We start from the raw sequence: 144,179 nt of genomic DNA, 5'->3' as shown, positions 1-144,179 counted from the left end.
TATCATTGCTCCTATAGCGTGGGATATCATGCAGGAAATCACCCACGAACAATTGAATGACCCTGTTCCGCCTGAATGCCCACCTGAGAGAACTTACGTTCCCCAAACACTGCGGCCCCGAATTATGCAATGGGTACACACCTCACTCAGCTCAGGACACCCAGGTATTACCCGCACCACAGCTTTAGTTCAGACATCCTTCTGGTGGCCCACCCTGAAACATGATGTAGCCCAATTTGTGAAATCCTGTAGAGTGTGTGCTCAATCCAAAACTCCCAAAGATTTACCCTCCGGTCTTCTGAAACCCTTACCCATACCTCAACGCCCCTGGTCCCATCTCAGCATTGACTTCATCACTGATCTAACACGTTCTAATAATTATACAGCCATCTTAGTCATTATTGATAGATTTTCTAAATCCTGCCGCCTTATACCCCTCAAAGGCTTACCCACTGCCATGGAAACCGCCGAAGCTATGTTTCACCATGTGTTCAGGAACTATGGAATACCCGAAGACATCGTCTCTGACCGTGGGACCCAGTTCACCTCACAGGTTTGGAAAGCATTTTGTAATAATCTGGACATAAATGTAAGCTTAACATCTGGTTATCATCCCCAGTCTAATGGCCAAGTTGAAAGGTTAAATCAAGAGATTGGACGCTACCTGAGGTCCTATTGTACCCGAGAACAACACCGCTGGTCAGAATTCCTTCCCTGGGCCGAGTATGCACAGAATTCACTGAGACACTCCTCCACCAATCTCACCCCCTTCCAGTGCGTACTCGGCTATCAACCCCCCATGTTCCCTTGGTCAGGAGAGCCTTCGGATGTTCCAGCCGTTGACGACTGGATGAGGAGGAGTGGAGAAGTTTGGGAAAGCGCTCATGTTAGACTCCAGAGGGCGATCCGCAACCAAGAATTCCATGCCAACCGTCACAGACGTCCTCATCCCCCGTACCAGCCTGGTCAGAGGGTCTGGCTCTCCACCCGGGATTTGAAACTCCAGCTCCCGTCTAAGAAACTAAGTCCGAGGTACGTAGGACCTTTCCGAATAATAAGACAAATCAATGATGTTACATATCAGTTAGAGCTGCCTGTTAATTATCGTATTTCTCCCTCTTTTCATGTTTCCCTGCTAAAACCTTACCATGCTGAGTACGACCCCAACGCCGAACCTCCTGAGCCACCTCCCCCTCTCGACGTTGCCGGGGAACCGGCATACGCCGTGAGGGAGTTGTTAGACTCGAGGCGGCGCGGGGGTCGTCTCCAGTATCTGGTCGATTGGGAGGGCTATGGCCCTGAGGAAAGGTCCTGGGTAGCCTCGGACGACATTCTGGATCCCAACCTCATCGAGGAGTTCCACCGAGCCAGACCTGACCGTCCTGCACCACGCCCTAGAGGAAGGCCCCGTAGAGCGCCAGGAGGCGCTCCTAGAGGGGGGGATTCTGTAACGTCCATACAGCCACGCCGCCAGAGGGAGCCCTCGCCGGAGTACTGACGTGGCGCCGCTCTCTGCTTCTCTGACTGTTTCCTGTTTGTCCCTATTTAAGTTTCAAGCTAGCCTAAGGCTAGCGCGAAGTATTGCCAGTTTACCTGCGTACCGAGCGTTATTCTGATTGTGATTTCTGACTGCCTATCGTTGTGACCATTTGTCTGCCTATCTGTTTATCTGCCTTTTGGATTTGCCCCTTTGCCTAGTTTGCCTGGATTGGACTGTCTATCTGTGTTTTGATCTGCCTGCCTGTATACCTGACTACTCTTCTGCCTCACGTTTTGATTTGTTTGCTTGATTGGTTTGTTTTAAATAAACACCGCAAAATGGATCCCAGTATTCCTGAGCATTCCTTACAGGTACACACACACACACACACACACACACACACACTCTACTGGCTGTTATGTTATGTATGTTTTGTTGGTCTTTGTACTTGTATTTTTTTCTCATCTGTAAATATTGTATTTTTCTGTTTGCAAAAAAAAAATCTAGTGCAGGGAGTTTAGATCCAACTTGACTTCACACACCTGCCTGGAAGTTTCTAGTATGTCTAAGACATTGATTGGCTGGTTCAAGTGTGTTTAAATGGGGTTGGAGCTAAACTCTACAGGACAGTTGCCCTCCAGCAGCAGGATTGGACAGTGCAAGCATAAGTAACCATATGCAATTTATAAAACAAGCCCAAGGGAATAACAATAATATCAAATATTTAACATTTTATCAATTTATTTATAGAAAAAAGTCCTACAATATAACTTTGTATATTGTTACTAACTCTTAAAGGGGGAGTGCACAATGTTTGAAAGCCAATATTTGAATTCATCTAAACAAACACGCCCCTACCCCAATAGAATCTGGACCTTCTTTTAAAAGACCCGCCCCACACATACGCAACCCGGCAAGGATGTTGGTTAGTAGACACGCTCCTTACTTTGGTAGTCGGCCCGTCTCCTTTTCCAAAGCGTTTTCCAAACATTGTGCACTCCGCCTTTAAAGGCAGGAAAGGCATGGAATTATCTAAAAAACTTTTTTACAAATTTGTTTAAACTGTCTTTACATACCAATACATAATTAAAATGTAAGTACTCTGAAAAAGAGAGTATAAAACTCGAGTATCTGTAGACCTCTCATGAATGTTTTAAACATAGCTAATTATTTCCATTCGGGACGAAACAAATGATTGGCTTGCACTACTATCACTCTCTCTCACGCCATGGCACCACCCCTATTGCTACGGGATCTGCACACACATGCGCACACTTTAGGAAGAGCAAAAGTACGGCAGAGAAAGAGCATTCAGAACTCACAGTACCTGCGTATGCAGTCCGCGAAGGCAAACAAGGGAAAAAAGGAATAAATTAAACATTTGCAGTAAAATATCCAAAAACCAATAGTCCAGTGTTATATATTTTGTCCAGCTAATTACTAACAAAATTACATTCTGAACAGTGACAAGGGGCAGTGCAGTCGCCTGTAAATGACGTTAATATACACGTTACCCTTTGTTACCGCGTTCACCGATGTAAAAACCACATGACAACAGTGTCGTGGACAAATTCGGAAGTAATTGCATCTGTCGGGAAACTCGCTTGTTTGTGGTAAGGTTGTTAATCTGAACACTTAATTCTGTGCCGTGTTAACACACAATATTAGTGGACTAATACTGTAACTATGACTAACAATTGTGTTTTGAACATTACATGAGAACTCACATAATGAAATAAAACGATGTAACCAAACACAACATTTATAAAACTCGATTTCTTTACCTCATCCGGTAACATGATTTCTCGTTCCCGTCTGATTGATGGCCATCAGCGTTTGAGTTAAAGACAACAAATCCCATCATTCCACTCTGCTTCAGAGCGTCATTAATCTACGTCATTGTTTTGATCTGGCGCCCTCTAGCGGCGCGGATTATACAAATTGCATCTTTAAACTGCACTATCCAACCACGGTACTGCCATTTAGTGCAGAGATAAACTCATTTGCGATGGACACACCCAAAAACAGCAAATTTTTGCTCACACCTATGTGGCAACATGTTATAATAAATGATCTGTATTTTGAGCTAAAACTTCACATACATACTTGGAGACACCAAAGATTTATTTTACATCTTAAAAAAGTCTTGTGAAATGTCCCCTTTAAGACTTAAAAAACTATATTTTTTGGTTTGCAGAGGCATCCTAATGTAAAATAGTTAAATGCATGAAATAAATAAATTCTTCCATTTGTGAATATCGCTTTTTGTATTGTTAACCCAAACTATTTGGTTTTGTTGTGCTTTCAGCAAAATCAGCAAATCCTATTCAAAAAGTTTGCATTCGATTTAATAGCACTAAAGTTATATCATACATTGCAAAATTTCTAGCTATTAATAGTCTGCCTCCATTTGCCAACTCTCTATCAAAATAATGTATAATTATCTAACACAACCAATAAACAAATGTTTAGTCTTGTTTTGAGGTGTGTGACGGGTTGTACACCCCCAAAACTGTACAGTTACTATGAGATTAATGGAGAAGTTGCCACCACTAATATGGCGGCGCTGTTGACCCATGATCCAGCAGCCGAAGCGCGTTCTAGTTGAGTCTACCGCCCAGTTGCTTACGTCGTCGAGGTTTTAGCCAATCAATTGGTCAAACGTCACGCTACGTAATTAATAGTCATGAGCCAAGCCTTCACTGTAGTAGGACTGGTGAAAACGGTAGCCGGATGGGGTGCAGTGGTGCTACAGTTCATCTGGGATGCTTAATCGTCTTATATATATATTAACACCAGCTGCTGTTTAAATTAACACAATGAACGCGTTAGCAATATTTTTGCCAATTGTAAATAGTTCGTAATTATAGCGTTAAATGCCAACCCATTGTGAATCATTGTAATCTGTTACGCTCTTGGGATCACCTCCAGACAGCAGTGTCTTCATTACCAATTGATTTATCGAAATGAAAGTGACGGTGGATTTTGAAGAATGTCTCAAAGATTCGCCTCGGTTCCGGTGAGTCTCGTGTTAATATCGAATGAATGTCCCGCAAATAAACACATCAATGATGCACAAAAGCGACGCTCCGGTGTCACCATTTCCTCATGGATGCAAAGGGCTGTGTCTCAAAACCTAGTGAGCAGTCTACAAAGAAAGCATTTCACGACCTCATGTACGTTTTGTAGCATGCATTAGATGTTGACTATGTAGGCAGCTCACTTGAATTGAGTCTAACCTCATCCGCATTATCAATGGAGAGATGTGCTAGGAAAGAAAATACTGTACAGAGAAATGATTTTGTCTATATAAAAAATGTTTAATTTCTCTGTTGTGTATTTAACCTAAGTGTTTAAAACAAGAAACGGATCATAAGAAACATTATTTCTGTTCATCTCAAACATGTGGCTTTTCATTTAGGAGGCCAGTGCAAGTAGATATTAATACCAGACCCAACATAAATATGCATGAACATGCATGTTGCATTAAATATATGATTTATATATTTAGTTATAATTTATTTCTCAATGCAAACATGAGAAATAAATTATATGCTTAAATAAGATATTGCATGTTTTAATAGGCAAATGCATTCATATGTTTTTAATCGAAGGGGTATATACGTGAAAGAAATCATAAATATAATATCATACCTGTTGTTAATATCTTGCAATTACTGGTCTTTTTAAAGGATGATGGATAGATTTGAATATATATTGTGCAATTTTCCTCAGTTATTTATTTAATGTTTGTTATATTGCTCTCTACCTACTATCATGGAAATCAATTTTGATAATATGATAAACCAAAAGTATTCAGACCAAATCCTATTCATAGACAGTGTTTAGATTTAACCTAAAACCAAACAAACAAACCTGAGGCAGCTAGTGAATATTGTCAGAGTTTACTTGAGAATAACGGATTTAAACCAGTGCTTTGCGACTAGTTTTGCTGTAAGATATATGGATTTTATTTTAACAGTAGTGGAGACCAATTACTTTCCAAAAAGGTCCTTTCATTCAAAAATGTATTACTGTTACTATGAACATCATTGGCCCAACAATGTCCAAAATTAATAGGCTCAGTAGGATAAATCACAATTTTGGTTTCTAAATCTTTATAATTTCATGCTCAAGGGGTACCTAATCTTTTTATTACGTGAAACACTTAGACAGGTAAAATCAATTTTATGACCCACCAATGTCTTTTAGAAAAGAGCGGTTTATAATACTTTCCATGTCATTGCATGAATGTAGCATCACTAAAAACTCTTTCTTTTGTCATTTACCAAAACAGCCAAATCACTTGGTGACCCACCTTATCCCAGTGTGTGCGACCCAGAATTGAGTTGGCGACCCACCCCTGCTTTAGTCAACAAAATGTTGAACAAGCATTTAACATTTTGCCTTAAGTAAGGAATAATTGATTATGGGATGTTGAATTAGTTGAATATAAAGCACACCCAAGGTTTTAATGCTGCATGACACGGATTGGAGTTGCACTGCAGGTGTGCATTATTTTCAAATAATTTAAAAAACCGGAGTCAATTATTCCACTTATACCACGGTTAACACAAACATGGTTATTTTAAGACATTTTGACAGGTCAGGTGTAGAGAAAAATAATCAACACCCATGAAACATTTTTTCAACCAATCAGAATAAAGCATTCAACAGCCCCGCGGTATAAGAGCCAATAATAAGCACAGCAATATTCAACGCACAAGCCATGTTAATCCTTATAGTAACTGAAGCCGGTCACACTTTATTTTACGGTATCACTGTTACAGTGTAATTATACATTTAAGTACTAAGTAATAATCATTAACACCATGTACTTACTATAGGGTTGGGGTTAGGATTAAGGTTTGGTTAAGTGTTAGTTGCATGTAATTATGCATAATTAACTGTTATTACAAAAATAATTACATGTAGCATGTGTAACAAAGACACTGTAAAATAAAGTGTTACCCTGAAGCCATATATTCAGTGTTACTGAGCTCTGTCTTGCATAGTTTTATTTATGGTTTTGATGTTAAGGGCATCTGCCTATACAAACTGACAAATTAATTTTCATCACTATACGTTGCAGTTTGATTAAAGGACAGCCTTTATATTTTAACAAAACATATGGGTATGATACTGCTTTCAGCCTACAATAAGTTTTTTAATAATTTCATATTGCCTCTTTTGATTCACACACAAGTCTTTATGGAGTTAGTCTGCGGCATTACTGTGCAACATAGCTGGAGTCAGAAATTCACAGAGACCAATAAAAAATCCCATAAGACCCTGATCAAGGCCAAAATCTATTGATCAAGAGCTTGAAGGTTATCCTTGAATACTTAACTGTAGTAAAGGAAGTGCTGAAATTATTGCTGCGTTTATTTTAAACACTTTGTACAGTGGCTAAATATTTAATGAATCCTGCCCGGTCAGACTGGATGTACAATTTTGTCGCAATGCATTTTAAAAGTGATCAATATCCCTTTATATAAATGCTAATTGTAAATCTAGTGTTAATCACATCTCAAGTGTGTCTCGAGTTTAATGTACAGTGCAGAGAGACGTGATGTTAATATTGGTATAGTACATGTGTACATGTGGTTCTTCTAGTACAGTGTTTCTCAAACTTTTTCAGCCCAAGGACCACTTTATCGTCCAATTTTTTTCTGAGGACCACCTAACAGAATCCCACTCTAACACTCCCCCAAAAACAACAAAATAGGAAGGATAAGCTAAATTTTAAAATTTAAGTTTAATATGCAACTGTTTCAAGTCAAAAACTAATTTTTTAAACACAAATGCAATGCTATGCAATTTCATTTGAACAAGTAAATGTGAAATGAGTTACTGCTTAATATGAACAACAAACGGCACATATGAAAAAAACTGCAATTAAACATACTATAACAGCCTAGGTCCCACATTATGTCATTCCAAAGAGCCCTTAGTTTAAAACTGAGGTGGTGGGTATATGAAGTCTAGGGTTGTAACTATGGTAACAATAAAATACTGAAAAAAAATTTCCCCTTAATGTCCAAAATCACTAGCCTGACGTTGTCATACTCAATTCTAGTCAGAATTTGAGTCTGATACCGCTCCATTGAGCTATAATTATGAGGCGTGTCTCAACCAAAAAATGCCTCTACACTCAATTGGATAGACCTACGACCAATCAGAGCAACCGAGTGTGTGACTTATGATGAAATGGCGTCTTTAGCAGCCTGACCGAACTGCTAGTAACTTCGCTACAATGATACTAACATCATTGTAATTATACTAAGTCTGAGTTAGCGAAGGTACATCAACACCACCTATGTTTACAACATTTCATTTATATCACAACATTAAGTAATTACTAAGTCATACAGTAAGACTATCTTTTACCATTTGTACGTTAGGTGAACTTCATCCACGACGATAGCTACCCATTACGTTGGCTTGAAAAATATCGGAGCCTAGCATGTCCCTCCACTTATTCAGCATTCACGATTCCGGGCTTCCGAAAAGAAGCTGGCAACGACCGCTAATTATATCCATCTCGTTGTGCACGCCTAGTTGCATCGCCGTGATACCCATTTCAGTTGCTTCTTTAACTTTCCCTCCATAAGGACCAACTTCTGCCGAATCCCGTAGGAAGGACGGCGAAAACATAAACAAATGCCTTGATCGCGTTTCTCTGTTCCTCTTTTTAAATCAATGCTCTGTCGATATCTTTTAGAACAGACTCAATGTCAGAATCCACAGATCTGAATTCACCAGCGGCAGCCATTTCATTGTAAACAGATTGAACACACGCGCTCTTTGGTGACGTGGTTGATACGTTACTGTTGATCATCTGTCCATCATCGTATAAAGCCCGCCCTCATAATTTGATTCGTCGGCCGGTTTTGGGGCTCGCATAGTAGCTTCTCAACGGAAAAACGCCAGACCGATTTTCCCGTTTTTCAAATTGTGGTGATTTTACACATGAAACAAAAACTAGTACATTACAAAACTAATAGATCTGTGGATATTAGCTGCTTTCAGTTGACGCTTGATCTTTTATTTTGACTCCTCTTTGGTTTAGCCACCGATCCATTTTTATGTTATTAAAACAGAAAGGCAAGAACTAATATCACAGTTTTGCAAGTGCATTAAATATCGACTTAAATAAGTGACGATTGTATAAACACTTGCCTAGTTTAGGTCATCTTTTGGCGGACCACTGGGGGGGTTTGGCGGACCACACTTTGAGAATTACTGTTCTAGTACAATATGGGTAGGTTTCTTCAAAAATACCAAATTTTGAGCAAAAACCTGTGATAACTGCATTTTTGTGAAGGACTTTTGATACACAGAGTTTTTACTGTTTGCCCTAAGGGGTTGCTTCCAGGTTTTATAAGTTGGGTTAGAGCACCACCTGGTGGATAATAGCATAAATAAGGATTGCCGGAAAAACTCGTCATTGGCAGGGAAGTGATTTCTCTTAAAAGGCACCTATAGTTCGATTCACGATTTTACATTTCTTTTGGTGTGTATTAGTAAATGTTAACAATATGCAAAAGGTACAAATCCCAAAGTAAATAATGTTAGTTATTATTTCCAACGTAGATGTCTTTTCTTGAACTACAACAAACACACGGATTGTAGGCAACAGTTTACGTCCTGGGATTGTAGACAAGAACGACATTATCATAATTCGCATTTAACTTAACATAACTTTTCAATGGCGGGTAAAGAGTTAACATATGTGCATCTTTAGAGACACACATGAGGTTACCATATTTTCCGGATTAACAGTCTTAACAAACTTTTTTTCATAGTTTGGCTGGTCTTGCAACTTACAGTCAGCTGCGACTTGTAAGTCAGTATTAATTTTGACATATTATGAACCAAGAGACAACATTACCGTCAACAGCTGCAAGAGTCTGCTATATGCTGCTCTTGTATTTATGTAATTCAATGAATGTTGACAATGTGACATGACAAGCCTGCAAACTTGATGATCGTTGGCTTGTTATGTTCATGCGGAAACCTATTCAGCCTGCTGTTCTGTGTACTATTGTTTAGTTGAATAACTTGCCTTTCCAGATTAAATGTCTGCCCTTCGGCTTGGATTTTGTGAAGTAATTTTCTTAATAAATGCGACGTATAGTCCACTGCGACTTATATATAAAGAGTTTGGTTCCAAAACGCAATAAATCCATTTTGACAATTTCGGTAAAAACGTGTTTTCTATACCGAGAAAGTGGCAAGATGAAAACCACTATTTTCTGTTACAAACTTTAACATAGCGTCTTTAGGTTATAAAAACATAAAAAATTCAAATCCATAACTTGATTTTCAAAGATTTATTATAAAAACGATTTTCCACAAAATGACTTTTTTCAAAATTCTATAAATCTATTGAATCAATGTATAAATGTGCATTCATCTTTGCCATTTTATATTCATTTAGTTGAACAGTTGTACACACTGATCATTTCTGCGTGGTTATACTTGACGTCGTCGCTTAACATTGTTCACAGCGATCAGCTGTGATTCTCGTTGACTTTGAGTAAAATAATGTAAAGTTTTCATAAGATCTCCTGGGGTCAATGTGTTAGCACAAGAGAAGCTAGATGCTTTCGGGAGAACAAGCGATCGTCTCCCGAGTGCCTCTCACGTAAATTATTAGATGTTGATGGCTTACGTTTCTTTCTCGTCACAGAAAACCACTGCAGGTTTATCAATGCTATTAAAGTATTATTTCGTTTTTGTTTGTTTGTTAATCACGAAGTACAAAGTAGATGAGGAAAACTAGGACTCTGTGTACTCAACGCGCGGGCATTGTTTGTTTACATTGCGTGGAATGGTGCACTGTAATTTGTGGAGCGGATTTATTGCATTCTGTAGAAAAAGAGGAGTGGCGTTTATTGGGTTTTGGGAAAAAAAGGAGAAAAGATGACAGAATAACACGGCGGATATTGGATTTTGCGTAAAATTAAAAATTTACTTTTAAATACTGACCTGATATAATACTGATTTTGGCAGTAACTCATTTTTTTCAAAAATGGCATTTATTGCGTTTTGGAACCAAACTCTTCATTTGTTTTTCGTCTTCATGACATATTTTTGATTGATGCGACTTGTACTCTGGAAAATACGGTAATAAAATATGGTATTCGTGAAACTAAAAATTCACATTTTAGATACTATCAATATATTTATGTGTGCCTTTTAGGATCTATTCAAATGTACAAACGCATATACTGTACACAGATATTTATACTAGAACATCTTGTCCAGACAGCTTTATAGATACAATATATAAAGATATTGGAGAGAGCCTTTACATGTATGTTTTATATTATTGATGTTATTTCCTAAAAATGCTTTGAATGAATTTAACTAATAAAAAAATTTATACAATGATGTTTGTAGGGCCACGGTAGAAGAGGTGGAGGGAGACGTTGGAGGACTGGAGCCAAAACTTGACAAGGTGACCTGAGTGATATATTATGTGATTACATTTATTACACGTATTTAAATGTGTATGTTATATTTTGTAAGTATTGGTGATAGATCAAGAAAGCTGTATTTATTAGTTATGTGTTCCCTGAGAGTCAAACCCATGACCCTGTCCATGAATCGATATGTTTTTGTTTACCAAAATGCATGAAAGTTTCTATTAACTAAATGTGATGTGTGCTGTCTTGCAGCTGGTAAAGTTGTGTATAGGGATGATAGATGCTGGACGAGTGTATAACCAGGCCAATAAACAGTTTGTGAATGGAATCAGAGAATTGGCACTCCAGTCCACCAGGGATGAGGTCATCGGGGTAAGAAAGAGTCTGCCCACCTTACTTCTTCTTCTTCAATCTGTAATAAATCATATGTGACTTTGCTTGTGCTATTCCTAATAACTTTGTGTTTCTTTCTTTTAGTCCAGTTTAGCTGCATTTGCAGAGACTCTTCAGGAAATGAACAACTATCACACAGTAAGAGCCCTGACACTGAAAGTTTTACATTTAAAAAGTTTTAAAACAATGAGGTTAATGATCAAAATAATGTCTGGCTTACATTATAGTGTTTATGTTATAAAACAATTGCATACCTAACTAGCATTGAGTATTACATTTTAAGGGACGATGTGCACTAAATATGCAATTATATTGTGGATCTGTTTGTAATTCTATACGACTGTTTTTAAAATAAATAGTAGAATGAATTGTAAAATAATATAACGCTCTTTTTCTATTGTTTCTTTTTTTAGATATTGTTTGATCAAGCCCAGCGGTCCATAAAGTCTCAACTTCAGGCTTTTATAAAGGAGTGAGTCTCTTTTTCGTTATTTTCCACGTCGGGTGTCAGTTTTTGTGAGAAATGAGGAAAATTTCTCACTTTAAACCTTCATTTGCAGAGATTTGAAGAAGTTTAAAGATGCTAAGAAGCAGTTTGATAAGGTGAGCGAGGAGAAGGAAGTAGCTCTGGTGAAGAACGCTCAGGTGCCTCGTAACAAACAGCACGAGGTGGAGGAGGCCACCAACATCCTGACCACCACACGCAAGTGTTTCCGTCACATCGCCCTGGATTATGTGCTGCAGGTCAGTTACCAGCAGTGATGGGACGTCCCAATCGTATGATGATCTAACAAAACCAGAAACAAATGTTCAGTCTTACTTTTAAAAGGTTAATTCCCTGAGACTTGTTTTGGGATGTGTGATGGTTTGTACATCTCCAAACTGCATATGAAGGAAGCATTTTTATCTCCAGTTGCTATGACTTTAGTGCCGTTGTGATTTATGCTGCGTTATGTCATTTTTCCCACCGTGTCCTATACTAAAATCACCACGACATACTTTGCAAAAAGCGTGGGAATTGACGATGCTGCTTCGTGATAAGAAATTAAATTCCTCCGTCCAGCTTTTGTTAAATTTGCAGCTGTATTTTTTTGTTGTAACACCACCTGAGCTTTTTAATGCTATTTTTAAGGGTGATGTTTTAACTTCCCCCGTCTACCTGCACAGATATTAGACTTGTTTGAGATGCGACTCGCCTAGCCTGAAATTTAGACAAGAACAGGCGACTTCACTGAGGGGAGGAGTGAAAAACAGACATTGCGTCTGCTGACGTTGTGGGGTTAACTCCTCCTACTTCACCAGATACTGAAATCTTATTGAATAGCACCAGTGCAGGGCACTGGCCAATTGTCGCATACCTATGCCAATCGCATGACTGTCCCATTAAGTCATGGAATCCAGTGTTTAACATTTTCCTTGACAATTTCACTTTTTTCCAGATAAATGTCCTTCAGTCTAAAAGAAGACTGGAAATCCTCAAATCGGTAGGATTTGCAACATATAAAAATAACAGTTTTGAAAACGTTAAAATGTCACATTTTCCAGAGAATACAAATATTCATAACGTTATTTCTTCCTCTGCAGATGTTGTCCTATATGAACTCCAACCTGACATTTTTTCATCAAGGATATGATTTGTTTTCTCAACTTCAGCCATTAATGAAGCAGCTCGGTGCCCAGGTACAGACACTTAAACATGTACACAGTGCCCACTTACAAACACTTAAACGTATACACACGCATGAACGCACGCACGCACACACACACATGTGATGTTCATCATGTTAATGTAGTGTTTGGTTTGGCAGTTGGATCAGCTGGTGGTGGATTCAGCAAGGGAAAAGCGGGACATGGAGCAGAAACACTCAACTATCCAACAAAAGGTAAAAAAGCAGAATGGAGATTCAGATTCATATTGTAAAAGTCAAACCTATGACAACTACTTTACTTACTGATGTATAACAATTCACTGTGTTATATTGTCTTGGCATTAAAACATTATCCTAGAAAGTGACAAAATGCATTTGTTTGTTTGTTTGTTATTTTTCTCTTAATGCAAATGAAACCCAAAGTTATATTTGCTGTGGTCTTGCATATAGAGTTTACTGTAGTTGACATGCTTTAAAATATCTGTTTTAATTCTTTTCCTTTTAACACTTCTTTTGTTTCTGAACTTTCAGGCTGCTTTGCAGGTAAGCCTTCCAGTCTCTGTATGATTTTCAAGAATTTTTTAGTGCATTGTGACATTATGTTTATACGGTGTGTTTACCATTACCATAATGTTACCAAATCTTATTCTTACACAAAACAGTGAAACATGGGCTAGTCAAGTGGTTTTTAAAGGATTACTCCAATTTCATTAAAAAAATCCTGATAATTTACTCACACCCCATGTCATCGAAGATGTTTATGTTTTTTTTTCTTCGGTCAAGAAGAAATTATGTTTTTTGAGAAAAACGTTCCAGTATTTTTCTCCGTATAGTGGACTTTAGTGGACCTCAACAGTTCAACGCAGCTTTATTATAAATAAATTGTTTATACATTTATTTATAAATTGCAGTTTCAAAGGGCTCTAAACGATCCCAACCGAGGCATAAGGGTCTTATCTAGCGAAACAATTGTCATTTTAACCCAAAAAAGTACTTTGGGTCTTGCATTAGCAATGTGAAGCATTACATATGTAAAAAACACACGCTTGCAGACCATTTCAAATAATAAACTGACTCAGAGACCAGTGGCGGCTGGTTTCGAGGGTGCACGATGCAAAGCTCGCCACTTCATGTATTTAGCTCGTCATGTGTGTGGTTCGTCATTTCAAAATATGTGTTTGACGTGTCATGTAAACTTATGTGCATCACGCGTCTTAAATTAGTGTTAAGTTAGTGTCTTGCAAGTTTTTTGTGAACTTGAGTGTCTCGTTTCGATGCGTGTGCAACAGGCACTTATTTTGACAAGATGCATGGTGCACATGGTTGGCATGACGCAATGAGCACATATTTTGAATTGATGCCCATCGGAAGAGAAGTCACCAGCCACCACTGACACAAAGACATTAATAAGTATCATTTCACATACAACAACGTCAGAATGGTCCTCGATCTTTCTCCACACTTGTAAACACTAGAGCTGTAGTTTTGCATACGTCATGCGTGACCTTTCGACATGATTATGTAATACGTAAGGTCACGAATGTGAACAGAACTAGTGTTTCTGATAAGAGAGAAATACAAAATTCGTAGAGCAGCGGAGGAACAGAATGAGAACCGCTGGGTTAGTCCATGCATAATGTGTATACGTAAAATATAGATATTTAGATAGTCAAGTATTTATACATCACATGTCTTTTAGTTTATGCTGCTTTTAATAATACATAATTTTTAACTAATGTGAAACACAAACTCCACAGAAAAACATTCAGACTCATTTGTAATGATGCAAAAAATCTTAAATCCACTTTTACAAGGTGTTTGGACATAAATGTGCATTGGTAGTGTGGAAATGAAACCACCCTACAGTGAACCCTCTCCTTTTTAATCGCCATTAAACCAAAGCAATCTTATTTGCTGTTTTGATTCACTTGTTAATGTGATGACACACAAACAAAGCCCCGCCCACAGCCACTGACTGACTGGTTCATTTTACCCAAAAGCTTTTCTAAATGTGTTTGTTAGCACAAATGCGACTAAATGTATTATTGTCTCAGACTGTATACACAGGAATCAGATCTATTTTTAACCAAAAGCGCTCACTGTCTGTAGTAAGGGAGTGCATTTGCACCCACCCAAATAGTGGCATTTTGGACATGATTAAACAAATGATCTGTGGGATATTTTGAGCTGAAACTTCACTGGAATGTGCCTGAGACTTATATTACATCTTGGACCCTTTAATGGTCCTAAAATGGGTTATGAGTTATATGAATAATATCAGTAGTAGAATCAATCGTTGCTGTTGTTAATTGTTATTTTCGTAAATTTTCAAGGACTTCTCCAATGATGACACAAAACTAGAGTATAATGTGGATACAGATAATGGAATTGCTATGGAGGGATATCTCTTTAAAAGAGCAAGCAACGCCTTTAAATCCTGGAACAGGTAAATCTAAACCGTTGCTTATTTCCCATCTATGACAAAGCTTGGCATGAGCATTTCATCATTTCATATTCATTTATCCATTTGTTTATCTTTTTATTTTATGTTGGTTTATTTGTCCTCGTCTCCACTCATTGTTGAAATGAAACAAAAAGCTGGGCATGTCAGGTACCATAACGCACATTTACGTTGGGTTACGTTTGCTCTTCATATTGGATATTCTGATGAATTGTTTACATCCACTCGTCACCATCCGATACATTTCTTGTAGAAGCATATTTAAGTTCATTTCTCCTCCTCCTCTTAGGCGCTGGTTCTCCATTCAGAACAGTCAGCTGGTTTATCAGAAGAGATTTAGGGTGAGTCCAGTCAGTGTAAACATTGAATTCAGTGTGTGTAAAGTGATTTACTACAGTATCTGTGTGTGTGTTTTTCAGGATAACCCCACTGTAGTGGTGGAGGATCTGAGACTCTGCACTGTGAAACACTGTGAGGATTTGGAGCGCCGCTTTTGTTTTGAAGTTGTGTCCCCTTCCAAGTATGTATAAGTCCAAATCTTTCAGTATCATCATCGAAAAATATAACTAAAAAAAGAGCGTAATTAGCTGTATGAGATGTTCGCTCACAGACGTCTGTTTGTTTGTCAGGAGCTGGATGATGCAGGCTGACTCGGAGAAGCTGCGGCAGGCGTGGATCAAAGCCGTTCAGAACAGCATCGCTACAGCTTACAGAGAGAACGGAGAGGAAGATGCTGTCGTGAGTCTACATCTGATCATCTATCTGCTGTAGATGAGTCCTTTATGATAAGTGTTCAAGTGATCTTAGATGTAAAGGAAAAGTTTTACCCGAAAAATTATAATTCTGTCATTGACGATTTTTACATTTGCACCAATAATGGGATTATTTCCAAAAATCGATTGAAGGATGTAAAGGTGCAATAAGGCAGTTTTTGCTGCATCTAGTGGTGAGACTGTGAATTGCAACCAAGGGACAGTCCAAAGGTTACCCGTCCTTTTCAAAAACGCGAAGTAAAGCTATGGTAGCCACCACAGGACAAAAACGTCATTGTCTGAGACAACGTAGTGACAAAACAAGCTTTACAGATCAGTTTGTCCGTTTAGGGCTACATGACAGCGACTTCCATGTAAGGAGACATGCAGTGTATGTAAATAAAAACGTGTCATTGTAAGATAAGAAAAACAACACAGTTCCTTATGAAAGGTCTTTATACACCACTGATATCATAGTTATGTATATTATATTGCATTTCTGTCAGGAGATCCTCCTAAATTTTACACATGGTAACTTTAATCACAGTAAGATGACTCTTTTTACAAATTTTGCATATGTTTCCACTATTGGTTACGTGCAATTTTTATATTATTCGCTAATATTTGTGACCCGTCACAGAAACCAGTGACACAAGTCGGCAGGACAACTTTCGAGATAATGAGAAAGAAAGTTTTTTTCCAAAATTTGTGATTTTAGTTTTTTTGCAGAATCTGTTAGTTGAGATCACGAAGAAGCCTCTCCATGTTTGAGGTAGCAGTTTTTGTATTTTTAAAAGCGCACATTTTGCGGTTGAAATTGGCTTGTTTTTCCGGAGATTGTAGCGTGCAACGGGGGGCGTATTGTCTGTGTGTATATTTACATACTGTGCTCTTAAAATTTCAAAATAAAAACAGACTATACAAGTGCAAAATAATGCATTCTTAGTCAGAGGTAGCATTCAATAAAGCGTTTGCAGTGCATACTGTGCAGTTTAGTAACCGTATAAAAATCTCAAGTTCAAATTACTTTATTTTACATGCATTTATGAGCAAAACCTCTTCAATGTGCCTTTTGATGGTCAGTGTAATTTTTATAACTTGATTTGTTTAATCCACAATCCACATTGTTTTCGTGCTGTTCAAGTCCATTTAATGACAAATATAAACAGAATTATAGACTTAAGAAGCACATATATTATTAAACTCTTTCTCTTAAGTTTGTTAAGATAGATTAGGACTCATTTACTGCTGGACAGAGAGTGAATGAAAGCGCAGTCTTCTGGCAACAGTGACATATTTCAATGCTTTCTGTTAAATTGCTCAAATGACTGTTTAATACACACTTGACATCACATTCATGATTTTATGGTAAAATGACACTTTTTCGCGTAAATCCACGAGCATTTAAACCATAAACAAAGCACATTCACTTTAATTGAGCGTGAGCAGCGCAGCAGAAACGATTGCAGCACTGTTGCAACAGAGCCGCAAGCTCGCGCTGCTCATGCGGCGGGGTGCATGATTGTTAACATGGGCGCTGAAAAAAAACACGTGCCGCGCGGCTGCAGGCACTGCTCACCCTTGCTGTGTGAATTTGTGAAACCGGCGTGGACTGAAGCCACTCGCGTTGCTACTACTCTACGGCGCCGCCTTTTTGGGTCTGACGAATCGACGCGCATATTTTGCGTCGACGTATTTTTTGCGTCGACGTCATCGATTGCGTCGACGCGTTGTCCCAGCCCTAGTCATTGATGATTTTTACATTTGCACCAGTAATGGGATTATTTCCAAAAATCGATTTAAGGATGTAAAGGTGCAATCAGGCAGTTTTAGCTGCATCTAGTGGTGAGACTGTGAATTGCAACCAATGGGTCAGTCCAAAGGTTTCCCGTCCTTTTCAAAAATGCAAAGTAAAGCTATGGTAGCCACCACAGGACAAAAACGTCATTGTTTGAGACAACGTAGGGACAAAACACGCTTTACAGATCAGTTTGTCCGTTTAGGGCTACATGACAGCGACTTCCATGTAAGGAGACATGCGGTGTATGTAAATAAAAACGTGTCATTGTAAGATAAGAAAAACAATACAGTTCATTATGAAAGGTCTTTATACACCACTGATATCATAGGTATGTATATTATATTGCATTTCTGTCAGGAGATCCTCCTAAATTTTACACATGGTAACTTTAATCACAGTAAGAGATTACAACTTTCGAGATAATGAGAAAGAAAGTTTTTTTTTGATTTTTTCGTTTTTTTGCAGAATCTGTTAGTTGAGATCACGAAGAAGCCTCTCCATGTTTGAGGTAGCAGTTTTTGTATTTTTAAAAGCGCACATTTTGCGGTTGAAATCGGCTTGTTTTTCCGGAGATTCTAGCGTGCAACGGGGGGCGTATTGTCTGTGTGTATATTTACATACTGTATAAGTGGCTTGTGTTTTCACCTCCGCCCCCAAAGGGAACAGCGTGACAACTAAATAAGGATAGTTCACCCAAAACTGAAAATAATGTCATTAATGACTTACCCTTATGTCGTTCTAAACTCGGAAGACCTCCGTTCATCTTCTGAACACAGTTTAAGATGTTTTAACGTTAGATTTAGTCCAAGAGCTTTCTGTCCCTCCATTGAAAATCTGTGTATGGTTTCCATGTCCAGAAAGGTAATAAAAACATCATCAAAGTAGTCCATGTGACATCAGTGGGTCAGTTAGAATGTGTTGAAGCATCGAAAATACATTTTGGTCCAAAAATAGCAAGAATTACGACTTGATTCAGCATTGTCTTCTCTTTTGGTTCTTATGTGACGCATGTGATGCATTTTGACCGCGTGAAGTCACGTGACTATAGTGACGCTACTGCCCTGTCTTTCAGACATGTTTGCTATGTTTTATTTTCAAACTTACAGCGTGCGTCTCCCCAGACTGTAAAGAAGCTTTGGCGCAAAAAAAAAGAAAGAAAAATAAAAGAAGCTGGGGCGCAACAGATAACAGTGAGCCGCGTCGTACGTCAGCCGTGGCTTGTTTGACTTTATGCAGCGCCGCAGTCGGATGATGTCAAAGTACCACGAGAGCTCTTCAAGAAATCTTACGGAGTAGTTTAATTTCGACTCGCTCTCGCCGTACTTTGACGTCATTTGTCTGTCAGTTCTTGCAGCGCAGCATGAAGTCAAACACACAAAAAGTCACACAGAGATCGTTGAATTCGTTATTTAATTGGCTACATGTTTTGTCTATCAATATTTTCCATGAAGTCATTGGCTGATGGAGGAACGAGTGAGCGATTGGTTACATCCCTAAAGGACGTCACGTTTTCGACAGCGCTGTTTGGATTATCTATTATACTACCTTCCTCATTTTAAATACAAACTTTGAAGGCGGGTTCATGTGTTTGACGGAAGGTAAAGTGTAATCTCATATACCCTTACATGTTACGATGTAAGTAGTCCTCAGATTGTATATTATATTGTATTACCAAACATTCATGCGAAATTTGATGTAAACAATAGACTATATATCTATATTTCACGGATTATACGCATTGCATGTTGTCATCCGGACTTCTGTCACAAAATACTACATATGATGCTAGAACATCTGTATCTCAAAACGGCTAACTCAAAATGTCCCAGATCCGACTTGTGTCCCTACTTTCTGTGACTGGTCACATTTGTGGTTATTTTTTACATAACCCAGTGCACAAATAATAAACTAACATACAGTAGGTGTGCTACTGACCACTGTTTTTATTTATTTATTTACATCAAATGCCAAACTAGTTCCTATGGAATCCATAACTTTCTTTGGTTTCAAAAGAAAACTTTTATTATTTTATTGAGCCATTTAAACAATCAGTGCTGAAAACTGTCTCCTCACCTTACCCAGATTCACATCATTAAAGGGGCCATGGCACAAGACTTTTTTAAGATGTCAAATAAATATTCGGTGTCCCCAGAGCACATATGTGAAGTTTTAGCTCAAAATACCAAATAGATAATTTATTATAACATGTTAAAATTGACACTTTGTTGGTGTGTTCAAAAATGTGCCGTTTTGGGTGTGTCCTTTAAAATGCAAATGAGCGGATAAAGTGCAAACACTGATCACAATGATGGTGGTTTGATGCAATTGAAACTCAATTGTGCTGTGAATTATTTTTTTCTCTCTCTCTCTTTCTTTGCACTAAATAGCAGTGCTGTGATTGGATAGTGCAGATTAAGGGGGCGGTGTTATTCTAATAAGAGCTCCTTATGACATCATAAAGAGGGCCACATTTCAACGACCTATTTTTGAATGTGCTTGTAGAGAATGGTTTACCAAAACTAAGTTACTGGGTTGATCTTTTTCACATTTTCTAGGTTGATAGAAGCACTGGGGACCCAATAATAGCACTTAAACATGGAAAAAGTCTAATTTTCATGCCATGGCCCCTTTAAGCTTATAATAATATAATGAATATAATGAATAATGATCATTTAAGCTGTCAGGTCCAATTTAGTGTAAAATGTCAGTTGTTTTCCAACAAACGTAAAGTAAACTGCAATTTTATTTTTTAAACAGAGATGGCGACAAAGAGTCCTAAGTTACGGATTGCCGTTTTTGATTCTCAGCTTACGAAAGTGTTTATATGTGAATGCATGTGTGTGTGTTTGATGCTGTAGAGTTTGGACAGGCAGTCATCTGCGTCTCTGGGCAGTCTGGACTCAGGCTGCGACTCGGTGAAGCCAGTTAAGGTTGAAAGTGCTCTACAGAGGGTGCAGGCCATCCCTGGAAATGAGTTCTGTTGCGATTGTGGACAATCTGATCCACGCTGGGCCAGCATCAACCTCGGCATCACGCTGTGTATCGAGTGCTCAGGCATTCACAGGTACCTCTTCATCTGATCCCATTAATTAATGATCTTTAATTTTTTAACATTCCATAATCTGTTTGATCTGGATTCTCAGGAGTTTAGGCGTTCACAATTCAAAGGTGCGATCTCTCACGCTGGATTCGTGGGAGCCTGAGTTACTTAAGGTATCATTTAGTCAAAATTGAATTTTTATTAATGCAATATGTTCCATGGTTTTTAATTATTGTACTTGGTTTGCAGTTAATGTGTGAGCTGGGCAATAGTGTCATTAATCACATATATGAAGCTCGAAGAGAGGAGATGGGTGGCAAGAAGCCTCAGCCTGGAGATCCCAGGTACCTCCAACCGATGACTATTTTGACCTCTGACACTGCAGATGCTCCTTTAGCTTTAAAACAAACATAAGATCTCAAGGAAAAATTTTGTCCAAACTGGTGTATAAAGGTGTTATGGTGTGTTCACACCAGACGCAATGAAACGTTAAGTGTGAGTGCTTTAACTCAATGCAAAGATGTAAAAGACATCCAGCGGCGTGATTTGCGCAAATATGGCGGATGTGAACGACGCATTTGTTACGGCATTTGACACGCGTGATTCGGGTGAGTTGAAAAATCTAAACTTTGGCAGATATTCGCGCTGCGTTAACCAATCAGGAGCTTGCTATAGTTGTGTCTAGTAGTTTAGACTCTTGAGTTTAAATTGAGCATATTTGCATCTGAATTTCACGTGCGAATGAAGCGAGTTTATTTAAAATATTCAAGTTTCCAACTACGCGCAAAGAGCGTGATTTATTCGCTTCATTCGCATCTGGTGTGAACGCACAGTAAGACTATATAATAGGTTTATGTAAGGAATGACCCAATTTGGCTTGCTCCTCACACACATCTACTGTGATATATTGAGCAGCATAGGAATACTTTCTGTGTCTTTTTAGGTGTATTCCTGTGGAATGTATCCCAAAATTTTCTCTTTTTCCAGCTTGTCCGCCGCTAGTTACTGTAGTATTTTTTGTAAATAAGCACTGTGTACAAGTCTTCTTTTCATGGGTTTGGGATTACATGACTGTAACAAAATGATGACAGCTTTTTCTGTGTGTCATATCGAAGACAGGAAATTGAAGCCTTCATCCGAGCTAAGTATGTAGAAAAGAGGTTTGTCCTGAAACCCACGGCTCAGCAGCAAAAGGAAAAGATCATGGCGTTGAGGAAACAAGACAAGCGTGTGAAGGGAAACATAGAGTTTCTGCCCCCGCGGCCGCCCCCTCCGACACCCAAACTCCGTACCACCTCGAACACTTCAGGTGAATGTTGGGAGACCACAGACTAAAGACAGGATAGGATACTGACTGGAATCACATGCTGCTTATATTTACTTTCTTTTTCAACCTATAACTTTGCCATCCAATGTCAACAGCTTCCATTAGTGGTCAGGAGGTGCGGCGCGACTCGCTGTTCTGCCCTGATGAGCTTGATTCTCTCTTCTCCTACTTTGACACGTCCTCAAAGCTGCGGAGCCGTAAGTACTGAACAGCCCAACCCTTCCCCTCATCTTATATTAGTGTGAACTTCACAGTTTGTCTTTGTGTTTATTGTTGAATGAGCTCAGAGGTTTGTGTTTATGTGACAGTGAGGAGTGCAGACAGTGGTATTCAGAACAGTGCAGATGGGAGCAGAGAGATGTTGGCCTCCACCTCATCCAGCAACAGCCTGAGTGAAGCAGGTGAGGTCAACACCGAACATAAATGATCTTAAAGGGATAGTTCACCCAAAAATGAAAATAATGTCATTAATGACTCACCCTCATGTCATTCCACACTTGTAAGACCTCTGTTCATCTTCGGAACAGAGTTTAAGATGTTTTATATTTAGTCCAAGAGCTTGTTGACCCTTCATTGAAAATCTATGTACGGTATACTGTCCATGTCCAGAAAGGTAATAAAACATCATCAAAGTAGTTCATGTGACATCAGTGGGTCAGTAAGAATGTGTTGAAGCATCGAAAATACATTTTGGTCCAAAAATAACAAAATTATGACTTCATTCAGCATTGTCTTCTCTTCTGGTTCTGTTGTGAAGCGCATGCGCGAGAGCAAAGTCACGCGACTCCAGTGACGCAGATGACGTACGACGCGGATAACGTGTTATCTGGTGCGTCCCAGCTGTTTTTTTGTGTACGCCTGAGCTTCGTTTACAGTCTGAGGGAGACGCACGCTGTAAGTTTGAAAAAAAAACATGTCTGAGGATAACACGTTATCTGCTTCACAGCAGTCACGTGACTTTAGTCTCACGCATGCGCTTCACAACGCTACTGAAAAATCCAGCTAAGACCAGCATAAGCTGGTGAGCTTGTATTTAGCTGGTTTTGCTGGTGTAGAAAGCTGGTTTTGCTGGTGTAGCAAGCTGGTCTAGCTGTGTTTTGGTCACTTTTTAAGCTGGTCTAGCTGGTCTTAGCTGGTCAGACTGGAAGAGCAGCTGGCCCACCAGCATGACCAGCTTTGTCAGGCTGGGAGGACCAGCGTAAACCACCTTAAACCAGCTAAAACCAGCTACCAGCTTATGCTGGTCTTAGCTGGATTTTCCAGTAGGGAACAGACGCGGAAGAGAAGACAATGCTGAATAAAGTCATAATATTTGTTATTTTGAACCAAAGTATTTTTTCGATGCTTCAACACATTCTTACTGACCCACTGATGTCACATGGACTTCTTTGATGTTGTTTTTATTACCTTTCAGGACATTGGCAGTATACCGTATGTAGATTTTCATTGAAGGGTCAACAAGCTCTTAGACTAAATCTAAAACATCTTAAACTGTGTTCAGAAGTCTTACGAGTTTGGAACGGCACGAGGGTGAGTTATTAATGACATTATTTTCATGTCATTGATTTTATTAGCCATGTGCAATAAAGTAAAATAAAAAAAATAGCAGCCTGTTGAATTGTTTCCTTAGTTTAGGTACTGTTTCTTGAGAAAGTGTGTTTGTATGCTGTAATATAACAATTTAATGTGTTGTTTCAGAGCCCCAGGAGTCTGATTCGCCCATGTCTGTAAATCAGACAGACTCTCCTCCTGTGTTCTCTGAGATGACTGATTTCTCGGCGGGACCTCTGCTGTATTGGGCGTCCTGCGCCTGCAGTTTGACAGACATGGTGGAGGCGTTGGCTCACGGAGCCGATGTGAACTGGGTCAACGGTGAAGACAACAATCGGACTCCACTCATACAAGCCGTACAGGGGGTTCGTTCTTCTATTACTATACATCTAGTTCATTTAATTTTAAAGAAGTTAAGGATCTCTAAGCCCAGTTTTACATCTCAAATCCAGAATAAAACTGATTTCAAGTTGTTTTAAATTTGCACATTTGTGGCCCTGGACCACAAAACCAGTCATAAGTAGGATGGGTATATTTGTAACAATAGCAAACAATACATTTTATTAAAATTCAGAGTCAAAATTATAGATTTTTTTAAATGTCAAAATTCATTAAGGCTACGTTTACATGGAAACGATCTGAAAAGAAACCGCAAAAGTGCCGTTGCGTTATCACTTTTTATTCTGCGTTTATACAAGCGTTTTGAGGGGGAAATCTGCGTGCACATGGTGACGCAAAAGTGTGTGATATTCGATGTAGTATGCACTCCAGGCGGCTAGGTGGCAATGTGAAGCACTGACACACAACACCACCAAGTCCGTGTGCCTGCGTACAACCTTCTTCCTGGTTCTCCCAGGTCTCGTCCAAAGCCGTCTGGTTTGCCTCAGACGAATTGGCGCCTTCTCTGATCAGTAATACTAGCTGTGAATATTTCGTACAACTGCTGGAAAGACTTGTATATTTATCAGAGCTGCTATGGCAACTTGAAGGTCCGACGTATGGAAATAATCCGACATGTTTGTTGTTTTTTTCCTGAACTGGCGCATGCCTGTGACGTAAATGCGTACGCGACGAAAGCCACCGTGAGCAGACTTTAGCATTTTTACTCTTTAGACGAGAACGCGACGGTAGATCGTTTTTAAGATTTCCACTCTGAAGGGTGGTTTCACTTTTTTGCGTTTTTTAGCCCCCAAAATGCCGTCGCCGTGTAAACGAAAGGCACATCCGATAAAATATTTTTACGTTTTCACCCTTGAGCGTTCTCGTGTAAACAGGCCCTAAGATATTTAGTAAAGATCATGTTACATGAGGATATTTTGTAAATCTCCTACACTGCAAATAACAACTTTCAGTACAAATTTTGTCTTGTTTTCAGTAGAAATATCAAAAAAGTCTTAAATCTTAAATGACCTAAGAAAATAAGTCTAGTTTTTAGACAAAAAATAACATTTAAGTGAATTTGTGCTTAATATCTGCCAATGGAGTAAGACATTTTGTCTTAAATTAGGTATTTGAGAAAAAGTAAACTTTTAAAGATTTTGTTGCTTGTTTTAAGCGCAAAGTAAGTTACATTTTATATTTTTTGGTCTAAAAACTTATTTTCTTAGGTCATTTTGCTTATCAAGCAAATGCATCTTGATTTAATTTTTTGATATTTCTACTGAAAACAAGGCAAAAATACTAGAAAGTAATTTTTTGCAGTGTACCAAAAATACATCCCAAATGCATTTATAATTAGTAATATGTCTTGCTCGGGACTTTATTTGGACAACTTTAAAGGCAATTTTCCCAATATTTAGATTTTCTGTACCCTCAGAGTCCAGACTTTCGAATAGTTGTATCTCGGCCAAATATTGTCCTATCCTAATGCTGCGTTCCAGGCAGGTTTTTAAACCCATGAGTTACGACTTCAAAACCACGACTCACGACCCTATGCGTTCCAGGCAGCCTGTAACTCGTGTTTTTACAACCTTCTACCGGTAAAAGTGCACTGGAACGGCAGTCAAACCCGTGACTTCCCAACCGTGAACTCGTACTAGATCGATGTACTCCCAGTTCAGAGTCGGGAGTCGTGGTTTTGAAGTCGTGAGTTACGGGTTACCGGTTGCCTGGAACGCAGCATAACAATACCCACATCAATAGAAGGTGTATTTATCCAGCTTTCATGTGATATCGCAATTTCAGAAGATTGACCCCCTATGACTGGTTTGGTGGTCCAGGGTCCCAGCCAACATTGCTTGGTGGGGCCAATGTAGGCCCCATATTGGCTTGCAATATGGGCACCAAGTTGGTTTGTCCGCGGGTTCCATGCTGGCCCCATCTGACTTGGCCCACATGGACCTTATGTAGAAACTGATGCCGATGTGGACTAAACCAAAGTCAAGTATGGGTGTGGTTGGGTTGAAGAAGTGATGAAGTTAATTAGATAATGAAGAGATGAATGAAGTGATGATTGATCATTAATGATAAACACCTGCTGTTAATAAACAGAATCACTAAAGAAAGATGAACAAGAAGAGAATAAAGATAAAAGACCAGCAGAACCACAACAACTACAAAAAAATGAAATAAATAAACATTTCTTGGTGGAGCCAATGTAGACAGCAAAATCCCCAGTGTTCAATGAATGCTGCTCAGTGTTTATATAGATCCACACTACAGAGTGTTAAAAAAGTAACATTGAAGCATTTTACATCTTACTTGTAGAGTTATTTATTAACTTAGGTTTAGATGTTGGCTGTTTCATTTAAAGTCACCCTTATTGTGATCAGTGTTTGTTGTAGTGGGGCTCTTGACTCTGTTTTTTAACTTAATTATTATTTTCTGGTTGCTATAACTTTTGTGTTTAAAACATGTTTGTTATGGCAACGAAAGAGATGAAAATGTCAAGTGTTATTCTATGGCGGTGGTTAGGATATAGGGTCTAATATTGTCATGTAAAAAACTGAGTGTTTGGTTGTTTACCAAATATATTTTTATGTCAATAATGTGATACTGAAGTATGACATCTGGCACACTCATATCAGTTTGTCATTTTAAAGAAAGTTGAAACAATGTACAGTTCAAAATTAACTTTTGTATAATTTAGACACCCAAACATAAAGAATCAGAGTATGGATCTCAATAATGGTGACCATAAAATGAAAAGCGTTATGCTGCAATGCATTCTGGGTATCAACAAATTACAAATCTTATCCAGAACTCCCAGAATGCACTGCGGCATGAAAAAAACATGAACACTTTGGCATTTTTCTTTGTCACCATTGTTGAGATTCATACTCTGAGACTTGATGTTTGTGTGTAAAAATTTACAGCATGGTTAATTTTTAAGTACACATTGTTTCAAAATCTTCAGAAAGACAAACCGCTTTGATAGTGCCAGATATCATACTGTAGTATCACATTACTGAGAGAAAACAATACATCTGCTAAATGAGCAAACACTAAATTAATAAAAAAAAACATTTTCTAGATGATAATGTTCAACATTACGTATCAACCACCACAACAGAATTGCAACATGGTCTCTTCTTTGCCATAACAAATATAACACACAAAGTTATAGCAGCCAGAAAAAAACAAACAAGCTGATACCCAAGAGTCAAGAGTCCAACTAAAACAAACAATGATCACCATGATGGTGACTTTAAATAAATCAAAGAGATCAAAAACTGAAAAATAAAACAGAGATGGTGAAAGAAAAGATGAAGTCACAGATTAACTCCACACTATTTCATTTGTGTGGACCTTAATAAACACTGAGCAGCATTAATTTAACACTGGGGATTTTGCTGTCTACATTGGCTCCACCAATAATTTTTTTTAGAATGTTTGTAGTTGTTGTGGTTCTGCTGGTCTTTTCTCTTTATTCTCTTCTTGTTCATCTTTCTTTAGTGATTCTGTTTATTAACAGCAGGTGTTTATCATTAATGGTCAATCATCACTTCATTCATCTCTTTATTATCTAATTAACTTCAACACTTCTTCAACCCAACCACACCCATACTTGACTTTGGTTTAGTCCACATTGACTTTAGTTTCTACAGAAGGTTCATGTGGGCTAAGTCAGATGGGGCCAGCATGGAACCCGCGGACAAACCAACTTGGGGCCCATATTGCAAGCCCATATGGGGCCCACATTGGCCCCACAAAGCAATGTTGGCTGGGGTCATATTTGTAAATTTTATTAAGTGTCTGTATGTGTTCAGGGTTCACTGATCCCCTGTGAGTTCCTGCTTCAAAACGCTGCCAATGTGGACCAGCAGGATATTCGTGGCAGAGGACCACTGCATCACGCCACCATACTTGGTCACACGGGGTAATTCAATTAAAAAATAAATGTTATGTCATAGTTATGGACTAAGGCCATTTGATAAGGACATTATGGTCAATTGTCTCTGACTGTCATTGTCATTAAATTTCATGTACAGAATAAATCTTCAACTTAAACTTTGAGCTTGAAAAGTGTCGATCTTACAAGTCTTTTTTCTGTGTTTTTGTGCTGTCAGTCAAGTTTGTCTGTTTCTGAAGCGAGGGGCTAAGCAGAACACTGTGGACGTTGATGGCCGAAGTCCGCTGTCCATCGCGGTAGAGGCGGCAAATGCAGACATTGTCACTCTGTATGTTAGACACAAATCATTTCCTGCTTCTGTACTAAAGCTTCTGTTCACAGATTTTACTTTTCATTTAATCTGTAATGTACCCTGCTTAAAACTGTGTTTTTTAATCTTTTTAGGTTACGTCTGGCAAAGATGAATGAGGAGATGAGAGGTACAGAGGTACCGTCAGGTCAATACTCTCATTCCCAGGGTCACACCGAGCAACAGTATAAAAAATGTATTCAAGAATTTATAACTTTACAACTACAGGAGTAGTAAAGCAGAAAACACCATCAGCATTAGATCAAAATCTCAGATCACGTATGCTGTAATGCATTTACACTGGACGTCGCAGCATAGAAATCTTACTGTTGTATATTTAACAAACAAACATCACCCATTAGTTGTTTTTTTACACAGCATCAGCATCTAAGTGATGTCACTGGCCAGCAGTCACCAGACAGCACAAATACTTTTCTCTTTTTACAAATATACATAGTTTTTGTACATTTTCTGATTCAAAATTGATCACACTGGTGCTTGTTTTAGACCTAATGAATATCTGGTCTATTGTATTTCTAAAATCAAATGAAGTACTAGTTAGAAATCACTTATTTTAACATCAAGATGGTGCTTGTTTGTTCCTGAGCTGGTTTAAACGTTTTGTCTGGCATCAGTATTTTTGAATCTATTACTTTAGGATTATCATACATGTCAATCGCTCAGAGTAACTGTAACCCTTAATGTAAATTATGCATATATCACTGACCATGTTTACATGCTCATGCTTAAGGAAGAACAGCAATAGATGAGAAGCTCAGATGTAAAAGTGGCTAAACGCCACCTACGTCAAAAATTTGATAATGAAATTAACCAAATGTTCTGGGTGCGTGTTACGTTCATCAAATACTTTCGCTTCAAATACACTTAATCCCAGACTTAGCGTGGGGTCACACTAGCCGCATTTGATGTGTCAAATTCACGTGTAACGCGCCTAGTTTGGGGCTTGAACAGTGTGAGTTTACTCACTTCATTTCAACCTCAAAATTCTAGTCATCGAGACACTCGTGTGGAAATTCGCGTCATGGGAGGGGCTTCTGCGACTCCGCTTGTTTCCTGTAATCACGTCACTACTAGAGCAAGCTCCTGATTGGTTAATGTGGCACATTTTTCCGCCAAAGTTAAACATTTTCAACTCGCGAGTTTGCCGCAGCAACGCTCAATTCACGGCATTTGCGCGAACTAGACATGCGAATGAGGTGGAATCACGTTTACCGCGCCGCGCTAAATGCCTCATTTGCGCCACGGGACCTCCAGATGCACGTCAATTCGTCTTCACATTGACTTAAAATTGAAATAACGGTTTCCCTATTTAAAGACTGTTACATGAGTGGTTACACGAGTAAGTATGGTGGCCCAAAATAAAACGATTGTTTGAAACCATAGGAATGAATGGGGCTGGGCTGAATGCTGGCGCATTCAGGAGGCGCTGTACAAAGATTAAAAGTGCACGCATTGAAAAAAGATAGGTATTTATTAATTCATCTAAATTGAGGTAAGAACATAGTAAAATATTGAAAACACGGTGGTGTTTTCCTTTAAACATGAATACAAACCAAATGTGATAGTCACATATATCACAGCGCCCCCTAATGTGTGGTTCAGTTTCTTTTATTTACATTCTGGCTTTCATCATTTCCAATGTTTCTAGTTGCATCTTTAGTGTTTTGCAGATGTTTACTATGTCTTGTCCAAAGAAATATAGCAAATATAGACGGTTTCAGCTGTAACAACATAAACAAGCAGCTGTCGTGGTCCGCACGTAACTTCCGGTAAACTCTGCTAAGAATAAATAACAACAAAGTTCTTTAAACGTAGTTTATTTATATAACAAGCAAAATAAACAACACCTAGGAAACCAAAACATTTGTTATTTTCGACGAGGCATTTGTTCAAAAACGAAACCGGAAGTAAAGTTCGGATCCAGGCGTGTATCGCGTCAGCGCACGTGCATCCGATGAAACCGTCTATAGCCGTATGCAGAAATATAGCAAAATAAAGGCAGGATATGGATCTTAATCTGAGAAATAATGTGTTTGTAAATGTGGTCATTGATACAATGCTCTGGTTGAACGACACTGTTTGGCATTTATGTGCAGTGACACACCTAAATGTATAATTCATTGAAAAACAAATGGCTTTGGATTAATTTAGCAAGGTGGCTTTGAGCATACGCGGTAATACTTATTGGGTTAAATGTAAGTGTGTCTTATGAATGCCAGTTTTGGTGACCAATTTTGAACTTGAGTTGGAATTGCTTTCATCTACCTCAAGCCAAACACATTAAAGACATTTTTAATGAAATTCATGATGAGACAAACACTTTGATCACCAGTTCAGAGAATTTCAATCCAAATTTTGTGCAAAGGTCTTTTGAGAAGCAGATTTGATGTCTGTCCTCAGTCATTGATTTATCATCATAACTTGTAAGCATGTGCTTGTGAATTGATATGTGTCGTTCATAGATATGACAGCAACCTCTGGCCAGGTGCTAATTTTAAATAATGCTTTTTACTTATAATTGTATAAGCTATAATACTGTATGTAAACACTACAACATCATGGGTCATCATATAACCTAATGTAAACTCATTGTACGAAGCACATTTTGAGTTACCGGACCAGTTAAACGAAAACCAGCATACTTATGTGGAATTTGTTGGACCAATTATGGATTTTGCTCACTGTTAAAATGGTTTATATGTTTTTCTGAGCTAACCAACCCCAAGCTATAAGAATTTGCTATAGACAAACATTTTGAATTTTAGCTTATAATCACAGTGTCAACATGTTGGTATCGTAATGTGTTTATATTGCTTTAGAATGTCTCGTATAATGCAGTCTATGATCGGTGGGAAATTTGTGCTGAGCATTTTTTTGCGCACACGAGGGCGCTTTTATCCAAAGCCACTTTTTCAGAGCATTGCAAGGTAAACATTTTTTGAACAGCATGTGTTTGAATCCAAGACATTTTGCAATGCTGTACCTGTACCACTGAGCTATACAGAAGCAACAATACTGTTTTACATACTTAAAATAATAGTATGCAGTATGTATATATTGCTTAGTAGATATCAAGTAGTAGCAATACACTGTATTCACTGCATATGTAACACTGTGGCTGTATGTAAAAGCATCTGTATTTTACTTTCTATTCATCTGTTTTGTGCAATGTTGCTTTAATCGTAAAGTACAGTACATACACCGAGTGTTGACGTGTCTGTATGGAAACATGTAAAGTGAAATATTAGCAGGCTGCGTTCCTCTTGATTTCTTGTTTCTAAACTAAAATCTGGAACACCTTTGTTCGGAATATATAGGCTCAAATGAAGAAGTTGAATGATACTGTCTGAATTCCTGGTGTGATGATTGTCTGTATTGAACTAGATGAGACAAACCGTAGTAGAGACTTGATCACAGTATTTGAATGTTAGATGATCCATAGTATGTGAGAAACATGTGGATGTACAGTATGATGTTGTATCTTTACTGTACTAGCAGAAGGGTCACCTTATGCACACTGTAAAAAGATCTTTGCTGCCTTAAAGGAACAGTATGTAGGATTGTGGCCAAAACTGGTACTGCAATCACAAAACTTGTGGCTAAAACTGGTACTGCAATCACACAACTGGTGGCCAATACACAACATGACAACATAAAAATCAGTTGAGGGCTGCAACTCCACTTTTTAAAAGACAATATCCTGGCCAGACTACTGTTGTGAGTGATATAAGTATTTGAAATGAAAATGATTTCTTAATGTCTAGTGACATATCAGGGCCATTTTATGATTAATTGATATACATTTCTTACATACTGTTCCTTTAAATTCTTTTGTTTAATCAACTCATTTTGATTAATTGACAAATAACTTTAATTTATCTTGACTAGAGATGAGTTTTATAACTTATAAAAAATAGTTGAAATAAGTTAATAAATTGTAGCAACTTATGAAGGCAGCAAAGACTATTTACAGTGCATGACACGGCTGTTTCTCTCCTATACACCTTCACTCCAGAGATTGTGCCTTTTCTGTTCTTTCATTTTAATTTTCAATTTGCACTTTAAATAATAAATCTTCTGGTTGTTGGCAATCTTGGAGTTTGTTTTATTTATCGCTCTGTAAAATCAATCAGCAAGATAATTTGGTCAGCAGTTCAACCTTAAGCCTAAATGATGTTCAGTTTGGGAGTCCTTTCAATCATCTCAGTTCTCAGTTTGTCTTCTTTTTCTGTTAACAAATTTTTTTAAGTTCTACCAGAAAGACTCGAAGATAGGTAAAGAATTGATATGAGTTTATTTAACAGTAGTTAGCAGCCAAGGCTGGAATGTAACACAGTATAGTTCTTTAGCGTAGGCCCCGACCATAGTTTGAATCCGGGGGTCACGGATTCTTGCGGTTTCTGTCTGAAGATGGAGACAGGCCAGAATCGAATCCCCCTCGAGTATGGACGGAACCGACCTGGTGATGGTGGTAGGGAGGGTGGGTTGTAAATGCTGGCATCAGTATCTGCGAATGCAAAGACAGGTGTGTACAAGCCTTATATACTCTCAGTATCATTGGTGATTGATTGCGCCTTGTGAATTAATGACGTACCATTCGAGTTTCCTGGTAAAACTTACGCTAAGATAACATTTCCTCATCAGACACAGACTTGTTAGTTAGCAACATATAAGCTTGAGTTTCTGTGTCAGGTTTCTCTAAAATTTTGAGACACCCCTCGCTGCAGCTTGCTGCACGATGACGTAGTGGATTAATCCAATGGTGAATGTAGTTGATGTTCACACACGCGTGCGCAGTGAATTTAAATCCATTACGTACTGGACGCTGTTACGCGCATGATTCTCACGAAATCCAGATTAAGAAGGTGTCCAGCATCATACATTTTAAAAAGCCCTTGAAGCAATTTTTTTTTTGATAAAGGTTTGAACTTAAGCATTATTTTTAGAGAATTAAAAAAAAATTCCTATAGAATATTTAAATTTTTTAGATTATCATTATCAAAAATTATCATTACCGCAATTTAATGATATATGCATTTACAAACAGAATGAAAACTAATGAGAGCTAAAAAGTTGTCTAGGTACTATGACAAACAAAATTTCAACTTTTATCTAGAGAGAAAAAATAAGAACTGCTTACCTGGTATGTCCCTTCCAACATTTTTTTTAAATGTTAGATAATTTAGAGCTTAAACAATGATTAAAAATTGTTGCAGATGATGAGAAAATTACCAAACACCACATGTTTCTTTATTGTAAATTTTTATAGTATAGCATGCACTGAAGCTTTTTATTTTTTAGATTTTTAAATTATAAATATTTCCATGTCAAAGAACCCAAATCCAGTCATGGACACTTTGCAGTAATGTAAATTTTCCCCTTAAATGTGGAAAAAACAACTAAATTGGTTTGAATGATGTCATTTGAAATCATGTGCAAAATAGTATAAAGAGATGTTTGTAACTGTATGCTTCTTATTTTGATACTCTTACTTTTTATTTACTTTTTTATCAAAATGTTTCATGACTCATGAGTCTAATTTCCGAGAATCACCCGCATGTGCGGTGGTGTGTTGTTGTTGGTGTACAATCGCACATGTTTTGGTATTTCAAGAACAACAGTGATTGTTTCTCTCAACAGTTTTGTTTGTTTGTTTGCCACTTGTTATTTGTTTTTTAATTAGTTTTTACTTGCTGTATGCACCTGGGCCCGTATGTATAAAACATCTCAGAAATGCTCTTAAGAATAGTCTTAAGCTATGACTTAAGTGTCAAAAAATTCTTAGTAAGGAGTAGGACCAGTCTGAGAATAGAGACATTTATAAAGAAGCTGAAAGCAACTTTCAGTAAAGTGTAAGACTCATTCTTAAAGCAACACTAAAGACTTATTGCTCTTTGCTCCCCCTACAGGTTAGAAGCGCAATTGTTCATTACCACTGTCATAAATACTGCAGCATAGCTGGCTCTGATTGGATTGTAGGTCTGCCGTAAAGCAAGTTTTTGTAGTTTTCACTCGAACTAGAGGACCACTACCCGACGGTTGGAAACTTCTTTAGTGCGGTTTTGGCCGATAGAGGGCTGCAAAGCGAATGTGAAAGTGCCGTTCACTCTGTTTTGAGTGGATGAACCATTGAAACTTTTTTGGAAACGTTATTTTAAGGTAAAAAAAACTCTTTGGTGTTGCTTTAAGTGCTGACTTAAGTGCCACAAACTGAGGACTAATTTCAACCTAAAATGGCCGCCCTTAACCTCTGAATCAGCCAATAGAAAGCCGGCAATGTCATACAGTCACAGCAGAATGTGACACCATACATTCATGAATCATGAAGACATTACAATTATATTAGTTTTAAATATTTTAATTTAAATTTGCTTCACAAAATGTTTAACAATATTACAAATAACCATTTTGCACCATTTTGATTAAGTTTTTAACATGTTAATGAAATAGACAAACATAATGTTATTAAAAAAAATTAAGATGATTAATCACATTATTTTAACTTCACTCACAAGCTGTTAATAAAGAAAATACTAAAGTTTGCAAACACTTAAAAAAATACTTTGATGATCAAGCCTCAACAAGATGATCAAGTTAAGTTGGTTTTCTCCACTTAAACACAATTGTAATTTTTGCCATCTTTGTCACTTTCACATTTGGCCTGCTCACTGCTAACATTGTTAACATTATGTTTTGGGTCAGGAATGTATACTCTAATATCACTTTACATGTTATAGTGTCACTGCAATCTTGTAGATACTTCACATTTTTATTTTTATTGTATTTTATTTACCTATCATAAACTGTAAAACGTAAAAGTTAAACTGAGAAAATTTAAATTGAAAAAACATAAAATTTTTAGGGATTATTAATAATTTGATCGAACTTTAACTTTTTACAGTGTATATTATTCAAATTTCTATACATTTAAGTATATACAATTGCTGTCTTGATAATCCCGTAAAAATTATTGGTACTGTGCAAGCACTTGAATATGTTTTTTACTAATATACATCTTATACTGTATATTATATTGTGTAATATAATATACATTGTATAAAAACCCTGTACTCTTTATATTTCATGTTATATTAATTCTGATCTATATACTACTAAAATGTTTTTTGTACATTTTCTGCTCTGCAACAATGTAATAATACATTTTTTCATGAATGCTATAGAAATACATTTGAATTAAAGTAATTCTAACGCATTCTTAGTTGTAAAGTGCATGATCTCTGCCTCTCTGCTGCCCTCTTGTTACTCTTAACTAGGTTAAGAGACCTCTCCAGCTCTCTTAAATAATTTAGGAGCTGAGACCTAGTCTTAACACTTTAGAGGCTTTATAAATCAAATTTATTTTTAAGTCTAGGAATAAGAGTAAAATGACGTCTTTTTAGAATTTTGACACACTTGACTAAAATTTTACTCTGAGCGGCTTTATACATACACTCTAAAAACAAACAGTGCTATATAGCACCAAAAGTGGTTCTTTGCTCGTAATCATAGAAGAACCTTCACTGGTGCTTCACCGGTGCTATATGGCACTAAAAACGGTTCTTCTATGATTACGAGCAAAGAACCACTTTTGGTGCTATATAGCACCGTTTGTTTTTAGAGTGTACGGGCCCAGATTATGTATACATTTGTAAACAAATAAGATAATTTGAAAATTAATCCTATATTGAATCGGAAGCCAGGGAAGAGCTTGCAGAAGTGGGGCAGCGTAATCATACTTGCAGCCTTTCTTAAGAAGTTTTGCAACAGCATTTTAGACTAATTGTTACCGAGCCACTTCCCAGCTGGCATTTCAACATTGAATGTCAGTCATATGCCTGCTGGGTTGGGATTTTAAAGTACCACTATACAAGGAGAAACAATGAAAGCATGAACTACAGTCTCAAGAGATTTCAATACATGCTAAATTTTAGACAATAAGCGGAACTGGATAAAGCGCGAGGAAGACCTTGAAGAAACATGTCTTTCTGGAGTAAAGTGCTGCGATACATAAACAGGCCCGTGGGCCGGCTATCCTAGTTATGTGCCTGAAAACGAATGCAAGTAAACAGGGGAGCTTTACTTTCTGGGTATTAAAAACACAATAACATTTGCATTTCTTAACAGATTTTAGTGGTTTATGCTGTACATGGACTAAAAACGATATGTATTCATTTTAATGTTGCCATAAGGAATTGTGAAATGCCTATTGTTTCTGAAAATCCACTAGATAGCACCACCAGCATGACATATGTATTTATAGCTGTATGTCATATGTCACTATGTGACATTAACTTTTAAGTTGTCATAGAGAGGGGAATATATTATAGTATTTAATTTTATATTATTTGTTTTTAAATGTTTTAATGTTGTGTTTAAATGTAGTGTGTTATGGAAATTTGTTTTTGCCAATGTTTTTGGAAACCAGTGTTTAATAAATAACTTTTATAAACTCTAGTGATGATGGTCATTAATTATTAATTAATCATAGCTAATGGTTTGCAAACATATCATTATGTTGTGACTTTACTTGTTGAGGCATGGCACATCATTATTAACTCATTATTTAGTAATTGTATTAATTAACACACAACTAATGCTTTAATTAATAATGCATTAATGCATATTAGTTTACCTGTATTATCTGGAAGTTGAAATATAAGGCTTTGACCAGTTGTGGTAATTAACAAATTAATTAACACTATTAGTTAATAAAATAAGTGATGATGGAATTAATCCACAATTACACATTAAATTAATAACAATTCATATATGAACTAATATATTAATCAGACAGACTCTTCATTAGTTGCTAATGAGGCAATCATTAATGAATAGCTAATGAATACCTTAGATAATCATTAATAATACATAAATTCAGTATTATATATATATTATATACTTATATATATACTTTGTACTTGTTTCAACGTAAATTATATATATTTTTTAATTTTCGTATCTGTTCATCGTTATATTTACATTTTATGTTCACTGTTCAAAAAAAAAGTATAAAAATGTTTTCCCTTACCCGAAATCACGTGACCTTTTCTGCTAGCTCTCCAACCGAAAATCGCACGATCTAACTCAAACTTTATAAAGACAAACGTTTGTTTTAGTTTTAACTTTAAACAAACACAGATTGCGAAACAGGAAGGGACCACAGTCTTAATTTAATATTCCTCCAAATGTGCACGGATATGTAGAATAATGAAAGTGTTTTCACAATATACTTTAACAAGTATTTAAAAATGAAGTGAGAGATGTTGGTTTGCCGGTTGTTGATGCTGTGAAACAGCTGTGAATTATAAACGCGCTATGCATCCATGTAACTGAAAATAAGTGAACAGTATCCCATTTTGAAGTGAGCTAGGGTGCTTACCAGTGTCCGAACCTACGCTCGGGGACTATGAAGCTGTTTGAGACACAATGTATGTATGACGTCAAAGTACCGCGAGAGTGAGTCAAATTAGACTTCTCCTTTACTTCTTCCATTTACGGTTCCTCGAATCGCTCTCGTGGGACTTTGACATCATCCTCATTCTGTCTCCGCAACTGCTTGTACCACGTGACCTCTACAAACATTTCCAGTATGTTGTTACTGGACGCACCTTCTGTGTTATTTAGCTGAAGCATTAACATGTAACTTAATGTTGTTTTATGATTTTTTTTACAGCTGGCAACACTATTCTTTTAAGCGGGTTTAATTTAATGTTCTTCCTGTTGCCCAGTTTGAGGATATGGACAGCGTCGAGTTGAAGTTGCGTTGTCATCATAAAATAATGGTAATTAACGTTACGATAACGCGTGAACGTAGCATTTGAAAGAAAAGGTTTAAACGCGTCATGACGTCACCCGTTGCTATAGTAACGATTTCACGCGTAAAGACGCGCTGCAGGATGCGTTGCAGTCCATGGACCGGTGAGTTAAATGGATACACTTATTTCTGTGCAAAAATCTCATAAAAACTAATGATAATCGGTCATTACAGCATGAATTTAGTTTGTTATTGTCTCTAAACGTATTCATATGTTTACTTCTGTTAATATTAATGTGGTTGCAATGAATTGATGAGAAAACTTCATGTTCCTCAGTGGTGTCAAGACATTAATTTTCATTAAGTTATCTGACAGGCAAAACCTGTCAGTAAATACAACTTTACACCTTATAGTTGTTCATGTCCTTTTAATTCGTGTGATTTTCATTTACAATTTCCTACTATGTCTATTTCTATTCAACTGTAGGCTACAAAAGTTTTTATCGTTTGGATAATATTAACATAGAATTTAAATGACTGTATTTGACATCCATGGGTTAATATAATATCTCAACATAGGCTAAGTAAAATCCATCAGCTGGGTTTTTCCATATTTTGAAATATTGTTTAGTAATCATTATTATAAACATCATCTGCCAAAGCAATCAAATTGAGCTTACAATGCTATCCACATTCACTCTTAGGGCTGTTCTGTGTCTTCTGTATTTTTGATTAGCCAATGTGTTAATGTTGCTCCATGCTTAATGTTTTGATCTGTTTAAACCGGTTAAATATCTTTCCAGATAAACTACGCAGTCTGTTAAGTGATCAGTGATGCGCTTCATCTGCCCAGAAACGGCCATGACCACACGTATAGATCAGCTCGCCCGGCCCAAACCCAACCTGCTTAAATTCCCAGACAGGTAGTCTTTGCACAAGCATGCTGATTTTTGTAGATAATGTACATTTATGTATGATCTCGTGGGACCCAGCAAGTTTTCTTTCATTTGACTTTTTAATCATGTCCTCTATAATCTATGAATGCATATAGATGCAAAAGCATGATTAGTGCCAGCAATTAATAAGATTATAACCTGAATGTTACATGAACCAAACAGGAATCATAATTAGCCTATGTTATGAAATATAAATAAATGTTATGATCTAACATGAACAGTCATGTATGTCCACAAGAGGGCTCTGTGAAACAGCAAATCTACACATAAACTCTTGTTGATCATCACAGTCTTATAGTCTACACCATAGTATAGTACATTATAAAAAATCACAGTATAGATTGAAAATGCAGTGCTTAAACCAAGTATTATCTCTGTGATTTTAAGTAATAATTGTTTTTTATAGGCGCTCAGTATACTGGCTTGATGAACTACCAGCTGAAACAAAGAAAACCTCCACTACTGGGTTTGGTATGACAAAAACACTTCACAAAATCAAACAAGAATCACTCTTCTGACAGCTTATAGCCTGAAAAACATAATCAGTTAAAGTTGTCACAATAAATTATCTTCCTTATTGAAAGCATACAATGAACTTCTCTGCAGGTTGTTACTTTTAAAGGGGACATACCATGAAAATCGGACTTTTCCATGTTTAAGTGCTATAATTGGGTCTCCAGTGCTTTTAACAACCTAGAAAATATGAATAAGATCAACCCAGTAACTTCGTTTTGGAAAACCATTCTCTGCAAGCAGGTGAAAAAATAGATCATTGAAATTTGGCTCCCCTTGTGATGTCAGAAGGGGATAATATCACCCCTTAATCCAACCACACCACTGCCATTTAGTGCAGATATCAACTCATTTGGATTTAAAAAGACACACCCAAAATGGCACATTTCTGCTCACACCTACAAACAAAGTGGCAATTTTAACATGTTATAATAATTATGTGATATTTTGAGCTAAAACTTCACATATGTACTCTGGGGAAACCAAAGATTTATTTTAAATCTTAAAAAGTCTTGTGAAATGTCCCCTTTAAATTGTAAGAGGGCAATAAACATAAAGATTAAATCTGATGGGGTTGAAACTGTGTACAATATGTATTATTAAGTACTATTCTGTTTGCATTTTAGTCTGTTTATTGGACTATTATTTTGTGTGAAGTGATATGTTGACTTTGTCTCCACAGAACTGACTCCTCGCTTAGAGCAGCTTGCCCAGAGCAAACAACCAAGCCGTTATTTGGAGGAGAGCAGGTGATTAATGTACAACAGACACTGACCAGAAGACAAATTATACCATATGAGCCATGTGGCCTTTTGTGTAAATTATTTTTAGGGTTGCTTGATTAGAGTGCTGCAGGGATAACATATTTTTGTAGGCCAACCTGGAAGTTAGGGGACACGGGTTCCCTCGCCAAAAAAGCCCATTCCATTTTCGCATAGATTATTACAAAAAATAAGCTCTGTGTTTAACAAATGTTTATGACAACAATCCTATGACGATAATCCAGACGTCTATGGGAAAAAATAAATGGGCCTTTTTGCGAGGGAACCAGTGTCCCGCAAACTGCTGTGGGGTTAGCATACAAAAATACGTCATCCCTGCAGGCACTCAATTTGATCAGATGATCTAACCTGACGTTGGAGTTTGTTCTTAAAGGGGACAGAGAATGAAAAAACATTTTTACCTTGTCTTTGTTGAATAATGGTAGTATACCCACATTCACAAACATACAAAAAGTGCTAAACATGCTAAACATCTCAGTCTCATAGAAATTCCTCTTTTAGAAATGTCAGCTAGAAAACAGCCCACTCTGAAAAACTGATGCTAATGACATCACAGGCATCTAACTGCCCCTCCACTTTAAAATAATTGGCTGCATTTTTTGAGTGGCAGCAAAGTCAGCCAATCACTAATGAGATTGCAAGTTAAGCCAGTAGGGGGAGCCAAATAGGTGCAAAACCACTTGTTTAAAATCCCCCACCCTAATAGAGGTATTTGAGAGAGGTTTTTAGGAAGCTTCTAAGGCATTACAGACCCAAACAAAAAAATGTTTGTCTACATGTCACATCACAGAACAAAGATAAATACTCCGTTCAATCATTCTATGTCACCTTTAAAGGTCACAAACACATAGTACATCCAAATATAAATATTGTCTCATCATTTATTCACACTCATGCCATCCCAAATGTATTTGACTTCTATTAAGTTGAACAAAACTAATAATTGTATATATTTATTTATATATAAAATCCCACCGTATGATTTTCTTATGGGGCTCAACATGGTAAAGATAGGATGGCAAGTTATATGAGCATTTACACGTTTGAGTAAACTCCCAGCAAGCAAATTTGCATTTATACGACATCTTATAGCCATCCATACACAGCCCTAAAGTCTAGGCTAAAACAAGGTAAGATTTGGGCTGTCAATGAAAATTGAATAGACGTCCATAGCCCAAAACAAAACACCTTGTAATCACTGTTGACTTACTTACATGGTGAAATATTATCAAAAGTTTATTTGGCAAAAACGACATGTAACAAAATTGAAGTTTATTTCGTCTAAAAGGGGGTTACTCATAGTCAGACTATATCAGGTCTATAGTTACCCTGTACAGTGAAATGACGGCAATTGCGTGCTGGGCTACTTCTTCTGAAATCTTAAAAAATGTAAATATTCTGTGAAATTACTCAGAAAGTTATCAGGAATGTTAAGTGAAACCCCTAAAATTAAACACCTTTATCTGGGTTATTCCCCTGTTTGTTTCATGTTTGACTCTGTTTGAGTGATCAGTATTACTCTAATCTAGACACGTATAATGTATACGTATATACTGCTGTAACATAAGTTATTGATCTGGGCTTTACTGAATGAATGAATTAATATATGCAGTATAGACACATTTGCATCTTATATAACCTCTAAAGTACAGTATATCAAAGTGCAGAAGCAACATGCGTCATTGAGTGAGAGAGTAAATCTCATATCCATTATATTGTCTCTTTGTTAAAATGCCCAAACAGTAGCTTGACTTCCTCAGTGGCCCATCATAGATCTCAGCAGTACCGTATCAGTTTATAGTTTAATCACCAGAATTACAACAATCATCTTCAGGCAATAACAACTCTCACAGTCACAATGTCCTTATGGCTTCATTCAAACACAAAACTCTCAGAGCTTATTGCAAGACTCAACCTGGTTGCTTTCTCAACCGATGATTACATCTGTAATTGGTTAATAAGCAAATATGAATCCAGTTCTCTCAGGTGCAATCCATCTGAAGTCAAAGCTTGTGATCATGGGATCTTTCTGTGGTTTTCTTTAAAGAAGGTCACAAGAACGGGTGGTTAGTGCAGCAGCGTTGAAGGCACATCCTTCCCAAAGAGTCTGTTCGCTGGCATTGCCTCGTCTACCTGCTAAAGGCTGGCAGCCCGATCGGCCCCTCTTAACCACTGTGAGTACAGTAAATGCACAACATTTTAAATTAAAGGTGCTTCAAAAGGTTATTCACAGTAATGCTATAAAAATGTTTGGTTCCCTAAAGAAAGTTAAAGCGGTCTTGTTGTTAGATTTTTTTAGATCAGCATATTGGTTTCTGGGTTCTTTAAAGGGGACATTTCACTTTTTAAAATGTGAAATAAATCTTCGGTGTCCTCAGAGTACATATGTGAAGTTTTAGCTCAAAATACCATATAAATAATTTATTATAGCATGTTAAAATTGCCACTTTGTAGGTGTATGCAAAAATGGCAGTAGTGCTGTGGTTGGATAGTGCAGATTAAGGGGCAGTATTATCCCTTTCTGACATCACAGGGGGAGCCAAATTTCAGTGACCTATTTTTTCACATGCTTGCAAAGAATGGTTTACCAAAACTAAGTTACTGTGTTGATCTTTTTCACATTTTATAGGTTGATAGAAGCACTGGGGACCCAATTATAACACTTAAAGGTGCAGTGTGTAAATTTTAGGAGGATCCCTTGAAAGAAATGCAATATAATCTACAAAACTATATTATCAGTGGTGTATAAAGACCTTACATAATGAACTGAATTGTTTTTATTATCTTAGTATGAGCCAATTTTATCTCCATACACCGCGGGTCCCCTTACATGGAAGTCGCCATTTTGTGCCGCCATGTTTCTACAGTAGCACTAAACAGACAAACTGCTCTACAGACCGTGTTTCGTCACTACTGTATTTTGTCTTATACAACAACATTTTTGTCCTTTTACGGCTACCATAGCTTCTCTATGCATTTCGGTGAACTGAGCGGTTGATTGCAATTCACAATCTTACTGCTAGATGCCGCTAAAATCTACACACTGCACCTTTAAACATGGAAAAAGTATGATTTTCATGATATGTCCCATTTAAATGGATATTTCGTGCGTGATTTAACCAATCAAATTATACCACTAAAACATGTGTCTTGGTTTTGAAATGTTGCATCAATTTACACCAATATTTTTAAGCACTATTCACTGATGTAGTGTCCCTATCAGTGAATGATAGAAGTATTGTTTCTTGGCCTCACAGTTAAGCGCTGCGGTTAAATCTGCCAGGGCGAGTCCGAGGATCTGTCAGCTGGCACAACCGAAGCACGTGAAGATGATGTCGACCAACTTAAGTGCTGAATCAAGTGTCCACACCATCACCGTTCCCACAGCGACACCTTCCGCACGTGTACTACAGCTGGCCTGTGAGTACATATCAGCACATTTTTACACTGTAAATGACATCATTACCTAAATATAAAGTCAGACTCAAAGCAACCAATTGCCTTTAAAATTACCTATGGCCTCCATTTGAACATTGGTTTGTGGATTTACAGTTACATTTATGCATTTGGCAGATGCTTTTACCCAAAGCAACTTTCAGTGCATACATTTGCAAACATTAAATTCATATGCGAATTCCCAGAGGATCAAACCTGTGACCTTTGCACTGCTAATGCAGTGCTCTAACTTAGCTCTTCAATGTAACATTGGTGTCTGATAGAAAACAAATATTTAGCTTGCAGATTTGCAGATAATGTAAGATATCATATGATCAGATCTCCTAAGAGCTCAACAGCATTTGAATTGACTTAGATTTTTCTCAGTGTAGTTCTCACAGTTAAATAAGAAGACCTGTAGATCATGTGTTCAATTCACGTCATGTGCTGGTAGAAAAACAGTGGAAAAGTTCATTCATGAGTTAAACAGGCAATATAACTCACTAGAAAATGTCTTGGTGTGCTTTTGGGTGTCAGAATACGAATGGCAAAAAAAGATGGCCTTCATTTTTATCAAATACGTCGTTGAAAACAGCATTTGAAGATAAACGTAGGCTTTTAAGGTTGCAAGCCCTTAAACGGACAGACTGGATTGATGAAATCATTTGGAAATCTTTTAATAATTAGAATAGAAAATAAGTCGAGAAAATGTCCGTTGTTCTGTCGAAGTCTGTTCCCTCTTTGTGTCTCTTATAGCGTTTTCATCACCTTACGTTTATAATTTATTTGGAAATATTAAAGCTTTGAATTGGTTATACTAAAAAGCAATAATATCACCATTTATTAAAGGGGACATATAATGAGATTTTTTAAAGATCTTAACGAAATCTTAATCTAGGTCTGTTAAAAGTGTGCCATTTTGGGTGTGTCATTTAAAATGCAAATGAGCGGATGAAGTGCAAACACTGATCACAATGATGGTGGTTTGTTGCAATTGAAACTCAATTGTGCTGTGAATTATTTTTTCTCTCTCTCTTTCTCTCTGTACTAAATGGCTGTGCTGTGATTGAATAGTGCAGATTAGGGGGTGGTATTATCCTATTCTGACATCACAATAGGAGCCAAATTACAATGACCTATTTTTTCACATGCTTGCAGAGAATTGTTTAACCAAAACTAAGTTACTGGGTTGATCTTTTTCACATTTTCTAGGTTGATAGAAGCACTGGGGACACAATTATAGCACTTAAACATGGAAAAAGTCATATTTTCATAATATGTCCCCTTTAAATATTTCATAAATTTCCATTTTATATTATTTATTTTTACCATCTTAAAATTATTATGTTTACATTCTTATTACATGTATAGACGGTTTCAGCAGTTACAACATAAACAAACGGCAGTCGCGGTCCGCACGTAACTTCTGGTAAACTCCGCTAAGAAGAAATAACAACAAAGTTCTTTAAACGTAGTTTATTTATATAACAAGCAAAAAACAACACATAGATTACCTAGGAAACCAAAACATTTGTTATTTTCGACGAGTCATTTGTTCAAGAGATCAGTTTAGCAACTAGTCAGACCATTAAAAACGAAACCGGAAGTAAGGTTCGGATCCAGACGTGTATCACGTGCGTCTGATGAAACGGTCTATAAATATAGCACACACACATGATGTAAAGTGTTATTAATATATAAACAGCCATATTAATTTGTATGTAAACATAATAGTTTATAATAGTTTTAGAACAAACACATAGGCTACAAATATAAGGGAAAAAATAATAGAAAACAAGGAAATGATGAAATATTTAATAAATGGTAATATATAGAATACATTATAGTATTGCTTTAATATGCACTTGACAATTCATATTGTACAAATAATTGATTTACCAATAAACAGGGCTCAACGCAAATCATTTTTTATACTGGCCCGTTGGGGCCAGTGGTTCAGGTTTTCAGTTTCCCTTCCAAAATTTTCACTGGCCCCCATAAAAAAAATTCAGTGTCTATTACATATTTAAAAATAATAATTCAAAAGTCAAATATAATTGTATATATATACAACAGACATGTTCCAACGTAAAACTTTTCTGCTTTACCTGTAAACTGACAGCAAACTTTCTTTCGTTATGTTTTACCCAAGTAAATGTCTGCTTCCAAGATGTTTAACAATATATATTGGTGAAAATATATTTTAGTGACTGAGGGTGATGCACTGGCCCGATCGGGCAAGTGACAATACTTTTTACTGGCCCGAACTTCTCTCACGCTTGCCCTGAGCCACCGGGCAGTCCTTTATGTTGAGCCCTGCAATAAAGAGCATTACATATACATCTCAGTAGCCAAGACATTTAAACTTTTAATCTATTTAAAAAAAAAAAACATTATGTGTAGGGCTGGGCAAAAAAATAGATTTTTCGATTAAATCGTTTTTTAAAACTTGGTAGATTCAAAATTGATTCTCAAAGAGCCGAATCGATTTTTTTCTTTCATATTTATTTCCGCTATCATTGAAAGTATGATAAACGTTAATCTAATTACTAGTCTTCTTCACTTTTTTCCTTGCGCGATGTTACCAAGGAGCGAGAGGCGAGCCTGTCATTCATTCATTCAGTCCTTAAAATGGCGGTTTCAGGTGCTTCATCGACGTTGATGCCACCAAAAGTCAGAGGTATGGAAGCATTTTAGATTTTGCAAGGAAGACAACGATTATAGTGTTGTGGCTTTTAATTTTTTAATTAATTACCCACTTGTAAACTGCTGTTCACTGTTCTTTTTTATTAATATAGTATTTGTATTAAATCTATATTCATTGAGTTGAATCGAGTATAAAAAGTGACCTGAGAATCGAAATCGAATCGATTTGATAGCTTGTGAATCGAAAACGATTCGATCTGGACTTTCTGAATCGATACCCAGCCCTAATTACGTGATGAAAACACTATAAGAAACATTAGACTAAAGGGAAACATAGGAGGAAACAGACTTTAAAAGAACAATGTATCCATAACAATCACAGTTTAACCTCCTAAGACGTGGTGTGTCCACATACGTGAACATCACATTGTTTGTTGTTTGCAGAATTCTGTGTAACTGGAACCTGTTGTACACAATCATGGACAATAACACTGCTTCATATTCAAGGAAAATATTTGGATATTATATTTATTGGTTCTTGCTAACCCCAGCTGGAAGAAATTTAAAATGCAAGCCAAACCAAAGCTCAGGTCTTAGGAGGCTAACGCTAACACTTCACACCACTGTTGCAGAGCTGTCACTTTCTTCCACCAGTTGGGTTCCGCCCACAAAATATGTCATCTTTGTTTACAAACACTCAATAGGTCATGCAAATCACTTTGGATAAAAGTATCTGGGAAGTACATAAATATAAACATTTCTCAGTTAATTATACCTGGATTCATTCCCCAGTTAGAATTGTAATTATTTCTTTCTCTCTTTCTTTTAATTTTCCACCTATAGCCCCTAAACAGGTCCATCCACAGCACGTTCTCGCCCGGCCCGTATCTTGGCCGATTCCCAAACATGTTCTGAAAGCTTCAGCCAGTAACAGACTGCACGACCTGGCTCGGCCAAAGACCCGTCAGGCCCTGTTTGAGGGCTATGACCCTTACAGAGTCACCCCTGCTGCTCGGGCGGCCACTGCCTCTCCAAGATTACTGGAGCTTTCATTACCCTTACCACGGAAATGTAAAGGCTAATAAACGCTCGTTCCTCTATCTGTAGTGTCAACATGGTCTCATTCCTAACTTGTCACATATTGGTTCATACATTTGTTCAGTACACCATCGGCTTCACTTTTTATGCACACGGTAACTCTTAGGCATCGTGCAGGGTACTTTATTGTTTTCAACAAGAAACCTTTCAATACTGACAATACAGACAATGGTGGAGTTGCTTTCCGGTTTACTGTACAGTACCTGTTTTGTTTGCACGTTTGACTATAGGTTGGTTTATACTGTAGTTTTAAATAGTCTAAGCACCTGCTGTAAGCACACGTTCAGGAGCCAGTTAATAACTCCGGATCATTTAAATATTTCCCTTCAGGGTTTGTCTTTATATGCTGGTGTGTGCTTTGTGTATGTAATTTCTTGTTCATTAAACTCTAAATAAGAAATGAGCTTATGATTCCTTCATGGCTTATGAGAGATATTATTGCTCATTTATCATTAAGAGTGGTCGCTGCTTTGGAGTGATAGAGTAAACAGTATTACGTATAGCATATATTAGACCGATGACTCACTGATCTATATACTGATGGGAGCATGTAAATGTCTGATATTGTCACGACTTGTAAGACCCAAGAAGACATGCAAGCATCACTATAAATAAACACAAAAAATATTACTTTTCAGTATTTGGCACTGGCTGTACTATGCATATGATACCCCTAGTAGTGGTGGTGGACAGAGCCCGAGTGCAGACAGCTCTTCAACAAAAGACCATATTTAATAACAAAATAGCCCCGAGGGAGCAAACAAAAGCAATTATTCAAATAATATAACGAAACAAGGCACGCAAGATGCTATTTTAAAGATACACAACAATCCAGCACACGACAGCAAACACAAGGGCATTAAATAGGAGAAGAACTAAACTAGGTAACTAGGGCAGGCAGGTGGAGGGCATGAACTAAAAATCGTATAATTAACAAGGAAAGGGCGCAAGGTCATGACATGAGAGCACACAAACTTTTTGCCATGTGCTCCCACACAAAACATGGGACTGTCATGATCCTGACACAAAACTAGGAAAAGCATGAAACAGAGAGGCAGGATCATGATGACACTAGGCCACATTTAGGCTACGTTTACACATACATTGTTATTTAAAAAAAACAGGGACATTTATCTTCATTTGCTCCCTTCGTTTACACGTAAACGTAGATTTCGCCTCTAAAACCGATTCTTTCTAAAAACTTCGGCCAAAGTGGATATTTCGAAAACCTTTGTTTGCACGCTTGCATGTAAACTGAGACAAACGGATGTTTAGGCGGCCAACGTCACAGTACGCGTCAGAGCTTGCATCTACGTCAAAAGTGCGGCCTATGTTTACATGTGACTGCTACTCTGAACGCTTCCATGATCACATTTATGTTCGTGCAAACTCGTTTCGTTTGTTTGTATTTGCAAATACAGCTGCCATTATGTCGAGGAGCAGAGACGAGTGCTTGGAGGTCTGCAATTTTACGTGTGTTCGACTTCATGCGGCGCTGCAAAAACTGACAGCCCTGCTGAAAAAAACAGCATACCAGCAAGACCAGCATATGTTGTGGTGCTGGTATGCTGGTGACCACCAGCTAAACCAGCATCAAACCAGCATAGACCAGCATAATTCCCATGCTGGTCCATGCTGGTTTGATGCTTTTTTTTAAGCAGGGAGGCGGATGATGTCAACGTACCGCGAGAGTGAGTTGAGAAATCACACGTACAGGTCTAATTTTGAATAGTTCTTGCGGTACTTTGACGTCATCGGACACCTACTGCAACAACTCCTCCCTTCAACACAAAGAACCAGTATGCGTCACCCCCAGCGCCGCCGGTGATTGGCTTACGTGGGCTTGGGCTTCTCTTGACGGCATATATGCATGGGTACATGTAAATAAATACTTTTCTGAAAACTGACATGTGTGCAAGATATTATTTTTGAAACCAGAGAGGTTGAAATGTCCGTTTATGAAAAGAGCCGCCCAGGTGTAAACGTAGCCTTATATTGCATGTTTAAAGTGACTCAATTCCAATTGGATATGAACCATGGATGTGTAAGCAGGAAAAAAGTGCATTGATTCCGATATTCTCCAATCGATTTCAAGCCTCATTCGCATGTGGAAATAAATCGGATATGAATCAGATACGTGCATTTGCGTCCGTAATGTCATTCCAATGTCAAGATGCGTCGTGCATCATTGAAAATGCGACGCTGGCAAACGACAAGTGGCAAGACGATCATATGACTCTTCATAGCAGCGCATCTTCGGTGCGACGGCTTCACTTAGGCAAAGACTCTGGAGGCAAATTAACGTTTGCAATGGTATTTATTTAACAATTCGTAAGCAAAAGAATGTAGTTATGATATAGTTCAAAGCCAGAGGGCTGTAAATCCTTTCTGCTCCTGCCTAAAACGAAGACGGTGCGAAGCCTACCCCCCATGGCTCAGAGCCGGAGGATTGTGGTCTTTAATGCTTCTGCCTATAGACGGTTTCAGCAGTAACAACATAAACAAGCGTCTTTAATGGTCAACACAAACTTCCAGTAAACTCCGCTAAGAATAAATAACAACAAAGTCCTTTTAAAGTAGTTTATTTATATAACAAGCAGAAAAACAACACATAGATTACCAAAGAAATCAAAACGTGTTATTTTGGACGAGATATTTGTTTAAGAGTTCAGTTTCAGTAACTAGTCAGACCATTAAACAAACAGAAACCGGAAGTAAAGTTCGGACCAGATGCTTAATCGCATCACCGCACGTGCGTCCAATGAAACTGTCCATATAAAGGCAGGGGCGGAGCCTATCCCCGATTCATAGACAAGGGCCAACCCGGTGGTTGTGGGGAGGATGGAGGTCAGCGTCAGAATCTGCATATGCAAAAGAGAGCAGTAGGGCACTTAAATACTCCATCAGTTAAGTGATGATTGGCTAAATCAAACAGTAATGAATGAGGTAGCTATAAAGGGATATATTACCCCAAAATTGAATTGTCATCATTTACTCACTCTCATTATGTTACAAACCTGTATACATTTTTTTTGTGCTGATGAACACAAAGGAAGATATTTTGAGAAATGTTTTTAACCAAACTGTTTGTGGAACCCAATCACTTCCATATAGTACTATGGACGTAAATGGGGTCCACAAACGGTTTGATACATTTCTTCAAATATCTTCCTTTGTGTTCATCAGAACAAAAACATACAGGTTTGTAACATAATGAAAGTTAGTAAATGATGGCAGAATTAACATTTTTGGGTGAACTATTCCTTTAAGTCTTACCGCTAGAACTTGTGCTAAAGCTTTCATCTCTTTAATCTTTTATAATACATTTTTCTGTGTCCATTGAATATCACAACGGTTTTACTTTTTCTGTGGTTTAAGCTGTTCCAGTTCAGTATGTCCACCTTGAATTGTTTCACCAAGTGTTTAGTGTAAATGCTGAAGTTGCTTTTAAAAGATAATGTAAACAGGTCATCAAAAAAATCATATTTACTCAACAAATCGGAATTGGATATCAAGATCTGCTGTGTAAATCCAGCTGGTTCATAATTCACTTGGTGGGCAATAAAACCTTGCTTTAAAAGTGCCATAACTAGGCACCATATTATTCATTATTTAGTGGGTTATTTATAGCATCCACCTATCAACCTCGCAGAAAACCATAACAACAATATTAAAGGCGGAGTCCACGATGTTTGAAAGCCAGTGTTGATATTTGAAATCACCCAAACAAACACGCCCCTACCCCAATAGAATCTGGACCTTCTGTTGATAGACCCGCCCCACACATACGCAACCCGGCATTTGATTTGATTTGATTGGCTATAAGTGTGTTTTGGTAGTCGGCCCGTCTCCTTTTCCAACGCGTTTTTCAAACATCGTGGACTCCGCCTTTAACAGCACACAAAGAAATTATTTGATATATACCTCTCTGTTTATTCCTCTGGTATTCCTTTAGCTCATCTATAAAGCATTGTTTTAGCAGAACAGAGGGTCACGACTTCAATCCCCCAAAAAATAGTTATTAAAATTAAGTTAAATGTCCGTCAAATGTAAATACATCTGTAGTTCATCTGGTGATTCCCTTTTGCAAAAAAAGGTACTTTACAGAAATGAGTTGTTGAGCGCTGGTTTTCTGTTTTGTTTAAGATGTATTCTTTATTCATGACAGTAATGTTGAATAGTTTGTCTTTGCAGTATATTCTAAAAACAAATGGCGCTATATAGCACCAAAAGTGGTTCTTTGCTCGTAATGTCAATGTCACCTTTATTTATATAGCACTATTTACACAACACATGTTGACCAATGTGCTTTACATCGTTTCATTATATAAAAGAGATAAATTACATTATTGATAAAAACAGTATTCAACACATAAAAAGCATCAACAGGAAGGATAAGCCATGGCAAACAAATGTGTCTTAAGTTGTTTCTTAAAAATGTGTACAGTGTCAGCATCTCTGATATCAATGGGTAAACAATTCCACAGTCTGGGCGCTACAGCGGCAAATGCACGATCCCCTTTCCGGCTTAATTTAGTCCTAGGAGTTTTAAGTAGGTTTTGAGTTGTTGATCTCAATGTTCTTTCCATTTGATGTTTAATTAGTAACTCAGATAAGTAAGAGGGTGTTAGGCCATGGAGAGACCAGTAAAAGTAACTTAAAATCAATTCTGTGCTCTACAGGGAGCCAGTGTAGGGATACCAGGGACGGAGTGATATGTTCGTATTTCTTAACATTCATTAATAATCTCGCAGCAGCATTTTGAACCTTCTGCAACCGTAAGATAGAGGCTTGACTGATCCCTTTGTATAACGAATTACAATAGTCCAGTCTTGATGATATGAGGGCATGAATTTCAATTTCGAGACAATTTCGAATTTCAATTTCGTAATCATAGTAGAACCGTTTTTAGTGCCATATAGCACCGGTGAAGCACCAGTGAAGCATCTGTGTCGAACCATATAGTGCTATGTAGAACCATATGTGGTGCTATAGTGGTGCTTTATGGCCCCTATGTGGTTCTACACAGGTGCTACACAGGTGCTTCACCGGTGCTATATGGCACTAAAAATGGTTCTTATGGTTACGAGCAAAGAAACAGTTTTGGTGCTATATAGCACCGTTTGTTTTTTTAGAGTGTACTTCATCGGTATGGCACTTAAAATGGTTCCTCTATGATTACAAGCCAAGAACCACTTTTAGTGCTATTTAGCACCGTCAGTTTTTAGAGTGTATAGCCCTGTTGTGTTTGATGAATAATTGTACTGTTTTCCAGTCCCACAAACCACATTACCTCATATGCATGTTATTGAATGAAAAGCTGATGCTTGATCCAGCATCCTGTACTAATCAGTTTCTTAAGTAATTTTGACAACTGTGCTTCGTTTTTACCAGTTCATTGTTTATAATAACCACCCAAGGGTTCAGAAAAATGAGTTTGATTCTTAACTCAGTGTAATGGATGTTTTTTTTTTCATTTATTAGTTCCCTGAGGTAAATGATGCTGATTTCACCTGATGTGCAATTATCCACTAAGCAAATCCACTTTCGAAAACCTTAACAGCCTCAACACGAAGTGAAATTAATGTGATGTACTTTCGAAAATGACTTGCAGGGGATACATCTGATGAGTTGAAGGTATTACGTATTAACAATATTATTTTACATTTGACTTGAAACAACACCTTCTTGTGAAAATCTGCCTTTTGTTTGTTAATTTTATATGTGACATGGTCTGTGAAAAAATTGTGTTTTATGGTTTTCTGCAAAAATAATGTAAAGAACATTATGTGAAAATATAAACTCATGAGTAAGGCCATGTCAAATATTGAAATTATTGATTGAAAATGTTTGAGTTTCATTGTAATTCTCAGTTCCAAGCAAACATATTAAATTGTTCAATTTGATCGGTTTTATCACGTAGCCTGTAACACTGTAAAGCCTGTAAAGAAATTTAGTTCATTTTAAAAACATTTTGCATCTTCTTTATAACTTCTTTATATACTGTCCACATCAGCTAGTGCTGTTTATATAACTGTGTGACCTCTATTATGAGTGCTTTACAATTAAAAGTTCAGAATGACCCACTTTTACTGTGAAATTTAACAAGCTTTAGATGACATCTGATCTGACATCTCATTTTATTAATTTTATGAAGAATAAGTAGTACATAGTTTTAAGAAGGTTTGTAGTTTTGGTTTCCTGTTTATAGTTTTCAAAATAAAGTGTTACAGGTTTAAGGAAATAAACTTCTGGTTCACAATATGACATATATATACCCAGCACAAGACGTCATTTGGACGTTGTTTTTTGGGCTAAATCACGTCGGCCCGTCATGACCTTCATTTAGTCCAAAAAAAGACGTTGAAAACTGGTCTTTGTTTGGTCCGTCTAATTCAGTCCAAATTTAGCCTAAAATTAGACGTCTTTTTCGGACCACTTTTCAACGTGTCTCCATTCAATAATAATCCTGACAAAATATGCATGAATGTATTTACTGAGCACATTGAACGATAATGAAACATATGCTTTGTTTAAAGTCTATTAATATTTCTGTTTATTTTAATTAAATAAATATGTTAAATGTGCTCTAAACAGGTCATTTCGGTACAGCACTGATAGAAGCACTTCATTTTCATCTTTTAACAAATATCTTTATTTTCTTTTAATATGATATTATTGGCAGAGGCGCGCGTCCGTCTCATGCTTTGTGATCACGTGATTATTCAACGGGGAGACGCGCGTTCTGGATTTACAGTTTCTCCTCAGACAAGTGTTTCTGTTTTGTGGTCGATTCTGGGGTAAGTTTCCTTAAATTCGTGGTTACTTTATTGAAATTAGTTCACAGGGATGTTAATTCAGTTGTCAGTATATGTCGATACGACTAATAAACGATCAATTTGAATGTTTATCGTTTGTTAGTAATGTTAGCTCAAGCGCTGTCAGCTTGACTGAGCTCGTCGCGCAGGTGACGAGCAGGTCAGTTAATGGAAATCTTTTATTTGTCTTTATATCTTCTATATAATCGTGTTATGCTTGTTTTTAAATGTATTTTAAATTGTTTAGTTAATTATAATGCAAGTTTACTCCAAGTATTGTAGTGTGGGCTTTTTTCAGCTTACGGCTAGCCTGATTGAGCTCGTGGCACAGCTGTGAGCTAGCAGTTAACGTTAGTGGATATTTGTTTTATATCTTATATTAAAGCGTGTTGTGCTTTTTTCTTAAATGTATTAAAAAAATTATATTGCAAGTTTACTCCATGTATTGCAATGTATGTGTGCTTTGTTCAGCTCCCTATCAAAATTACATTAACTAGTCTACTTTAAAATGTTAAAAGGCCATTCTGAATAAATAACGGTTGTATATTTATTGTTAACTGTTACTTCTTTCAGATCCTTTTCTTGGTGTGTCTTGATGTTTTCTATTGGCTAAAGAGTAAGTATTACTTTGTTCATATTTTCACAGCCACCAGAATCAGAAGTAAGTGCTCAAAAGTGAAATAGCATGTTGGTCTCTTCAATGCAATGATAAATAAAATGGTTATAACTAATGAAATAGTCATATCTCATTTTGACTTTATGTACAGTTTGCTTGAGGTCAAAACACAGCTCATTCATACAAATCAAACAGTGACACTGGCTATATGTCTGCTTTATTTTTTATAGCAATAAAAGCATAGAGATATATAAAGCAAAGACAACTATAACATAATCCTTCAGGAGCCAGTAAAACATATAGTTACAGCAGTAAACATACTTGTTATGGGGTAAGAAAAATAGTACAGTGTAGTAGATATGAATTATGGTACCCTAAGCACTTCTCTTATTATTGCTTCTGTCTTGTTCTTCATTTTTTGTAGTGCAAATAAGGAGACTTACAGTAAGTACAAATTGAGCTTTTAATACTGACGTGAATATTACATCGACATTCGTTTGAAAGAAATAGAAAAGCGCTACGTTTTATTTTGTACCACCAAACTTGCTGTATAACTACGATAATAATACTTTTTATGATGCTGCTGTTTACTCCATTGTAGCATGTCTCTGTGAAATTGACAATCTCAGGTAGGAGCTGCTGGTTTGTGGTTGGCAGTATGGATCACGGTCTGCGACTCATGAGGAGCTGGTCTGGAGACATGAAGAGGTTGTCAACAGCTGTGTTCCTATACTCTACCAAAATGAGATAGGGATCAGTCATGTGGGCCAATGTGTGTGAAACTTAATGTTTTTGCAAAGTCTTTAAACTCTTTGTGTTGATTTTGTGGAACTTTTAATTTCACTGGTATGCCATGTCTCGCGAAAGTGACTAAGCTTGCTGATGACAGTGGCAGACATAGTAGTGTTGAGTTTGTCTAATTGGAAGAAATGGTAATAGTAATCTACATTAACCATTTATTCATTGTCCGAGGTGAAGAGGTCTGAAGCTAATACCTGCCATGGTCTGATTGGTATTTCATGAGGAATCATGGGTTCCTTGGTATTTGAATTATGTTGAACCAGGCAAGTACTCCATCTTTCGATCATGTGTTCTGTCTGCTTACACATTCCTAGCCAGAATAACATTTCGTGCTCTTAGCTTAGACTTCTCAGCGTGTGCGCATATCTCAGGTCAGATATGACTATTTTCTAATCTTCACTGGTCAATGAAAGTTTGTCTTAAAAGTCAATAATGTATGTGGGAAATGGTCTCCTCTTTGCAGGCCATCCATCCAAGATCATCTATCTGAGCTGCTGAAAACTGCCTCGGTACGGATCTGTTGGAGCTTTGTGTCACTGACTGGTAAGTTTTTATAATTAAGTGAATCTACATGTCCATATCTTTGATGAGATTGTCATGTTTTGTTGCTATGGACTTTTTGGAGAGTGTGTCTGCCACAGGAATCTCCTTTCCTGTTCCGTGTTTGATGTCATATTTCTAGGGCTGTAGAATCATTCTTTAAAGCGGTGGAGGAGCGGCATCTAGTAGGACCCTATGAAATCCATTAAAATTTTGTCCGGAATTCAGTTTTATTTTTCTCAAATAATCACACCAAACGCGCTTTAAATGCTTGGAAATGCAAGCGCGACGCACTGCGTTTTGTTAAAAAAGAGCAGTATGACGCGGCTTTTCATATTGCTAGCAACCAACGAGTCAGCTGTCTTGTCAATCAAATATTGAAGCGTGATATTATTTTGCTATTAACTGTCATATTAGCAGAAACTTTAAAAAGAGGACGCTTGCTCTGACCTTGTTTGAGGGTGAGAGGTGCAAAAACACGCAGGAGAGTGAGTGAGTGGTGTCCGGTTCTTCAAAGCAACTGTAAACTTCCCTCACCAAACCGTAAGGCCCGCCTCTCCCCCCATCCGATTGGACAATGGAAAGATGCGAATGACCTCGGCTGCTTTTCCGCTCTCAGCGCTCCTTCAAAAGCGTGTGCTGCGGCTGGTGGCAAAAAACGCAAGGCGTTCAGCGCGCATAAACAGTGCGCAAATACTCCCTGCCCATAGAATATAATTAATGAAAAGGCGCCTGCAACTGCCATAAATGCATTTGGTGTGATTGAGCCCTAAGAGTGATTCTTAGGGCCTTTTTACACCTGGTCACTTCATGTGTTTTCTCTGATCGGATAGCTATCTGATTTGTTAAAACTGTTCCATTTACATTTGGCCACATAAATGCGTCTTGGCAAAACGGATATGAATCCGATATTTTACCTCCGCCCAAAATGCAAATACACTATTTATTACTCCGCCTTAAAAAACGTAAGATGACATTTATGCAACAAATCGCAGCACTGTATGTTGTACTGTATGTTGGGCAGGGGACGCGCGTCTCTCCTTGCTCGGCATGAGCTGAAGCTCGCAGTACAGCGCAGCAGGGAGAGCGCGCGGTGATTTAATGCAGGTCCATGACGGAGAAAGCTTTCACAAAACTCTCTCTTAACGTTTTATTTCTTTGTTTAATATCATTTGAGTTTGTCATTAGACTCTTTTATTGATTCTAGGAAGCTTTTTTACCCGCTGTCATCACTCCATAAAGCAATAGGCGTGTCATCTTTGTTTGTTTGGCGCTCTTCCAGCTTACTTGCGAGTGACGTGTTTACGTTTGGGAGGAGTAAAGCGCGACATATGTGGTTTCATCAACCAGATGCATTTACACTTTTCTGAAATGCGTCCCAGACCACCTCCTGAAGTGGTTTGAGCGATCGGATTTAAATCCGTCTCGAAATCGTTTCAGAGGGCATTTACACCTGGTCTTTTTACGATCAGATAGCTATCCGATCAGAGAAAACGCATGAAGTGACCAGGTGCAAAAAGCCCCTTAGCTTTAAGAAATTTGACAACTTGCTTTTATACTTAAGATTGAAAGTAGGAGTATATTTCATGAATTCTTAGTACTTAAGACAAAAATGGCACTTTCAGAAGCTTGATAAATATGGGAACAGTTGTCTAACTTGAAACTAACTTCAGTTTCTTTCCTTTCCCATCAGAATTTCTGCAAATTCCTGTTCCGTGTCATATTGCTTATGCAAGACTGAATCCATAAAGGTGAGTCGTCATCATCATGAGAAACGTCTTTGCTCACTGCATGCACATTTCTTTTATAAGCAGAATGACACACTTTGGTGAAGTGATTGTGTTTTTGGGCCTGTTTAAACTTGGTATTAAGATGTGTGTTTGGTTTTTTGTCGATCGGATCAAGTGGATGAGAAGGACACATTCTGTTTACACCTGGTATTTAAATCCGTCAGTTTTGTCCCCTTTTCAACCTCTTCTGTTCTGAATACTTTTAGGTGATGGTCTGTGGAGACTGTGGGCGATTCTTTCTGCTGTCATTTAAACATGAGCAGGAGTAATGACGGGTTTAAATGGACGCAACTAATATTATGTCAGAGTCCGCTGCTTGTAAGTAAACATGCTGCACAGTGTTTTGTACATTTATATGTAAAAGCTTTCTTTGATATTTCTTTGATATTCTCTTGTGGCTGTTGGAACACATTCTACCACATGCTAGCTTACACTACAAAAGCAATCAGATCAAAAGTGTTTTCAACTACCTCTGAATGTGGTCAAAAGTGGACGAGCTCAAGATGTTTTGAACATCATTTACACCTGTCTTTAGCATCGTCCACTTGTGATCCGATCGACAACAGCACATCTTAATACCAAGTGTAAACGGCCCCTTTTTTACTTGCGCTTCCAAGCTTTATAATGGTAAAAAACAACAGTTAGGGGACAACTTCTGACTTTAAACCTCAATAAAGTGCATTCATCCTTCACAGAGGTAATCCATACTCAAATATTGCCACTCATTGCGCATTGAATCGTGTGAGTCCAAGACATCGTTACCGGAAACTAGTTATTATAGTTTATAAAGTTTAAAACATTATCTTTTCTTACTATATAGCATCGAATACCCACAGAAGACCCTTGGAGCGCTGTGGATTACTTCTTTAAAGGTTGCACTTCTTTGGAAAGTCAGAAAATGTACCCTGATCCATGTTTTTTCCCATATTAAGCTCGGAAAAGCTCGGACATTTACTAGAATAACTCCAAATGTGTTCGTCTGAACATGTGTATCTGGAGTTACTGAGTGTGAGTACATCATGGGATAATTTTAAAATCTGTCTGAAGTATCGCTTTAAGGTTTTAAATGGAGTATAGCAATACATTATTGGGACTAAATAACAAAGGTAAAATAAAATATACATTCCTTTAAATATTAGTGTACCTAATTGGATTGATCATGCTTTACCTTTTAAGACAACCCCTGTTTTTAATGTTAACATTTAATTTTTTTATGTTCTCACTTAGATGCTGTAACCATAAAGCAACCAGGACAACACACCTGGAGTGACCGAGAGCAGGATGATGGAGGAATCGGATGAGAAAATGTCAACTGGTGCCCATGAGGAGACATATTGTTCTTGGACCTGCTTTTTATGTTTAGTAATAAGTGGTTTTATGTGGTTAAAAAAAAGTAATTTAATATTAATATTTAATATTTTAATATTCACTCCAAAATGGTCTAGTATTGTCACTTAACTTATGCTGCTTGACTTCTCATCATAAAGATCATTATTAAATTAATATTAAATATTTCAAATTTAGAAATAGGCTACCCCATGCCATCTAGTGGAGAAGTGGGTGCTCCGTGCGTGCCGTGTGCCCAGCGCTACACCATGTGGCGTCATTGATGTCTGTTGTAAGTAGATATATAACTGTTATTGAATGGTTGTATTGTATTTCTTTGTATTTAAGTCCAAGTTCAAAATAAAACTCTATAAACCTCTCCATTGTGAAATGGTTTATATACATTCACGGTTTATAGAGTTTTATTTTGAACTTGGACATAAATACGAAAAAATATAATATAATTATTTAATAAAAAGTTATACTAACAGCGGACATCAGTGATGCCATATGGCCCGGCATTGAATTGACCCCTCGGATCTGGTTTGTGCATTTTTGTATTCACGGTTGAAATGTTCAACTTTTTGATTGTAATAATAATTTGGCCTTGTCCCCATATGGGATTTGGAGTGTTCGGTGACATTGCTGTCGGATTCAGGCGTCTTTCGCGCTGAGCCAGACGGACGAGCTCGGCGCTGTCGTGTAGCAACATGCGGTGTTTTCGGCCTCATAGTGTTTGTTTTGGATTTCGGACATTTAAATACACATAAGCACTGGTAAAACAATAGCCCACATTAAGTTTGTAAAATACACACTGATGTCTGTGGAAGCAGCAATACAAATCTATTCAAATAAGATAGTAATTTGCAAATAATAAATAAATATTATTTTCAAATAATAATAATTTGCCGACGTTTCGGACAAGCACAGTGGAAGTGTGGGGTTTGCTTTGTTGTTATAAAGGTTGTAATGGGGAGACGGGGATGCGCTCCTCCCTTGCGAGGAGTGGGCGTGCTTAAATGTACTTTTGTGGGGTGTACTTGTTGCATAAATGTACTTTGGTACAGTTGAGTGTGAATTAAATGCAATCTTTTCGGAACACTTAATGCACATTAAATGTAATTAATTTCAGATATATCATATATTAAGTTGAAATAAAATTAAAAAGTTGCCATTAAGAGTTAACTTTATTACAACTTTATATCTACTTTCATAATTGCTTCTAGTGTTTTTACAATATAGGCTACTTAAAGTGCACTACACAATATAATGACATGAAATTAATGTGACTTAAAATACACTTTAATGTCGGTTAACAATAAACTTAAGTGTGGATTAAATCCAATGTTTTCAGCGAAATGAATAAACATTAAGTGTAATTAATTTCAAATGTATCACATATTAAGTTGAAATTAAAACCAATAATTTGCCATTAAGAGTGCTTTTTTGCATCAACTTATGTGGGTCTGTAATACAACTTTATATTTACTTTCATAATTGCTTCTAGTGTTTTTAAAATATAGTTAAAGTGCACTGTTCAATCTGCTGTCAAGCAATTAATGTGAAATTAAAAATAAGTTAAAGTATATTAACAGTACATTTAATTATAATTATATATAATTAAATAATAGTAATTTAATTATAATAAATAATTAATTTAATTATTAATTAAATGTTATTAATTAAATGTAATGTTTCAAATACAAATTTGCCAAATAAATTCAAAAATATAAAATTAAATTCAATCAATTGAACTGTGATTTCAGTGCAGTAAAGCGATTTCAATGCATCTTTCTACAGTATGTACTTTAACTACTTTTATGTACTTCTCAAAATACTGAAAAACAAATCTAGTTAATTAAATATGTATTCATTTCAGTTTAATGCATTACAAACAAACAAAAACCACAATGCTTACACTGACAATAAAACAGTTTGGTAGTCAAATAATTATGAATCGATTTTTTTGTTTTGCAAAAGTACATTTAATAAATGAATAATGAGTTGTATATGTCCAAACAAATACAAAAAAATGATCATTTATTAAATGTGTTTAGAAATATTGTCATGAAAGTGTACTTTCTTTAACTTAAACTTAAATACATATTATTGCAGTTGTAAAAAGTGCACTTGTGTTAATAAATAGTGTCATTAAAGTGTGTTCCATTTAAGTACATTAAGTGGTCTTTAATTTTAATTATATTATATTATCAGCAAGAGCACTTCTTAAAAATTATACTCTTATTATTTTAAGCACACAAAAAGTACGCTTTCAATACACTTAAGCACGCAAATTTTTCACAAGGGCTGTCAGAGCTGTCAGCTAACAGAGCTAGGCCGACGAGCGTGCTCTTAAACAGGAAATAATATATGGAATTATTTGTGCATCTTTAAATAATTGTAAGAATACATTTCCTTTAAATATATTTTTGTCATATAAAGTTTTAAGAGATAATAATGTCTTTTCCACTTTTATTGCTTAGACTTGTTAATGCGGTTAACGTGTTTTGCGTATTTACCTCAGAGTTTATTTCAGTAATATTGCTGTTTTTCCGGTAATAATAATACAATTTACATGTCAATCCTGCTTCCTTATTCGTTTATAAATTGTATCATGCTGTTGTGTAAAGTAATATGTAGATATTTATTGCCATATGAGACGTTCATTGCCGTTATATGAATACTCTCGTCTATTATTAAAATCATATGCGGAATAATGTGTGCATCTTTGAATAACTGTAAGAATACAGTTCCTTTGAAAATAATTTTTGTCAAAGTTTTGATCAATAATAATGTTGTGAGGATAATGCCATTGCCGTTGAATACTCTCGTCTATATGGATTATTACGCTGTTTAAATTTTGCTAGTGAGTTTCTGGTTACCTGTGCAGTTGCATATGGAGTGTTTTATGGAGCGCTGCATTTAAAAAATCTGTCGTTCCAAAGCGAGATCTCAATGTGTATTATTCATTAATGGTATAAGTTAAGCCCCCAACAATTTCAAATGCCCCCTCAGTCATTTCATCCTGCAGACGGGCCTATAGGCAACTCATTACATTTTATTTCAACTTAATATATGATATATTTGAAATTGTTTGCACTTGGTGTGCATTCAGTGCGCCGAAGGGATTGCATTTGATTCACACTTGGGTGTATTGGGGTTTATTGTATTTATGTAATAGGTACACGTTATGGAGGTACATTTGAGAGCAATTGTTTTTCGCAGGGGAGGTGCGCATCCCCGTCTTTCAAACATGTATCATTATAACCTTTGTAACAGTAAGGTGGACTTTGTGCTTCCACTGTGTTAGTCTGATATGAATAACATACGTCGGCAAGTTATTATTATTTGAAAATGGTATTTGTTTTTTATTTGCAGGTTGCTGTCTTGTTTGAGTGGATTTGTGTTGCTGCTTCCACAGACATCAGTGTGTATTTTTCAGGCTAGGTGCGGGCTGTTGTTTTGCCAGTGCTTGTGTGTATTTGGATGTCTGAAATCTAAAATAAACATTATGAGGTTGAAGACTCTGCATACTGTAATGTTGCTGTGTGGCGGCGCTGGGCTCGTCCGTCTGGCTCGGCGCGGGGGACGTTTGGATCTGGCAGTGGTGTCGCGGAACATTTTGGGTCCCATGTGGATAAGGTTGAATTTATGTTTAAATCAAGGGGTTGAACGTTTTGGCCATGAATACGGAAATGAAACAGAGGGGGTACGAACCAGATCTGAGGGGGCAATTATATATCTACTAACAGCGGACATCAATGATCGTGTAGTGCTGTGTACACGGCACGCACGGAGTACCCACTCTTTATTAGATGGCTTGGGATAGCCTAGTATGCCCACACTTTGTCCATTGTGCCCACATTTTCCCCACGTATTTGTATTAAAATACATTTTTTCACACAGTATTTTGTATTTGTGATATCTGTGAATTTGTGAAAGTATTTTGTATTTGAATTTTAAAACAATTCCATATATGTATGTATGCCTATCTCAGATCATATGCATGTGAAAGGCAGTTTCTGGTATAAATAGCAGAACACAAAAGGTTTTCTGTGTCATTAGAAATGCAGTCAAATAGTGGGACAACAAGGATAACTGATCATGAAGGTAAGAACCTTAACCATGCCAGGTGAGGGATAAATTATGGCTGAAAAAACAAAACAATTAATTAAATATTCATGTCATATGTGTATTTAACATATAAATTCGTATTACCTTTATGTTAGCTGTCCTATTTTGAGACAATTATTAGCCTAATAATAATAGTATAATTAATATTATATAATTCATTCTTAAAATGAGGTTAAACCCTTGGAAAGACATAGGAAATAATATAGAAATTTAGCCCTTTTATAGACGTCTTTTCAACGACCATGAAAAGACGTCTTTTAACCTTTCACTTTTCAACCAAATTTAGCCTTAATCTAGACGTCGATTTATAGACGTCTTTTCAACGACATGAAAAACACGCCTTTTCACCTTTCACTTTTCAACCAAATTTAGCCTATTTCTAGACGTCGATTTATAGGCGTCTTTTCAACGACATGAAAAACACGTCTTTTCACCTTTCACTTTTCAACCAGAATTTCACGTCATTAAGACGCCTGGAGAAGTCGTCGTTTCGACGTCTTTTCAACCAGATTTTGCTGGGTGGGTACAGACTCAACACAAAACAGACTGATGCACGTGCACGGCAGTTGTGTTCCGGCGGCGCGTTTTTACGCACAGCTTCTCCGCGCGTGTCATCTGATGCGATTATCATCAGACCTCCCGTCGTGATTATGTCATCGGCACGGGTATTAGTTTGACATTTAAATGCTTTCGGAAAGTCTTGAGACCTTGACTGCATCCACGCATCAGAGATACAGTAGGCAACAGGTAGGTGTATGCTTTTGGTTTTCATGTGGCTAATTTATGTGGTTTGCGTAACGTGCGCTGCCATTTGCGAGAAATATCTACATTTTGACATACATCTATCAGCCAAAAGTTAAACTTATTCGATGTTTCATTACGGAAAGTGAGATTTGTAAGATTTTGCTTTATCAGCATAAGATATATTTTCCAAATGTTGATTCCCGACTTTTAAAGGAAGCAGGTCTGAATGTCATTGCTTTAATTTTAAAAAAATTGACCATTTTATATTGACATATGTACTTTTTTGAATTTCAGCTGGTGTTTTTACTACAAAAGTTGAAATCTGAAGTTGAATGATGAAACTCTCGGGATTTATTTTGTGGATGTGTGCAACCAGCAGAATCCTGTCCGCAGGTAAAGTTTTCAGCTTTACTAATAATGTTTAAACTTATTAAGCGTGCACTTTCACGTGTAAGTGTAGCGAAAGGATTTATTCTGAAATGGTTTGTGAAACAGAACCATACAGCCAAATTTGTTTTTCTCTGGCACATTTGAGTGTAAGATGTAGTTGAGCATATGATATGACTAATGGTCTAGCCAGGTGACAGACGTAATGTAGTGTTTTTTGGCCACAGTACGCAGTGGGACAGCTGTACCTAACATCATCTGTTTAACAGAAAGGTTCTGTGACTATTAAAGGTTCTTTATGGAACCATACAGTTATACAAATAACTGTTTACAAACCTTTATTTTAAAGAATGTGGGGGGAAGTTGCATGGCACAAAGTTTAAATAAAATATACAGTAGTGACCAAAAGTGATATCCGGAGGGCATATTTGTATAATGTTTGTTTTTAATGAACCATTTGGTTTGATTGAACCACCAACATATAGATAGTATGATACAAAATGCAGAACACTAAATTTGGTTTAGGTACACTTTAAAAATGGCTAGGTTATGTTTTACCCATAATGCGGTAAATACACCCGTCAGCCATAACATTATGACCACCTGCATAATATTGCGTAGGTCCTCCTTTTGCCACCAAAACAACCCTGACCCGTCGAGGCATGGACTCCACTAGACCTTTCTATTAGAACCAGCATTCACTTTTACAGCATTTTCAGCTACAATTGCTCGTCTGTTGGATTGAACCACACTGGCCAGCTTTCGCTCCCCACATGCATCAATGAGCCTTGGCCGCCCATGACACTCTCGCCGGTTCACCACTTTTCCTTCTTTGGACCACTTTTGATAGGTACTGACCACTGCAGACCGGGAACACCTTACAGGAGCTGCAGTTTTGGAGATTTTCTGACCCAGTCACTTGTAGTTCTCAAGACCGGTCTCGGTCTCAGACAAAGAGGAATTTTATTTCAAGACCGGTCAAGAACACAACTGATGGCACATCACGAATTAATTTTTTATCATTAATTTTATGCAGTTTATTCAGGTTTGGCATATGATGATGGCATTGTTTAAGCATTGTTTAAGTTTCTCCCAATGACAATTTTTCTAATTTTATTACTAAAAACACCTGCATTGTGTTAAGTGGATGGCAAGCCATGTAAAGACAGATCAGAATAATGGTTAAGTTGATTTCAGCTCTTTAGTGTTTGTTCACCTTTATTTGTTTAGACAAAGATAAATTAGCACATATATGCAATGCCTTTGATTATCAACTTCTCTGATGGCATACACACACACACACACACACACACACACACACACACACACACGCATACACACAGACAAGAAGTGCCATATGCATATTCCTCATTTTTTCATTAAGTGTTTTAATGCAGTGACTTGCATTGGTCGTGGACTTGACTTGGTCTCAACCCTTTAAAGTTTTGGTCTTGTCTCGGTTTTGGCCTGTCTTGGTTTTGGTCATGACTTGGTCTCGGTTTAGGTGGTCTTGACTACAACACTACCAGTCGCCCTTGCCAAAGTGCCATTTTTCCTGCTTCTTACACATCAATTTTGAGGAAAATATATTTTCCGGGTGAAGTGAACTGGCGACAGGGTCATTAATGCACGTGGGGAGCAAAAGCTGGCCCGTGTGGTTCGATCCCACAGATGAGCTACTGTAGCTGATCTCTCTATAGCAGTGTTTCTCAAACTTTTTCAGCCCAAGGACCACTTTATCTTCCAATTTTTTTCTGAGGACCACCTAGCAGAATCCCACTCTAACACTCCCCCAAAAAACAACAAAATAGGAAGGATAAGCTAAGTTTAAGTTTAATATGCATCTGTTTCAATTCACAAACAAATTTTTAAAAACAAATGCAATTCCTATGTTCAGAAATTATTATATGAATTTTATTTCATTTGAACAAGTAAATGTGAAATGAGTTACAGCTTAATAAGAACAACAAACTCTACATATGAAAAAAAACATTAAACATACTATAACAGCCTAGGTCCCACTTAATGTCATTCCAAAGTGCCAATAGTTTAAAACTGAGTTGGTGGGTATATGAAGTCTATGGTTGTAACTATGGTAACAATAAAATACTGAAAAAAAATATGTTCCCCTTAATGTCCAAAATTACTGAAATTACATTTTATACATGAAACAAAAACTAATACATAATAGATCTGTGGATTCTTAGCTGCTCTCAGTTGAAGCTTGATCTTTTCTTTTGACTCCTCTTTGGTTTAGCCAACCGACCCATTTTTAGGTTATTAAAACAGAAAGGCAATGACTAATATCACAGTTTCGCAAGTGCATTAAAAATATACTTAAATAAGTGAAATTGTATAAACATACTTGCCAAGTTTAGGTCATCTTTTGGCGGACCAAAAGTTTAGGTCATCTTTTGGCGGACCACTAGTGGTCCGCGGACCACACTTTGAGAATTACTGCTCTATAGGAACACTGTTCCAACCTCCTGCCATCCGTATATTAGCCTGTTTTACGCTAACTGAGACAAATCTTAGTTAGGAACTTTTCCATTTGCTCTAACCTTTATCTTTCACTGCCAAAATGTGCAGACAGGGGCTTTTATCCAAAACGACATATAGTGCATTACAATCTATACTTTTCCTATAAGTTAGGTGTGTTCCCTGAACCCATGACCTTTTAAACCGCTAAAATTGTTTACCTGTTGAGCTACATGAACACTGACATTAAAGGCGGAGTCCACGATGTTTGAAAAACGGTTTGGAGAAGGAGACGGGCCGACTACCAAAACACACTTATAGCCAATCAAATCAAATCAAATGCCGGGTTGCGTATGTGTGGGGCGGGTCTATCAACAGAAGGTCCAGATTCTATTGGGGTAGGGGCGTGTTTGTTTAGGTGATTTCAAATATCAACATTGGCTTTCCAACATCATGGACTCCGTCTTTAAAATAAACTGTATATCACCTGTTTCAGTAGTTAAGCATTTTGTTTGTTGATTTAGTATGAACTAGGTGGAAAATGAATATAAATGTGTGTGTTGACTTAACCATTACCCAAAACAACAAAACATTTACTACAGAAACATATTTCTTGCGTGTGCCAATCAGAACCCGTTTGTGTGTTCCTGGCTCAATGGACTCATGGCGGCGCTTGACGTGTTTCCGGTGACATCTCAGGATGCTGGACTACTTCCAGTCGTAGAGCGCAATGATATTCAGGAACTTGTTTACTTTATAGAAAAATACTTCGCACTTAATACCATAATGACATTTAAACGTATGAAAGTATATTTTTAAAGATGGGAGGAAAGAACTTCTAGCCACACCTGCTGTGTGTCCTGTGTGTTAGATATTTTATTTTGGTCCGCTGGCTAAACTGAACGCGCGCCTTCAAACCTATGCGACCACGCACGTGCACAACTTAAAGGGGACGTTACGTTTTGTACATATATTTTACATTTTAAGTAAAAAATAGCTTGTTGTTAAACATCATTTGGCGGACCCCCTGCAGTTCCATCACGGACCCCCTGGGGGCCACGGACCCCCGGTTGAAGACCCATGGTTTACAGCATTAGACTCACTGGAAAGCATGACAACTTCTACACTGCTATCTACATTACCACATGTTTTAGCTAGAAATTGCACTGATAACAGTGCTATTCATCTGTTTTTGATATACTTATTATATATTTTGTATAATTGTTATCATCAGGTTGTACATTTCGTAAGTCCATTTTAGCGATTCTGCCTTCACTCCGCTATAAATCTCCCGTACCGGAAACTGAAGAGCAGCCTTGAGTAAAACGCGGAAGTTAAGCATTCGGTTTTCAACCGAATCCGGGAAAGTTTTTATGCATCTTATAGTGTAAGTTTTTGATAATGACACCTTGTCGTCTCTGTGTAAACTACACTGTACTATAACTTATAAAAACAAGTTGAAGTTGGTTAACTTAATTTGTTAGGCTAAAGTAATATAATAATATACACTTACCTAAAGGATTATTAGGAACATCTGTTCAATTTCTCATTAATGCAATTATCTAATCAACCAATCACATGGCAGTTGCTTCAATGCATTTAGGGGTGTTGTCCTGGTCAAGACAATCTCCTGACCTCCAAACTGAATGTCAGAATGGGAAAGAAATGTGATTTAAGCAATTTTGAGCGTGGCATGGTTGTTGGTGCCAGACGGGCCGGCAACTTTGACTGAAATAACCACTTGTTACAACCGAGGTATGCAGCAAAGCATTTGTGAAGCCACAACACGCACAACCTTGAGGCGAATGGGCTACAACAGCAGAAGACCCCACCGGGAACCATTAATCTCACATACAAATAGGAAAAAGAGGCTACAATTTGCACAAGCTCACCAAAATTGGACAGTTGAAGACTGGAAAAATGTTGCCTGGTCTGATGAGTCTCCATTTCTGTTGAAACATTTAGAAGGTAGAGTCAGAATTTGGCATAAACAGAATGAGAACATGGATCCATCATGCCTTGTTACCACTGTGCAGGCTTCTGGTGGTGGTGTAATGGTGTGGGGGATGTTTTCTTGGCACACTTTAGGCCCCTTGGCGCCAATTGGGCATTGTTTAAATGGCATATTAATATGGGCCAACATTTCTAAAGAATGCTTTCAGCACCTTGTTGAATCAATGCCACGTTGAATTAAGGTAGTCCTGAGGGCAAAAGGCCGTCAAACACAATATTAGTATGGTGTTCCTAATAATCCTTTAGGTGAGTGTATGCTGCTATTGATATTAAACACGAATCTGTTATAAGGTGGAGTCATGCACATCTATGACCAAAGTAGCATTTGTGGCCCACAGTTTGTGATGCTCAAGAGTTTATTAATGCTTCTCCAACAAAGTTTACAAAAATTTATTGCAACCCAATCAACTACAAAACACAGCCAATCAGAACAGTTCATTCGTAGTTAATTGAATGAGATCTCTGTGTGGGCGGAGCTATTACTTTCTAGAGTAGAATCCACTGTCGGATTAAAGGTGCGGTCACACTAGACTTTGAGTTTGCGAATATTTTTCGGACATTATAGCAAATATGGGCGGGAAGCGGTTCGTCAATATAAGATATTTAGCTTCCATTTTGCTTTTTACGATAGAGAGAAAGGTTACTTTGATATGCAGCAAATTGTGAAATATCACTGCATGAGCTTTTGTTTTTGGTCTGATGCATTTGCATGCATATGAATGGAAGTAAATAGAACGATCGCGTGTGGTTAGGACACGGCGTTAAGGTGTGGCCAAACTAGAGTTTTTGCATGCAAATATTTTTCAGACGTTACTGAGAATATGGGCAGGGAGCGCTTTATCAATACAAGATCTTTGGCTTTGTCCATTATGCTTTTAAGTATAGACCATTAAAAGATGTAAACAGAAACACTTCCTGTTACAGTTTGTTTTCTTTTTTTCACATATATCTTTAAGTTTTTTGTTTAACTTCAGTTATTTCAGGGTTTGTATATGTTATGTTGATTGTATTTTATCCCAACATTTATCTATTGTTAAAAAAACTGAAACAGGGAGTGCTTCTGGACCAGTGTTGTTTACATCTTTTGAAATGGTCTATAGAGAAAGGTTACACCGTGATATACCGGTTTTCTACCGGCCACATATTTTTTTTACGTGAAATGAATTTGAGACGAGATAATTTTGAACAAGCTTATGATGCATTTGCATACGCTTGTATGGATGTCCATAGAAAGAAAAATCTAGTGTGACCACCCCTTAAGACAGACCACACATACTTAAAATGTGTGGCTTGAAGGCGCTGTAAGTTGCCCTGAATAAAAGCATTAAGTTGAATTTATTAAATGTAAATGTGCCTAAATCATAATTGTAATTTGTCTTTCTGGGAACTCCTAAAGCAGTGGATCAGCTCTTGCCCTTTATATGAAACCTGATCTGTTTTGCTGGTTGTTTGTTGGTGCTGTATGGATTCAATATGCACAAGGCCAAAGTGTGTTATAAATGTTTTATATGTTGATATCTGATTATTGTAAGTCAATGGGAGCTATATAATTTCTCTAGCTGTAAAGTCTAAAATCTTCAACACTGATTGTGAATCATATTCTCCAAATGAATATCTTAATATGTTGTGAACACACAATGATAATGGAAAAGCGGCCTATCTCTGTTTTACATAAATTAATAAAAACCTCTGTCCTTCATGTTGTTCATCAGCTCTAGTCCTACTTGTATTCATGGGTTTGTATATTACATTTATTGTTAGCTCATTGACAAAATGTTAAAATGCTCTTTCATTCCTAATTCACTTTGGATAAAAGCATCTGCTAAATGAATACATGAATATTAATGTAGGTAACCGGCCATGGGAAGTTTAAGTTTCATTGAAAAGTTTTTTATATAAATGCCATCTTCTCTGAACATATTTTATTGTATCTCTCTCAGCATTACCATCAACACTGTCGATCATAAAGTGTGAGGTCCTGGAGTACACCAGTATCACGTGTTACTGGGAAACAACTAACCATACAGTTGACCACAGCAGCTACAGACTTCAAGTTAACAAGTAAGAAACTTTCTACGATGACAAGAATTATCATAATATGGTAAACGTGATAATTAGTCAGTCAGTACCGTAGTATATCATATCATTAACTGATAACATCACTGTACCAGGTGCTTCTTATAAGGGAATTCACCTTGTAGTTCTGTCACAGACATGTTGATGTGATTATAAGTTTTAAGAGGTACTTATATAAGCAGCTTCAATTCACTTTGGTGACATTTTGTGTCATAAATACATTTAACGCCTCTCTTGGGTATAGTTTATATAGAAACCAACTTTTCATTTTGCCCTCGGTGAGCAACAAACCTAATAAATGATGAACATTAAATGTAGACTCGAGTCAAACGGAAGTCATTTCACAACTAATTTTGGTGTTGTTTTGAAGTTCGTGTTTATGATTTTAACTTATCTCTTTTATTGCCTTAGCAATCTTCAGAAACTGATACACACGCTCGCCCGTCTTGATTTGAAAGTGGTTAACCACCTTTTAGTGTGGTTATGAACTTATTTGAAAACAGATCAAAGATACTTTAAAGTATGCATGGCAACACTTAAAGGAACAGTCAAACCACAAATGAAAGTGTGTCATCACATTCAGGGGCGTAGTTCTGGGGAAACTGGTGGGAGGTAACCACCGCAATGTTACCCCAAAATTAAAAATAGCAAATGACATTAAAATATAATATTTAAATCATATCTACACGCCTGCTTATGATGAAACCTGTATGACTTTCTTTATTCAATGCAAGTGAATACAGAAAGTTACTTTATAATTTCATATTATGAGAAGTAGAGATGCACCTATATATCGGCCAATAATCGGTATCGGTCAATAAAAGCAATTTTTCACACTATCAGGTATCGGCCAGTAACTTAAAAACAGACGTTAATCATGGCCTATGTATCCTGTCAATTAAACGAGGACAGGAATTTGCAATGAATTTAAGCTCTGTGTATATAAAATGTAAAGAAACTTCACTACTTTAATGTTTAATATTAATGCTCATTATATGAATGATTTACATTTTATACATCTCTAATGAGAAGTCAGCATTGTAAAATTAGTTTTTTTGGGGTGAAATACTACGCTTTTGGGCACACGATCAGCTTGCTCTTGAGGGTTCATGCACCCTTTGGCAGGGTTGCCAGATTTGCAATAAAATCTATACCAATCACCCTTTCCCAAATGCCCAAACTTTACTTTAATAAATAAAATAGTATTACCTTAAATCCTTCCCGCGTCAACGGGTTTAAAGGGGTCATATTATGAGATATTTTTAAGATGTAAAATAAATCTTTGGTGTCCCCAGACTGTGTATGTGAAGTTTTAGCTCAAAATACCATATTGATAATTTATTATAGCATGTTAAAATCACAAATTTGTAGGCCTGAGCAAAAGTGTGCCGTTTTTAGGTGTGTCATTTAAAATGCAAATGAGTGGATGAAACGCAAACACTGATCACAATGATGGTGGTTTGATGTAATTGAAACTCAATTGTGCTGTCAATAATTTTTTCTCTCTCTTTCTCTCTGTACTAAATGGAAGTGCTGTGGTTGGATGGTGCAGATGAAGGGGGCGGTATTATTGTAATTCACCTTGCTACCTACCTCACAAAACAGGCGAAATCTGAACGACCTATTTTTTTCACATGTTTGCAGAAAATGGCTTACTCAAAATAAGTTACTGAATTGATCTTTATCACACTTTTCTAGATTGAAGCAGTGGGGACCCAATTATAGCACTTATACATAAAAAAAGTCTAATTTTCACGGTGTGACCCCTTTAAAGTAATCCGATTGGCAACACTGGTTTACAAATCTCATTGGAGTGTTTCAATATGGCTGACGACTTGCAACAGTCCATAGAAACAGCTGCTAATGACACATCTATGTATACATATCTATGCTTAGCACTTAGTATGTATGCATTAGCATTAGCATATTAGCAAAAAAACCCTATTCTTTCGGGCTTTATTGGATTCTTGAGGTATATGATTCTGATTTTTAAAGTTTAAGATTTTTAAAGGTATAGCGGAAGGTTTTCCCAAATTATTTAAAAGAACCGCCCCGCCACATAAAAAAAAAATGCACACTCGCCACACTCTCCCTCTTCCCGAGAGGGAACGCCTGTTAAACGCGTGCACGAGACAGAGAGAGAGCATGCAGGAGCTCAGTTCTTCTCTTCGCTCTGTTTACAAGTTGCTGTCGGCACCGTGTCTGTGCGGTTCGTGACTTGTGCCAGTGCTAGCATCGCTAATCATAGCTTACATCAACTTTTACTAGCAGTGATTTTAAATGGATTTCTCCAAATAGCATGACAAAATGTACCTTTCCAGTAGAAACTTTGCATGGGAAGCCCAACCTGTCGCCAGAGGCCAGCGTGTGAAATAGTCTCCCATAAACACTCTGGTCTTGTTTCTTTCTTCATAGTCCTTTCTCTTCTTGTCATACAATTTGTAGACACTTGTAGTCTCTTGCGACCCTCAGACATTTTGAAAAAAAAACACAGTGAGAACGCGAGCTTCAATGAATGGTTGAAACCGTAGCACAACACACATACACGTGAAAGTGCGCATGTGCAGAACTAGGGACGAGCACGTACGACGGTTATACGTCAACATATCATCAGAATGATTGACATCTGGGATGACCAATAATATAGGTGATCCACCCGGAAAACGAAAATCTTTCGCTATACCTTTAATATTGGATTTACTGATAAACAGTAGCAATAGCGGTTCTCTAAAGAACTCCATTGTTCAATGATACTACGTGCATTTATTAAAGTGTACATATTATGAAAATCTGACTTTTTCAATGTTTAAGTGCTATAATTGGGTCCCCGGCGCTTCTATCAACTCAGAAAATGTAAAAAGATCAACCCAGTAACTTAGTTTTGGTAAACTATTCTCTGCATGCATGTGAAAAAATTATGCTTCCCTTGTGATGTCAAAAGGGGATAATACTTCCCCTTAATCTGCACTATCCAACCATGGCCCTGCCATTTAGTGCAGTGAGCAGCTCATTTGCATTTAAAAGGACACACCCAAAATTAGCAAATTTTTGCTCACACCTACAAAGTGTGCAATTTTAACATGCTATAATAAATGATCTATGTGGTATTTTGAGCTAGAACTTCACATATGTACTCTGGGGACAACAAAGTTTTATTTGATATCTTGAAATAGTCTTGTGAAATGTCCCCTTTAGACATTGGTTCTTCCAGACACTTGTTGGTCAGTCTTGTTGTGGAACTTGCGGAGAAATGTCATCATATCTTATAAGGCTGCAAAACCTGTATCATAGTTGTAATTTGAGCATTTAGTGTGTGCGTTTTTTATATTCTTGTGTAATTCTGCACAGAACGGATTGTGATAGTAGCTTCTTCTCAGAGGGCCTGTGTGACACCAGAGGATCTCATTGCTCCATACAGCCAATTAATTCTGCTTTCCACTGTTTCTGTGCGGATGTGCTGGCGGTCACAAGCGATGGATCCATACGCTCACCACACTTCTGTTTCAATGGCATCAATCAAGGTGTTTACACTTTATAACACACAAACACAGTATAATATTTTATTTATTTTAAAGAGCACCTATTGTCCGATTTAGGTTTTTAAATTTCCTTTGGTGTGCAAGTGTGTATTAGTACATGTTAACGAAATGCAAAAAGTACAAACCCCAAATAAATGATGACACGAGGTATTGTCTCCAAAGTAAATCTCTTTTCTTGGACTACAACAAACACACAGATTGTAGGCAACAGTTTACTTTCTGGGATTGGTGATGTAGACAAGACCGACATTATCATAATTCCTCCCGCTTGGACTCACAGCCTGTAAGTTAACTCCTGTTAGCAACCGAATCTTTCAAACATGGTAAGTAGCGTCACGTTTCCGTCTGACGTCAGAGGTATTCAGACCAATCACAACATACAGATTAGCTGGCCAATCAGGGAGTTTTTCAAATCCGTGCGTTTCAGGAAGAGAGTAAAATCTGGAGCCAGAAAAAGGTACGGTATGTGGAAAATAATGTGTTTTTTAACCATAAACCCTGCGAACACATTGTATTATACCAAATATACAAAATTAAGTTGTTTTTTAGCAATAAAATAGGTGCTCTTTAAAGATAAAATTATAAATAATACACACTTTCATTTATATCTTTATTTTATTTCTTCCTTGACACAGTGCTCACAGGAGACTTGTTTTATTGGCATGCATTTTCATCAAACTTTGTAATATTTACCCTACGTGTTGATACATGTGTTTAATATTCTGTGGCATAAGTAAATTCAAAGCAATATTTTCTCCATATAATACAGTATTTAAGCTACAAGACTTGAATTGTCTTTTCAGTGAGCCGCTGATAACCTCTGGTATTGTGTTAACAGAGAAATTATTTTGCACAATTTTATATTATTGTATGTTTTATGCAAAGCTATTGGGTACATGGACGGCCATGACTGAAATGTTTGCTGTAAAGCACTGTAAAAAGTAATAAGTTGTGTCAACTTAAAAAATTACTTCAATTTGTAACAGCTTTTATCAACTTAAAATTTCACTTTTTTAAATATTGAAAAATATTAAATGTTACCAATTAAAGTAATTTTTTAAGTTGATCCAACGTTTCACTTTTTTTCAGTGTAGACATAATATTACAAAAGGTTTTTAAGTTGTCCTATCACACTTGTTTTATGTTCACACGTTGCTATCCAGTATATGCTATACTGTATGTTTCTATACTACATACACTCACCTAAAGGATTATTAGGAACACCATACTAATACTGTGTTTGACCACCTTTCGCCTTCAGAACTGCCTTAATTCTACGTGGCATTGATTCAACAAGGTGCTGAAAGCATTCTTTAGAAATGTTGGCCCATATTTATATGATAGCATCTTGCAGTTGATGGAGATTTGTGGGATGCACATCCAAGGCATGAAGCTCCCGTTCCACCACATCCCAAAGATGCTCTATTGGGTTGAGATCTGGTGATTGTGGGGGCCATTTTAGTACAGTAAACTCATTGTACCAATTTGAAATGATTCGAGCTTTGTGACATGGTGCATTATCCTTCTGGAAGTAGCTATCTGAGGATGAGTACATGGTGGTCATAAAGGGATGGACATGGTCAGAAACAATACTCAAGTAGGCCATGGCATTTAAACGATGGCACTAAGGGGCCTAAAGTGTACCAAGAAAACATCCCCCACACGATTACACCACCACCAGCCTGCACAGTGGTAACAAGGCATGATGAATCCATGTTCTCATTCTGTTTACGCCAAATTCTAACTCTACCATCTGAATGTCTCAACAGAAATCGAGACTCATCAGATCAGGCAACATTTTTCCAGTCTTAAACTGTCCAATTTTGGTGAGCTCGTGCAAATTGTAGCCTCTTTTTCCTATTTGTAGTGGAGATGAGTGGTACCCGGTGGGTTCTCCTGCTGTTGTAGCCCATCCGCCTCAAGGTTGTGCGTGTTGTGGCTTCACAAATGCTTTGCTGCATACCTCGGTTGTAACGAGTGGTTATTTGAGTCAAAGTTGCTCTTTTATCAGCTTGAATCAGTCAACTCATTCTCCTCTGACCTCTAGCATCAACAAGGCATTTTTGCCCACATGACTGCCACATACTGGATGTTTTTCCCTTTTCACATCATTCTTTGTAAACCCTAGAAATGGATGTGCGCGAAAATCCCAGTAACTGAGCAGATTGTGAAATACACAGACCGGCCCGTCTGGCACCAACAGCCATGCCACGCTCAAAATTGCTTAAATCACTTTTCTTTCCCATTCTGACATTCAGTTTGGAGTTCAGGAGATTGTCTTGACCAGGACCACACCCCTAAATGCATTGAAGCAACTGCCATGTGATTGGTTGATTAGATAATTGCATTAATGACAATAATCCTTTAGGTGAGTGTATATATCTTAACGCTCATCCTGGGCAAAGCCACTACTGTATAACTTTTTAAGATAAGTGTTCTGAACTACTTTTTGCACCTTATCATTGCTTAAAGGATTTATGTGACCTCTGGTAAGATAAAAACATAAACTTACTGTAAAGCTGCTTTGAAACGATATGCATTGTGAAAAGTGCCATACTAATAAATGTGAAAATGAAATTAAAAATGTTTACTTATATTCTCTGTATTTGTCTTTCTTTTTATTTCGTTATATTCACTTTGAATACTACAGTCAAACTTCATCCTCCAGCAATAACGCTTCTCGGCCCAGCGGCAGGGCGATCCGACTGTGTGCAGATGGGCTGGAAAATGCGATACACCCTCCCTAATCGTGAGAAATCCTTCAGATGGCTCCAAATGGAGTACACGACACATGAGCAGGTTTGCACACGTCTCCTAATGTCTCCCTTGTGAGGAAAACTACAACTCCACTGCAATATACATGCAACAGATCTTATTAAACAAATATTGTGCTCACGTCTGATGCAAAGATCTTTCTTCCATCATGTCGTAGACTTGGTCACAAACTTTTCAAGCATATGCCAAGGACAGGATGGAGCTATGTGATTTATACCCGGGGTCCAGATACACAGTGAAGCTGAGAGCTCAGGACAGTCGAGCGCCCACTCACTGGAGCTCATGGACGTCCAAAGACTTCATGACTGAAGAAAAAGGTGAGGAATGATACATCCATAGATCATCTCAGACCACAGGGTGCTTAAAGCTCTTAATGCTATATATTGCATTGAGAATGTTTAGTTTAGTGATTGACCAGTATGGTTTTTTGTGGCTGATATATAGATATCAAGGTGTCTGAATGCCAACAAATAATACAATGCAATGATTTAATGAAAATGAGACCCAAAATCAATGCCCTGCCTATATATCATTGTATCACTACACTTTGTGACCATTAAGGTTACATTGCATTTCAGTATTACCAAAAATATTGGATATAGCAAGAGCATTTCTGTTACTATGAATTGGAGACAATGCAACACCCAATATGGTGGTGGAAGTCCCGCCTTCCAGTTAAAAACACCAATCATCGATGAATAAGGGGCTCTATACAGAGTTGCGTGAGACAGTGCACAGTAGTTGAAATGAGCGTGAAAAAGGCGCCATTTAAGTTAGCACAAAGTTATGGTACAGTTGATGTCAGCTTTAAAGGGGACATTTTACAAGACTTTTTAAGATGTAAAATAAGTCTTTCGTTACTCAATTGTTTTTCCTATTTTCTTACCATTTTCGCGTGGGTTTGGGGTTAGAACGACTTTCTGTAACATAAAATGACATCCAAACCCAACTCTAACCCTAACGTCAGGCGACAATTGTTTAAAAATCCGGGTAAATATTGTATAAACCAATAGTTAAAGTGACTTCCTAACCCAAACCCCAAATCTAACCCCAAACCCATGCAAAAACACGCGAAAGTGTCAAGAGTCCAACTAAAACAAACACGAATCACAATAATGGTAACTTAAAATGAAACAAAACATCAACATCTAAACCTAATAAGTGAATTGTGTTTTCTACAGCAATATATTTACTGAACATTCAGCAAAAATGTTTTATAAAATAATAAAATGCAATGTTTCTCTGTCATTTACATAACAATTAAACAAGTCAATATAATAAACAGTTGTTGTTTTAAACATTGTGTGAACATTAAAACATGACATTGTCATATTGTTTAAAAATGGTAAATGTAACATTCCTCTAACGTTCAGACAACACAGAAACGTTCCTAGAACTAAAAGAAAACTGGACACTTTTTACATTGGCAAAACATTTTGGGGAGCCTTGGGAACTTTCAGGGAACGTTTTTAGAACTTTTTTCTGCTAGCTGGGCTGCTCGTTCCTCCAATGAAATTTTTTCATGGAAAATAATGATAGACAGAAAGTGTACCCAATTAGAACGAATCCAACAATCTTTATGTGACGTGTTATTTCCTGGTGTGTAATCTGCATTTTGTATGCTAACATAAGGATAAATAATAAAAAGAACAAATGTGTATGAATGTTAACAAAAGACTTTTATTTTGTGGCTGACTGGCACTTAGAAAAGGCACTAGTCTTACAAAAACCCTTGCAAAAACCTCATTTTTGGGCCTATTGACCTCAAACGTGAAACATAACTTCTGTAGACTTGTGGCTTTGGGTTCATTGCATTTCTAGGTTTCACACACATATTTATCATTAAGTTTTTTGGGAATAAGGAAGATGTTATGCAAAAAAAAATTATTCCAAGGTACTTCAGCCCTCTAACTTTTTTAATTTTTAACTTAAAATAATTTTGAAACCTAAAAAAAGAAGCTCAAAGTGTCCATGATACCATAGCTATGTGCATACTGAAAGTAGGTCTTTTCATGGTTTGGACTAGAGTGCGGGTGCTTTTCAAGAGGTTAAAAATAAGAAAAACAATTGAGTCACCAATACGTGAAACTGACAGAAAAGAAACTGACGGAAAAGAAAGTCCATGGTATGGACATGGAAAAATGCGGAGATCCATGACAATGACATGGATAAATGAGCAAAATATTCTGTGACTATAACATGGAACTTTGTGAGATCATGTTGGTCCGTTAAATGCAGATGAGCTGATCTCTGCACTAAATGGTGGTGCTGCGGATGGATAGTGCAGATTTTGACATCACAAGGGGAGCCAAATTTCAATGAGCTATTTTTTCACATGCTTGCAGAGAACGGTTTACCAAAACTATTTGGGTTGATCTTCTTCACATTTTCAAAGTTGATAGAAGCACTCGGGACCAAATTATAACACTTATGTCCCCTTCAATTGTTGGTCAATTGTGATTTTAGAGATATCTGTCTTTGGACATTGTGGTAAAATGTTGTGATTATTTATTTCTTAGCCCCATCTGCTGCTCCTCGACTGTGGAGACACATAAGACCAGCAGAAGAAACAAGAAAGAGACAGCTTAGCCTGCTTTGGAAGGTTTGCTTTTAATCTATGCAATAAATTAAATATACTTGGATTGTATTGAAAAAAAGAAAGAGACCTATGCTAAGGATATTAGGGATTTATTAGTACCCATCTATGCTCGTGTTTGTGATAAAACATCTTTCTTATCTAATCAGACCATCTTATATTTCCTTATGTCAGCTTAAATCTCAAAAACATTGTAGCCCACATCCTGTTTCTGTACCCACTCAAGTATTAAGTATGAGAAGTCTTTTCATTTAGCAAATAAGCTGCAACGTATTTTACACACATTTTTTACAAGCTATTGTTTAAACAATCAAGTATGAGCAATATTGTGAATAAAGTGCACGGTGAGGAGAAGCCCCTTCAGCTGTGACCACATCGACAGTAAAGCACAGATTCAAGTGCATTTTTATCTAATTATTACTACTTGGAAAGATATTAAAAACACATTTTTTACTACAATGTTGTCCTATTAAAGGAATAGATCTAGAAATCTAAAAATGAAAATCCAGTCATCATTATAAATCTGTCTTGTGTTTCTATATGAGGACGAAGATGAAGAGTTTTCTCATTTCCTTTTCTCATTTCATTCCACTAAAAATAACAAGAGTTCAAAATCCTTTCACCAACCTATATATATATATATATATATATATATATATATATATATATATATATATATATATATATATATATATATATATATATATATATATATATATATATATATACATACACATACAAGTACGTTTTAAAGTTAAGCGCCCATAGCCATGTAAAAAAATGACAGGGTCGTGTTATGTGTGTAATTGTAAAATTATGTTTGACCATCGCTATCAATTAAAAAGCAGGTTTGTTTATAGACGGTTTCAGCAGTAACAACATTAAAAAGCGTCTGTCGTGGTACGCACGTAACTTCCGGTAAACTCTGCTAAGAATAAATAACAACAAAGTTCTTTAAACATAGTTTATTTATATAACAAGCAAAAAACAACACATAGATTACCTTGGAAACCAAAACGACAAAGCATTTGTTCAAGAGATCAGTTTAACTAGTCAGACCATTAAAAAAACGAAACTGGAAGTAAAGTTCGGATCCAGACGTGTACTGCGTCAGCGCACGTGCATCCGATGAAACCGTCTATACATAATATGTAAACTTTTTATATGGTCCCTTACATTTACATGTATGCATTTGGCAGACGCTTTTATCCAAAATGACTTACATTGCATACAATTCACTACGTGAAAAAAAATGACTTTTTGCACTTCTAACGCGATGCTCTAGCACTGGGCTACACATTGATGCATTTGCAGACGCTTTTGGTATACATAACAATCTAGTTAAGTAATTAGTCTGACCATATAACCAAAGGAAATGTCTGAAGCAATTTAACAATGCCGCCCCATGCTTGCATGCTATGGTTAAAACCCTACCCATGCAACCATGCAATCACCTATATCGCAACTTAGTGCAGAGTTTAGACAGTAATCAGGGGTCAGTGCCGTCTGCATGGCCTGATATAGTAAATAATGTGAGTATAAAACAACTTAATTAACACTAACGAGAAGTGCAGACTATTTCTCTGATATTTGATATAGCCCACATATAGTAACGCAATTACATAACAACTTTGTTCAGCTAGGAGGCAATTAGCATAGACTTAATCCAGAATAAATCCAAACAGCATGTGGTATTTCATACACAGTTTATGGGTGAGATTTAGGGTGCTTTGAGCTGAGAGGATGTGGAGAGAGGGGAACAGATTTTGAGGTTTTAGATGGACTCTGATCTCGGTTTTTTACACCGTTGTGCCCCCTCGATGTGTAGGATGTGTTCGCTTTATATACGCAGAATGAAACTTTTGAATTTCATAATGAGAATTAATGATAGCTGGTCCTTTCAAGCTATTACTCATAGTTTTATTTTAAGTTAATAGGTTTATGTAAGCAGTTTAGTCTCCAATCCAATGCTTGCAATAAAATACTTACTTAATAATAACCTCCAGACACATGGTTGTGTTTAATGAATCAGTTTTGCTGTGGGTGTTTATTTTTCATCTTGTGTACTGGGAGTATTTGAAAAGCTGCAACAATATGAAGTTATCAGGGTGACACATACTGTAGCTGTGATTCAGACAAAGTGTTATGTTTGCAATCCAATTAGATTTATTTATGATCTTCTGTTGCATTTTAATTTTAATAACAGTTATCATTTACATATGAATGATGTTATCCCATAGAAGAGAAAACCTATTAATAAAATGTCTTAACAAAAATGAAATATCTTAGTATTCTCGACAACAATGCATTTTAGACATTCTTCTTTAAAATACAGGTACAGGTATGCCAATGTAACATGTTTCTCCTATGGGACATAGTAAATTTGCATATCTTCTTTGTTCAAAAGAGATCTTAACAAGTACCAATGGTGCTCTGTAATTAAAAATGAAATATTTCAGTATTACCTTAAACCTTTCTCACAGGGTTCGGCCATTCAGTCACAAGAAAAAAATATATTAAAAATGGTTAACTCTGAATCACTGACGTTCTGATATTTTGGATTAAAATTTCTCATTCAGCCTCTCTCCTGGCCTGAAGCGAATGGTGTCGTGCTCAGTTACACAGCATCATGCCGCAGTGATGTGGATTCATCGCAGTGGACCTGCGGCACTCTGGATTCCTCCAAAACCTCCTGTGACCTCACTGTGTCTCTGAATGCCTGTAACTGTAGCCTGACAGCTGCTAACTCAGCTGGGACTTCACCTCCATCCTATATCTATATACCAGGACACACGGATAAAAGTAAGTTTGTGTTGAAAAGTAACTTGATTCTGAAACTAGTTTGTGTACAGACCAAAAATGAATGTGTCCAGCCTCTGTACTACAGCCCAATGCCAGTGTCAGTGTAAACCTGAGCTTCCTGTTGCTTAATTGACAGTGCATTGCATTAGTGATGCAAATATTATAGGTTTGAATCTCAAGGAAACACAAATACTGTACTGAATAAAAAAGTATACATTGAATGCATATTAAAGGATTAGTCCATTTTCTTAAAAAAATTCCAGATAATTTACTCACCACCATGTCATCCGAAATGTTGATGTCTTTCTTTGTTCAGTCGAGAAGAAATTATGTTTTTTTGTGGAAAACATTCCAGGATTTTTCTCATTTTAATGGACTTTAATGGACCCCAACACGTAACAGTTTAAAATGGAAGTTTCAACGGAGTTTCAAAGGACCATAAACAATCCCAAACGAGGCATAAGGGTCTTATCTAGCAAAACAATTGTCATTTTTGGCAAGAAAAATAAAAAATATGCACTTTTAGACCACTTCTCACCTATCTCCGGTCCTGTGATGCGACAGCACGACCTCATGTAATTGTGTAATGCCGTGGTAAGGTCACGTGTTACATATATGAAACACACATTTGCGGACCATTTTAAACAATAAACTGACACACAGACATTAATTGGTATCATTCGACATACAACAACGTCGGAATGGTCCTCTTTCTCCACACTTGTAAACGAGAAGTTGTGGTTTAAAAGTGCATTTTTTTATTTTTCTTGCCAAAAATGACAATCGTTTCACTAGATAAGACCCTTATGCTTCTTTGGGATCGTTTAGAGTCTGTTGAAACTGCAATTTTAAACTGCATTAAAACTGTTAAGTGTTGGGGTCCATGAAAGTCCATTAAAATGAGAAAAATCCTGCAATGTTTTCCTCAAAAAACATAATTTCTTCTTGACTGAACAAAAAGAAAGACATCAACATTTTGGATGACATGGTGGTGAGTAAATAATCTGGATTTTTTTTAAGAAAATTGACTAATCCTTTAAAGGGAAACACCACATTTTTTTCAAAATTTTACTATGTTCTTACCTCAACTTAGACTAATTAATACATACCTATCCTTGTGAATGTGTTAGCATTTAGCCTAGCCCCATTCATTCCTTAGGATCCAAACAGAGAAGAATTTAGAACCCACCCAACACTTCCATGTTTTTCCTATTTAAAGACTGTTACATGAGTAGTTACACGAGTAAGTATGGTGGCACAAAATAAAACGTGGCGATTTTTAAGGGGATAAAAAATTTAAACTATATTGTATGGTGGAAGAGCACTTAGTTTGCAGCACTTAGACCTTGGTGCGCAGTAACATCATATCTCCTGACTACTTCCCCTTTCGCTCAAACTTCAGTCAATATTACTGCGCCCGAGGAAGAAGTGCTCTTCACATACAATATAGGTCTCATTTTTATCTTGTCATTAAATAGGGAAAACATGGAAGTGTTTGGTGGCTTCTAAATTCATCTCTGTTCGGATCCTAAGGAATGAATGGGGCTAGGCTAAATGCTAACACATTCACAACACACTGTACAAAGATGTTCACGCATTTGAAAAGGTAGGTATGTATTAATTTGTCTAAGTTGAGGTAAGAACATAGTAAAATATTGAAAAATGGTGGTGTTTTCCTTTAAGTTGCTTTGTGAAGAGAAGTTCTTGGCACTTATTTGCATTAAATAAAAACAGGCAGTGAACTGTCTGTAGAAAACAACCTGTACTTTCTCCAGTAAAAACAAACATTGCAAAGTTATGCAAGTCACATCACCAGCATTGTTGTTAAATGTTCATTGCTGTTGTTTTAGTTTTTTGGTGGTTTAGTTCATTGTTTGTTCAGTAAACTGGCAGGAACATTCACATTAAATAAAGCTGGGTTGTTTTTACCCATTGTTGGGTCTAACATTTTCTGTGTTTATTTAACTGTATGGTTTACCCTTTTTGACCCAGTGCTAATTGTCGAATATCCAGCATTTTTAGAATGTATATGTGCAAAAAAGCCAATGCATGTCCTGTCTAAATCTAATATCCAACACAAAACAACTAGTTTGATAAAAAATGCTACCAAGTAGTTGATGAAATGCTGATCATGTCAGTATTGGGAGCTTCTGCACAAATACTTTAAATAAACTTTGAATGAACTATAGCATAATTTATCTCAAACATATCATCTGTTTCCTATATTAGAACTCCCACCTCCGCCAAGTATCAGCGTCATCTCATTGGATGAGACCCGACTAAAGCTGGAATGGACAACTGCACCGAACCAATCAGAGACCGGCTGTGTGGTGCAGTGGATTTATATACTTCACAATGAAACAACGGGTCTGCACTGGCAACACTTAAATGAAACATCGAGAAGTTTTATTCTCACAGGTCTGATAGTTTTGCTCTCCTTTATCTTATAAGAAAGATGCACCATGGGATTGTTGATTTTTTTCACAGCATTTTAAACACATTTGTCAAATGTGATAATAATGTCAATAGTTTTAAAATGGTTTTAGTCTAATTACGATTATTTGTGTGTGAAAAAAGGTACAAAAGCTGTCACTGGGATGGTACCCCTTTAAAAATCCAAATATGCACCATTTAGGGGCTGTTTAAGATGATTTTTAGTCAATCGGATCACAAGTGGACGAGAGAGACACATTCATGTTTACACCTGGTGTTTTAATCCGTCTCTTTTGTCCACTTTGACTTCTGTCCTGATGACTGAGAGGGTGGTCTATGGGCGAGTTATTTAAACGCGAGTGGGAAAACTGAAGGGTTTAAATTGACGCAAACTAATATTATGTCAGAGTCTGCTGCTTGTGTTGTTAGTAAACATCCTCTACAGTGTTTTGTATGAGTATATGTAACATCTTTCTCTAATATTTCATAGCAATTGATGAAATAAGTTCGCACAACTTCAAACTTAAACAAATGAAAGAGGCGGAGAGCAGCGCTTTAGTTTTATCAATGAAAATCTAAATATCGCGATGAACACTGTGTGTAAAACTCGGTACATCACACATTAGATCAATAAGCGGAGAGTCGGCGGTCTCTTGTAGCTTCTCTACACCACAAAAGCAATTTTGGTCAAATGCGTTTTTGACTACCTCTGAATGTGGTCGAAAGTGAACGAGCTTTCAGGTACTCACTAAGGGGGCGTGCACCCCAAAGCTTTGTTTCCAATGGAAGTGCGGCGTTTTTCAAAAAAGACACGCTAACTTTGTTAGAAAACATACCCTTTATATCAAGATGCACGTCGATAAGCCTCTTCAACTGCATGCAGCGCTTGCACAGAGCGATTGTCATATGACATCAAAGTACCGAGAGATCAGACTGCTTGTTATGCAAGGATAATGCTCTAGCAGGACAGTACTGTCAGTCACTCGCCAATCGTTCTGTGCAGCGCTGTATACAATTAAGAGAAAGGTGGCCCCCTAGTGGTTCGGGGGGCCATTTTGTCATTAAGGGAAATCATCTTGTCCCGGTTAGGGGTTGTGCACACCAAAGCTTTTAAACGCGGCTGAAAATGCCTGGAGGATGCCAAATGCCAGCTGTTTTTCAGCTGAGCGCCAGCTTTCTTCAACTGAGTGCTTTGGTTGCTGTGATACTTCTGCTTTGTTCATCAGTCGTTGTATGATGCACCGGTTGGTTGTTGTGATGTTTATCCAGCCCCTCCTCCATTGTTATTGAACGGCCGTGTGAGAACTGACATTGACGAGCTGAGCTTTTCACCCAAAGCTGAATATTTTTCAACTCTCGCCGTTCAACGCTGAACGCGGAAAAAACAGTGAGCGCCGGCTATCAGTGCGGAAAAAAATGCCAGATGCTTCCGTTGGAAACGATTGAAAACATTCGCCGGCCGTGGGTGTAAAAGGTTTGGTGTGCACGCCCCCTTACAAATTTTACTGGTAAATTTTAAGGAAAGATTTGCCCATTTGTATTTATTGCGTACTGTAAAAAATATGCAGCATGAAGTTTAAACAACTACTTTTTACTAATTTAAGTTTTGGCTTAAAAAAAGTTGACAAAACTTATAAAATCAAGTTGATATTGTTTAACTTGTAACATAAAAATATATGTTGATTTGACAAAAAAGCTGCATTTTTGTTACAGTTTATGTTCAGGAATGACAGAATGATAAGCAGACATGCTATTTATGACTGGATGTAACTTTTGATACTTTGCGGTAATAGTGGCTCTCCTATTGACTTTGATCAGTGTGGCTCTCATGAAAAAAAAACTGTGAAGACCACTGGGTTAAAGTAACCCAAATTTTTTTTTATATATGACCCAAAACAGGTTGAAACAACCCAGCATAGGCTAAATTACAACCGAAGGTGCTGGGCTCGTCCCTTTTTGGGTTAAAAATAACACAGTATTTTTTGGGGTATAGCATAATGTACTTTTGAGGTACTCATACCCTTTTTTGTATATATGTTTGTGTTGTAGGTCTGCTGCCTGAAGTCCCATATAATCTTTCAGTTATGAGTCTATACGAGGGAATAGCAGGAGGTGACACATCTCTCATTGCTTTCACACGAGAAGGAGGTCAGTCAGACTCATAACACATCATTTTATTCATAGTGGTGTTTTCTTGCCATGTGAGTTCCTGAAATAAACAGGACCTAATATGACATAATTGGATATATATCTTACTAATAAACAAATGTTTACAGTTAATTACAGTTTATATTAACTTTAATATAATTTTTTATAAAATTATAATATTTTTTATTATATACACTGTATTATAAGCCCCTACTTTTCAAAATGTACCTTTTGGAAAAAATGCTTTTTAAAGACCAACAAAAATAGGCTACTTGAATTTGAAAGAAAATTTAAAAGTCGAAGGCGACCAGTTTGGTTTCCCACATTTCCTGAAGATTGGCTTAACTTAGCACCCTCTTACATCATCAACGAGTCGCTTGTAAAGCTAATTCATAGTCGCTGTATTTTGCTACCTATGCTGTCTGTCGATTTTTTTTTCAGTTTTTTCCCCTGCTTCTATTAATGTAAAGCTGCTTTGATACGATTACCTAAAGCTCTATATAAATAAAATTGAATAGAAATTCTTTGAAACTTTTTATATGGCATACAGTACCATTTATATAATCTGCAGTCCATCTGGATTTAATAACAGTTAGCCTATAGGCTGTACATCTCAACATGTAACCTATTAATATTTCAATAACAGTAGAAGTCTGCCATACTGTAAATGTTTATCAGGTTGCTTCAATTCAGGTTAACTTGTTTATGTGTATTTGGCGCCACCTACAGGATTTTTGCCGTTGTACAGTATGATTGACGTAATTGTCTAGACCATAGACTGTAAAAAAGATGGACGACGCCTGTTCACTCTCTTCTATTGGTGAAAAGTGAAGCCGCCAGTTGCCCGATATGGCGCTGACATCTTGGGTCTTGAGTCTGCGCAATAGCGATTTCGGGACCAGTCATGCGCAGTAGTGAGCAGGAAGGGAAGGCGCGAAGTCAAAACCCCGCCCTCGCTCTCGTAGAATGCGCATATCACACGATATCACAGCTGTCAATCATGACGTGACACCACCGTTTTTATATCATTAAATAACTAACTAAACACAAACCTATTTTAAAAACAAACATTTGAATTTACATCAGCGTGATAAAATCTACAGTAAATGACAGAAACCAGCTTCGGAAAAAAGATAATTGAAGTGTAATTAATTTTTTTAGTTGGTCTCAAGTCCCATTGAATAACATGGGGAGGCGGGCTTTATGACCTATACTGGGACCGGTCACTGGGGGGCGATCGAGACGTTTTGGCTTCACTTTTCAGGGCTTGTGCGGCACGCTTGGTCTAGACGTGCTCGAATATAAAACGACATCGTTTATTGAGAGTGATTTTTAGGGAATTTTTTTTTTGTATATTCGTATATTTTTGTAATTATATATTCGGGAAAATAGGATAGTGTATAATAAAGTTTACTTAAATCAGATTGTTGTATAATAACTAATAATAATAATTAAATGTAAGCAGCAATGTAAATAATCCCATAAAACAGTCATCTACTGTATGAGGAATTTGTGTGTTTGTCACCATAGAAAGACTACTAATATATTTAAAATGAGTACACTATGTCTCTGTTAGTTTGTAAGTAAAGGCACTTCAAAAATCCAAAACAAACATGCTATTAGCTTGTAATATAAAAGTACCATGGTTCTCAATAATGTAGCCTACTTTGGAGTAGCATGCAGGGAACATGAATGTGATCATTATTTAGTACACTGTATATTAAATTCATTGTCATCACTAGCACGGTAGTTTTTGTAAAGATAAACATGTTTAAAGAAATAAAAGCTTAATGTGCTTAAAAAAACAATAAATAGCTAATAGTGACTGACCATGCAAAAATCAAAGTATGAATTGATTCACTTCAACTTAAAATGTAATGTGATGTGATACGAATACTGCCTTGACATCAAGTGTTCTTGTGTTTTAGCGCCCTCTGTTGGCCCAGAGCTGACAGTGCTCAAGACCAGTGGCAAAACTATTCATCTACAATGGGATCCTGTACCTATAGGGAAACTACATGGCTTCATCAAAAACTACTCCGTTCTGTACAGCATTAATGGCAAAGACAAAAGTAAGAGGCAGAATGTGTTTTTTTCATATCATAAAAAGTCTGAATAGTTTAGTTAGTGTTAGCAGTCATGGGAACCCAGGGAATACACACACTGATAAAAATGTCGCTTTGGATAAAAGCATTTGCCAAATGCATATATATAAAATTAGTGACTGCTTGATATGCATATTGCATATATTTTAAATATCCATGCTATAATTTTTATATCTGAAGGAGAACAGGTAGGGGGCGATGTTGAGCAGATCTATCTGAATGGATTAATGGAAGGAACCTACAACATCTGTGTAATGGCTCACACTGTAGCAGGGGGCGCCGCTGGGCCGTGGCAGATGGTGGCTTTGGGTGAGAATGACAATGGTGCATTTTAGATTTTGCTTAAACAAAGTGTCAACCTTACACCTGTTTGTGCATGTGCTTTCACAGGGTATGATGATGTACAGGTCATCCCAATACTGATGTGTGCGCTACTACTGATCTTTGTCATTCTAATACTCCCCGTATGCATGAGGGTGAGGTAAATAAAACTTTTATTGCTACTTAAAATGATGGTTTTTTTACTGGCCGGAGGAATATTTTTTTATTATTGTCGTTTATTAGGATTAAACGGTGCTTGTATCCGACCATCCCAGACCCATCTAAAAGCACCATGTCTGCTTGGTCCAACTGGAAACCAGGTCAGGTAAGAAACATCCATTTATAAAGGTTACTGGAATCTTTAATATTACAGAGATGTTAAGAGGAGATAATGGCTGTCAGAAATACATTTATGCATTTGACTGACACTTTTTTAAAAGATACTTAAAGTAGTTTCAAACTATTCATTTTACCAGTATGTGTGTTCCCTGGGATTGAACACATGACAGGAGGGGTTTTTAAACCTTTTTTTTGTCAGCCGAACACTCTTGACCTAATTTATTCACCTGAAGTACCCCCTGAGATCTTAAAAAGAAAATATTTAATTAAAAAAACATTTGTTTTTAACCCATCTAAAAGTATTTTACATAGTTGTTTTTATTACCTTTTATCATCTGGTAGTTTTCTTTTATTACATGAAACATATCTGTCTGACCATTTTGCATGAGTTCTCAGTTTTCTGATATATTATAGTGTCGTGTAATGGTCACACGACATGCAGATTACACAAATAAAATATATATTTTGGTTAGATGTTTTTTCAAGATTTTTTATTATTTAATTACATTTTATGTTTTATTTGCCAATAATTATTTGTTTTCCTCAACTCACAAACCCCCTGCAATTCCCCTGCCACCCACCAGGGTTTCGTGAAAACCCAGTTTGGGCTACAGGAACACTTCCAGTCAACCTAAAAACTCATAGGGCCCTATCGTACACATAGTGCGTGACGCAAGTGTCTTTTGCCAGTTTCAACCCGGCGCAATGATCATTTTAACGTTTTGCGCAACGTTGTTTAAAAAGAAAATGAATTTTGCTCCCATGGACGTTCCGGTCTGAAAACGAGGTGTGTTCAGGTGCATTGTTGGCGCTTTGCTATTTTGAGGCAACTAAAATAGGCTACGCTGTTGACAAACTAAAACCTGGTCTAAAGTCAATAGCGTATTTTTTTTGTTATTTAAAGAGCGTGTGCAAATGCATTTGCTATTTAAACAGTGTGAAACTGAACATGAAAATGATAACAGCGTTGGACAAAAACTAGCAAAAACCGGGTGTATAACAGGGCCCATGGTATGCAAATTTTAGAAACTATACAATTTGTAGGTAAATTATCTTAATGTTTTCTCCAAACCATCTTGTTCAATTGAATTGTATCATATTTTTTTCTGCAGTGGTAGTTGTTACACTACATTACTTTGAAATGAAAGTAGCTTTTAAATTGACAATTGTCTCCAAGGATGGTGACCAAGCGTGCCGCACAAGCCCTGAAAAGTGAAGCCAAAACGTCTCGATCGCCCCCCCCCCCCCAGTGACTGGTCCCAGTATAGGTCATAAACCCCGCCTCCCCATGTTATTCAATAGGACTTGAGACCAACTAAAAAAATTAATTACACTTCAATTATTTTTTTTCCAAAGCTGGAAAGTTGTAGTTTTTATCACGCTAATGTAAATTCAAATGTTTGTTTTTAAAATAAGTTTGTTTTTAGTTAGATATTTAATGCTATAAAAACGGTGGTGTCACGTCATGATTGACAGCTGTGATATGCGCGTTCTGGGAGGCCAGGGTCTTGATTTCGCAGCTTTACTTCCTGCTCACTACTGCGCAGGACTGGTCCCGAAATCGCTACTGCGCAGACTCAAGAACCAAGATGTCAGCACCGTATCGGGACACTGACGGCTTCACTTTTCACCAATGGAAGAGAGTGAACGGGCGTCGTCCATATTTTTTTTACAGTCTATGATGGTGACAATGAATTTGACAAACCACTGCAAGATCAGTTTCAATACAATCTTCATCCTGTTTCCTACAGAACACCTCATCCACCGTGAGCTCTTTCTTCTCTAACGGTCAAACCACACATTACAGCGGTTACAGTGAGAAAGACTACAGCCCAGTTCAAGTGCTGAGTCCCCAAGCTGTTGGACGTACAACTGACAACATGGCCCAACCCAACATTTGCAACTACACGTCGATGAAAACGACAGAGGAACCAAAACCAAATCTCCAAGTGGATTTCATCAACCAGAGCTACATCAGACCAGACCAAATCATGTCTGATTGTTATCAAGATGGCTGTCAATCATTGAATGAACCGTTTCTACATACGGTGCTCAGCTACCAAAGCGTTCCAACGGCACAGGAAAAACTATGTGATTACATCCACGTGTCCCAGAGCTCCTTGTCTAGCGTTACAATCGTGGATTCGTACAGGACTCTTGCTTTTGATGAATGTCCACGCGTTTTCCAGGGTTTACCGGAGGACCATGGCACGTAGTTCAGCAGAACAGTGCATACATGAACCAATAGGAAAAGATTATATCGGATATGATGTTCCTTTTGACCCTGACCTTTATAATCTCACAATTTAGGCCTGCCAAAATAATCTCCAAACACTGGATGGATTTTGGCAAACAGGCTTGGGTTGCATGAGAAACAAAATGTGCCAAAAATAAGGTCTATCATCAATATTTCAAATCCAACACAGAAGTATAGCCTACTCTGCTAACTGTTTTGTAGGTGTGCACTTCAAGCTTTCTTGATTATAATAGGAGCGATTAATGCCTTCTTTATGAGTGTGTTGGTGCGCGAGGTGACAAAGACATCTGCGCAGTTTGGTGGCAGTGCGCACCGGGGAGTAGCCGGCATTTTAAACGTGAGGAGATAAGGACATGTATATGTATATAGTAAAGCTAAATAAAGTAAACTGACATATTAGACTCCAACACATTCTTTATAAAGTGGTCTACCAGGAAAATTTAGGACCAACAATTATTCAGACACTTCGACCTGACCATGTTTTGCTTAAAGTGTTTTTTCTTTAATTCAAGGTGAACTTGTTCTGAAAAATAAACTGTGAAATGTGTGAAGGTGTCTGAATACATTTTGGTTTTACTGTATACATGTAGATACTGTACAGGACTTACCCATAAGGCAAAGGGGCCCCAAAACACAGGTGTGATATCTGAATTATATTTCATTGGCTGTTCTATTTATTCATATTTTGTATTTTTCAGTATATCCACATGAAAGTTTTAATGTTATTATTACATCTGCGTGAATGCGCCCCATTATATTTTAGAGATGATCATTCCTTGTGAAAAGGTTCAACATTTGTATAATAAGAGATATGCACAAAGATACAGATATTTGTAATGTTGTTTTGTTGTTGTTGTTTAAATATAATAGTGTGTTAAAGGTCCCGTTCTTTCTGTGATTTTGAAGCTTTGATTGTGTTTACAGTGCGCAATATAACATGTGTTCATGTTTCACGAGTAAAAAACATGATATTTTTCACACAATTGACTTATCTGTATAGCGTTGTTTTCACCGTCCTCAAAACGAGCTGATGTCTTCCTTTTATGAAGTCCTTTATCGAGTTCTGATTGTGTAGTTTGTTTAGTGTGTTGTGATTCGATAGCAGCTTAGCAGAGCCGTTAGCTTAGCTGCCGACTGATGTATTCCTGTGGGCGGAGTTTAGTCAAAAACTGTTCTAGTGACGTCATTAAAGCAGGAAGTAGAGCACTGTAGTCCAAACCGGCCGTTGTGCTGTAGGCTTTGAAAGATGAATTTTGTTAAAGAAAATATATCGCCTGCAGTAAACTTTGAGCTTTATCATTTTACAAGTATTATTCATGCTATTATAGCAACATTACACTCTAAGTAAAGTTTGAGAAATGGGATCAGAAAGAATGTGACCTTTAATAAAAACAGGTTTGAGATGGTAGAAACAATGTTCATTTAAAAAACAGCAGATGACTCTGAGCCAAATCCACACCAAAGTCAGTGGCTCCGGTGCAGATCTGGTGCGGATCCAGCCTGGAGTCGTCTTGAAGATACTTAAATAAATATTTTTAAATGCATGTTTACCTGTCCCATTACTTGTTGCTGTAAAATAATAGTGGGTTAAAGGATATTTCCGGTATTTAACACTTTGAGTCTCATTTCTGTTTGGTTTTGGATGAACTACAGTGATGGACACTGAAATTTTGACAATTCTTGCACGCAGCAGGCGTTTAAGAAAAAGTGATGGGAGGCCTGTGCCAGGACAACTTTATGTATACTGTAGCAATGCCACTGCTGACAATGATAAAGATGACAGCTCAAATGAATGAACCTCCAGAGATGTCTGACCGATTCTTAAGAGATACAGAATGCTCCTTTTGCTTAAAAATAAAACTCATACACTTATCACTCATATGCTAATTTTGTTTTCTAGAATAATCATAAAGTTTGTCATCACGTAAATCATTCATCCTTTAATCTATAGAGTTATTCAGTGGATATTCTTTCTTTTTTAGCTTCTGATACATTAACACAAGAATGCGGAAAACTCCATCCCATGCCTTCCCACATAACCGTGTAGTAAGACTGGCTTACCCTTCCCAGAGAAATCCAGTACAAGTGGGCTTTATCCTCATTTAGCTCACATTTAGTTATAGGACGATCTAGTGGACACATCAATTCATCAACTCTTCTTTATGTGGTCATGAATATTCCTATAATCCCTTGGCGACATTCCGAACGCTTCCATTTTTTTCTGTGGCTGCATGAGAACTCTTTCGGTCTCAGTCCAGCTATTCATATCGTTGCCCCCTGATCTCTTCATAAAATCCTTTACATTCCTGTTTGTGGCCCTTTAAGCTCCGTATACACAGGCACACAGTGGCCTTTAAAGCCTATAATTGATCTCTAATTGAAATCTGAAACAGTGTAACTAATGAGGCTTGTTGCACAATGGCTCTGATACCGAGTGAATGGGGAGATTACTGTATGGTCACGTTGCATGGGACTTGTGTTATAACTGTATACACTGTACATATTTTATATGAAAAGCACACAGAAACAAAATAAAAAAACATAAAAAGCATTTAATAGTTTTAAGTGAATCCAACTGAATGTGTCTGCAATTCTTGTATTGTTGATTTAAAGAAACTTTTTAACTAAAGTGACTTAGACCTACGATGTAACCTGCTGAATTGTGGGATTTCTTCGCAGGTAAACTCTTAGCATGAATGAAACCATTCTTCAACTCATTCTCTTAAAGGGGTCATAGCCTGAAAATGTTAGCATTGCCACTTTGTAGGTTTGAGCAAAAATGTGTCGTTTTGGGTGTGTCTTTTAAAATGCAAATGAGCTGATGAAGTGCAAACACTGATCACAATGATGGTGGTTTGTTGCAATTGAAACTCTATTGTGCTGTGAATTATTTTTTCTCTATTTCTTTCTCTCTGCACTAAATGGCAGTGCTGTGATTGGATAGTGTACATTAAGGGGGCAGTATTATTCTAATAAGATATCCTTATGACATCAATTTCAATGACCTATTTTTGCTCACACCTACAAAGTGGCAATGCTAACATTTTCACACCATGGCCCCTTTAACAAAGGTAATAAGGTAACAGGGAGATGTAAAGGCATGTAGTATAGACACGTTCGATACTGACAAAACTTTGAACTTAAATTTAGATTTTAACCTAAACTTAAAGGTCCACTTCGATTTTTAGCGGCCTCTAGTGGTGAGACTGTGAATTGCAGCCAACAGCATAGTCCATAGCTTACCTTTACCTTTCGAAACACAAAGAGAAGCTACTTTAGATTATATCACAGAATAAACATGTCATCGTCTAGACAACATAGTGACAAAATGCACTCCATAGACCAGTTTGTCCATTTAGGGCTGCTGTAGAAACATGGACTCACAGTGCATGTAGATAAAAATGGTTCATTCTAAAGTAATAAAAACAATACAGTTCATTATGTAAGGTCTTATACACCACTGATAATATATTGCATTTCTGTCAAGAGATCCTTTAAAAAGTTACACAATTCCTTTAAAAAGTTACACAATGCACCTTTAATATAAGCTTAAGAAATTCAGATTCTGAACTTGAAATGATTTTGATGTTTCGAGTTTCCTTTATTTTGTTTAATTTTGAATGACCTGATCTCGATGAGTTCCTTTATTTAATGCATTTTAGTCACGCGTTTTTATTTCAATTTTAAGTTAAATTAAGCTGCCCGATCTAAGCAACGCTACCATGGATCTGAATCTTTCTCGTAGCACATCAAGAATGTGTCTTTGGCTCAGATTACAGGCCGTGATTGCGCTTTTTCTCAGTTTCAGTTTCAAAGAGACCTGTCTGCATTCTTTGCACACTAGCGCACAAGAATCTTCAAGCAGTTCTCCAAACATATTATCATTCAAATACACATGGTAAATCTATCAATGCTCTGAGACGGTATATAATCTACATGCTAAGTAGGCCTTTGAGTCTGTATTTGTTGGAAGCACTTTCATGTTGAAATGGAAAGACTTACATGTGAACTGGATTTTGGTTCTTCTCAGAGCCTTTCTGAATTTGTTAAGGGCATTTGACTGGTAAAACAAAAGCGAAGGATGCATTCCCATTGCTAGTGTATTTTTCTCCTGTGAGCTTTGCTAATTCCTTGTCCTTTACCTCAGTCCTCAGACAACACTACACAGGGCTTCTTTATATTATGAAACCCACCTCAAACCCTAAAGAGTCCCCATGGGCGGCGTGTGGACCCTCTCTAAGCTGGAAACCAATAGCTTACAGTCTAGGCGGCAAATTCTACAATGCTTTTATCAGAGCTTCATGAACAGTGTGTTTCAGTAATCTCAACAGATTGAAATTCATGAAATATAATAGTTTTAAAGTTGATAGGTATACTTTTATTCTCTATAGTGTTTAATGGGATGTATGTTTTATTATTCATTTTTTTTATGTTTTATTTTATTGTGTCTTGTGGTGTGGAGCCTTTTATTGTCTTATATTGCATTGCATTTGAGTGTGTTATGATTCATGTACAGCACTTTGGCCTGGATATGCAGATGTTAAAAAAGAAATAAAAAAGAATAATAAAGAAAGCAAAAAGAAAGAGAAAGAATGAAAGAAGTAAAGAAAGATAGAGAACAAAAGAAATAAAAAATAAAAAAGAAGGAATGAGAAAGAAACAATAAAAGAAGTAAAAAAGATAGAGAACAAAAAAGAAGGAATGAGAAAGAAAAAAGTAAAGAAAGATAGAGAACGAAAGAAAGAAAAAGAAAGTAAGAAAAAAGAATAAATGAAAGTAGAGAAAGAGAAAGAAAGAAAAAAAGAATAAATGAAAGAAGTAAGGAAGCCAAGAAAGAAAGTAGTAAAGAGAAAGTAAGAAAGAATAAAAGATGAAAAGAAAGATAGAGAACGAAAGAAAGAAAAAATGAAAAAAGAAGGAATGAGAAAGAAAGAATGAAAGAAGTAAAGAAAGATAAAGAACAAAAGAAATAAAAAAGAATGAGAAAGAAACAATAAAAGAAGTAAAGAAAGATAGAGAACGAAAAAAGAAGGAAAGAAAGATAGAGAATGAAAAAAGAAGGAAAGAGAATGAAAGAAAGAAAGAAAAGAGTAAATGAAAGAAGTAAGGAAAGCCAGAAAGAAAGTAGTAAAGAGAAAGAAAGAAAGAATAAAGGAAGTAAAGAAAGATAGAGAACAAAAGAAAGAAAAAATGTAAAAAGAAAGAAGGAATTAATGAGAAAGAAAGAAAGAATAAAAGAAGTAAAGAAAGATAGAGAACAAAATAAAGAAGGAAAGAGAAAGAACTAGAAAAAAGGAAAGAAAGAGAAAGAATAAAAGAAGTAAAGAAAGACAGAAAACAAAAGAAAGAAAGAAGGAAAGAGAACTATTAAAAAAGGAAAGAGAAAGAAAGAAAGCATTAAAGAAATAATGAATGTATGAATGAACAAACGAACAAATTAATGAATAATGAAAGAATGAATGAAAGAAAGTAAAAGTAAGAAAGAAAGAACGAATTAACAAAGGAAAGAAAGAAGTAAAGAATGAACTAGAAAAAGGAAAGAAATAAAGCATGAAAAATAATGAATGAACAAACAAACGAATGAATAAAGAAAGAATCAATGAAAGAAAGTAAAAGAAGTCCAGAAAGAATGTTCAAACTAAGAAAGAAAGAAGTAAAGAAAAAACTAGAAAAAAGGACAGAAAGAGAAAGAAAGCAATAAAGCGTGAAATAAATAAATAATGAATGAACGAACGTGACGAACAAACAAATGAATGAATGAATGAATGAAGAAAGAATAAATAAAAGAATGAACAAATGAAAGAAAGAAAGAAGTAAAGAAAGAAATAGAAAACGAAAAGAAAGAGAAAGACAAAAGAGAAAGAAAGCATAGAAGAAATAATGAATGAATAAATAGCCTAATTGAATAAACGATTGAATGAAAAAAGTAAAGACATAAAGAACGAACAAAATGAATGAAAAAGAAGGAAAGAATAAATGAAAGAAGTTAGGAAAGAAAGAAAGACCTAGAAAAAGGAAAGAAAGAGAAAGAAAATAGAGAAAGAAAGAAATAAAGCATGAAAGAAATAATGAATGAATAAATAAATAAATGAACGAACGAATAAAAAAAGAATGAAAGAACTTATGTATTTTTCCATATAGGTACCCAAGGTGAGTAAACATCTAAATTAAGAGTAATTAGATGAAATAAAATATTGCAGTAGATCATCACTTCAGCACCTTTACTGTACTTCAGCAGCATGAGCAATATTACTGTATATACAATACATCTAGCATTCAAACAACCCAGTCCTTGATAAATAAAAGAACAAGAATCAAAACTTTCAGGACTTTTACTTTCATTTTAGCATTCCTGGGTGATTCTCACGAAAACTTGGTTTTAAAAATGTCAAGCATGAAAATGTAAAAATTGCTTAAAGTTTTTTTTCCCACCAGACATTAAAAAACAAAGTCTGGAGTAAATGGGAACATTAATTTAAAAACTTTTACTTATCATTTAACACTTTTTGTAACATAATTAAAAAAATTAGTCCTAAAAAATCTCATTACCGCAACAGTCAGAAAACATCAACACTGACATATTTTCAAAATGACATGACAAACCTGAAAGAACATAATTTGGAGATTCTGCACATGCATTTAAAATCAAAGTATTATGCTTCTATTAATTAAATGAACATTTAATAAGCATCTGTTGCGGTAATGATCATCAAAATGTTGTGTAAGCATTCTGACAAGACAATATTTCAAATTAACTGTAAAAAATGATCTTACCTGGTAGCCATCTTGAAGTAACTAGTCCATGTGCTTGGTCACTCAAAATCAAACTTTATTAAAATTCTGTATGTGTGCTTAAACTGTTCTTAAAAAGTGTTGCGGAGGATGAGAACATCAGGCATGGACACATCATTTTCCTAATTTTTCTTCATTATTATTATTATACATGAATATTCAGTAAATATTTTTTCTGTCATCTAAAGTAGTCTAGCAAAACATCCATTTATTTATTTTTCTTAATATTTTTGTGTTAATTTGATTAAATTACAACATAACGCATGTTCAAACACAGCCGGACACATTGCGGTAATGAGAATTTCAGCAGAAAATGAGATCAAATTTACAATTATAAATTCTTATGAAATCACACATTGTGCAAGGTAGAACACAGTATTGTGTTAATTCTGATGCTTTTTAATGTTACTATATTACACATTTTAAAGCTAAAATCATTAGTGGCGTGGTGTTTCAATGGTTTCGTGAGAATCACCCTCCTACACATTCCCAATTCAAAACCAGGCATCAATATAAGAAAGGAATAATGAGTAATATGACTTTGTATTACTGTATCTGTAGACGTCTTCCTGAACATATGAGGCAGATTCTTCTCCAGTTAAAGATTAATATCTTACATTAGAAAGTGATTGTCAAGTAGCTCATAATCAACATGTGACCAGGAAACTTTGCACTTTAACACCGCTTTAATTTTTCTGGGGTGCCAGCAGTGGCCACACTGGCAGGAAAGAAGCAGCTCATCTTCCTCATCATCTCCACACCCTTTACAAACAACCATATTTTCATCGGAGGTGGGCGCTGTGGGGTCTGAAGATTTCCCGTCCAAAGCCTCGCTCGCTTCTTTCCTCCACTTACAGGTCTCTTTGTCCCAGGCAAAAACAAAAGGCAGCGTGAAAGGACACTGAGGTAGGTAAATGTATTCAGCGACATCACCCGGGTGATTCTTTCGGACCCTCTCCCTGGGCACGTTTGTCACTAATCTTGTCCCACGTGCTTAGCACACAGACTTGCTTGTCTGAAGGATCTGAACCAGACAAAAGGCCCGCAGGCCTCCAATGGGCTCTGACTGGGAAGCTCTTTGTGGGAACGTGGGTCAAAGCGGGGAGCGGAGGAGCAAACAAGTGGAGTCACTTTGAGGAGTAACCTCGCTCGCTGAGAGAGTCAGTCCTCTCATTTCAGTTGAAACCAAAACGATTGCGTCACAAGTCTCTCTTTTCTCATGAAGCAAGTTTCATGTTGTGCACAACAAGTTATATACTGATAGATTACAGTAATAATGTGATGTAGTTTGGTGATATTTTCCATCTTCAAACACTTATGTCTACATAAAAGTCACTTTAGGCTTCTGTATCCTTTCTTACACTAGACTCTGGAGTGAAGTGGATTTATTGTCAGATTGTTTGCTCAAGTAGTGCTCATGTGCTTGTGTTTGGATTAGTGTGCTGTCTCACTGGATTATTGGTTAGGCCTTTGTTAGGAAAAACTCTTGTAGTCCAGAGATAATGATAATCAGTGTTAATATTGACAAGTACATTTATTTATTTAAGACTTTTTCAGTAACATCATCACTCCCCCTCTCACTGAGTTTGAGCGAGAGAGGAAGTGATGATGTTACTGGGCCAGAGGTCGAAGTGCTCCTCCGCCATACAATATAGTTCCCATTTTTATCCGCTTAAAAAATCACCACGCTTTATTTTGTGCCATCATTCTTACTCGTGTAACAGTCTTTAAATAGGGAAAACATGGAAGTGTTTAGTGGCTTCTAATTTATCCCTGTTTGGATCCTAAGGATCTAAATGCTAACACATTCACAATGCGCTGTACAAAGATGAAGTGTAAGCATTGAAAAAAGATAGCTATGTAATAACTCGTCTAAGTTAAGGTAAGAACATATTAAAATATTGACAAACGGTGGTGTTTTCTTTTAATAATATCATGCACTGCAAAAAAATTATTTTCTTACTTATTAATTAGCAAAGACCTATAGTTTTTAGACAAAACATATCAAATTTAAGTGAATTTGTGCTTAAAACAAGCATAAAATGGAATAAGACATTTTTTCTTGAATTTACTTAATACAAGAAAAATTCAGCAAAAATGTTTTATTCTATTGGGAGATTTTTTTTGTGCTTGTTTTAAGTAAATTTTTATTTTATTTAAGTACATTTTTTAATTAGATATGTTTTGTCTAAAAACTAGACTTATTTTCTTAGGTCATTTGCTAATCAAGAAAATACATCTTGATTTAAGAATTTTTAGATATTTCTAACAAGACAAAAATACTAAGGAAGAAACTCATTTTTGCAGTGTGGCTAAAATTTGGTGTATTTTTATTTTAAAATCTATCATTCTTGGTGTGATCAGGGCCTAACTGTGGTTCCACTCACATACAGCATAGAGGTCTACAACAGTATCAATAGTGAGGGGATTAGCAACTGATGCATAATATTTGCCTAGAATGAAGTCTTGTTTCAGAACAACTTCAAGAAATATTATTATTTAAATGGAAGTTAGCAATTTTATGAAATAATTATTATCAAACACAGACCATCTTAACTGTGCTTTTTATAGAGCTTTCACTTCCCTAAAAACTTTCAGTTAACTTGTCACCCTGCGTACAGTGAGTGTTGTTTTTTCACATGAGGTTTTCAGTTTTCTTCAGGTCTGTAAACATCACTAAAAGCTTAATAAAAAAAATGCAGCATGAATCAGTACTTGTGAAAGTATTTCACTTATATCAATTCCTTTTGAAACGGGGTTAATAAAATGTAAGATATAAATAGAAATAATGCACTTTTTGACATTATTCCTTTTGTTGTTTTTGTATAAGATTGTTTGCTCGACCTGATTTTGCAAAGTGAGAGATGTCCTCAGGGCAACATATTGTGCTGACCCAAGGACAACATTTTTGTAAATAAAACCTAAACCCACCCCCAACCCTAACCACAACCAAACCCTAAAATCATAGTGAAATGATAGTGAAAATCAATGGTCTTGAAGCAGCTAATCCTGTAAATGTATTTCTGAAATCTGATTGGTTGGTTGAAATATTGTCCCAGGGTCAACATAATGTTGCCCTGAGGACATCAACCACTTGGCAAAATTAGGAGAGTCAAGATGCTACCAATAAACCACATAAAAGTAAACTTTATTAATTAATAATATCTCCGTAACACTTTACAGTAAGGTTATTTATTTAGTGCATTAGCCAACATGAACTACTGTATCAATGATCAATATTTTCCAGCATTTATTAAACTTTATTAATGTTAGTAAATGCCAATACAATTGTTCAAGTCAGTTCATTGTGCATTAACTAATGTTAACAGTTAAAAAAAATATATTTTAAAAATGTATTAGTACATGCTAAAATTAACATGAACTAATAATTGCATTTTATTTATTTTATTTTTTCCGATCTTGCTATTACGTCTTCATGCTGGCACATAGAGTTGATCAAGTTTTGGTGTCGAACTGAAATTGCAACAGTTTGACAGATGTCTGTACCTTGTGGCTGCCACTTAGTTATCTCTATATTTTTTTTCACAGGAACGCTTAGTGTTATGGGAAAATTTTCTGTATGTGACATTACATGTAACTGTAGTCCTTCAGTAGTTGTATCTCAGCATGGAGTCTGTGCCCAAATGTAATCTTAAAAATCCAACATTGCTGTCCAAGATAGAAAAATTGCTGTGGCCCAGATCTGGCTCACATCTGACACTTTCATCTGGCCCACCTTTGGCACTTTTGGCACTTGAGCGGTCCACCCCTGTTTTCCAGATCTTTACCACAAGCAAACCATAGAAATGCCACATGTCAGCAATGCACAAAACAAATAATGCCAATATGGCCCAAATCTGGGTAACAGTTGATTTTGATTTTGGCCCAGATCCAACACCTTGCTCTGGCCCACACCTGGCATATTTTGATGGCACTTGGGTGGTCCACTTCAGTCTGCCAGATCTCAACCACAAAGAAGCCAGTGCAATGCCACATGTCAGCCAAAAGCTGCAATGCATGCTGGGCATTAACAAATTACAAATCTCATTCAGGACTCCCAGCATGCACTGCAACATGGACAAATAATGAACTTTTTACAATTTTCTTTGTCACCAAGAGTCCAACTAAACAGTCCACTTAAAACAAACACTGATCACCATAATGGTGAGTTAAAATGAAACAAAACATCAACATATAAATCTAATAAGTGAATTGTGTTTTCTACAGCAATATATTTTACTGAACATTCAGAAATAATGTTTTATAACAGTTTTAAAATGATAAAATACAATGTTTCTCTATCATTTACATAACAAGTAAACAAGTCAATATAAAAACAGGTATTGTTTTAAACATTTTGTGAATATTAAAACATGACATTGTCATAATGTTTAAAAATGTTTTTTAAACCATTTTTTTGTTACTTTCTATGTTGACAGAGTGTTTTTGGGAACGTTGGGAACTTTCAGGGAACGTTCTTAGAACTTTTCTCTGTTGGGTATGCGGACCACTTCAGACTCACACCCACATGAGCCGGCGCTTACTGTGCCATATCTTTGCCAAAACTGGATATGTTTTTTTAAAGAACTGGGCCACATTTGCTGCAACATGTGAGGGCCACATTTAGTTTATTCCAAGATTAGGCCGTGTCTGAAGTGCAGCATTTTTGCCAACGGTGGCCCATATTTGTAGTTTGATATTTGGGCCATTTGGGACAATTTGTCGGATTGGCCACTTTTGGTTCATATTCAGATGGCATGTTGCCGTGAGCACCGCATCTTTGCCTAAAAAGGCCCACATGTGATTTGAATTATTTGGCCCATTTTTGCTATTTTACATGTGAGCCACTTTAGGTTCACATCCCTTTTATTCGGGCCATAAGAAGGCCAGCAGTGCCGCATCTTTGCCTGAAGTGGCCCACATGCGCTTGCTATCTGGGGTGTTAAATTGGATATCGTTAGTCACAGCTTCTTATCTTACAAATGGAAATAGACGTCAGTGGTTTTTCACAGAAATGTGAGGATTTTCTGGTAAAACAAAAATCTGTGTCAAATCTTACCAGACTTAAGAAACCAGATACATACAAACAAAATATTGGCTATATATCTTTTTTTAAAAGATTCAATGTTTAAATCTCCTTGGAAATCTGCAAACCCTAATTGAGATAGAAAAGTATAATGGTGTGTTTTCGAACATATTTACATATCTATGTGTATTTGAGTTTTTTTCTCACAGTCCATTGAGTTGAACTTGTGTGAGGCAGCTCGAGTTCACACATGATCTTTAACCTCTTCGAGTGTTGAAGAGCCACTCTGGAACATCTCATTGGAGTTCGGCAAGAAAACTTGAATGTCAAAGCAGACCCCGACCCTTCTTAAATCAGGTTTTAACCCTGATGTGAATTCAGTTTTTGGACATCAGCCGAAGAGCTCCCAAGCCTCATCAATCTAATATCAACAATGAGAATCGGAACCGTCTGTCAGTCGCGTGACGCCTCTTCCGCTTCTATTTATATGATCCTCAGTTCGAAACAATGACTTTGAGAAGAGGGGTCACTTTGGGTGATGCCCCAAAACAGCAGTCTGTGTGAAAGTCTTGTGTATCCGTCACAGTGAAAACAAAATCTATCACAAGTTCACAACACATACACCAGAAGTACAACAATTTAGATATCTGACTAAAGATATTTTTAAGGCTGTCAAAAGATTAATCGCGATTAATCGCATCCAAAATAAAAGTTTGTGTTTACATAACATATGTGTGTGTGTGCTGTGTGTAAATATTATGTATATATAAAAACACACACATTCATGTAAAATATTTGCATTTAAATACTGTATATACATTTATATAAATTATATTATATATAAATATAAATATTTTATATATAAATATAACCAATTTTTCTTAAATATCTACATGAACGTTTTTATATATAAATAATAATTATACACAGTACCCACACATATGTTATGTAAACACAAACTTTTATTTTGGTTTTTAATAATCGCGATTAATCTTTTGACAGCCCTAGATATTTTAGAATATAATCTTTACAGTTTTTTACTTTATAAAAACTTTTATTATGAAAAGCTTCGCTATATGTCATAAATAATAATGATAATAATAATAAGTGTTGCCATACACATTTATGGAGACTAAGACTGTGTGCCTAATGCAAATGCAAGTATAGTAATTATGTGGTAAGATACCCAAATAGGTTAGCCTGTCTGGCTGTTGTTGGCTTATGGGTTAGTCAAAATTCAGAGGGCAGCCCTTTTGAGGTTCAGACTGACAGCATAAATGGTGTTTGTTCTGGTAGGCCAGGGCAGAGGTTTGAGGGTTAGAGAAATGAAGAGGAACTGAGCAAAAAGGCCAAGCCGTCAAGATGAAGAGCATGAGGCAACAGCGTTTCCCTTTTCAAATACAATCAAATCTTGACGTGGGAAAATGGTTCGCAGAAGAATGAACAAATTGTCCGGCTCATTGGTGAACGATTATGCTGAAGGAAGGGATGGTGCTTTCTTCAGTCTCCTTGTACTGATGCTATGAGAAGTATTCTGCACCCGCAGTTAGATGGAAAACTCAGAATAAAGACGTGCACCGTATTTATGAAACTGATAAGGTTTCAATTATTGCCTTTCAGGTCAGCTTATATGGGAAAACAAACATTAGTTTGTTAAAAATGCAATTGAAATGATGACATTAAGCATGACTGAATGGGGCACAAACTAACTCATGGTTATTTTAGTTTTGACATGTTTTCGTAATGAATAACTGTTTGCTAGACTTTTAAACATTTTCACACTGCGTGGTTAGTTTTTATACAATGACAATGAAATGAAAACAGTGTGAGTTCTATTCATTAAAATGATAACGGTAAATATCAGGGAAAATGACTGACATTTAGGAATTTTTGTCACAATTGTGTGGCCCTTTCAAAATTATCTATCCATATGGACTGATACATTGAATGAAGAATGGATTGGATTGATAAATTCACTCTAAAAAAACAAACGGTGCTATATAGCACCAAAACTGTTGATTTGAATCGTAACCATAGAAGAACCGTTTTTAGTGCCATATAGCACCGGTGAAGCACCAGTGAAGCACCTGTGTAGAACCAAATAGGGGCCATATAGCACCACTATAGCACCACATTTGGTTCTACATAGCACTATATGGTTCTACACAGGTGCTTCACCGGTGCTATATGGCACTAAAAACGGTTCTTCTATGATTACGAGCAAAGAACCACTTTTGGTGCTATATAGCACCGAGTGTTGATGTGTGGATATCTACACTGTAAAAAATACTTTGCTGCCTTAAATTTTTTGTTAAATCAACAAGTCATGTCAACAGAGATGAGTTGTCACAACTTATAAAATATAGTTAAGAAAAGTCAACTTAATTGTATAAGTTATAACAACTCACTTGTAACAACTCATCTCAAGTCAAGATAAAACATAGTAAGTTGAAATGACTTGTAAATCCAACTTGATTCAACGAAAAATTTAAGGCAGCAAAGTATTTATTACAAAAAACAATATACAGATAGTGTTGAATTATTTATGTTCAAATAAAAATTTCTAGCAAGTGTTACAACAAACCCTCTGTCTGTTTGCAATTTGTCACTTGAATTGTATGAGAAAGGTTTCACAAACAAACGTTTAGTGTTTATTTATAGCAGAGATGTGTTTTGCTTGTGTAAAAAATATTAACTTTCTTTAAATTATTTAGCAAAAATCAACATTTTTTAGGTTGTGCATCACTTTCCTTTTTATTAAGTTTTTTTTTTTTTTTTTTTTTGCTTTAAGGCAAGCATTGTTGTTTCAGTCATACTTGGTATAAAGGATTTAAACATATCCTTAAACCTATATTTTATGGTTTGGGGTGTAGCTCAAGAAATACTGCTAATTAAGAAGTTAGCTAATACTTTAAGTGATGTATTTTTACCTTGTCAACAATAAATAAATAAAGTCGTGAGCCGTATCTTACACTAAAACAACATAGTGTCTTTTCAATTGGCACAGTATGAAACACTTTAGCATCACAGTCAAGAATCACAAATTGTGCAAAATATTAATCTTGAATAAATTGTTCTTTATTATTTCGTCGTTTTTCCTGTTTTCTGTAAAAGTTGTGTTGGTAAACTTTGTATAACGTGATGACTTTTTCTTTAATTCATTTTGGCAATACATTGTGATTGGGCTATCAAAGCTCAATTCTAATTGCCATTGTGATTGATCCATAAAGAAGGCGTGAAAACGAAACCACGCCTTTGGTTGCCTACTGTATGGTTGCAGAGTACCGTGCTTGAAAACCAATTGTGCGCTGCGTACCACGCGTCCTCCAGGGATCATGATGATTGGTGGAAATGCGCAGGAGCGGAGTTTTAAAAGACCACGCACGAGTCACGCGCAGTGCCCACCTACTCAGCTGTTAAGAGGACTTGATCTGCACAACTTTGTCACTGGGGCAGACGACACCACGGCACGGACTTTAACGCAAGGACAAGTTCTGGAGCGTTTTTATGATGACTTTTGCAAAGGCCTTATTATAATTTTACTGATATATTTACTTGTAAATAGCGATTTTACGCGGATACTACAGACAAAATACGTCTAGAGGTTATTGAAAAGTATTTGGCATGACTTCAATGATGTCTGGAGGTACTCAGTGTAAAATTACACCTAAGCTCACGGGCTCCATCCCGGGCCACGAGCAAAGATGCGCGCTTAACATGACGTTTAATACGAAATCTGAAAAATCCATCACAGCTTTACAGCACAGGAAGGTAAATAGAAATTTACAATCCATAAAATATTAAGTATAATCCTTGTGGGTAAATAAATAGACGTTTTTGATTAGAAATGAGAAGTAAATGTTATTTATTTTCTTTATTTCCAGAAGTCCTCAAAACCAATAATGGAAAAAAGGAGACGCGCACGAATAAATAACAGCCTTGGTCAACTGAAGACGCTTATTTTGGAGGCACTTAATAAAGATGTAAGTTAGTAATTTTCTTATTAAATGAAATTATACATTATTGTTAATTTGGTATGTGCTACAATTGTTGTTTTTTCTTCTTTCAGACATCTCGGCACTCCAAATTGGAAAAAGCAGATATTCTTGAAATGACAGTGATGCACTTAAAAAATCTGCAAAGAGCACAAATAACTCGTACGTTTCTTTATATATATTTATATTTTGGGTAAAATTTTATGAACCAAAAAAGTCATTAAGTTGAACTCATTTTCAATGACAAATTCTCTACACTTGTGATCAAAAAATTTAAAACATTAAGGTAACCTAAAATATTACTGAATCAACCTGGTGACAAATAAATATACTTTTTATTTCGTTGTTTATGTGGAAATAGTCCGAGTTACTGCTTTTTACAATGCATTTCAATTAAACAATATGTTTATTAATGGAACTTGCCATTGCATTTTATTTATATTAGGGAACAGCCTACCCATGCTTGGCAAGTACAGAGCTGGATTTTGCGAATGCATGAACGAAGTGATCCGGTTTATGTCCACGCATGAGGGTGTGGACCCTAAAGTGAAGACCAGGCTTCTCTCACATCTGGCCAGCTGCGTTTCACACATGGACTTTATTTCGTTTCAGCCACAGCATCACTTGGGCGCATGCGCTCTTAAACCTGAGATGCAGCAAGTGAACGGTCCACTTTTTATTTTGCAATCAGATGTTTCAAAATTACACAACGGTCTCCAGTTTGTGCCGTCAAGTGATGGGACTTTCGGTCTTTTGATACCCAGTTCATCCAGTATTGGCTTGACCGAGCGACGTAACGACGCGCCTCAGGCTGGCGTGTCCCCAAGCGTGCAGGTAAATGCCCTAGACTCCCTTTGGAGACCTTGGTAGGGCCTCCCAAAAACTTTGTACAGCAATGTAAAAAATACATTACCAGAAGATTTTCTTTTATTTACCAGCAGAACTACCAGTTTTGGCACATGCATTCACCTATAAATAAAAAACAGAGAGTTTATTAGTTTTTTTAGAGATGTAAACAGAAATGTATTTTTACATGGAATATTGTTTACTATTGAATAATAAAGCATGTTTTAATTTAATTTATTGAAAATTATTTTGAATCATCTTGCAATTTTGCTTAGACTGTGTGCCAGCCAGAGAAAGTTTACTTTTAGTTTGGTCATTTGTCTAGAGTTTTAGAGACATCTTATTCTTATTTAGATTTTTTCTTATAGGATTTATGGGCGATTTATTGTCGTTATCATTTTTTATCTCTGCTTTTTAGCTGTCTCAATGTATACGTTTGCGACAGTATCCAATTTTATACGTTTATCATTACTTATTTTGTGCATCAAATACCGTTTGAGTTGGTATTAAAATGTTAAGATACATTTAAGACAGTTAAATTTCTTAAGAAAATGGGCTAGTCTTAAAGGTTTTACAGAGTTCATATATTAAGGTTAGTTTTAAAGTATAAAATAAGTTTATTTGAAGTTCGGACAAAATGCAACAGGTGTATAGGTCTGAGAAGTGTGTATGTGATGGGGAGGGCGGAGCTTCAACTCTTGAATATGAATTAGATCATTCCTACAATTTGGTAACTCTTGTACTTTGAAACTTTTGATCAAATGAAGATTTTCTTTGCAAAACGAGATAAATCAATTTTTTAACATTTTTGTCAAAACATGTTTATTATTATGTTATCATGTTATTATTTTGTTTATGGTGCTACTTAGCTGTATTTTTTAAGTTATGAAAGTTTAAATCAAAACAAACCAACTGCAGTTGAATTTATATTAATTGGAATGCACAACCAAAAAACAAGATTTCTGAACAATTAAAAAAACGGATTTATCTCGTTTTGCAACGAAACTCTTCAAATTTAAAAGTAATGTTTCATTTTAATTTTGTTTCATGTTAGAGATTTTAAAACAGGTCAAGACTGACCCAAGCACATAATTTTTTATAAATATTTAAATAAAGTACTGACATAAAATGTCCACCCTATGCATTAACTTAGACTGATTATCTATGTATGTGTGTGATTCTATCCTTTGACCCAGTGGTTCTTAAACTTTTTGGTGTGTGCCCCCCTTGTGTGGTGCCCCCAAAGAAAATGCATGCCATAAAAGATTCTAAAACAAATTATACAATGCATTGCTATTGTTTGGTAGCATTATTTTTCTGAGGTTTAATTACAACAGAATTATATGATAAATTAATGTCCTTTATAAAATGTCATAAAACACTTTCCAGTGGTGTTTTATCCATGATGACACTGCATGGCATGCGGACAAATCTTCAGGTAAAGAGGCAGTAAAGCATGACGGGTGGCCACACAAAAACTCTCATCAATCAAATTGCATAAACAGTTTTACAAAAAATAAAGAAAAGAGTTAATGTAACCATTGACATTTAAATGTCTGAATAAAATCAAAATGTTAGGTTTTTTTTTCCGTTAAAGCACCTCAATTGAAAAATGAGAAAATATTTGAAATCGTACGCAACAAGAAATCTGTTATACCTGTCATACTTTTACAATTAAAGGCAGGGTAGGCAGGAACCATCCAAAAAACTTCCCCACAAGTTTGTCTAAACTGTCTTTATATACAAATGCATAATTGGGATGTAAGTACTCTAAAAAAGAGAGTGTGGAACTCGAGTGTCTGTGGGCCTCTCACAACTGTGTTAAACACAGTTAATTATTTCCATCCGGGACGAAACATATGATTAGCTTGCTCAAATATCACTCTCTCTCGCGACCATGGCTCCACCCGTTGCTAAGGGATCTGCCCAGACATGCGCACACCCGATTGATTTGAACGTGCACGAGGCAATAGGAAGAGCAACAGTACAGCAGAGAAATAGCATTCACAACTCACAGAAACTGCATTCACATCTTACAGTACCTGCATATCCAGTCAGCGAAGACAAAAAAGGAATAAATGAAGCAATCAAACGAGAGGAAATATCGCGTGGCTTTTCCTCGAGTCGATGATGCGGTAGCGGTATTGTCTCCGGAGTGTAGTCCTCGTCAGAGTCAACAATGCTTTCATCACAGAAACTCTTCCATGCAAAACACTGGCTTAATAGTGAGTACTAAAAGCCATCCGTTTATAAAAGCCATCTGTTTATATTCCTAGTGATAAAGTTAGGTGTATTATTACATGTGATTGTGACTTGATGTTATTACATGCACCGCGCTCCTTCCTCTCCGCTTGTCTGAGGTAATTCGCGCGTTCATGTGTTTTGGGGGCGTGGCTTAAGAAGAAACCCAGAAGGGAGGGGGTGGAGTGAATGGAAAAGTTAGCTGTGTTTAAAACAGTGCTGAGAGGTATACAGACACTCGATTTTTATACTCTCTTTTTCAGAGTACTTACATTTTACTTATGTATTGATATATAAAGTCAGTTTAAACAAATTTGTAAAAAAGTTTTTTTAGATAATTCCTGCCTATTCTGCCTTTAATGATTGTAAAACCAACCTAAAAAAAAACTTTATTTTGACTATTTTTCTATTATTAAAATGTAATGATTTTCTATTAAATGGTACAATAGCCCTTTTGAGTATAAGTGCCAAGTTAAGGAAAACAATTGTTTTTTAAAAAAATTATATTCTTACATTTTCATTGCAGAATAAAGGTCATTGCTGCTTACTGGACTGTTTTTTTTTTAAGTAAACAACAATATATCAAAAGATATCTGTCTTGATATTGTGCCAATTCAAAATATTTGACATTAGCAATTGTGCATTATATGGCTTGAGAAATTCTCTGTTATTGTAACTATTACGCTCAAATAGGAATTCAAAAATTCACATTTATTGTTTTCTTAAACAGCCTAGCAGGAGTCCCATGTTTGTGACACAAAAAAAGTCATGACTTTTCCAGATATGGGGGTCTCGAATGGACTATATTACCCAGCATGCTGTCTCATAGTTGAGGTCTATTGAAGGAGCAAGCTTATCAATTGATTTACATCTCATGCATCAAAGAAGTTTAATGCAGTTTAGCACCCTGCTGACAAAAAAACGTTAATCTACTTCACTGTTTATTTGAACAGACAGACCCTGAAGAACACAAGCATTGACATATAATGTCTAACTCATAACCCTTTACAGAAATACATCATTTAAACTTGTAAGAGATTTCCTTACCCCTAATTTCATGCATTTAATATGTTGTACCTTTTCTTAAACTAGTTCTTTGTTTGGCAGAAACAGAAAATAGGGAAATTAAGGATATATATTTGATCACAGTCAATAGGCTTTATGCCCAGCTGCACTACTTCCTGAACTTCAGCCAGCTCCTTGTTTCCTGTCTGCCATTATTGGACAAACTGAAAACAGGAAACAACGAGCTGGCTGAAGTTCAGGAAGTAGTGCAGCTGGGCATAAAGCCTATTATTGTGAAACTATCAAATCATATGCTGATCAGCTGGAAACAATGAATTATTTTACAAACAATATAATACATTTAAAAGGGACTTTAATGACGTTCTGTGTTTGTCTGATCTTGAACAGTAAAAATAAAGATGATCTAACAGATCACTCCTACCTGCGGTGAAACTACACAAAGGTGTGCCCCATCATGCAAATTTCTGATCATCTCATTTCCTTAACTAAAAGATGCTGCACTTGTTTGACCAAAATAGGTCTAATGGTCATAGTGAAGGGCTGTTGGGGTCTAGTTATGATGACATCACATGATAGAGAAAGCGCTTTAATTCTATGAATAGCAACTAGGATAAAAGAGATCTATTGAGTTCACAGGCCGATCCTATCCTCCCACAAGCCTTGACCCAGTCTCCTCATGTCAGAAATATCCGCCCATTTTTCAATGGAAGAATGACTAGGCAAATGTGGCCTGGCACGGTGTGGAGAGCAGCCGCCTCTGGAAGACAATCCCCCTGTGACTCAGTCTTGTTTACTGAGCCGTTTTATTAGTGGTTTTCTTTAATGACTCGCAGAGAACAAGGAGACATGAATCATATTAGTTCTGCTGAAGACCTGAAATACTCCCTGCTGTGGCAGGCATGCTGCATTTTAATGAAAATACTTCCGGTTGTTGCGGCACTAAACAAAGTGATTATATATAAACACACATATTATTTTATTTATAATACACATTGTTTTAGGTGGGGACATTGGGACAACCCTCAGGTGGGGGACCTGCCCCCTAAGATTTATGCCTAGGCTGCGGCTGTCAAGTGTAGCCTACGGACAATATTTTGAGATTTAAAAGCATCATTTTTTTTAAGCTTGATCCTTACTTTTCCCCTGTATTTTCACTAATATGATATAACTCTGTCAATATAGTCAAACAAATGTTGACTTTTGAATAAACCACATAATAAGTGATGGAGACAAGAATGCTTTATATTTTGATAGAATAAGATGCTTTATTGTTCATATTACCTTACATAAAAACAATCAGGTTAAACAATTAAAGCAAATTTCAGCTTTTATGTTTCTAGATACATGTTGATAATATGCAAGCTGACAATTTAGTTTAAAGTAAAAGAAAATGTCTGAAAATGATGCCATATACCAAATAAACCAACTGGAAAATATTTGTAAAAACAATATGCTAAATGTCATAAAAATCTAAAATTCCCATTGAGTAAATAATCACTTTAATCCATCACATTAGTAAACAAAAAAACACATCTTAACAAACACCCAAGAAAATGTATCATCATAAGTTTAGAGATTAGAAGCTAATCTGTTAGTCAGTGTATATTTTTTATGCTAACTGATGTCAGTTCATATTCTGTATCTGAAACCCACACCTAAATCATGAATAAAAACCTCTTTCAAACTTGCTTTATACATACTAAGCCTAGGGATTACAAACAAATGTCTAACTAAGATGTCATATAACTAAAACTAACTGAAGAGGAGTAGTCAACACTGCCTCTGCGCGAGCCAGTACGAGATCCTGCTCTAGATCCTGGGCGAGAGCTTGGACTCGAGGACACGTTGTAGGGGCTGCTTATGCCCTTTGAAGACATAGAAGTAGCCTGGAGCATCTTCATACCGTTGTTCTCCTCCACCATGCAGTTATCCATTGCATCTTTGTATGAGATTTTAAGTTTGGTTTTAGGACAGGTAAGGTTCTTAATGTAGTTCCTCGTATCCTGCAGCTTTTGTGCACCTTTACCATCAAGCCATCCTTTTCGGATGGCTTCTTCGATGCTCACCCGCCGGCCAGTTTCTGGCTCTATGAGTCCTCCGGTCAGATACTGGAACTCCAGGAACCTCTGGCCTGCCTCATAAGGCAGCCATTTCTCCTTCATGGCCTCAGCGGCAGACAGTTTCCTCTTGGTCTTCACATCCTCAAAACCATAATAAGCCTTCTGTGCTGGTTTCAGTTTTAAAGCCATGTCATCATCAATGATGCTTTGTTGTACGGCATCTTTCACAGAGAGTCTCTGGCCAGTGGCTGGGTTTACGATTCCTCCAGTACAAACTTGAGCTTCCAAGAGCCTTTGAGCAGTGATGGTGTCCACTATACCACGTCGATGGGCCTCAGGAATGGTTATCTTTTCTAGAGTCTCTGTATCAAAGATGGCTCCCACAGGGCTCTGGTCATCAAAAATATCAGATGGAGGCGAGAGTGTGATGGATACGCTAGCGAAACGCTTGCGGACAGTTGGAGAAGACGGCGTGGGACTGCTGCAAGTAGCGACATCTTCAGGACTGCTGGAGCAGATGGCAAGCTCAGAGCTGCTGGTTTTACTGGTGATCATACTTGCAAACTCAGTGAGAGTCATAGTTCCATTACGATACCTTTCCAAGCTTTGTCTATCAATAATGCCCCTGTCTAGTGACTCTTGAACATCATACTGGCTTCCAGTCTTGCGATCCACTAGAACTACACGTTTGCTGCCATCAGATCCTGAGATGGTGATCTCTTCCCACTCACACTCTTGTTCAGAAAGTTCCAGGAAAGTGTCGTAGTCAATCAACTCCCGATGATACGCTTCCCGTACAGTCATCTCTTTCCCTGTGTCGGGGTCTACAATGACCACTCTTCTCTTGCGAAGCGTGTTCTTTTGAGTTGTTGTTGGCGGTGGCTTTTTCTTGTCTTTTAGAGGCAAAAGAACGAGGCCGCTCTTAGGATCTGTGATGCATCTCTTCTTTAGTTGCAGATATGTAAGGTTTTCATGGGTGTTGGGGTCAAAAAAACCTTTGGTGTCATCACCCTCATATGACAAAATGTCATTCATTTCATGGTCAAAGTAACCTTTCTGGTAAGCCACTTCCACGTCAATTCGATGGCTTCCTTTCGGATCGATGATGCCGCCACTAGCTATCTGTGCCTCCAGCAGTCGAATTCCATGACCCTTTTCTATCACTTCTTTTTCAATAGCTTGGAAGAGTGAGATGATTTTTCCAGTTGCGGGATCTTTGTATCCGGTGACGGCCCGCTCGGCAGACAGTAGTTTGTCTTTAAACTCCTGTCCCACGAGACCCCTCCTCCATGCTTCCTCTACCGTCATGCAGACATTGTTGACCGGATCAATTATGAAACCAGAGGCTGCCTGGGCCTCTAGGAGCTCTAGTGTGGTTCCCCGTCGAAGTAGACCTTCTTTCATGGCCTGGTAAATGGGCATGACCCTGTTATTGGCCTCATCGAAAATACCAGCGATACAAGAAGAACCACCTAGGTACATTTTGAGCCTGTCCTCGATATCTTTACTTGTTAGTGTTCCTTGGTTGATTTGAACCAAATCTGTTTCATCCAGCAAGTTGGAATTTACAAGCTCGGTAATCGAGACCTCGGAACGGAGACCTTTCACTGTTATATTCAACCCCTCACATTTAGTCTGTGAACATCTAGGACATGCGACTGGACGTTGTTGCAACTTCTGCAATTCTATTTCTAAAGACTGCCTTATCCGAGTGAGCTCCAGAATTTCCCTCTCTGAGGTCTCCATACGACTCTTGTAGCGCCCCTCCACATTCCTCAGCTCATTAGTCAATTTTTCAATCTCAATGAGAAGGGCAGCCCTGTCTCTCTCTGCTTTGTCTTTATCTGCCTCTCTCTGCCTGATCTGGCTTTCTTTCAACTCGTATTGGCTTTTGCAGTACATGAACTCTTTGTTAATTCTGTCAATTTCATCCTGGAGACGTTGCTTCTGTTTGGTCTCAGATTCTAGGGAGACTTTGATGCGTCTGAGCTCATCTTCATATCGCTGCTGCTTTCCTTGGTCCTGGTCCAGCATTTTCAGTTTGGCCAAGAGACTGTCTCTCTCTTGCATGACATCTTTGTACTTGGTCTCAGACCTTTGGATCATCAGGGATGTCTGGAAACAGAAGAGAAAAGTGGTTCATTAAAGGCCAATTACAGATTTATGTAATACAACACAATTTAGAAATTAATTGATGTGGTTTGGACAAAAAAACAAGTCATGCAAACAGAGGTTAAATGAGTTATGACCTTGAAAAAAAATTCAATTGAATTTGAAATCAATTGAATTTTTGCCAAAATTAATGAAAATTAATTTGCAAGCATGCACTAAGCCGTGATGGTTATATGCAGTGAAGGTTATTTCAAAGGTCACTGAAAAATTATTCAGCAAAGCAGTTTTCATATAAGCCAAAAATGCGATGAATTGTGATTCGTCTGATTCAGATAAAAAAATTCAGTTCTCTCTGAAAAAAAAAATACCTCAGAGAACTGCTTTTGGATTTGAGAAATTTCCACCCTTAAACTTTCTCTCTCTTTAGTCAGTTCATTGATTAGTTCTTGCAGTTCCAGTGCCCTGTTATTGCTGGTTTGTAACTGGAACTGAATGGCCGACAATCGTGATGCACTTTCGCTTTCGATGGTGCTCAGGCCTCTTTGAAAGTCATCCCTCTCCATTCGCAGACTCCTCAGCTCTTCCTCTAGCCGCAGACGTTCTTTGGTAAGGTTCTGAGTGAGGCTCTTCAGCTTCTCAATCTCATTGGTGCTCTCATTTAGCATACGACTCTTCTCTTCTATAGTCTTATAGAGAGAATCGTTGCGTTGAGTGGCCTCACGGGCACGGGCCTGTTCCTGAGTAAGCTGCTGCTGCAAGGCCTTGAATTCAGCATTCACCCTGGTCAAATTCTCTACCGTAACCTTATACTCCCTCTGACTTCTGTCCAAATCATCTCTTAGACCACGAATCTCCTGGTCATACTTGCGTCCCGAAGCACTTTCCTTCTCCTGGCTGACCCGTAGAGTGTTGATAGTAGTGGTGTATTCGCGGCAAGTTTGATTTACCCTCTCCAGCTCTGTTTCAATTCGCTTTCTCCTTGTGAGTTCCTCCTGTGTATTCTTCCTCTCTTTGTCCAATTCGGCCTGCAACGCATTCATCTTGGACTGCAGTTCACTCATGCGACTCTGCAGTATGGTGGCGTTCTGTTCCGACTTGCTCCTCTCGTTTGTTTGCCTCTCCATCTCTCGCTTGATGACCAGCAACTCTTGCTCTGAGATCTTCAGTTTGTTAATCACCTCAGTGGTGGATGTTTGCTTGGAAAGAAGTTCGGTTTGAGTTTTTTTGAGGCTTTGGTTCTCAACCTCCAGGGCCCTTCTTTTTCTGGCCTCTTCTTCAAGGTTCTGTGTTAACAAGGTAATCTGACGGGCCCTATCCTGAGCAGCTTTGTTAGCCTCTGTCAGTTCTGCCTTGTATCTCATTTCAATCTCTTCTTTTTGACGTATTGTGATCTGAATCTGTGACTCCATATCCTTTTTCAACTTGCTAGTCTCTGTTACTGAAGACCTCTGTTGAAGTGCCTCCTGTTCTGCTTTTATCCTTGCTTCTTCTGTGCGACTGAAAGAGAGCTTCAGCTTTCTAAGTTCTTCCTCCAGGTCTCTCTTCTCTGAACTTAGTCTATCCAACTTGAGTTTCAGGTTCGCAGATTCCTCTTCCTTCTGCTGTGCCGTCATGAGCACACTGGTCTTGGTGATGTGGATCTCAGATTCATAAGTTTGCTTTAGTTTATTAATCTCCTGGCTCAACTGTGATCTTACCTTTGAGGTCTCTGACTCTGCTGCAGAGCGTCGAGAGGCTTCATCCTCCAGCTGCATTTTAAGCCTTTCGATCTCCCGCTCTTTATCTTTGATGGCCCTTTCAAATTGATTTTTCGACTGGTTGAGATCGTCCAGTTCCTTCTGTCTCCTGCGGATAGTGAGATCATACTCTTCCTGTTGGGTGGTGTAACGTTCCTCAGCCAGCCTCCGCTTGCGTTTCTCCTCTTCAATAGCAAATGTGAGGCGTGACAACTCGTCTTGTAAGCTCTTTAGCTGGTTCTGGGTGCTGTCCAGGCTGTCTTTTGTAGCGTTGACCTGAATAACCTGGGTTCTCTTCACCTGCTCCAAAGATATTACTTGTTCTTTAGACTGGTTGAGCTCCAGACGAAAACGTGCCAGATTATCCTCCAGTGACTTGTTCTTTTGGGTTTGATCTTTGAGGTCATCCTTCAGGCGCCTCAGCTCCTCCTCCAAAAGTTCAATTTTAGTGTTGCGCATCTAATCAAAAACACAAGTTCCACATTAAATGCATTATTGAGAGATGTAAAACAAGAAAGTCTTACATTTTAACCTTACTTTAGTTATAGTTTAACCCAGTTTAATTTTTTGCTGTATGATACTTTTATACGCTATTACAGCATTGTTTTTGTCCAAATATATATACATATATATTTACAACATATATTGTCTTATTATACAGTTTATTACCTTTAATTCCTCCATGCTTTTCAGCATCTCCCCAAGAAACTTGTAGTAGTCACCCGACTGGGTCAAGAGCTCTATGTAGCGTGAATGCATCTCCGTTGCCTTCATTAAAACAGTTACATATCAGCAGTGGTAGAAAAACGAATGCAATTATGCATTAAAAACAACTTAAGCATTTCGCTTTCGAATATACTATCATTACCTCCTGTCTCAGTTCAGTGGCTGGAGACTGCAGCATAGTCCTTTTGATGGGAATGTTGAGGAGCGTCTCCAAACCTGAACTGTAGGAAGCCAGCTGGAGCTCATAGTCCTATAAATACAACAAGATGTAATGAAGTACTGAGAAGACTTTCAGCGCAGAACACTTGGTGTAAATGAAGCACATTTCATGTCATTCACCTTGATGGAGGCAGCACATGTGTCAGCATCAGTAACCACACCATCCAGTTTTTCTTTCTTTCCTTTTATCTCAGAATACAGCGCCTGTTTATTAGAAGAAATATAAATTGATCAGAATTACTTGATGTAAACGTAACCCTAAACTAATGATTTTATCAAATTCAATACATTTCTGGGAATAAACATGAATTATAAATCTGTTCAAAAAAGGCAATGACTGCGCAATATAATCCATTTACCGGTTTTTAACAAAGAAGTAAATTCAAAGCTTTGTTTGATTTCCCTAGATTTTGGAGTTCACAAAATGGACTAAACGCAGGTTTTTGACTAGGACATTCGGTTACTAACTTTTTGTTGGTTCAGGTGGTCCATTAGTTTCTCCAAATTGTTGAATTTAGTAATCTGGAGGGAATTTTGACGCTGACGTGTCTCATCAATCCATTTGTTTATCGCGCCACTTGTCTGCTTGTAGTGATTCAGTTGTTTCGACTGTTTTTCCAAGTCCCAAGTCCTGAGAAACAAAGAGAAAGATAAAAAATACAGTTGATACTCACAGCATCTGTGATTGCATGCTGACGTTCAGGACAAGATAAGAACACTGTAAACCTGAACAGTACTAAGGGTGTCACGATTTCAAAATTGATCGAAATTAAAGGCAAATTTCTACAACATCTAGTGGTGAGGTTGGGCATTGCAACGAACGGCTCAGTCCACTGCTCACCCCTCGCTTTTGAAACGCATACAGCAGCTACGTTAGCCGCCACCGGACAACCGTGTCATCGTCGGAGACAACTTAGTAAAAAAAGTTTGTCCGTTAAGGGCTTCTGTAGAAACATGGTGCCCCAAAATGGCGACTTCCATGTAAGGGGACCCTCCGTGTATGTAGGTAAAAACATCTCATTCTAAGGTAATAAACACATAACGGCTCATTATGAAAGGTCTTTATACACCCCTGATCATATAGTTTTGTATATTATTTTGCATTTGCATTTACTGGCAGCATGACTAACATGGCAGGGCATCTTGGGGTTCAAGGTCAGATATTATAATTCATAAAAGTCTTGTCTAAAAATGGCATAGCAACCTGTTAAAAAGGTAAAAACCGAGATTCGAATTGAACCATGACCTTAAAAACGAAAATAAAATTGAATCGAGGATTTGGAGAATCGTGACACCCCTAAACAGTACACTGTACTCATTTAAGATGACTGAGCTGTACTCAAACCAATGAAAAAAGTTTTTTGTGTGTTCAACGACTTCTCAAATAAAATCAGCAGCAAGAATCAGCAGCGCACGTTACCTGCTATCAATCTGGGCCACAATTCGACGCCACCGGTCTGTCATCTGTCCGACCAGTTCTGTGTATCTGGACAGGTCAACGTCACACTGATGGTAAGACTGGCTGATCTGATTATTGAATTGGATAGCCTTGGACAGCTCAGACTCCATAGTCTTCAAAACACCTTTCTTCTGCTCCAGCTCAGCTTTCATGCTCTTCAGAGGCACATATATATATATATATATATATATATATATATACTTAGTTCATAGTTAATCAGCAGACTTGTTCAGATATATAGTAAATATTTATTGTAGAACATTGCATTAGTAGCGCAAAGATCATTGGTTTGATCCCAATGCATGCATACTGATTAAATGTACAGCACAGATCGACTGGCACTGTGAGTCCCTAAAAGCATCTGCTAAATGTGTAAATGTAAGTTCACCTTCAAAGTCATGCTGTATTTCTCCAATTCATTTGGATCAAGAGCAGAGGTTTCCTTCTCTGTTAGACGAGCTTCGTGGACTTTAATGATGTCCTCGGCCTGCAGTACGCCCTGCAGCATAGCTTGAAGAGCAGTGAGCCTGAAGATATTAAAGATAAATTCTGATAAGAACATTAAGAGACGATCTCTCAAGACACCCACGCCCAAGTTTTAAGACAAGCTTGACTATTATAACATTGTCCTGTTGGACTAGATTACAGTAAATGTTCTTGCCTCTGGATATATGCAGCTGAGAAGCTTTGCAGGTTGCCCAGTTTCTGGTTGATGTGGTCCAGTTCGGTGCGCAGGAAGCGGGTTTGCTCAGCGTTAGTGCTGCCCTCCAGCTCTCTCAAAATCTTTTCTCTCAGGCGCAGGTACTCGTCACGGATGGTGTCCAGATCACGATGCACACCCTGAAATAACAGAGAAGAAACAGACTGTTAGGAAAATTACTGTCATGATGCTTGAATCAGAATGAATATGGAATCATAAACAATCATTTTGACTTTAAAGTCCAAACCTGTGGCTAAGAATAATATGCTTATAAGTAAAAATTTGTTCACAAGGGAATAAAACATCATAGATAGTTTATTATAAACAAACCATGATCCAATACTTGCTATTAGTGGTCGATCAATTAGAATATAGTGATAGCTCATATTGATATTGAGAGAAAGGGGAAGAAACATAGAGACAGGTCAAACCAATGACTGATCTAAAGTTAATTTGTATAATATTTCGCAGTAGTGGCCAGTGACTCTTTTTTCGAGGGCGCTCGATGCGAAGTTCTACACAACATGTATGTTGCCCGTCATCTGTGTGGTTCGTAATTATAAAATATGTGTTCTGCGCACCAAGTGATCATATGTGCATCATTTGTCTTCTTGTCAAAATAAGTGCCTGCTGCAGATGCGTCTAAAGGGTTTATGATAAAAGAGATGCTCGCGTTTGCCAGATACTCACATAAAAAGCATGCGTAATCAGAGTTTACTGTTAAGGGAGTGTATTGTGTGTATTTCGTTAAGGTGAGCGTCTCATAAACGGTTTTGACGCGTGTGCAGCAGACACTTATTTTGACAAGACACGTGATGCACATGGTTTACTTGATGCAACAAACACATATTTTGAAAAACAAGCAACACACATGACACTCCGAACACTTATTTTGAATTTGCCCCCCTCGAATAAGCAATCACGAGCCGCCACTGATATTTTGTGAATTTTTCGGCAGTCTATATTATTATTGCAAAAAAATGTTTTATATTTTGTATCTAACAACGTAAATATTTCAAATACATCAAATGACGCATAGCATCCTCAAATAATGAATACAAAATTGCTAAAAATTGAAAATGTGTACCAATAGAGGTAAAATACTTCTGTTAATCTGTAATGTGATCATAGTTATTGCCCGATGGTGGAAACTATATCAATACTCAGTCGATATTAAAGTCGCCATGAAACTGAAGTAGTGTTTGTCATCTTTTCTGTATTGTGATGAATATCCAAGTTGAAATGGCTTATGACTTGGGCTGGGGTTGATTTTATCTATTGAGAAATTATTGGATTTTTGTAAGTTCGGCCATGTTGCTAATAGCAAATCGCTGCGATCTTTTCCCAGCCAGGTACAAATTCTCCGTTAGCCCCGCCCTCGCGCCATTCCTTGTGACAGGAAGTGAAGAGAGGTCGTTTTGAGGAGGGAAGGAGGTTAACGTTTATGAGGGCACATAATAAAAAAATAAAAATAAGTCAAACACTACAATATTTCATTAAAAATATGTGTTTAAATGCAATTTCATGGCGATTTTAAAATATAAAAAACCTGAGGTTATTTTTCACAGCATTATCTTTACTGATATGGAGAAAACTTCACAAACTTGGTCACATATGTCTCTGGTTACAATAATGTCATTGATAATGATGTGTATACCTGCAGTCGCACAAGTCTTTGTGAGCATTGCTGTACGCTGTTCTCGTTCAGAGGCACGTGGAGATCTTGAATCAGACCTGACTCCGCTGTCTCCAGTCTGTATCGGAGAGCACTCAGGTCTGACATGAATCGAAGGTTTAGTCCTCCTGCTCCTCCTCCTGCTCCTCCTCCTCCTCCTGCTCCTGAGCTGATCGTCGTCTTCCCATTTGTCATCACCGTCTTCACACCGTCTACGTCCACTTTGTTCACTACTTTCTCCCTTGCTGTTCCCTTCTTCTCACCTGTCGGCGACTTGATCCCCAACCTCCCCGGGCTTTCCGTCCCAGTCTCCCCTGAAAGACAAATGAAACCTAAGGATCTAACAGAAAGGTCCTGTCCTCATGTAGTCTCCTTTGAAAAGCTACAGTGCATTACTTTAACTAGATGACGCCGTCTGGACTTACTGTAGTTGGGGAGCTGAATCACCAACTGGTCATAATGTGTCTGTGCGCCCGTGTATTGCTGCTCAATTATTCTCTTGTCTTCATCCGCAAACATCTCAGAGCCGTGACTGTTACGCGTAAACTCCTGATAATGCATCTCCAGACTCTTGATGATGTTACGATACTCCTCGGGACGCATTTGGGAGAGCTGAAAGACACAAATAGAATGAAATGAATGATTATAATGCGAGCATTGATCCTTTAAGCACAAGACGTGGCCTTTATTGTAGTATCTGTATATTTAATGTAGTAATGCATAGCATGGTAAGTGTGAGGGAGTTAATCTTTTGAATGTCCCTCACGCAGTACTGCCAGGACACCAGGCTTTTAATGTTAATGTACAGCTGACTCCAAAGGGACATGATGGCTTCGTAGTACTGCTCGTTCTTGTGGTGTAAAATCCATGAGTCAGTTCTCAATACAGTTCTTTACCATCAGAGGCTGTGTGTCACTATCTGTATGTGTGTGTATGTACTTGTTGGCCACGCTGATGCTCTGTGGGTTGGGCGGTGGTATGATCAGACACACTGATGGTATGAGCATGTCCAGTCCTCCAGGTCCAGTCACAAGCCACTTACTGCGCTGCGAGTTGTCCTTCAGAATGCCCGTGTTGCCATTCAGAATGCCCTTCTGCAACACACACGTGTGTACACTTTGAGTCAATGAGTGCGTTTACATGCACAGAATAAGCGGATAACTATCAAAAGTGACGTCACCGCCTATAGTACATAACAGTCGACGGCATATCTGTCTTAAGCTATATTGTTGTATCTCCAGAACCTGTAAATATAACATCAGCTTTTATTTTCACAGTTTCTCTGCCAACTGCTTTAGTCGAGCGAAGACTTTTATGCGTAACTTTGCGCTTACTTCCGTGTCTGACGTTTATCTTTCACACCCGGTGCACATGAACAAAACTGCGAGAAAGCCGGTTAAGGTGTTTGCATGCCACGCGAAATCGGGGTAATGAGCAAAAACTACATGTGCCGATCGGTTTTTGTTTACGCCTTTTATGGGCTTCCCCCGATACGCACAACCGGCGCAACGTCATAGAATGTCTCTGAACAGGTTCACGCCCACTTTTGGGGGAAATCAGACTAGACCTTCCATTGGCTTCCATTCAAAACAGCGGAAAAAAGCAACCTTCGTACACAGCCGGCAGGCGCAAACAACCCACGAAATCACTCAGATCAAACATGTTGAGAATTATCTGTCCACCCTGCCTGCCATAGAGCACGAAAGATACATTAACATATTTAATTTGGTCAATATAAAAACATGTCTCTTTCATTCTCCCAGCATCAAATTTGTGTAACAACGCTCCCTATTGGCCAGAGATGTCTTACCCGGACATTTACTCGTACCTCATCGAGTCAACAGGGAAGCAAGTGAATGATTTTACTTCGTATTTGAAAGTTACTTTGTATTTATTTATTATGTCTTTATATTTAGAGTAATGAGTGCACTTTTCCGTCCAGCCATACAACTAACTGGCTTAGCGATATTTCCAGCAATCACTGGATGGCGTTGTTACACAAATTTGACGCTGTGAGAATGAAGGGGACATGTTTTTATGTTGACCGAATTAAATGTGTTAATGTATCTTTCGGGCTCTATGGCGCAGGCAGGGTGGACAGATAAATACTCGACATGTTTAATCTGAGTGATTTCATAAGTTATTTACGCCTGCCAGCTGTGTAAAAACGTTGTTTTGTTCCGCTATTTTGAATGGAAGCCAATGGAAGGTCTGCTTTTTTATCCCCCAAAAAGGGGCGGTGACGAAATTTACAGTCAAGTTCCCTGATGTGCCAGTAGTCCGTATAAAAGAAAACCATTTTACGCGTTTACATGACCCCACACGTTATCAGTTTATTAAGCATAATCGGCGTAACACACTCAATGTTTCCTGTGCTGATGTAAATTAACAAAACATTTTGGACTGGTTCATTTAATTTACATGATTCGTGAGTCATTTGTCATGAATCAGACTTCATATAAAATACAAAGATCTGTTCTATTAATTGTGTCTACGCAATCTATGTACATTTGACAATTATACTATTAACAAATTTTTTTTAAATCATACTAATTTATAACACATTGTATTCTTCTCACTTATTGAGAATGCATCTATCTTTAACTACATAAAAAGTTTCATTAAAGAGTTATTTAAAGGTGCAGTGTGTAGGTTTTAGCGGCATTTAGTGGTGAGATTGCGAATTGCATTGCTCAGTCCATCGCTCACCCCTTCGTTTCAAAACGCACAGAGAAGCTACGGTAGCCGCCACAAGACAAACATGTCATCGTCTAAGACAACGTAGTGACAAAATGCACTTTACAGATCAGTTTGTCCATTTAGGGCTACTGTAGAAACATGACGGCGACCTCCATGTAATGGGACCCGCGGTGTGTGTAGATAAATATGGCTCATTCTAATGTAATAAAAACAATATAGTTCTTAATGTAAGGTCTTACACCACTGATAATATAGTTATTCATATTATACTGCATTTCAATTTTAAGAGATCCTCTTAAATTTACACAATGCACCTTTAAAAGGATCAAAAGAAGCATTAAAGACTTCATTTAAAAGGAGAGCTCACCTGGTCCTGTTTAAAGTCACACAGCGCTTTCACCATGACCGGACCGCTGCTCTTTTCTTCTGGGTTGCGAGGTTTCAGACACACTATGTTTTTGGACTTGCTGGCCAGTGTCTGTACTTGCCTCTTACTCTCCATGATCCTTTCCTTCTCTTTCTACAAACACAAACGAACACAACATCATAAGAATGGGTCTGTTTCAACAGTTTTTAAGGCACTGATTTGCATAGCGTGCTTATGTCGTATTCACAAAGAAAACTACAAAAATGATGACACAGTATACTATTTAGGCATTTTTCTATTGTTCTGATGGCTTGCTGCAATGTAACACCTAATACACCGCAAAGGAGGGACAGGGCGGCACAGCGGCTCAATGGGTAGCCTCACAGCAAGGAGGTCCCTGGTTCGAACCTTTCTGTGTGGAGTTTGCATGTTCTCGGTTTCCTTCAGTTTTCTCCTACAGGCCACAACATGCAGGTTATGTCAAAACGCCAAATTGCCTGTTCGTTTCGATGGGTGTGTATCAGTTAACTTGTGTGGATTAACCAGTTCTCACCATGAATATAGCCATAGATGCTGGAATGGTGTTAAGAATAAACAAAAAAGGGCCAAAACAAAACTGAAACAATCTTGTGTCGTAAATTGTACCTGCTGACCTAAAATTAAAACCATGTTTGGGTTTGTAAAGTGGAAAATTCACATACATGATCATGTAGTTAATATACCATAAGCACCGGACCCATAGGCGACAGTCATACAATGAAAATAAATCTAATTTAACATCATGTATACTGCAAAGTTTATTTAAAAACAATAAAATATAAATTAGATTCTGCTTTGTTTCATTAATAAATAAGCAAAGATTGACCACATCAACAAACACCACACATGATGATCCCTGAACTATCCCTTTAAAAATCATGAATCGTATACAAGGTTATACCTGTGCAAGTTCAAGTGCATGTCGTCCTTAACGCAACATGAGTCAAGTGAAACTTACTTTTTTTACCCAGAAGATTTAAATATTTAAAGTATTAACCTTTCCGATAGCAGCCTTAGACTTTTAAACTTTATTTAAAAAAAAGTATTTTGCATATTTAAAGATCTTACTTTAATACCACAGACGGCTGCATTACCTCCAGATGTTTGAGCATTTCTACGAGGTTCTCCAGTGATGTGTTCTTGTCACATGTAAACCTCTTACGGAAGCTCTCGTGTTCTTTCTGGAGTCTGGCGTACGTCTCATTGGCCTCCTTGAAGAACTACAAAAAAAACATAACATACACAATCCAGTTAACTGCTTCTGTGTTGTTTCTACAACCAAAGTTTCTTGTTTTAACTGGAAACTCCTAAGCTTTAAGCTACCTATGCTCACCACAGTTTAGTCGACATTATACAACCACCTAAAGGATTATTAGGAACACCATACTAATACTGTGTTTGACCCCCTTTCGCCTTCAGAACTGGCTTAATTCTACGTGGCATTGATTGAACAAAGTGCTGAAAGCATTCTTTAGAAATGTTGGCCCATATTGATAGGATAGCATCTTGCAGTTTTATTTGTGAGATTTTTGGGATGCACATCAAGGGCACGAAGCTCTCGTTCCACCACATCCCAAAGATGCTCTATTGGGTTGAGATCTGGTGACTGTGGGGGCCATTTTAGTACAGTGAACTCATTGTCATGTTCAAGAAACCAATTTGAAATGATTCGAGCTTGCATGGTGCATTATCCTGCTGGAAGTAGCCATTAAAGGATGGGTACGTGGTGGTCATAAAGGGATGGACATGGTCAGAAACAATGCTCAGGTAGGCCGTGGCATTTAAACGATGCCCAATTGGCACTAAGGGGCCTAAAGTGTGCCAAGAAAACATCCCCCACACCATTACACCATTGCATTAATGAGAAATTGAACAGGTGTTCCTAATAATCCTTTAGGTGAGTGTAGATAAAAGTATCTAATAATGTACCATGAATTAATTATGTCACAAAGCCATGTAATAAATGCAGAAATGTGCTAACCGATTACTATAGTTGTTGCTAATCATGAGTATAATGATCTATTATTATACGCACAATGGCCCTCATTTATCATTCTTGCGTAGAAACGGGCGTATATGTTGGCGTAAGATTATGCTTACACTCCTCTCACCGCCTGATTTATGAAACTGTGCGTACCGTTGATATTCAGGTGTAAGCAATATCTGCCCTTCATAAATGCTGCGGCTGAAAACGATCGTCATTAGAATAACACGCCCATATAAATTCAAGTCTCCACCTCCCCCGCGCCCTCATTTTACGACATTGACACATGGAAGACGGCAAAGAAGACAAACCGGGGAAGTGGAAAGAAACAAAATTGTTTTATTTGGGAGTTTAAAGAGCGGGATTAAAGACACATTAATAATTGCATGACATTTTGTAATATTTGTATTATTATTTTTATTATTAATGACGCTTAATTGATATTTAGAATAATAATTATTTATTATTAGTATTATTTACTGTTGCCTACATCTAAATTATATGTCTGCTTAATGGTTCGGTTAAGTTTTTTTAAAATAATATTTTAAAATGATGTAGTAACTTTTATAGTGTGTTTTTCTGTATTTACATACAGTTGTTTGTTAGCTAAGATCCAGTTTGATACGGAGCTCCGGATATAATTCAAACTAACAATTTGTTTCCACGACATCTACATGTTTTACTGGGCTAATTCATAATTTGAAGTAATAATAATTGTAATAGTAATGACGAAATATTATAATAATTCATCCCAAGGAACAAACTGTTGAATATTGGGAACGAATTTTATATTTATGGCCATACTTTAGACTAAATCATAAAAAGAAGTGTCCATAATGTAGCATAAAAGATAATTCGTGGCCATAATTTTGTCCGCATGTCATCATGTATTGCATGATCGGATTTATGGCTCCATTCAACACAAACATTTTACTTTACCTATTCATGTGTAGCTATTTATTTATCATCAAATGGTATGTAACTAGCTTACCTTTTGATGCATTATTACCATGTTTTCTTAGCACATCCTTGTGCTTTCTTGCAATGAGCCGCTTCAGATTCCAGGATGAATATTTGCTAACTTTTACAGTCTCTCCGCACTTCCTTTTAATGTTTTCTTCCTGTCCAATCTTAACTTTGATTTTTACTTTACATCAAAGGGCGTTCTGGGTTCAACGAGCGGTGCTGAGCGAGCGGACTTTTTAGAAAGGCGCTTTGATGGTAATATTACCGCACCGCTCAAGGCTCCGCTCCGCTCCGCTAACATGCTTTGCCCTGAAACGTCAGGTAAAGCGCCCAGGCTCTCAACTGAAGGAATACATATGCATACAAATCAAATGCTTTGGTAAAGTCTTTCAAATTAAACATTGAAGTCCATGTTGCATAAAATAAACACTGAAGTTTGTAATTATTATGTTTTTTTTTTACAGTGGGTCATAATATATCATATATTTTAGTTTGTCAGTGCGTTTTGTGGTGTTAGGAAGTGTTTGCGCATTTCTGCACTAACTCAAAATGTGCGTACACCACCTCCCGAGCAGGCGTAGGATTTGAGCGTACCGTACGCCAACGTCCATATTGATAAATCTCAAAGTCACCGTGGTTTTGGGTGTACGCTATCTATCTATCTATGACATTACACTTGTTATACATTGACATGGGTGATGGTTCTGGTTGTATTTGTTGTCAAAAAACAGAACTGATGGAGAGCAGCTGCATAACAGACCAACAAGGTAAAGATTATTTTCTGTACACCAAACAACACAATCTGTCTTTCCCTCACCTGGCTGTAAGCAGCATTCTCCTTCAGGTGAACATCAATGCATTTGGTAATCTGCAACAACCAGCTCCACTGGGTTTGCAATGTGTCCACATAAGCCTGCAAGAAACAGTAAGAAGTAACAATAAGAGACTGACAAAGATTTTTAAAGGGCACACATTTTACAAGACATTTTTAAGATGTCAAATAAATATTTGGTGTCCCCAGAGTACATATGTGAAGTTTTAGCTCAAAATACCATATAGATAATTTATTATAAAATTGCCACTTTATAGGTGTGTGCAAAAATGTACCATTTGTGGGTGTGTCCTTTAAAATGCAAATGAGCTGATCTCTGCACTAAATGGCATTGCTGTGGTTGGATAGTGCAGATTAAGGGGCGGCATTATTCTCTTCTGACATCACAAGGGGAGCCAAATTTCAATGACCTATTTTTCCACATGCTTGCAGAGAATGGTTTACCAAAACTAAGTTACTGGGTTGATCTTATTCACATTTTCTAGGTATAGAAGCACTGGGGACCCAATTATAGCACTTGGAAAAAGTCCCCATTAAAATAAAAAATAAATAAATGACTGACTATATTTTATGACAGACTTAGCTATACTGAATAAAGCATAAACTTACATGTTACAAAACATCCCAGCAGACACAAAACGTTCCCCTTAATGTTTTTGGTAACATTTTGGGAACCAAATAATCACGTTATGGGAACGTTCTTTTCAGGTTTTATTTTTGCAACCATAAAATATCGTTCCCAGAACTTTGCAGGGTGGTTATTTTTAATAACCTAAAAATAACTTCTTTAATGTTTTTTCTGCTTTTTTTTAAAACCATAAAATAACGTTCTCCTAACTTTATGCTACTTTTTCATAACTTCCCATAACAGCGTCCCAACAACAACCTCTTACTAACCTAAAAAATAACATTCTATTTTCAAGAAAAACTTTCCTGACTAACCAAAAACAAATGTTAACTATTAACTATGTTGTTATTTTTAAAAACGAAACAGAACTATTGCTCTGGGAACCAAAAACTAACATTAGCCGAATATTCCAGGACCAAAAACTGTTAGTTAGGATTGCACATACAGGTGTAGGCTTGTGAATTCTCCGTTCTATTTGCAGATCCAGTTACTCCAGTCTAACATCAATACTAATATTTTGCTATTGAATTTGTGTTGATAATGTTATAGTTGTAAGATTGCTTACCTCTATCTTATCAGATGCTGGGTGTTGGTTCTTCAGAAGGCCGTCCACCTTTGTCTTCAGTTTGTTCAGCTCTTTCTCTTTCTCTTCCAGGGCACTCATCAATCTCTACCAGAAAGAAAGAATTTGACTACATCAGAGATCTATCTAATGTCATTCTTTTGCAATATTCGTCCATTGTATGCCAACCATGTCCAGCTATTGTGCCCTATTGTGCATCTGTCTGTGTGTTCTTACTGAGTAGCTTTCTTGTTTCTGGGGGATGTAGGTATCGATGTTTTTGTCTCCCCAGTCAAACACCAGTTCTTCTTCTTCTCTGTCATTGACCCACATGATGGCCTTGGAGATCTCCTCTATGATGCTCTGCAGTTCTCGCAGCTGGGTCGAACGTGCATGGGACATTTTCTGTATGGTGAAGAAGAAAAGACCAGGAGATACACTCATTCATTTTATATTAGTATTAAATTGTATTATTACATTGTTGATAATAGTCAATGTTATTTATGTTATGAATTGACTTTAGTCTAACCTGTAAACTGTCCCAATCTTGCTCCAGGGAATTAAGTCCAGCCTTATCCCTGCTCTGCATCAGAAGGAGAAACATATTCATCTAATTATTACATTTTTGCTTTAAAAGTTTAGACAACCAAGATCAGTGTAGATTGATGTTTCTAAATGCACACCGTTTATAACAATGTTTGTTATTTTCAACCCAGCGTTGGGTCAAAAGGGAAGTAATTGTAATTTAACCTATGCTGGGTTGTTTTAACAAAATTGTTGTGTCAAATATAAAATATTTTGAGTTCATTTGATGTAAACAAAAATTGTAAAAAAGCATATCCACAAGTGTCAAGTATCATGTCATCCAAAATGTTGATGTCTTTCTTTGTTCGGTCGAGAAGAGATTGTGTTTTTTGGGGGGGGCATTGCAGGATTTTTCTCATTTTGATGGACTTTGGTAGAGCCCAACACTTGGTGCTTGACTCAACACTTAACAGTTTTTTCAACGGAGTTTCAAAGGACTATAAACAATCCCAAACGAGGCATAAGGGTCTTATCTAGCTAAACAATTGTCATTTTTGACAAGAAAAAAAATGCACTTTTAAACCACAACTTTTCGTCTAGGTCCGGTCCAGCGCGACCTAACGGAAATGCGTAGTGACGTAGGGAGGTCACGTGTTACATATATAAAAACGCAAATTTGCGGACCATTGTAAACAATAAACATTAATTAGTGTCAGTTGACATACAACAACGTATGAACGGTCCTCTTTCAACACACTTGTAAACACTGGGGTGGAGTTTCGCGTTCGTCCCCTGTGACCTCTTGACGTCATGACGTATTGCGTGGGGTCGCACTGACGCATCACGACCGGATCTGGACGAGAAGTTGTGGTTTGAGATTGGATATTTTTTGTTTTTCTTGTCGAAGGTGACAATCGTTTCGCTAGATAAGACACGTATGCCTTGTTTGGGATCGTTTATAGTCCTTTGAAACTCCGTTGAAAAAAACTGTTAAGTGTTGAGTTAAGTATTAAATGTTGGGCTCTATTAAAGTCCATTAAAATTAGAAAAATCCTGCAATGTTTTTTTTTTCAAAAACATAATTTCTTCTCGACTGAACAAAGAAAGACATCAACATTTTGGATGACATGGTGGTGAGTAAATTATGCTAATGGTCTAATCAGATTCAATGGATTATGCTAAGCTATGCTAAAAGTGGTACTGCCAGACCCGGAGATCGACTGAATGGATTCCAAAATCAAATCAAATTAAAAATCAAATTTTTAACTCTAGGGGAGCTGGAAAATGAGCATATTTAAAAAAAAGGGGGGGGGGAGCAGCCCTTTAAAATCCCTATGGATAAACTCTAAGTCCAACTTGCAGTAGTCATATACTCAAAAAAAGTTGTTTTTTTGATATACCCAGTCATTGAACATCAAAACATTGAAAAGGTTTATATATGACTCAACAATGGTTTAAAACATCCCAGCATGTGTTAAATTACAACCCAAGTGCATTGGGTTCATCCATTTTTGACCCAGCGATGGGTTGAAAATAGCCCAGCATATGTGTGAACACACACACACACACACACACATTATACACACCATCTCATCTCGTGCTCTGTCCACCTCACTGCTTCTCTGAATGGAACTGTGAAACTTGTTGTGATTCAGGATTTGTTGGCTGATGGCCTCTGCATCGTCGCCAAAGGGTGAGGTCTCGATGAGGCGCTACAACACACAAAAAAACACACAACTCAGGTAAATGTGCATGCCACACCCAATAGATTTACACACCTACTGGAGTTCCCCTCACCGCAAGTAGCAACTATAATAAAAACACTGTTATATAAACACACTATTATATAAGTAATTATTTCACATAATAATAAAAAAACTGTGACATTACAAAATTAAAGTTTTGTGATTATTTTATATTTTAACACTCTCTCCTATGTAGGTTGACATCCCAAAAAGTGTAAATACGGTAGTGAATCTGTATTGCTAGCAAAACAGTTTTAACCAATGGCCTAAGTTTGGATTGATGGTATCTGTTCCTCCACCAGCTGGAAGTGTTCGGGAAAGCTTCAAAAAGCTTAATGCACAGAAAATGGACACTTAATCTATTTAAACATCAGATTAAGTTCAGTGTGATTCTTTACAAGCCGCTCTGTTATAATGCATGCAGATATTTGTATAATGTTAATGATTCATGTGGTTTATGACACCATCGATCTTGGCCTCTAGGTGGCAGCGATTAATTGTTAACTCCAGCTGTGCACTACAACAGCTCTTTAATGCTGATCTCAGATCAGTTTAGCATTTCTCTTATATACAGTAATGGGAATTAGGATCAGGGTCCGGAGAATGATTGTAATGTTGTTTTGAATGATTGCAGAATTCTTTAAGTTATTCACCACAGCAGAGCTCAGCGCAGATAAGAACATGAACCTATCCAAACCAGTTACGCATGAGACACTTTCACTGCTTTTGTTTCGTCTCTACAGCCACTCCCTGTTTTTCACCCCTCCTTCCTGCTTGAGGCACACAATGAATGCTCTGTTAAACCTGTGGTAGGCCTCATGTAAGATGTCACAACCATCTTTATTAAAACAGTGTATGATGAAAAAAAGCCAGTGAGTTTCCTCCCTGTTTGAAAATATACAGATGCACAACATGTGAAAGCTTACGTCTATATAGAAGGTATTGTCTAATCCTGTATCCCAATGGGGGGAAATGATTGCTATATAATCAAAACTAGAGATGCACCGATATATCGGCCAATAATCGGTAACGGTCGATAAAAGCAAATTTTCACGCTATCAGGCCGATAGTCAGGGTTCCCACTAGGGCTGTCACGATTATGAAATTTTGCTGACTGTTAATTGCCTAATAAATTGTGAGGTTTAATTGTTTGTTTTATTGCTTTGACATTTAATTCTCATAATTTTTTGTTTGTTCATGAAATTATTTTCAGACATTATCCTACTAATGTCATATTAGTATGCTACCAGACCACATGTATGTAGTGGCTGCAAAAAAATAAAAATTCCTTACAGATCCTTAAGAATAGCATCTTTCACTTTTCCCTAAATTTGGAATTGCTGTTTTGGAAATGTATGGCAGTTCAAAGTTTTGCAGTGTGTTTTTCCCACTATATTGAATGGCTATGGCTTTGATTTTTTGCGTTACACTGTCAGTTAAGGAGCGCCATCTGATAGTCTCATTTTTACAGGCACTGCAGCTCCCCCTTGTGTTTTTTAAAGAGATGTGCAATCATTGCGGTGATCTGAAATTATCGCGATGAGGTCAAACAATTGCGATGAGACGATTATTTTCATCATTGTGACAGCCCTAGTTACCACTCTAAGTCAAATATCAAATTTCCTCACTTTCCCTGACTTTGTCTAAAACGTGAATTTCCGTGGCCTATGTCCGGGATGCCGTGAGCCTGGATAACGTAGTGTACATCGTGAGTTTATAAAAATATAGCATAAATACGTGAAATGAATAAACATGGTATTACTAATATCACAAGTTAACAAGCGGATTACATTTTAATAAATGGAAACTAAAATTTAAAGCATCAAACAAAAATCCCTGATATTCTATGACTTGGACAATAAAATATAAAATTCCCTGCCTTTCAATGTCTGGAAAAGATATTCCATGATATTCCAGAAATGTCATAACCTGTGCGAACCCTGAATAGTTTAAAAACAGTCGAAAGTCATAGCCGATATATCCTGTCAATCAAAAGGGAACAGAAACATGCAATGAATTTGAGCTCTGTGTATAGAAAATGTAAAGAATCAATATTAATGCTCATTATATGAATGAATAACATTCAGAAAATGTAATCTTTAGAATGTAGTTAATGCAAATAAATATAACCACCAAACTATCGGTATCGCCCTCGGAGGGTAGTCTGAATAATTGGCTATTGGTATCAGTGGAAAAAAATCATATCGGTACATCTCAAATTAAAACTCAATTTACCGCCCAGACCTATAATGTATGTGCATGTTTAGAAAAATTATTATAATGTTTTTGCTTAAAAATTCTGTTGCGGAAATCACTTCCATAATAATTTGGTCATTTTAATAGTCACAGATAAATTGCTTTAAAACAAACCTAGCTCATTTATACCTAAAAGTTGTCAACATTTACCCCTTTATAACCCTCGCTCAAAACCCGTATAACAAGCTACTAATCTCCAAACTAAGTACACTGTGACGACTGGTAGTGAAGTCCAATTGCAATTTCGCTTATACTTATATCTTTATTTTGTAGTCTATCATCAGTATATATAAATATGAAGAGTTCAGATGCAAAAGCTGCTAAACGCCAACACTGTCAAAAATAACGATTGTAACCGAATGCTCTCGACACATACTATACGTTAATTGAATACTTTCGCGTCAAATCCGCTTGATCCCGCCCTCAGGCCATTCAGAAATACCGGTTTGAGGCAGAATTTGATAAAGTGCTAATTAAATGCTTTTGTAATCATTATATATAGTACTCAGATGTTTTTTATTTTAACTCATGTCGGACAGGTCAGATTCGATGCGACAGTGATAAATGAGAAAAATAATCAAATGGTGAAGACAAACAGACACATATGTGAAATTGCATCAGGATGAGATAAACTGAGATTAGGTCATGATGAGGTGAACGGGTTTTAGGGTGTGGTGCAGTAGGGCAATGAAATGGGAGTGGTCCTAAATACCGGGTGTGTCTCCTTCTGTAGGTGTGGAAACTCTCACAAGTAACAACAAGTCAGCATCTAACACAGTCAGTCGCAAGCATGTTCACAAACACTCCTTCACTATTTCTCTTTCTCTCTTATTTGGAAAGGTATCACATTTCAGTGGGTCACAATGTGAGATAAGACTGAATCCCTTCACACTCCCAGCCCGGACACGAGGGGGGAGATTAAATTCCTAAGCGGTGCTGTCAGTAAGCTGTACGGCCTGTTAACTCTTCACTCCTGTCATTCAACAGGGTGCGGGAGCTCAAATATTCATCTCAACAAATTGGCTTTTCTCCAGGCAGCTCAGAAACTACATTTGGCAACAGTTTTGTTTTTGAGGTTAAATAAAGAGAAGCACAAGGCTCCAGAAATCTCTTATATAAGTGAGGTGTGGAATTTGGAGCTGAAAGCAAATTCAACCCACACGCTAAATATGTGCTGAATATGACTGACCTTTCTTTGCAAACACCAGTAGTGTGCCTGCTGCTCGCAAGAAGATATTTTAAGGTTCTTATGCTTACACTTTCATTTTAAGGCCAAATAAATCTTAAGGTGGAGTTTCATTTGTTGGCTTGGTGCAATTTGCAAATATGATACCATATGACTGCAATCTGTCTTGAACCATGGAGTAAACCACCAGTGATGACAAAGAATTTTTCATTTGCATGTTTCTGGTCACGCTTATTGTATATGAAAATACATTTCTCAGGGCTATTAGACTTCATAAAAAAATCGATGGCAGGAAGCAGCTCGCAATCTTTGCATCTCTTGCAAAGCACAACTCCTCCATTCATTATCATTATTAAACTACACCTGCTGCCAGTGGCATCGCTCGCAGTGATTATACTAACACAATGAAGTTTAGATGCAACAGCAAGTGAATTCGGAAGTAGCAGTCAAACTAATTCTACCAATAATATCAATTTGCAAACGAACGTAAAGATAGGTCTAATGCTTGAATCACACCAAACGCGGTAGAGGCGGCAAAAATGCGCTATTCGCACGTAATTGGACGCTTAAACATTTGAGTTAACTCGCTTCATTTGCACGTGAAAGTAGCATATTAAATTCTAGTCATTCGAGAAATTCACGCGGAAATTCGCGTCATGGGAGGGGCTTTTGCGACTCCCCTCGCTTTCTGTAATCACATCACTACTAGAGCAAACTCCTGATTGGTTAACACGGCACAATTTTCCGCCAAAGTTCTAATTTTTCAACTAGCGTGTTTCCCACGCAACGCTCAATTCGCATCATTTGCACAAACTAGATGCACAAATAAGGTAGATTCACGTCTACAGGGCCTTGCTAAATGCCTCATTCACACTACGAGACCTACAGACGCGTAACATTGAAATCACTCACGCTTAAAGCCTCTACCGCGGCTGGTGTTATGCTACGTACACACCAAACGCGGGGCATCGCGTAACTCGCTCAAGATTATTTGCTGGATTTAACTTGTGTCATGCAAATTTTTTGCTCGAGTTGAATATTTGCACAACAAATCAAGAAATTATAAGCATATAAAAATAGAAAAAAAAACAAAGTTACAAGTAATGTCTTTTTTAAGCGTACTGTCACTTTAAGACAGGATAAGCATGGATCCATATACTGACACAAATCTGCGTTCACTTTAAGACATAACTGACTGTTTTAATGAGAATACATGCCAAGACTGTGCTATTTTGAGATGATTTTGTGTGTATGTCTCCTGTCAAGCGCAGAGTAGGGTGACCAGATGAGATTGGCTGAAATTCGGGACGGGACGGGGGGGGGGGGTTCATACAATAATAGTTTTATTTATTAATTTTATTTAATAATAAAAGATATTGAATTTCAAACGGAATCAATCATATTAATATAAGTACATATGCATATAAATACATTTATATAATACGTATAGTATTTTATACTTAATACAATAAAAGTTCATACAATAATAGTTTTCTTTATTTTATAATAAAAATAAGGAATTTCAAACTGAAGTTACTGAACTAATCATATTTTTATTAATATAGGTACATATGCGTATAAATTTATATAATACGTATAGAAGTATTTTTTTTAACAAAGTGCCTTGCCTGCCCTCGACCAATCTGAGTCCTTCACGCGACTGACTGTCACTGCCTGCACTTTCAACTGTCCTCGCGGATGCTGCAACTTTCGCTCTCTTAATCAACTCTATAAAACAAAAATGTCCTATTGTCTTTGTGCATATAGATGAATAAGATACATTAATAGAAACAATACAACGTCAGCATATTTCGCGGAGGTTTTAACTGCTGCCAGCACAATGAGAGCCTACAGTATAAAAACAAGATGCTGCAGCCAATGAGCAGCCGGCAGCGGCTGGCTGCAGCCAATGGGCAGCCGGCGGCGGCTGGCTGCAGCCAATGGGCAGCCGGCGGGGGCTGGCCGCAGGATGACTTAACCTACTCGCTCATGTGTTATCAGACAACTACTACTCAAGATTTTGCTTTAGTATAATTTTCGGGGAAATTAAAGCGGGATTCGGACTAAGATTTAGCTTCAGTATGATTTTCGGGACAATTAGAGCAGGATTCGGGATTCGGGACAGCAGCTTAGATTTCGGGACTGTCCCGAATTTTTCGGGACGTCTGGTCACCCTAGCGCAGAGAGATGCTGAAGTTATGCGCTTTTTGAAACGTGCGTCTCTGTGTGTGTGCGTATGAGTGTGCGTCCATTTAAGTATGTGTGTGTGTCTGTGCGCACAGAAAACAGCTCACTTTAACATCTTCGCTCAAATTTTTAAATGGCTTAAAAATATCTGCAAGTCTTAGAAACACATGCAAGTGATAAAATTTCTATATAAATAGTTATTTATTTCTGAATGATGCGTATTTGAGTGATTATTATTAAAGAGATTACTGTCGTTCATGCGTGATATCTTCTGAAAAAATATTTTGTATGTTCTGACTGGGTGGGCCAGCCGTCAATTTGAGTGGGCCAGTGCCACCCTGGCCCTTATGTAGCCTCGCCACTGCATGACGTGGATGATTTTGTTATATAACATGTTGCAGAACGGCTAACGTTCATTATTGGTCAAGAATCTGGTAGTAGTCATAATTAAGGGTTTATAACATCAGATGATCTTAACTGTAAATTCATGCACACGATAAAACAATGTGACCGCTAAAAGGTTATTTTGTTAGGTAGAGTGAATACGATCTACATATCTTCAAATATTCGCAGATGAATGGCTCATTATTATGTAAATATTATTTTTGACCGATGGTCAAGTAAGACAGATCAGAGGAAGGTAGAGGAGCAGGTTAAAATTTATTTATGAACGGTTGTGTAGAAGCAGACCTTTTTCTGGTTGATCCATGATATTGCCTCCTGGATAATTTTGCTATGGTCCTCCCAGTTCGCGGTGTTCATGGTGTTCATGGTATTCATGGTGGTCATGGTGTTCATGCTGTTCATGGGGTTCATTGTGGTCATGGTGTTCATGCTGTTCATGGGGTTCATTGTGTTGCTGGTTCTCCTAATAGTGGTGCCTGTGATGGAGTTTCGGATATCTGCATGGAAGATACGGCACTCCTCTAGACTGAAAGACAAAACAACTTTATTTTCCCTGGCTTTTAACAACACACACATTTGGGTGTTTCACATTAATATCAAATTTAAAGTTTTGATTAAAACATATTTTTTCATAAGAAAAAACGTTTTCAAAAGAGGATACTTAAGATAAAAGGAAGACAAAGTCAAATCAGTGTCAGTAGAGATCTGTGATCTTGCAATTATGTATATTTGTAATTTTACACTGTATATTTATATTATATTATATAAATAAAACAAATTAATATGAATAACATTATTATAGCATAACAAAAAATAAAAATGTAAACAATTACACAGTATGCACACGTAAATTAAGCAAACACAAACTTTTATTTTGTATGCCCCTATTTGAAAGTTAAAGAAAAAAATCTGGACACTTTTTTAAAGCTGAAGAAAATGCAGTCATGTGTAGCTACATTAGAAATGTTTACTGTTATTATTTACTGACATAGAGAGCAATAGGCTATATACTAAAGTGTACATTAAAGGGGACATTTCACAAGACTTTTTTTAAGATGTCAAATAAATCTTTGGTGTCCCCAGGGTACCGATGTTCAAAATACCCCACAGATAATTTATTATAGGATGTTAAAGTTGCCAATTTGTAGGTGTGAGCAAAAATGTAAATGCGAATGATCTGATCTCTGCACTAAATGGCAGTGTCGTGGTTGGATAGTGCAGATTAAAGGGCGGTATTATCCCCTTCTGACATCACAAGGGGAGCCAAATATCAATGATCTATTTTTCACATTTGCAGAGAATGGTTTACCAAAATTAAGTTACTGGGTTGATCTTTTTCACATTTTCTAGGTCGACAATTAAAGCACTTAAACATGGAAAAAGTATGATTTTCATGATATGTCCCCTTTAAGTGATAGTGTACTAAAGCAGGATCTGTTTATTATTTACATAACACACACACGCACACACACACACACTGCAGTTACCCTCTGAGTATCATGTCAGGGGGTTGACCGGCAGCCCTTAAATCCATTGCACATTTCTTGAGTTGTTCCATGGCCTCCACAGCTGCCATCATGTTTTTGTCCACTTCAGCCGCCGGTCCCAACTGCAAATATGACATGAATAAATACCTGATCCATCTACATTCAACAGAATAATTCGCAAAGAAATGAAAACAATGGGACGTCTAAGGTTTATAACGAGACCACCACAGCAAAACTGCAGGAAACACTCATGTATATTTAAATTAGGACTATTTTTTAGTTAAAAAATAGAGGTATAAAACTATATAAGAGCAATGTAAAATATAACAGGGTTAAATTATGCCACAGCATATCACAATGCACAGCCTATAATTAGACAGACTAGGAAATTCCTCTGGGGTGAGAAGCACAAATCACAGCACAAAATAACAAAGGCTTTACACAACTGCAAATTTGATTTCCCTTTCAACACACGAAATCTCCAGCAGGGGTTCAATGAACCGCAAGGGAGTAGTTGCCAAAAAAAAGGGAAGGTTAAAAGAACCCACTTTATTGACATTGTGAGAAACCAGCAAAATACAAAGTATTAAAAATGTCTTTGTTACTCTGCCAAGTGCAGTTAGTCGACAGTTTTACACTTTTTATATTTTCCAGAGAACTCCAAAGCAATGAGTGTTATACAATAAACACCACACAAAGCACACATGCTCTGCACATTACGTACGAACACCTGAGCTAAACTACTGACCGCAGATCAGGTGCGAGAGCTTAGAGCTCAGGGAGGGGCTGGCTGTAACTGATACATCAGAAAGACTTTATGAAAGTTCAAAACGCTGTGCACGCGTGGGTCACGTGGAAAGACACAAGCAAGTGAAAGTGCATGTAAATGACACTTACATTTTCCAGGACAACTTGGGCTTGCTGCAGATAGTTCATACATTGATTGTAAAGGATCTGAGCTCTTTGCTGAAGAGGCATGGATGACATACTAGAAAAAGAAAGGACAATTTATAAAAACAATTAGTTAATGGATTAGCTAACATGAATTATCAATGAACAATACTTCAAAATCATTTATTAATCTTTGTTCATAATTAATTTAGCATTAATACATTTGTAAAATCAAGCATTGTAACTGTTAACATGAATTAATGCACCATGAACTAACATAAACACTTGTATTGATATTAACTAACATTAACAAGAATACATGCTGAAAACTAAACTGATCATTGTTTGTTCATGTAAGTTAATCAATTATATATTAATGTTTACTAATATACCAAAACTGCTTAAGAGGTTACATTGTAATATGTATTAATAATATTTAGGATATTTTACATAAAACAAACCTAAGTTTTAGACTTTGTGCTTAAATGTTTTTGTGTTGTTATTACACGCTTGTCTGCATTAGCTAACGTGAACTACCAATGAGCAACATATTTTACAGAACTTACTAGTCACAAATGCAATTTGTGTGGTTTATTTATTTTAGTTTATTATGTATTAGGCCTATCTAATGTTGCCAGAAAACAACTTAACATCTTATTAATTAATGACAGGCTATAGTTTATTGTTAGTCACTAATGTAGTTACTAATGTTAACATATGAAACATTATCGTAAAGCTTACCCAACTATACAATAACACAATGTATAATGCATTTGTCATATTTGCTATTCTCAGATTTATTCTCAGTTTTATTCAACATTGCTCAGATAAAGCTAATAAGTTATATAATTTTACAGATTTTGTAAAGATGTCAGTTGCGCTTCATTTAAGTATCAACATTTACACGTAGATGCTTTTAACATAGCAAAAACAAAAAACAATAGGAGGAAATAACAATGGAAGCACATGAGTCATTTGTTGACCTATAAGAGCCAGCTAAACTATTAATGTATGTTAATAAATCATTTATTACGATGCTGTCTGAAACTCCTAAAGATTAAAGGAGAGAAGTCTCAATGAACTCTTCCCTCAGTGTTTCCAATGCAAAACAGCTCATTGACTTTTTAACTTTCCTGTTGACATTTGCGCATTTGGCACTACACTGCATTCAAGCCTTTAACTTATCAGTATGTGTGCGTTACCTGGGAAGCGAACCCATTACCATTGCGTTGCAAGGTGCTGGACTACAACTACACGCGAATTGAATAAGAAAAACAAGATAAAACTTTTACTTAATAAACAATCAAAATAAACAATAAACTCACGTCTGTGCACCTACTCTGCCCCCCTGCGAGTTTCTGGAAAAGGACTGCGTCATGGTCTGTGTGTAACCATCATTAAACTCAGACTGGAGTCCATTTCCAGCCACGTACATTTGACCATCACTCCTGTATCCACCGAAGCCTGTGTTGGTCAGATCGGGACGCGAGTTGGATCTGCGTCCCATCTGGTTCAGTCTGGTCTGAGATCCGTACATACTCATTTTTGTGGAAACTTCAGCACCTATTCAAGGGCCGGTTTCTCTGAAGAAAAACGCAAAAATATAGGGTTAAAAGTCCTCGTCGTTAACTCTTCTCTCCGTGCGCGTCTTTCTCCCTCACCGACTGCGCAGATACTGGCCGCTGTTCTTCGGATAGTTCCGGTTTTGGCCGTTAGACCACACCTAGACAGACCTGCGCCCGTCTGCGCGCGGCTCTCCTCGCGTTGCCCGGGGTGAAATTTCTCATGACGTGACATTCCCACACTCTCCTACGAGATTTTTTAACACGGTCACATTGGGATTTATATTTTGTAAAGTTTGTTGCAACTTTTAAGCTAGAAATATTATGTTATTTATTTGTTTATGGTTTTAAAAGCACATTTGTTGTTTATGTTTTTTTGTTTACTTTGTTTACTTTCCTTTAAGATAAAATCGTTTTGATTTTGTTGATTGTATTGTTTGTGTGATATTTCTTTGATGTGCTCAAACTTTCCC

General features: G+C 37.1%; 5 protein-coding genes and 1 long non-coding RNA gene across 23 annotated transcripts; 5 read left to right on the top strand and 1 right to left on the bottom strand.

Moving 5' to 3' along the window:
* Positions 1-3,921: 3,921 nt before the first annotated feature.
* acap2a (ArfGAP with coiled-coil, ankyrin repeat and PH domains 2a) lies at positions 3,922-29,841 on the top strand. The gene is made up of 24 exons (XM_055201467.2): positions 3,922-4,499; positions 10,889-10,946; positions 11,167-11,286; positions 11,392-11,445; positions 11,721-11,779; positions 11,868-12,051; positions 12,747-12,791; positions 12,892-12,987; positions 13,116-13,190; positions 13,488-13,499; positions 15,290-15,402; positions 15,707-15,758; positions 15,837-15,937; positions 16,047-16,155; positions 20,829-21,034; positions 21,114-21,183; positions 21,260-21,354; positions 22,126-22,319; positions 22,433-22,534; positions 22,646-22,738; positions 24,036-24,253; positions 28,097-28,206; positions 28,397-28,507; positions 28,624-29,841. Exons 1-24 carry the CDS (start codon positions 4,447-4,449, stop codon positions 28,760-28,762), a joined length of 2,469 nt encoding a protein of 822 aa, XP_055057442.2. The 5' UTR covers positions 3,922-4,446; the 3' UTR covers positions 28,763-29,841.
* An 8,279-nt stretch (positions 29,842-38,120) lies between these two features.
* spmap2 (sperm microtubule associated protein 2) lies at positions 38,121-47,735 on the top strand. Of its 2 annotated transcripts, none has more exons than XM_055201497.2 (7): positions 38,121-38,467; positions 39,107-39,226; positions 39,666-39,730; positions 40,455-40,521; positions 42,605-42,728; positions 43,812-43,974; positions 47,479-47,735. In XM_055201497.2, exons 2-7 carry the CDS (start codon positions 39,138-39,140, stop codon positions 47,715-47,717), a joined length of 747 nt encoding a protein of 248 aa, XP_055057472.2. In that variant the 5' UTR covers positions 38,121-38,467; positions 39,107-39,137; the 3' UTR covers positions 47,718-47,735. The 2 variants fall into 2 exon arrangements, with proteins under 2 accessions (XP_055057472.2, XP_055057471.2); XM_055201496.2 differs by having other exon boundaries at positions 38,126-38,467; positions 42,602-42,728.
* Positions 47,736-54,040: 6,305 nt separating this feature from the next.
* On the top strand, positions 54,041-60,370 carry LOC129444169 (uncharacterized). Of its 15 annotated transcripts, XR_012372104.1 has the most exons (9): positions 54,041-54,533; positions 54,850-54,901; positions 55,125-55,167; positions 55,398-55,498; positions 55,592-55,611; positions 55,769-56,511; positions 58,202-58,259; positions 58,505-58,616; positions 59,526-60,370. It is a non-coding gene; the product is annotated as an uncharacterized lncRNA (long non-coding RNA). The 15 variants fall into 15 exon arrangements; XR_012372094.1 differs by lacking the exon at positions 54,850-54,901 and having other exon boundaries at positions 55,797-56,511; XR_012372091.1 differs by lacking the exon at positions 54,850-54,901.
* A 3,929-nt stretch (positions 60,371-64,299) lies between these two features.
* Positions 64,300-93,653, top strand: LOC129441787 (interleukin-6 receptor subunit beta). Its single transcript, XM_055201470.2, has 15 exons — positions 64,300-64,505; positions 64,797-64,895; positions 71,321-71,441; positions 74,805-74,977; positions 77,646-77,794; positions 77,928-78,087; positions 80,290-80,372; positions 82,946-83,168; positions 85,398-85,586; positions 87,651-87,749; positions 89,678-89,821; positions 90,035-90,163; positions 90,245-90,335; positions 90,419-90,500; positions 92,266-93,653. Exons 2-15 carry the CDS (start codon positions 64,835-64,837, stop codon positions 92,728-92,730), a joined length of 2,169 nt encoding a protein of 722 aa, XP_055057445.2. The 5' UTR covers positions 64,300-64,505; positions 64,797-64,834; the 3' UTR covers positions 92,731-93,653.
* A 14,243-nt stretch (positions 93,654-107,896) lies between these two features.
* On the top strand, positions 107,897-109,971 carry LOC129441799 (transcription factor HES-1-B). 2 transcript variants are annotated; one of them, XM_073872990.1, is made up of 4 exons: positions 107,897-108,360; positions 108,477-108,572; positions 108,659-108,746; positions 109,030-109,971. In XM_073872990.1, exons 1-4 carry the CDS (start codon positions 108,214-108,216, stop codon positions 109,452-109,454), a joined length of 756 nt encoding a protein of 251 aa, XP_073729091.1. In that variant the 5' UTR covers positions 107,897-108,213; the 3' UTR covers positions 109,455-109,971. The 2 variants fall into 2 exon arrangements, with proteins under 2 accessions (XP_073729091.1, XP_055057463.2); XM_055201488.2 differs by having other exon boundaries at positions 108,474-108,572.
* Positions 109,972-113,936: 3,965 nt separating this feature from the next.
* dspa (desmoplakin a) lies at positions 113,937-143,858 on the bottom strand. Of its 2 annotated transcripts, XM_073872988.1 has the most exons (24): positions 143,470-143,858; positions 142,151-142,241; positions 141,254-141,375; positions 140,052-140,292; positions 133,578-133,699; positions 131,992-132,055; positions 131,700-131,867; positions 131,466-131,570; positions 130,258-130,353; positions 127,585-127,710; positions 126,452-126,604; positions 124,328-124,478; positions 124,110-124,239; positions 123,810-123,997; positions 123,367-123,698; positions 121,671-121,849; positions 121,398-121,536; positions 120,971-121,164; positions 120,019-120,181; positions 119,671-119,754; positions 119,474-119,581; positions 119,275-119,373; positions 117,238-119,064; positions 113,937-116,872 (listed from the first exon to the last, which is right to left on the bottom strand). In XM_073872988.1, exons 1-24 carry the CDS (start codon positions 143,685-143,687, stop codon positions 114,428-114,430), a joined length of 7,545 nt encoding a protein of 2,514 aa, XP_073729089.1. In that variant the 5' UTR covers positions 143,688-143,858; the 3' UTR covers positions 113,937-114,427. The 2 variants fall into 2 exon arrangements, with proteins under 2 accessions (XP_073729089.1, XP_073729085.1); XM_073872984.1 differs by lacking the exons at positions 133,578-133,699; positions 140,052-140,292; positions 141,254-141,375; positions 142,151-142,241; positions 143,470-143,858 and having other exon boundaries at positions 123,810-123,993; positions 124,106-124,239; positions 131,992-132,118.
* Between the last annotated feature and the right edge of the window lie 321 nt (positions 143,859-144,179).

Source organism: Misgurnus anguillicaudatus, chromosome 2 (genome assembly GCF_027580225.2).
Source record: "Misgurnus anguillicaudatus chromosome 2, ASM2758022v2, whole genome shotgun sequence".
NCBI classification, from domain to species: Eukaryota; Metazoa; Chordata; class Actinopteri; order Cypriniformes; family Cobitidae; genus Misgurnus; species Misgurnus anguillicaudatus.
Note: the sequence above shows the minus strand (reverse complement) of the source record. Positions and strands in the feature narration are given on the sequence as shown.

What these genes read in the sequence shown, in the direction of transcription:
- spmap2 (XM_055201496.2), top strand. Translation starts at nt 39,138, where the DNA reads ATGCGCTTCATCTGCCCAGAAACGGCCATGACCACACGTATAGATCAG. An exon ending in CTGCTTAAATTCCCAGACAG is followed by an intron (nt 39,227 to 39,665) that starts GTAGTCTTTGCA and finishes TGTTTTTTATAG; the next exon opens with GCGCTCAGTATACTGGCTTG. An exon ending in ACGTGTACTACAGCTGGCCT is followed by an intron (nt 43,975 to 47,478) that starts GTGAGTACATAT and finishes TTCCACCTATAG; the next exon opens with CCCCTAAACAGGTCCATCCA.
- dspa (XM_073872988.1), bottom strand. Translation starts at nt 143,687, where the DNA reads ATGAGTATGTACGGATCTCAGACCAGACTGAACCAGATGGGACGCAGA. An exon ending in CATGGATCAACCAGAAAAAG is followed by an intron (nt 133,700 to 140,051) that starts GTCTGCTTCTAC and finishes TGTGTGTTGTAG; the next exon opens with CGCCTCATCGAGACCTCACC. An exon ending in ACCACCTGAACCAACAAAAA is followed by an intron (nt 119,755 to 120,018) that starts GTTAGTAACCGA and finishes TCTAATAAACAG; the next exon opens with GCGCTGTATTCTGAGATAAA.
- LOC129441799 (XM_055201488.2), top strand. Translation starts at nt 108,214, where the DNA reads ATGACTTCAATGATGTCTGGAGGTACTCAGTGTAAAATTACACCTAAG. An exon ending in TGGAGGCACTTAATAAAGAT is followed by an intron (nt 108,573 to 108,658) that starts GTAAGTTAGTAA and finishes TTCTTCTTTCAG; the next exon opens with ACATCTCGGCACTCCAAATT. An exon ending in GCAAAGAGCACAAATAACTC is followed by an intron (nt 108,747 to 109,029) that starts GTACGTTTCTTT and finishes TATTTATATTAG; the next exon opens with GGAACAGCCTACCCATGCTT.
- LOC129441787 (XM_055201470.2), top strand. Translation starts at nt 64,835, where the DNA reads ATGATGAAACTCTCGGGATTTATTTTGTGGATGTGTGCAACCAGCAGA. An exon ending in AGCTTAGCCTGCTTTGGAAG is followed by an intron (nt 80,373 to 82,945) that starts GTTTGCTTTTAA and finishes TTTCTCATTCAG; the next exon opens with CCTCTCTCCTGGCCTGAAGC. An exon ending in ACCAGGACACACGGATAAAA is followed by an intron (nt 83,169 to 85,397) that starts GTAAGTTTGTGT and finishes TTCCTATATTAG; the next exon opens with AACTCCCACCTCCGCCAAGT.
- acap2a (XM_055201467.2), top strand. Translation starts at nt 4,447, where the DNA reads ATGAAAGTGACGGTGGATTTTGAAGAATGTCTCAAAGATTCGCCTCGG. An exon ending in TACCACCTCGAACACTTCAG is followed by an intron (nt 22,320 to 22,432) that starts GTGAATGTTGGG and finishes CAATGTCAACAG; the next exon opens with CTTCCATTAGTGGTCAGGAG. An exon ending in ACCATACTTGGTCACACGGG is followed by an intron (nt 28,207 to 28,396) that starts GTAATTCAATTA and finishes TTGTGCTGTCAG; the next exon opens with TCAAGTTTGTCTGTTTCTGA.